At 47.2% G+C, this 121,896-nt stretch overlaps 4 protein-coding genes across 7 annotated transcripts; 3 read left to right on the top strand and 1 right to left on the bottom strand.

Annotated features, from left to right (window-relative positions):
* The first annotated feature begins 2,980 nt into the window (after positions 1–2,980).
* Positions 2,981–6,196, top strand: LOC144946274 (neuropeptides B/W receptor type 1-like). Its single transcript, XM_078875168.1, has 3 exons — positions 2,981–3,438; positions 4,469–4,526; positions 5,139–6,196. The coding sequence occupies exons 1-3, from the start codon at positions 3,333–3,335 to the stop codon at positions 6,157–6,159; spliced, it is 1,185 nt and encodes a 394-aa protein (XP_078731294.1). The 5' UTR covers positions 2,981–3,332; the 3' UTR covers positions 6,160–6,196.
* Positions 6,197–56,362: 50,166 nt separating this feature from the next.
* On the bottom strand, positions 56,363–70,270 carry LOC144946285 (regulator of chromosome condensation-like). 4 transcript variants are annotated; one of them, XM_078875182.1, is made up of 11 exons: positions 69,858–70,270; positions 68,805–68,906; positions 68,113–68,214; positions 66,740–66,927; positions 66,011–66,190; positions 64,493–64,589; positions 63,463–63,585; positions 62,658–62,813; positions 62,198–62,308; positions 61,440–61,592; positions 56,363–60,568 (listed from the first exon to the last, which is right to left on the bottom strand). In XM_078875182.1, exons 2-11 carry the CDS (start codon positions 68,893–68,895, stop codon positions 60,402–60,404), a joined length of 1,368 nt encoding a protein of 455 aa, XP_078731308.1. In that variant the 5' UTR covers positions 68,896–68,906; positions 69,858–70,270; the 3' UTR covers positions 56,363–60,401. The 4 variants fall into 4 exon arrangements, with proteins under 4 accessions (XP_078731308.1, XP_078731311.1, XP_078731312.1 ...); XM_078875175.1 differs by having other exon boundaries at positions 56,364–60,568; positions 62,198–62,314; XM_078875185.1 differs by lacking the exon at positions 68,113–68,214 and having other exon boundaries at positions 62,198–62,314.
* A 184-nt stretch (positions 70,271–70,454) lies between these two features.
* On the top strand, positions 70,455–72,518 carry SF3B5 (splicing factor 3b subunit 5). Its single transcript, XM_078875191.1, has one exon. The coding sequence runs from the start codon at positions 70,507–70,509 to the stop codon at positions 70,768–70,770; it is 264 nt and encodes an 87-aa protein (XP_078731317.1). The 5' UTR covers positions 70,455–70,506; the 3' UTR covers positions 70,771–72,518.
* Positions 72,519–75,917: 3,399 nt separating this feature from the next.
* Positions 75,918–118,241, top strand: LOC144938549 (zinc finger protein PLAG1-like). The gene is made up of 6 exons (XM_078866476.1): positions 75,918–76,011; positions 99,506–99,548; positions 109,847–109,996; positions 111,702–112,247; positions 112,786–113,087; positions 114,525–118,241. The coding sequence occupies exons 3-6, from the start codon at positions 109,907–109,909 to the stop codon at positions 115,972–115,974; spliced, it is 2,388 nt and encodes a 795-aa protein (XP_078722602.1). The 5' UTR covers positions 75,918–76,011; positions 99,506–99,548; positions 109,847–109,906; the 3' UTR covers positions 115,975–118,241.
* The last annotated feature ends 3,655 nt before the right edge of the window (positions 118,242–121,896 follow it).

Genomic DNA, 121,896 nt, shown 5'->3' on the forward strand with positions numbered 1-121,896 from the left:
GTGATACGGTTTTAAGTCAAACTCCTACCCATATCGAACAAACAGGGTCCACGCCTATGGACATCGCGCAGTTCACGAAATCTGCTGATGCGACGTTCAATATCGAAGCCAGTGGAGAGTTCGCTTGCATTTGCCGTTGACAAAATGTACTCCCAGAATGCTGTGCAGCCGATGGGATGTGGGGACAAAAATAATATTTTATCATATGAAATTACAAACACGGCAATGAGGCGTTACGTCTGCCTATTTATTTTGTCGCATTAATTAGCTTAATACACTATCAACAAGCTTGCTTTTTTGTAAAAGTGTATGGATTAATTTGTTTTATTACCAAGGTTCCCGTCACATTTATTGCAAGCGTCAGGCGCCCTGAGCGCGCATATCTCTCCTTTTTCGCCACAAACTTTATGGGAGACCCATTAGTTGCCTCAGGTGTCCTTAAAACGCCACTAAATAACCGCGGGTGCACAGCCACAGGGAATGGACACGTGCAATTAGGGCCTATGAAATCGGTAAATTTATTGTCAGAAGGCACTTTCTTGTTTCGACGTAAATCAAAGCTCATTGCTTAAGGGTGCAGTGATGGATCGGTATTGCACAAGAGAAGGGCTTTTAGCGTGGCATTTTGCTAATAATTATTCACATCGTACGCCGAGTGATGTGATGGCTCCAATCCTCAAGAAAATTGCGGGGTACTTTGTTGTTGCTGTTGTTGTTGTTGTTGCGGTGGCGTCACCGCAACGTCCACCCCCACCGTGTGCGCGATTACTGCCGGAGGGAAGAGCCGCGCGGCTGTGATGACGGCCACGTGTGGAGCTGGCCGATTGGCCCACACATTCACGTCGCTCGAGTCCTGGGCTCGAGAATCGCGGGCGGCCACCACGTGCGAGTCAACCAAGACTTCGCTGTGTACGTGCGCATGTGCGTGTGTATGTGTGTCGAACTTCTTTCGCACCGTACTTGTCACAAATGAACCGCAGTACCTTGCTGTTCTCGTCAAAGAGCAACAATCATCATCAAGCAGACTCCGCAGCCAACCGCGCGGGTCGGAGGTCTGGGGGGAAGGACATTAAACGAACACACAAAAAGCAGTTTTAAAGGAATGAGTTTGTCAATGTAGATGATTTAAAGGTGTATGGCTCCAGTGGCTTCCTAATATCGGAAAGGAAGAGCGTTCCAGACGGCCGCAAAACCGCATCTGAAAGCGTCGCGCGATGCGGTGGTCGTCTTTGTCATGAGTTGGTGGCCTCAGCTCGGTTTCCAATGACTGCACAAACAATAAAAAACATGAGCACACACTTCGTTTAAATTCTAGCTCTGTGAGAATAAAAATATATCAGTTTCACTAGCATGTGTCAAGCTTCACTCGCATATGCAGAATGAGTGGGGAAACAACGGGTGGAATCTAAACAGGTCCAGGGTTTCCCCACAATAAACACTCTGATGGAAAACTCTGTTCCAAAAATCCTATGGATCGAACCCAGAACGCCTGGATCGCAAGTCTGATGTGCTAACCATGACCGTACACCACTTGGGCATCAATAAGTCTGGGGGGGGGGGGAATGAATGCGGTGAAAGATGTAAGAACACAGTTTCTACAAATGATCGGTCATAGTCGTGCTGATATTTAGATCAAAGAAGTGCCGGGCTCGGTGTGAAGCTGAAATAATTTGACTCGTAAATGCCACAGTTCGTCGCCGCGCACAGACGAGACTCGTTCACGGAGGGGGCATCATGTTGCAGCGACGTTGGCGGCATAAATTGGGTGATGCGTTAAGGGCCCAGCTGGGAACAAAACACCCCTTTGAAAAGCTGAGAAGTTTCTCTTGAGCTCCACCGAATTCGAGTCTTGTGTCGTCTATCATTCCACTGCTGGATGAATCCCCCACTCGCAAGCTCTCCAGATGCAACAAGCCGTCGAGCTCCGTGCGCACGAGCTGATATAAACTACACTCACGAAACAATAACATGGTTTTATTAAATTTTACCAGGCAAGGCCCACTGAGCTATATATGACTCTTTTTTCAGAAGTGACTTGGCCACAAATGATAGCTCAACGAAGTGGCTTACCACGGTGAAAATGTAAAGCATCAGCCAAAAACTTTAAACGCATGTTTACACATGTGGAGGCAAAAAAACCGAAGGAATCAGAGAAAAATTCACGCGGCCACGGGGAGAGAGAGACACGTACACTCCAAATATACACCACGCGTCAGGGTCGGAACCGAACCCACAACCTCCTGTATACCAGGCGAGGTAGTTAACATCTCCTAGCCACCGCGGCAATTCCATCACTCCATCTCCGCGTAGGCTACCCCCGCCCCCCTCTCCCACGCTGGGCTCTGTGGCTTCACGAGTTGGAGGTGGGGGGGGAGATGAGAAAATTGTGGGACCTGACGTCTTCCGTGTGAACAGAGCAGAGCTCCTTATCGACACGCCTGTAACCAGGAGGGGGACAAGACGTGAGATAGAAACCCTCAAATTAGAACAGAAGTGGACGCACTATGATGCATTTACTCAACACAGCCTGCACGGGGCCAAATCATCACCGACCTTCCGAGCCGGTGATTTCCCTTTGTGTTGTGATTATGTAAACCGTCCTAATTATGTAAACCGTCCTAATGATGTATTCCGTCCTCTGCATAAACCAATACGGCGTGGGGGGGGAGGCTTCATCCAGCAGTGGATTGACAGCGGGCTGTGAGTAATTCTCGTGCACGACCGGGTATCGTAGCCGAGATCGTGTCGCACAACAAAGACAAAGATCCCCCGTGGAAGCCTCAACAGACTGTAGGGGCAAGTGCTGTTAGCGAGTAGCACCTAGCAAGACCGGCACTGCACACGAGGGGGTGGGTGGCCAGCACCACGCCCGGCCGCCTTTGTCTCCCGAGTGACGACGTTGACTACACACCGCTACACCAGGTACCCCCCCTCCCCTACACGGTGGAATTGCGGGGGCGGGGAGCTCCGCATTGAGGACTCCAACTCGGAAGAGGCGCGCTCAGAGCTGCGACTCCGCCTCTGCAGTCTCCCTCTCTCTCCTCCGTCTCTCTCCTCTCGTTCCAGCCTCCGTCTCTCTCCTCTCGCTCCAGCCTGCCTCTCTCTCTCTCTGCAGCCCCTCTCTCTCCTCTCTTTTTTACGATCAGTGGAAACAAGAAGATGCTCGATGTAGTCGGCACTTTGCTTCGTTCATCATTTCGTAATTTTTTTTACTTTGCTTTATGTAAACCCCCACCTCTTGCTCACTCTCTCGCTCACTCTCTCGCTCTCTCTCGTTCTGCACGCAGCCCTTCTCGCAGTCCGACGGCCTCCGACGGGTAGCTCATAGCTGCATGCAGAGCTCCCCGTCATCTGTCCTCTCTCTCTCCAGCCTCTCTCTCGATCCTCTCGCTCCAGCCTGGCCCCTTCGCATCATCCCGCTGCTAAGTCCACACCTCGGTAAGGATTCACACTCGAGTTCAATAACCCCTGTCTCAGTGTTGTTTTGTGATTGGTTGTATTTGTTTACGCTGGGTAAGAAACATTCAGTCCCAAGCTCGTTTACAACAATGACCCGCGGAGCACCATCCTTTATTTGCTTTGCTGTTTGCGTTGTCGCTTTCTATGTCGTTTGCTTAGTGCAACAATAATTAGCTTAATAAAAAAAACATCGACTCGTGTGTTCGGGTCGTGCCGCGTGCTTTGCTCGGTCTTGATGTCCCACGTTTCGCTCCACGTGCCGGTGAGCATTCCCGTCAGCGAAACGTCGGACATCGTGCCGGAGCAACGCGCGGTGGGAACCCGGCAATTCATCGCAGAGCTTTGCACAGCGCGGCGGATGGGTTCTTTCAAGAACGATGTTTACGCATTTTGGAACATTTGACGCGCGCGCAACAGTTTCGCGTTTGAAAAACAAAGTTCGGAGGAGTTGCCGATTTTGTCCGCAAAATTATCCACGATGTAGGCGCATACTTCACTTGCGGTTCATACATTTTTGGCCAAAGGGACGTGTAGTTATTTACTCATTTTCGCGTCTCCGTTGTCGCATCCGTTGTAATGCAACGCTGCGTGAGGGCGCGCGCGCGTGCGTGACTGGGGAGCGGTGGCGCAGTGATTAGCGCACTGCGCTACGAATCCAGCCATCAGAGTTCGATTTCACGCTCGCGACGAATGAACCGGTCCTGAGTCTCCCCTAGGCCGACTCAGCCTCAAATGAGTATCTGGTGCGGTGTGTAATTATCAGCATTGGGGAAACAAAGACGGCCGGGGCGTGGTGTTGGCCACCCACCCCCACGTGTGCCGTGCCAGGCTTCATAGGTGCTCGCTAACAGCACTTGCGCAACAGTCCGTTACAGGAAATGCACAAGATTCATCGCACCGATACGCAGGCCCCGCGTGACTGACACCTGGTTAATTTGTGACGAATCGCGCATCGCCCGGCGTCATTAACCGCTCGCTATTTGCAATTAACGCCCCTTTGTCTCCTTAGGCCACTCATCAGGGATACGACCAAGGAGTCTCTTCACGATCCGCTGCTCGTTATTAAGGTGGAGCACTCGGCCCAGTGACGCGGCGATAAACCACGATGCCTCGCTGGTCTCGTCAAGGAGCGTAGACCATCAACCACGCCAACTCCGGTGGTCGTCCTCGTAGCAGCAGCAGTAGCAGCAGCGGCAGCAGCAGTAGCAGCAGCGGCGGCTTTTGGCTCGCTGTCGAATGAAGACGACGGTCACCGCGTGATCATCGCGCGCTTTCAGATGCGCTTCTGCGGACGTCTGGAACGCTCTTTCCTTCCGATATTAGGAAGCCACTGGAGCTACGCACTTTCACATCGTCCAGATTGACTAACTCATTTCGTTAGCACTGCTCCGTGTGTTTAGTTTGTTGTCCTTACACCCCCGCACCTCCGATTAGCGCGGTTGGGCTACGTACGGTGCGAAAGAAGCTCAACTTACGTCGGTCAACCAATGCACGCACGATCCATCTCGACCCCAAGACGTTTCCCGGCGCGCGCTTAATGGTCACCCTCGTAATTGACAGAACTTGCATTGGATTTTGGCGAGAAAACTCGTTGTTGGTGGAGGAGGGGGGAGGAGGCGGTAGCGTGTTCGGGGGTGGGGCGTGTGGGGGATGCGGATAAACTAACAACGTCTCTGCAGAATGGGGACCGAGATGCAAGGACCAGCGGCCCTCGACTGCGTCCCCACGAACGGGAGCAACTGCAGCTCGGACGACTACGCCGACGCGGGCAATTCCACCTTCTTCGGCTGCGCGACGCCGCCTTACTGCTCCGACTTCTACATCACCATGCCCATCATCTACTCCATCATCTGCGCCATCGGGCTCACGGGCAACAGCGCCGTCATCTACGTGGTGCTCAAGGGCCCCAAGATGAAGACGGTGACCAACGTGTTCATCCTCAACCTGGCAATCGCCGACGAGCTCTTCACGCTGGTGCTGCCCATCAACATCGCGAACCACCTGCTCCTCAACTGGCCCTTCGGCGAGGTCATGTGCAAGCTCATCATCGCCATCGACCAGTTCAACATGTTCACGAGCATCTTCTTCCTCACCGTCATGAGCATCGACCGCTACCTGGTGGTGGTGGCCACGGTCAAGTCTCAGAAGCTGCCTCGGCGAACCTACCGCGCCGCCAAGATCGTGTCCTTATGCGTGTGGATGCTCGTCACGCTCATCGTGCTGCCCTTCGCCGTCTTCGCCACCACCTACACGGACGAGCTGCACAGGACGAGCTGCTGGCTCGACTTCCCCGATCCGGAGAAGTTCTGGCACAAGGCGAGCCGCCTCTACGCCCTCCTCCTCGGCTTCGTCATCCCGGTGTCTACCATCTGCGTCCTCTACAGCGCCATGCTCTACCGTCTGCGCAGCATGCGCCTCAACTCGCACGCGCAGGCGCTGGACAAGGCGAAGAAGCGCGTCACGGTCATGGTGTTCGTGGTCATCACCGTGTGCCTCTTCTGCTGGACGCCCTACCACCTGGCGATCATTGTGGCCTTCACCACCGACGTGCAGCAGACGCCGTTCATCGTCGGCCTCTCCTACTTCATTACGAGCCTCAGCTACGCCAACAGCTGCCTCAACCCTTTCCTCTACGCCTTCCTCGACGACAGCTTCCGCAAGAGCTTCAAGAAGATTTCCGAGTGCAAGGAGGCGTCGTGAGAGAGACGGAGGAGCCGGGGGGTGGGGGGGTGATCGAGGGGGGGGGAGGGGTTGGCGTGGTGATCGAGAGACGGAGCCCACGCTGGTCCAACGCCGCCCTCGGCCGGATCCAGAAGAAAGCGAAAGTCTCGCAGGTGTCCGTGGCAGGAGGCGCTGATTTGGCAGTCCCCTCGTCTCGTGCGCACGACGCGACAACCTTGGCGACAAACACCAAGAGGCCAACGGGCAATCATTGCAGTGCGCACCTTTTCGGCAATCCAACCCGTGGCGTCCTCTGTATTCCCCGGGTCGTCATTGCCTTGGCGTAGGGTGGTGCACTGTTCGCTTTGCGAGAGGTCGTAAATCGTTGAGCTGTCTCCGTCTCGTGACGCGATTGACGCCAAGAGCACAGCTGTAATGCGACTGTGACGAAAAGAAAGTTAAACGCGTAATGTACGGCTTCAAGCTCACGCCGCTGTTATAATAATAGTGATGATGATGATAATGATGACTCCCAGTCCGTTGTCAATCCACTTAGGGATGAAGGCCTCCCTTCCCCCACTTCGCATCGGCCGTGGCTGTTGGTAGGCCATACTTCACCGGGCTGGTCAGTGCGGCTACAGGTTCGTCGTGAATGGGGTGGGTTGGAGGAGGCGCGGTGTGGGAGCCGGCACTTTGCCATGTCCAGATATCGACTCGCCGCAAGAACGCCGACTACTGCTTCCACCGCTCAAGCGCCTACCAACCCCCCCCCCCCCCACAACATGGCATTGTGAGCAACGCGTAATTGGCGGCAGACACCTTTGATGGTGCGATCAGCAAGGGTCGATGCCGACAACAACCCCCCCCCTGCTCCCCGTCCGTGTGATGTTGACAACGCTGCGCTTGATGGGCAGTCAGTCGCCACGAGCGTTTCCCCGCGCTCGGTCACGTGTGCTGGCGGCCACGTGGAGGGCCGTCAACATCGATTCACTCTCGACGAGCGTCCCAATTAGGGGTCGCGCGCGACGATCGTGAGGATGTTGAGATGTATTGATCGATGGTTGATCTAAAGCTGGGTGTGCGTCACAGCCCCCTTCCCGCGTGGTAAGAATAATTGTTTTGTTGTTGATAGAGTTTATATATGAAGTAGTTACGTGCATAAGTTAGGTAAAATAAATCAGTTCATGATCCTTTTTATTAACATAAAATGTAAGTATATTTTAGTCTATTGGCCGATTGGCCTTCCAGGAATGTCCGCATGCTTACGGATTATAAGACTCGCTTTTTCCTGGTGCAGTATTCTAAAGCGAAAGTTAGGGCGTGCGTCTTATAATCCGGTGTGTGCGTGCATGTGTGCGTGTGTGTGCGTGTGTTAGAGTAGAGCTGTATAAACTGTATTGGTACCGAGCGTAAGTTGTGGGTGAGTCTTACTTTCCGCAACGTCTAAATCTCCGCAACGTCTTAATCTTACAATAATAATCATCGGGACAATCCTGCCCATTTCCGCCAGCAGCCACTTGTGTAAACACGCAAAAACTCTGCCCCAAGATTCGATCTCCCTGTGACTCATCAGCAGTGTCGGGCGCCCATTCATCAAATAGTGCTCGTCTAGGCGACGTCATTGGTAAGCGGCACTCCCATCTCGACAATGTCAACTCAAGATGATGTGATACAGAATCTCATATCGCTCGAGAGGGGAGCGTTTATGGTTATGTAGGTGATAAGTCACCTCCCCTTCAGCATCTCCATATAACAAGTATATATATAGCATACCGTATTCTCCAGACGCTCCGGAAAGTAAGACGGACGTGTTGCCGTGTGTCAGTAATGGGATACAAACGTGTGCGGTGCAATGTCGAACTGCTTGCGCATCGTACATAGCCAACAGTGCCAATCGGAGGATCGGGATCTGGTCACACACACACACATCGGATTTTAAGACGCACGCACAACGTGTACGTTCAAAACATGAAGGGAGTGCGTCTTATAACCAGAATACGGTACAGTGTATATATATACTTCATGTAAACATCGTGTTCTGCTCGTGTGGTTGGACCCGCTCACTCACCAACTCGATAGGGACTTCAAAGATTCACTTTTTGGGAAGCCTCCCCCTCTTCATCCCCCTCTTCCTCCCTCCCTCCCTCACTTCTCCCTCCCTCACTCCTCCTTCCTCCCTCTTGCTACTCCCTCCTCCTCCTCTTCCTCCACCTCCTCTTCCTCCTCCTCCTCTTCCTCCCTCCCTCCCTCCTCCTCCTCCCTCCCTCCTTCTCCCTCCCTCATCCCTCCCTCCTTCTCCCTCCTTCCTCCCTCTTTCCTCCTCCCTCCCTCCTCCTCCCTCCTCCTTCTTCCTCCTCCCTCCTCCCCTGCCACCACTTCGCGGCAACCGTTCTTGCTCTGACACTCAACCAAGGGAAAGGCGCAGCCCTGCAACTGTTTCGCTCACGCCACTGCTTGCAGACGGGCCACATCCCGATCAGACGGATATAACCAGGCCTACATCTCTCACGGGATCATTTAATCGTTCCCCCTGTCGTACGTCGATACAATTACACTTGGATTGCGTGGTGCAGTAACACCCCGATTTTAGTCTCCCCGCTTTGTCGTCGTTTCGCAAACACGTCGTCACTCTATCATTCACACCGCCGTTACCCGATTCGCGTCGCCTCGACCCCCACACTTACATCGCTGACTTAAGCATCGTCCGTCTGTTCCCGTTATCCATCGTCTCTCATCCATTGCCTCTACCCACAGCCCTTTACATCGCTTTCGTTGACGCCGTTTCGATATTCGCCGTCGCGCCCTTCCGGAACGCATCCCCGACGTAAACCGGGTGTTACTGCACTTGACAATTTAACACAGTGGCAGGGTTATACTCGATGTGGTGTTTTCCGGGTGCGAGAATATTTTGTTCCGGCTCGCCGACAAACCCCGGTTGAAAATGAATCTCCGGTTATCGTAACGGTTTTTTTTGTTTTACGCCGCACCTGGATATTAGACACGTGGGTATGTGATGACTTCGAAAGCGCTGGTAATGTGTCAGCCTCAATCAGCCCTACACGGGAAAAGAGATCTTTTAATCAAAATATTTCAACAAGATAATCCCTCGAGATGGAACATCTGGTCTCCGACTGTGTCTCAAGTGACGCATGCGTAGCAATCAAGCGATGGCCACCCACACACGCATAAAAAAAACAATCTACATCGTATAGAGTGCGCGTTTATACCTCGCCAGATGCGACGAGAACACGGGGAGAGACAGCCAAGGCAGCGCGCAAGAACGTCACACCGCCGTTACACGCACACACACACGTGCGACACATCACCGATTCATGTGAAATTAATGCCAGCTGTGATATTGATTCAAGATGATTCAGGACGATCTTATATATATATACACATGAGATGTTTTTTTGCTCAATTCCATTGTATGTGTGTGTATGTGCGTGTGGTTGAACTTCTTTCGCACCGTACGTAGCCAACCGTGCTAATCGGAGGTGCGCGTGACGCTCGCAAAAGTTGTGCGCGTGACTTTGAGGTCGAGATGAGGGGGACGGAGCCTCCATCGTCAAAGCCCCCACCGCCACGCGACCGGAGCGAGCTCGACACGCTCTCGACAACAAAGGCTGACTTGGAAAAAAAAGGGAACAAGTAGATAAAAAGGGCGACGTTTCGGGCTCACGGCCTTCTTCACAATCCGGAGAATGAATGGGCGTGTTGAGCGCCAAAAGAATAAGATGTCACCACTACGCTTTATACCGCCAGAGGTCAAATCGGAGTCGCGTCAGTGGGTTGTTGGCCAGGGAATATTTCACGGACGCGTCTCTTCCCAATGGAATCGCCGTCACGACGCTGCATGTACGTCGAGCAAGACTGGGCAACTAACGTGACATTTAATCATCAAAACTAAATATTTAAATGTCATTCATTGTGTTGCTTGCGCAAGCCTACTGCATTAATCTGCGAAAGCTTAAAAGCGTTGCGGTGTGTGTGTGTGTTTATTTATTTACCGTGCATGTGTATGTGTGTGTCACACGCGGACGGCGCATTAGTCAGTCATCTCAGGTAGTCAACAGATGGCACCTGGGTCTGTCCCGTGATCTCCTGCTAGCAGCGAACGTTCCACACTTCACGTAACCTCAAGGCGCACCTAGCCTGGCACAATCGCCGTGGTTGATATCACCGTCGCTCCGTGTCAAATGGTGGCTGTTGCTTATGTTGTTGTGAGTCAAAGTGCAAATCAAATACTACTCGGGTGTGTGCGGAGCGGTGCGTAAGCATCGCTATTGGGGAGACAAAGGCGGTCGGGCGTGGTGTCGGTCAAGCAGCCTCTCGTGTATAGTTCTGGCCTTCATAGGTGCTCGCTAACAGCTCTTGCCCCAACAGTGTGTTAAGGGTACACAGGGTATCTGTGTCTTTGTGAACGGTACTCCGGTGCATTCTGGGATGCTCGAGACGCAAGAAGTGACCACGTGGAGCAAAAGGAACTCACTGCTGGGTATGGGGGAGCACCGGCGATGAGCACGGTTTGCTACGTACGGTGCGAAAGAAGTTCAACATAACATACATACATACATACCCCACTTCACCGTACTGCCGCAATTCATGTTGCCAACCTCGTCACCCCCAGTGCTACCCACCAGCACGGGGCGATCACGGTTGGCATGGCAATCGCGAAAGACGAAAATCGGAAGCGTGCAGAGGTGCGTGCCTGCAATCACGCCGAGATGCAGGAGGAGAGGGCGCGTGGTGTAGCGTGCCGCATGGACCATGAAATCAGAATCTTTTTCTCGACTCGAGAAGCAATCCGATTAGCTATTAAGCTCATTTTTTTTGCACATGTCCAGTATGGACGGGTCAATCATCGCTTCCCTTGGCAACCCCGGCGCATGGACTGCTTTGGTGCAATTGCACAGCCTGTGCACTCGATGGCTACGCTCGTGCCCCGGTGCTCCCCCGATGTCGCTCTCTCGCTCTGTGCCCCTAGCCGTGGCTTTTTTTTGTGTCTCTCGTTTTCGGTGTCGTTGCTGAATTCGTTTCGCGCTCGTAAAAAATAAATATTTACTGAACACAGAAGAGATTACGAGAGGTGTCGTTGTCGTCGTTGTTGTTGTTGTTGTTGGGCGCCACGGTGGCTATGAGATGTTAACTACCTCGCCTGGTATACAGGAGGCGGTGGGTTCGATCCCGACCCTGACGTCTGCTGCTGTATATTTGGAGTGTGCTTGTCTCTCTCTCTCCCTGTGGTCGCGTCGATTTTTCTCCGAATCCTGCGGGTTTTTTTCCCTCCACATTTAGAATCGACATCACGCGTTTCGAGTATTTAGCTGCTGCAGAATTCCACGTGATAAGCCACTTTTTTGACCTATTATTTGTGTCCAGGTCGCTTCTAAAAAAGGCTATACAGCTCAGTGGGCCTTACCTAGCAAAATAAAAACAAGTTTAAAGATAGATAGTTGAGTTATTATCGTTACTGCTGTCGTCATTGAGGACATCTCATTAAATGCCCCCCATCACCGTTGGAGCTTGTAAGCTAAGCAGGCTGGATCCTGTCCAGACAGCGCTGCTTTGGCTTCGCACCCACCAGCGCTTGCCAGGTGTTGGAGGCGTGGTGCACAGAGGGCTGTGAGCTACCGGAAGATCGCACAAGCGCATTGGGTGCGGTCCTCAGAGGTTTGATCCGCTCACTGAATTGAGCCTGTGGATTCAATCTATCTGCGCGAAGCATCGAGCGTTAACCCCCTTGTATTTACGATGGGGTTTCTCAACTTTCCTCCCACGTGAAGTTCAACACCCACCAACGCTACTGGCCAAATTTTCAAAATGCTAACAATGATTCTCGAGAATGGTTGAGGCTCTCCTGGATATAGATAGGCAGTAGCTATATCTGTCAGGGATGCCGAGAGGCAATCCCCGATTAATAAATGAATACATGGATATACACTCGCCGAGTCTAACGGCTCCCTGTGAGATCGAATTACGCGCTCGACTCTCGTTGTCGAGGGGCTATCATAGGGGGAGCTGACACTGGGGGGCACCCAATCTACGGCGAAGATGGAGAGCCCCTTCACATCGGATTGGTGGTCAGGGCAGACGAAATAAAAGCGAGGAGTCGGTTGGGAGACCGTTGATTGGGCGAAATGAATGGGATTGGTGGAGAGTCGTGGAAAGTTCGGGAAAGGATGGGGCAGAGGGTAACAGGAGGGATGGAGAGGGGGTTCGGGTTCGTGCCTGAACGGAACGATTCCCTGGTGGGTGACGCGCTGTGCGGAAGACAGAATACAGATCAAGTTCAAGACTCACACGGGCTGGAACTCCTTCACACATCTATACACATATTGCTTCATTGTATAATCTGTATAAAGATACGTAACAAAGTATAATTTACATAAAGCTACGTTTAAAAACACAGTATGCGTGAGCTTAAACAATGTTTGGTGGCTAGAAGTGAAAACTAACGTCACTTTACACGAGTAAGATGACGTATGAATGGATAAGCATTTATTTCATTGCCAAGATTCGCGAAAATATATCTAATTTTAGCAGTCCATCGACCAATGAGCATTGAGAGGCAATGTTTGCTATTAGGATGTTATTCAACAGGGACAGCCCTGAACCGGCTTCAATCTCTCTGTGCTAGGTTGAAAACTTATTTCTTTAAAACCGATTTTTGTGTTTAATTTGATGTTCTCCCCCCCCCCCCCCGCACCTCCGATGAGCACGGCTGGCTACCTACGGTGCAAAAGAAGTTCAGCATAATCACGGTACACACACACGTGCCTCGTCAGCATTGTTTAGCCCGTGAAAACAAATGCCGTTGGATTGTTTTTTTGTTGCGTAAGATGTACAAGGCAAAGCGCGACTGTGTGATGGGAGTAACGTGAAGGTTACTATCACCATTTCCAAGATGTTTGGTCAGAATGAAAGAGGAGGCCGATGTTGATGACGATGCCACAATCGAGAGGGACTTGTCGATGATCGTGGCATCTTCGACAGGGGCCTCTTGAGAGCTTCCGCCAGTGGGCGCACTTCCTGCAGCAGTGGCGTGAACAAGCAATTGCAGGGCTGCCCCTTTACCTTCTCCACCGTTAGCTCGATCCCGGAGGTCGGCAACCTGAATCTGTCCGGAGTCGTATGTGCATCTGCACGGACTGCTTTGTGACGGAGTGCGCGTGTTGTGTTCATGCGCGCGCATCGCGGCTCTTCGAATGTTGAGTTTCGTACCGAATTCTAAGGAACACAAATTGCTCCTCTTGTTATGTGGGTTGCCAACCCCTGAGCTAGATGCAGACCACGCTGGTGGATCAGCTTCGAGCAGCAACATAGAAAGACCCAACGCAGAAGAACCCCTGAGGTTTGATCTTCACGAAGCTCACGGTCCACCCTAGACCGCACCCCCTGCACAAACCGTGGCTGTCGATGCGGGTACCTGAGGCGCAAAATGGAAAATTAAAACAATCTCCAGCACTGTGCGACTGTGGTCATCCAGAGCAGGGACCGTGCAACTGATATAATGAGGCAATGCCCCGATCCACAAATACGGAGACATCGCAGCGATACACTCCGCCACTGCTCCTGACGCGAGTATCTGGGCTTGATCACCCGCATGTGATATTGTAAGTCGTTTACTCTGCATCCACATCAGACGTGCGAAAGAATAAAGAAGCAAAATGGTACTTCTATTCTCGTCGTGCTCATGGCAATGTGTCAGGAGCTACATGCCAACGTGGAGAGAGTTTCGGCAGAGGGTTGGTGTCATTTTGCTTTTCTTCTTTATGAAGGAGCGCAGGCTGCAGTGGATGACGATATGGTCCACAGTTTGGGTTGCATGGCTGAGAGCCGCCTTCTGGCTTGCCTTGCATTTCCCATTGATGAAGTAGATGTTCTTCTGAAGAGTCGGGACGTGACTGATGTTCCATTTAAGATAAGGGGCGTTTGCTTTAAAAATGATTACAAACCCTGAGGCTGCTTAATGTGATAACAGCTGTGGTGTAAATCTTTTTAAATGATGTACCAGGAGAGAGAAAGAAAAATCAATCCAAGAAGCACAAATTTGATTGTCAAAGTGCACTGTGTAACAGCAGATGGCTGATACACCAATCTCGGCATTTCTCTCTCTATATATGCATGGCATTTCTGCATTGTTCACGCATCACGCAGGTCTCCCTCTGTGTTTTTATTAAACTGCAGTTATTAAATATTTACATGTGAATCATATTGAGTTTTTTTTTGTTTTTATTGGGGGGAACGTCTCGTGCTTATTTTTATTTTCGAACACGACACACGCACGATACAAACGCGAGCCCTCCTCGGCTGCGCGGAGCAGGGTAATTAAACATTGAAAACGCACAAACGCGACGTGGAAAATCATTATTGGCCTCAAACTCCAGGCTGACATTTCCACTGACAAGGGCACGGGGCACGCGACACGGGCACCGACGTTCGCAGAGACAGCGAAACGGTTCATAGCCAAGGGTGGTGGGAGAGGGGGGAGGGGGGAGGGGGGAGGGGGAGAGGGGGAGGGGGGGAGTGGGAGAGGGGGGAGTGGGAGAGGGGGGTGGGAAAGGGGGGAGTGTGAGAGGTGGGAGAGGGGGGAGTGGGAGAGGTGGGGGGGGGGGGGTGCCCATTCCAATGTATTTTTAGTTTGCGGTGTCGGCACGCTGCCGCTGTGGGGTGATGATGAGCGCAACTGAAACTCGACCATTTCACGAGGTCGCGGGTCTTGATTGGATTCCTTCCGTGGCCGTGGCGGCAGCCGAGACTCCGCGAGGGGACATTTCGTCCGCAGCGCGTGGGAAAGTCGATCGTCAGGTCACGCGGGTGGTGGTGGTGGGGTCAAAGTGACGGCAACATTAAAAGCATCTGCGCTTTGTTTGCAACAACAGCAACATTAACAAAACAGCAACAACAACAATATAGTAGTAGGTTTATACCCTTTCAACTGGTACCAGTTGAAAGGGTAAAAACATACTACTATATTTTGCCACTGGTGAACAACAATATAGGTAGATTAGCACAATGAAGTGGTCTCGATGTCCGGTGGGCGAGGTGACAGCCACAGGAGGGAAAGGCGCTGAGTGGAGGGCGTCCATCGCGGAGAGGGACGTGGCCCCGACACCGTCTCGTGTCCGGCTCGCCGGGCGATCTGTCGCATCGTGAAAAACCGTGAAGCATTGCGGCCACGTGGACGGTGAGTATCCGTCCAGCGGAGGATTGAGCGCAACCGATGATGGCAATGATGATGGCGATGAGTTAGAAACCACGACCGAGCGAATCAAGATGCCCACGTGTAGCGTTGAACAGACCGTCGGAGGAATTTGCTGTCAATGAGCAGCGACGAAGGCAGGCGCGGCACGCGAGGCAGTGGACAGCGCCGTGCTGATGTTGACGCACCGCACCGCACCGGGTTCTCATTCGACGTCTCGGAGACCCGGGGACGATTCTGACGTTCGTCGCCGATGTTGGCCCGCGAGTGGGAAGTGAACTCGCGTGAACCGCCCCGCCGCTGCTAACCCCCGAGCACAAACAAACACGACCATGACCCCCACTCCCCCCCCCCCCCCGCTTGCTTTCATTAATTCACCTTTAGGCTCAAGACCATCAAGAATAACAATTTCTCCAAAGTGCCCTCGTTACATTTCACATCGCTCACGCCGGCGACAATCACCACGCACGCCGCGCCTCCCCCCACCCCCTCCCCAGGGGGGTGGGGGGGGTCTCGTGCAGTGACGCGGTGAGGCCACCACCCTCCCCGCGCTCCCCCAGAGAGGCCGGCGGCGAGGCGGTTCGAATCCAGCGGCCACCCCGGTTATTATTATTGTTGTTGTTATGATGCCTTTTGAATATTTGGCTGCTGTAAATTTCCACGTGATAAGCCACTTCGTCGGGCTATCGTTCGTGGTCATGTCGCTTCTGAGAACAGAGCTATACAGCTCAGTGGGCTTTACCTGGTTAAATAAAAACTATATTTTAGTGCTACATGTGCGATAACCGCAACAAGGCGACACACTGTCTGCTTCACAGTGCACGTTAAAGACCCCCTGACGTCATTCGAAACGAGTAGGCCATCGTGCGTCCAAATTTTGCAACATGCGAAATCTACACCGCAAGTTACCCAATTTGGACTTTGCCCGCATAGCAATCATTGCCCCTACTGGCGCACGAATGCCCCATGTCACTCTCGCAAAGAGGGACTATCCTGGTTGAACAAAGTGAACTTGCAACTTGAACCAAAGCATGGGCGAGACGCCGAGCACACGGTTCGTGCCACTGCTGCACATTGAAAGATGTCGTCATCGGCATCGGCGGCATTCACGACGCCTTTGCGACAAGGGATAGAAACAAACGACAATTCCCCCACCGTGAATTTCGTCCAAAATGTTGCGAGTTTCTCTTAGCCATCCCTGAACAATTGGGGGAGGGGGGTGGTGGTTGTGGGTGGGGGGGCGGTGTCTGGACACCCAGAGCTGCCGCCGTGTCGTTGGGCAGAACGCGAGGGAAGCCGACCCGCCGAACGCCACAACAGACTCCCACCAGCAGCCTGCTGCAGGCTGACGCCTCGGGGGCAATGTGTCAAGAGCTGCCCATGCGCACACACCCAGTGATGTTAATCGCATTGATGCAACGAGACATTCCCCCCTTGCCACGTGTACGTGCGTATGAATGTTGAACTTGTTTCGCACCGTACGTAGCCAACCGTGCTAATCTGAGCTGCGGGGGAGGGACAACGAACTAGCAGTTCTCAAGAAGTGAGTTTTCAATCTCGATGATTTAAAAGTGCATTAGCTCCCAAGTGTATTCCTAATATCGGAAGGGAAGAGCGTTCCAGACGGCCGCCGAAGTGCATCTGAACGTGCGCGATGCGGTGACAGTCTTTGTTCGATGGCCAGCAGCCAGAAGCGTCCCTCGCAATTTGCTCCACTCTGGAGTTTCCTCCTCCCATCGTTGGCCCTTCCCCCGGACTTCTCGTAACGAGCTCGATCAATTCACGAAACGCGTCGACCCTCACACCTCAAAGAGTCTTTGGTGGCCGCTCGGCGCTTTGGGCCTGTGTCCAATCGTGGCATTTCAAAGCCAGCCACACGTGCCATTGTTGTGCCAGTAAACATGGAGCTGTAGGGCCAACTTCTTCTTAGGTTTTTTCGGTAAAGTCACGTAGGTAAAACATCAAAATGAATGAAAATAAAATAAAATAAAATAAAAAATAAAAAATCACGTCGTTTCGGAGGCAACACAAGTCTCCGTCATCAGGTGGGACTTGTGTTGCCTCCGAAACGTCGTGATTTTTTATTTTATTTTATTTTATTTTCATTCATTTTGATGTTTTACCTACGTGACTTTACCGAAAAAACCTAAGAAGATGATTCCTTGCAGTCACGAAAGCTTCAAATCTAGAACTGTAGGGCCAACTTTGGGTCGGGCGTTGATCAAACGTTTCCAACCACGCGAGCGACGTTCACCAAACGTTGAAATGTTTCCTGATTTTTTTTCGTGTTTATTATTTCCGCAATGGCAGGCAGCTTCCAAACCTCGTGGAGCGGACGCGGTGATTCATCTACAGGCAGTTGCTGCCCTTGGGAATTGCGCCGCACGGGTGAAACGTCAACACAAAGTCAAGCGATGATACTTTTTATTTTATTTCATTCAATATAATAAAGCGCCCAACGTTTATTCTCCAGGGCACATCTCGATGATCGTTCACTGCGCCGAGCAACCATCGAGCAGGGCATTAGCTTCGCGTGGACACGGGGACCCGATTCACATCCATAATGGACTTTTGACATTTTGTCAGATGCAATTTTTTTTGTACGTTAATATATCAATATTTTCAACGACATCTTCATCGTCAACGAAAGGAGAAAATTGGGCAATCTGGCAAATGACTGGGGAAAAAAACGTAGTTAAATGTTTGTTATACACTTGTGTGTGTTTTTGTTGTTGATATCAGACTGTAAGCTGCCCCTGATGGGCAGAGCCCCCCCCCCCAACACTGCTTTGGAGGTCACGTGTCGACTACACGGCGGCTGTGGGATTTGGGGGCATGGTGGCATGATGACATCTTAACCTTGAGATGTGTTTTTCTTCCGTTTCTTCCTTTCCTGAGTTATCCCCGTGCAGCCGCGAGTGTTTGTGTCCACCCAGGGAGATGGAGCGGTTAAATTGGCTGGTGTGCAGGCGCTGCGATTATAATCCACGCAGCTCGACCAGCTTTGTTGTTGTTTGTTTTACAATAAGCGCAGCGTGAATAATGAGCACGTGCACGTTGAACGGATTCAACATTTCAGCACGTCGCGAAACCGACCGTCATATATCCGCCCTGACCAATTACCCACGCACACTCAGCACGCGTGTCTGATGGTATTGCCACTGTTGTTTTTCATATCGACGTTCGCATATCCGACCTTCTCACTTATCCGCTCACGCCGCGGTACCCAGTGAGTGCGATTCAGTTTAATCCCGATTAAAAATGGTGCCACTGTATTTTGGGGCTTATAATATGCTGCCTGTTAAATTGCATGCGGTTTTCATTTTGTTAGTTGGTAAAAGATTATAAAAATGAAATGTTTACTTGCTGCATTCACGGGTCGACACATCTCTCGTGAATGCCAGAACTTACCATTGAATGCTTGCCAATTAAACTGCTCAGTGCATTTCAGTCACACGGAGCCTCTCTGGCAATGACATATATATTTTTAACATTACATTTCATTGTAGCAAAATGAAAAAAACACCAGACCTCGATGACGCACGTGATAAAAAAAAATGAATGCTTCACAGAAAATAAAACATTTGCCATTAACGTGGTCTTCCATTTCTCACGACAAAGCTCACTCAAATTTGCTATATTCAGCGACGAAATTCTTACGTGTAGCATTCAATGTGTGTGACACGTGATAAGCCACTTCGTTGAGCTATCATTTGTGGCCAGGTCGCTCCCGACAAAGGAAGCTAATAGCTCAGTGGGCATTATCTGGTAAAATAAAAACAAATGTTTATGATAAATTAGCACCAACTTTTGTGTGGAAGTCAACAGCGGTCGTCTTATGGGTAGACTTGCCTCTGCCATAGCAATGTGGAATTCCCACTCTTGGCTCACAGCTGTAAACGGGAGAGGGGCACACCCTGATTGCTCATTTGTGCACGAAATCACTTCAGATGCTTTTAAAAAATATATATTTGGTGTCCACCGGTCTCAAAAAAAATGTCAAGACGTTGTAGTGTCAGGCTATTCAACTTTATTCCTCTGGTTTACGGTATTCTCTGGACAAAACGACGTACTTTTCCCCCTGTTCTTTAAAGCGAACGTTGATGGGCGCGTCTTATAATCTGGTAATTGTGAGTGTGTGCAAGAGAGAGATACCATAATTGTATCACTTTATTGACACCGGGCATAAGCTTGGGCTGCTTATTACATTGCAGATTGTCTATATAATTCGGAGAATGCGGTATAATTATTTTTAAAGCAAGGAGTCCCAACTGGTCATATTTTTCCAATCCAGTTTTATATTTCATTTCTCAAGGTGTCACAGTTTCCATTGAAAATGGAGAGAGAGGCGTGGGTGTGTGTGCCCTTGTGTGTGGGTGTAAGAATTGAGAGCAACCATAATTTTCTAAATTATTAGCAGTAGCATCAACACATCTGTAGTGATACACTCAGAGACACTCGGAGTAGGAGGCACTCTATGTATTACTGCCTTCACAGGGTACAATGGGTAACTACACTTCAGTCAGGACAGCTAACAGACTGCCTGACTGAAAACGCCGAGAATGTGAAGACGTTGACGAAGACTCCAGCAGCACGGCGGGATTCCACTCCAAACAACAACAGCCTTCGCTCGGGGTCCCCTTTTATCCTCCAGGCGTGGCCTCGCTCCGTCCCCGGCCACGCCCCCCTTCTAGAACCTACACGCGGGTTCCCGGGCTTACCTCACGTGCTTATCACGTGACCTGCTGACAGACAGGGCTGCTGCAGCCGCAGATCCCCTTCTCTGCCAGCAACCAGCGCTATGCTCCATAGTGACCCATTCCATGTCACTACACTTCCTTACAAATCACAGCAATCGGCATCTGATACCAGACGCCGGTGTCAGCAGGTTCGGTACAAAATATATTGGGATCTTTACAACGGAGACGTGAACAAAAATACTAGCTGTGAAGTAAAAACTAACAATCAATAGGCCACCTTTTGTGCAAAAAATGTCCAGCCTGACGAAAGAGAATGGCCGAAGTATCTATTGCAAAATGAAAGTTGTCAAAAAAAGTGCCCAAGCAGCAAAAATATATTTTTTTGTTGAGAATGTCATCTCGGACAACATTTAATGAGAAGGGATGCTGCCATAACGGAGTCGACCAACAGATCTCGTGTGGTGGGGTAAAGTCTGGGTACTCCTACCGCTTCAAAAGACGTCTTGGCCAGCATGTAAGGAAGAGCAGGCGAATAGAGACAGCCCTTCGAGAGGGTACACGTGACACACAGTCATAGTTTCGCAGGTTTGCACGCGGTATACGACATTTCAGGGCCACGTCTTTACCTTTGCTATGAGCATCCTTAAGAACTCCGGTAGCGACTGCCATGGATATCCATTAAACATAGCCTCGCTGCCGAGATCCGACAAGATCTGCACATTCAGGATGACCTGGTGCCGCTCAACGCAAACAACAAACATTCACCATCGGCACCAGGCATGCTCAGTCAGCCATCGTTATCGCTATTAACTTTTTTTTTTTAACCAGGTAAGGCCCACAGAGCTATATAGCTCTTTTTCAGACACGGCCTGGGCACAAATGACAGCTTAACGAAGTGGCTTATCGTGTGGAAATGTACAGCAGCCAAATCATCTATAGCAGCCGAATAATCATCATTAGGCATGCAGCCAAATAACCATCATTATGCATGCTCAATCCACTTCTGCATGAAAGCCTCCAAACTCCATCACCAACTCTCTGTCGTGGCTCTGCAATGTCTCAATCCTCCTCGAGCTGAATTCGTGGATCCATCTCCGTGGTGGACGCCCTCTGAGTACCCTGCAAATATCCGCGGTGCATTATTCATATTCTTAGGTTTTTTCGGTAAAGTCACGTAGGTAAAACATCAAAATTAATGAAAATAAAATAAAACAAAAATCACGACGTTTCGGAGGCAACACAAGTCTCCGTCATCAGACTTGTGTTGCCTCCGAAACGTCGTGATTTTTGTTTTATTTTATTTTCATTAATTTTGATGTTTTACCTACGTGACTTTACCGAAAAAACCTAAGAATATGATTCCTTGCAGTCACGAAAGCTTCAAATCTAGAATCCGCGGTGCATTCCCCACGTCGGCCGAGATTGTTCACCCAACCCGCCCTGACCGGCGCGGCAAAGACACAGACGCGTACATTTCCCCCCAAATGGCACTGGACATTTTAACATCGTTATCTCCAGGCAAACGTTAAGGCCACACTCTCCCCTCTCGCGATGATTCGAGGATAAGGGAGGTGCGCAGGGCGGCTCGTCGGGTAAAGTCCCCCGCGGTCAACCGTGGTGGAGGTGCCACGCTCGCTTAGCAGAGCAGACGGCACTGAGCCGCTATCGAGAATGACGCGGCCAATGCACCGAGGCGCAGGAGAAGCCGCGATCAGCGAGACCCCCACACCGCGCACACACCACGCACTCACCAGCCCCGCGGCATCGAGGGGGGTAGGGGGGTTGGAGAAGGCTGAGCCCCCCCCCCTCTCCCACCCTGCTGAAGGCTCAAGACCCCTCTTCCCCTGCACCTCCCACCCCTCGCTAAATCCTTGTGGCCAAGAGAAAACATGTTGGTGAGTCAACAACATCATCATCATCACGATGCATGGGCAGATAGCCCCGTAGGTGTCCACTGCACATTTCGTAACTCGTTTACACTTTCCTCTGCCTTGTGTAAATTGTGCTGAAGTCGGTGAATGAATGAGTACAATTAAGCGATTGGTGTCACAGCCTTCCCTCGTTCATTCATTCGCACAGATGATTTGGTGACAATGCGTTATAGCCGTGGTGCAAGAGGCACAAAGCCCTCTACCTCTTCGGCCACGACGAAGCTCCGATGCCAAGAAACGTCGTCTCCCATACACTCTGTCTTTCTATGGCCACCGTTATTGCCGAATGTTTATTTAACGTTTGTTTAAGATTGACTTGTGTCGTGCCGCCTTCTCGCGCTGAGTTTTTACTCTGTTCCCCCCCCCCACCGCCCTAATTTAAACCAGGTCACGCTACGGGGTTGGCACGCGCACACACACACGCGCCCCTGGGGTCTCGAAATGGAAATTGAGCGGTCGAGCAAAAACGTCACAACCGCCCGCTGCGAGAGCCAGATGGATGGACACGAGCATCGCGTGCATCCAAGGGCTTCAATCGTCACTCGATGTTTCCCAGCTCGCCCGTCTAATCTTCCAATTGGGCGGCACGCGCCTCGTAGCCACACACCAGAGCGTCTTTGTTCGCATGAGATCGCGCTCATTGCACGCAAAGTTGCGTGCCACAAATGAGCAACAGCACCTTGCTGTTCTCGTCGAGGAGCACAAACCATCACGCGCACTCCGTAGCCAACCGCGCTGATCGGAGGCGCGGGGGAAGGACAACCAAACGAAACACAAAAATGCAGTTCTATAGAAATGAGTTTTCAATCTAGACGGTGATTTTAAAGTGCACAGCTCCGGTGGCTTGCTAATATCGGAAGGAAAGAACGTTCCAGACGGCCGCCGAAGCGCATCTGGAAGCGCGCGATGCGGTGACGAGCCAAGAGCCGCCGCCGCTGCTGCTACACGTGGTCTGCACCACGCCCTGTATTTCATTAGTAAAGGTGAAACCATTGACTAATGTCCATTCTTAAACTGATAGTAGAATAACATGCACCGCTTTTCACGGGTCGACGATCGATGCGTGTTCACTGGCACCGTTCATAATTACAACACGAACGCTCCTCCGCTAATCTATGTCCAGCGCCTCGAGCTGTGGTCGCGTGCAGATGCTCTGTGTACATCCACGCGGCGTCGTGGGAGAAACTGGGGAAGGGGGAGAGGGGAATGCTTGTTCACCTGCGTTCCCCTCGCTTCAATCGGACGGCCAGTCAGGCATCGGGCCGCGTGAGCGCATCTCGACGCCATGAAAATGGAACAAAATTTTGCGAAACGCGGAGACTCACTTGTGACGGACAAACCGCCGGATTTGGATGGACGGCAGTGAACGTGGTTTGATTGATCAACGTGCTGATGACTTTCGCGTGCGAACAGACGAAGCGCCGCCATTCATAATGCAATTGGCCAAAGGTCCCAATGCAAAACGCTCCCGACAAGGGGGCCTATGGGACGCGGCGCGTCCTCTCCCACGGCGCCGTTATCAGTGACCGTCCCTCCTCGCTCGCAGCTTTATATCAGCGCACGCAATCAGCTCCCAGATAAATCAATTCTCACTCCACTGCGCTTTCGGCTTCGCGGCCCATTCCGTGCGTCGTTCCGCACGAAGTCTGACGTTTCGCTCCGCGTGCTGGGATCTATCTCGGGGCTTAAAGCGGTCGCCTGGAAGCCTCTGCATTAGGGCGATTCCATCAGAGGAGCTTCTCGCCCTCGCGGTGGATCAGCCTCCAGGCTGTCGTTGCCCTGCGGCGAGAACAGCGAGACCCCGGCTATCGACGGCGGCACTCCGGGCAGCCGAGCCGCGTGCTCCACACTGCGCCCTTGCACCACCCGAATTGTAATTGGACACGTGGCTGGCAAATCCAGAGGTCGCCGGTTTGATGTCACCCGCAACCTCTGTCGACTCAGCAGCATGGATGGGTATGCTGCAGTCGTGGTGGGGTAAGGTGTGGGTACTCCTACCACTTATAAGACAGAAGAGTAAGCCAATATACCCTCTCTTGAGCTTCCTTCAAGTTGATGCCCTTCCACCAGCAGTGGCAGCAGCGAGACATTTCAGGGTCGTAACTGCACCGCTTTTACAAAAGCGACCCAGTAAAATGTCAAACACAATTACGGCGTCACGGAAAAAAAAACTCCTACCCCGATAGTGATCGTGGCGTGAAAATTAAGATTCTATCGCGAGAAATGTGATCGCGGAAACCCTCGTGGGCACAACGGAAAGGCCAGCGGTGGTCCATGCGACGAAAGTGTTCTCGTGGTCGTGGTTGCACAGCAGCGGTTTAAGGACACCTCGTGGAAGACCCAACGCAGAAGATCCCCCGGGGTTTGAACTTCCACGAAGCTCACGGTCCACCCGCATGCACTGCACAAACCGCGACAAATGCGGATACCCGATGCACCAATGAAAAGTAAATTAATGAACTCCAGTAGTGTTCTAGTTTGGGTCATCCAGAACAGACCGTACGACGTGTAAGGACGTAATGCCCCGATCCATGCACACGAAAGAGACATCACAGCGATGCACTCCGCTCCTCCTTACGCAGTCATCTGGATGAATCCACCTGGATGTGAAATTGTGGTTGCTGCTCTGCATCTACATCAGCAACCACACGACAGGAGAACAAGACGAAGGAAGGGGTTTAAGGGAATTAGTGGAGAGGACTCGTTGCTGCCACTGCTGCTGTAAACCAAACTGGTCACCCACCCACGCACCATCACGAGACTCATTCAGCGAACAGCAAATGGATTTTCATACATTAATTGGCTTACTTGCGGACACTGGCAAAGTCTAACTGTGCCCTGGGTCAGAGTGCCACTAAAAAGAACAGATGGCTCATTGTGGCATCATCAGAGACAGAAATATAATAGATTTTTGTTTAATTCATGCATTTATTTATTTTTAAAAATGGTTATTTACATTTAACAAATTTAATCCCGATTGTACTGTCGGCGTCGTGGTCACGAGTCGAAGTATCCATTCACATTAGGGCTGTGCGACTATTTATGGTTTGAGAGAATGTGACCGTGGAAGCGGATTTCACAGAGCAACCTCTTGAGATCGGGTCAAGTGACCTCTGGTGCACGCAGAAGAGGGCAGCACTTTCCCCACCCGCTCTGAATATGAGAGTGATTTTGATTTAAAGCTTTCGTGAATGCAGGGATTCATATTCTTGGTTCTTTCGGTAAAGTCACGTAGAAGGGAAACAATAAAATAATAAAAATATAAAACAATAACATTCGCACGACGTTTCGATTGCAACACAAGCAATCATCATCAGATGTGAAAACCACAGCAAGAAAATTTGAAGCAAATTTCTTGCTGTGGGTTTCACACCTGATGAAGAAAATTTGAAGCAAATTTCTTGCTGTGGGTTTCACACCTGATGAAGAAAATTTGAAGCAAATTTCTTGCTGTGGGTTTCACACCTGATGATGAAAATTTGAAGCAAATTTCTTGCTGTGGGTTTCACACCTGATGATGAAAATTTGAAGCAAATTTCTTGCTGTGGTTTTCACACCTGATGAAGAAAATTTGAAGCAAATTTCTTGCTGTGGTTTTCACACCTGATGATGAAAATTTGAAGCAAATTTCTTGCTGTGCTTTTCACACCTGATGATGAAAATTTGAAGCAAATTTCTTCCTGTGGTTTTCACACCTGATGAAGAAAATTTGAAGCAAATTTCTTGCTGTGGTTTTCACACCTGATGATGAAAATGTGAAGCAAATTTCTTGCTGTGGTTTTCACACCTGATGATGAAAATTTGAAGCAAATTTCTTCCTGTGGTTTTCACACCTGATGAAGAAAATTTGAAGCAAATTTCTTGCTGTGGTTTTCACACCTGATGATGAAAATTTGAAGCAAATTTCTTCCTGTGGTTTTCACACCTGATGATGAAAATTTGAAGCAAATTTCTTGTTGTGGTTTTCACACCTGATGATGAAAATTTGAAGCAAATTTCTTGCTGTGGTTTTCACACCTGATGATGAAAATTTGAAGCAAACTTCTTGCTGTGGTTTTCACACCTGATGATGAAAATTTGAAGCAAATTTCTTGCTGTGGTTTTCACACCTGATGATGAAAATTTGAAGCAAATTTCTTGCTGTGGTTTTCACACCTGATGATGAAAATTTGAAGCAAATTTCTTGCTGTGGTTTTCACACCTGATGATGAAAATTTGAAGCAAATTTCTTGCTGTGGTTTTCACACCTGATGATGAAAATTTGAAGCAAATTTCTTGCTGTGGTTTTCACACCTGATGATGAAAATTTGAAGCAAATTTCTTGCTGTGGTTTTCACACCTGATGATGAAAATTTGAAGCAAATTTCTTGCTGTGGTTTTCACACCTGATGAAGAAAATTTGAAGCAAATTTCTTGCTGTGGTTTTCACACCTGATGATGAAAATTCGAAGCAAACTTCTTGCTGTGGTTTTCACACCTGATGATGAAAATGTGAAGCAAATTTCTTGCTGTGCTTTTCACACCTGATGATGAAAATTTGAAGCAAATTTCTTGCTGTGGTTTTCACACCTGATGATGAAAATTTGAAGCAAACTTCTTGCTGTGGTTTTCACACCTGATGATGAAAATTTGAAGCAAATTTCTTGCTGTGGTTTTCGCACCTGATGATGAAAATTTGAAGCAAACTTCTTGCTGTGGTTTTCACACCTGATGATGAAAATTTGAAGCAAATTTCTTGCTGTGGTTTTCACACCTGATGAAGAAAATTTGAAGCAAACTTCTTGCTGTGGTTTTCACACCTGATGATGAAAATTTGAAGCAAATTTCTTGCTGTGGTTTTCACACCTGATGATGAAAATTTGAAGCAAATTTCTTGCTGTGGTTTTCACACTTGATGACGATTACTTGTGTTGCAATCGAAACGTCGTGAGTATTGTAATGTTTACTATTTTTATTATTTTATTGTTTCCCTTCTAATTGACTTTACCGAAAGAACCAAGAATATGAGAGTGATGTTTGTCGCACGATGGTGAAACTGATCTATTCTCAGAGCTGTCATTTAGCCACATTTTGTGCAGTCATCGGTGACCGGCCTGAGAGTCATCAACTCACTCCACTTGATAAACCTTATTGAGTCGCAGACACTTTCTGGCATGTGCCTGGATCCCAACTCGGGTTCTCACAGGCGCCAGCTCAGCATCTCTTGCCTGTGAGCCACTGGGCCATCTCCACTCGAGAGGTTTTTTCTCTCGTCGTTACATTCAATTAATAATTGGAATATGCAGAACATCAAGAAATAGTATCTCACGACTTTATGCAAATTCAACATTTCCCATTTGGAACAAAGCCACATCAAAGATAAAGTGGCTGTCAAGATATATGTGTGTGTGTGAACATGTTGATATTAAAGGCCTCAAAGTTTGCTGTTCTGTACTATGAATGTTGAACTTATTTCGCACCATACATAGCTAACCGTTCTAATCGGAGTTCAGCGGTTAGGAAGACAGATGATTTGAGGTTGAGAGATTGTGATGAGGAGGTCATGCCCTTTTTCTCCAAACCCAAGTTCCTATGAAGCTGCACCTGTGCCGTTATGAATAATGTAGTGCAGACATGGCATCCTAATCAGGTTTCCTTAATATGCTAATCTCCGACAGGAGTCTAAAGGACGAACAGAGTAGGGCGCACCACGAACGAAATTGCTGTTCCGATTAAAAATAATAATTTCCAAAAATAATCTCGCACGAAAATAAAACGAGGCACAATTAAATAAATATTAGTTTTCATTGTCCAAATGCCACACGGGCACGAGGCATTGAAGAGAAGGTCAAAGGCACTGGGCAGGGATGAATGTTACATACCCTTTTATCTTCCACAATAAACCCAAATGCCTCCTAGATTCCTGTGGCGATACAGACCTCCCTCTCTCTCTACACACAAGCTCTCATGTGCAGCTGTCCATGGTGTTACATCCCAACGTACACAAGTAGAGCCGGGTCTATCCGACCCCTCATCATGCAAGGAGTTGTGATTAGTGCTGGGAAGGGATGTTTATAACACACATACGTATTGGGCAATTCATAAATCGATGCCTTATCGACGGCAAGGGATTCCGTCGTGGTGTCACGGTGAACACACTGGACTTGCAACCCAGAGGTTTCCGGTAAGATTCTATCTCCTGGCGCGGCAGTTGAAAGGATGGGGCAGGGTTCTTAACCCCCCCCCCCCGCCAACGCTGTCCACGCAGCACTATACATGGGTTCGTCACAGTCAGTAGGTCGGCAGATCGCGTGTGGTGGGGTGAAATGCGGGTACTCGCCCCTCGTCCAAGATGTTTCGCCAGCGTGGAAGAGTAGGCCAAAGAACCCCCGTGGGGGGGGTGGCTCTATAGAGCTTCCTCTAGCGCAAGACCCTTCATGCGGCAGTGTGAATAGCAACAAATTGCTGGACTTCACCTTTACATGAACTTTTTGGTACAAGTTGGTTTACGAAAATATAAGGCAATACAGGACTGCACCGTGGTGATATTTGGCGAAGAACAATTAATAGTGCTACGCACCACAGCAAAGGCATACGAACAAAGGCTTCTTCTCTTCCATTGAGTTGTCCCCTTGAGCACTCAGCCCCACGCATCAAACCAAGAGAAGCCACCGAGATCTCGGGAGCAAACGTCAGCACCTCTACACACTAAAAAGGCGGCTTCTTTTTCTAAATGAACAAATAAAATGGCAACTGAACTTTTCCAGCAAAAGGATTTCACCCTCCGCTAATGGCGCTAGCATTTGAAAATAAGTTTTAATAAGCCCATTGAAATACATCAACTGTGTTTATAAAGTCGTAGTGGTTTCCTGCTCAAATGAGCATTGAGGCGTTGTATGTGTGGTGAACTTCTCTCGCACCGTACGTAGCCAACCGTGCTAATTGGAGGTGTGGGGAAAAGACAACAAACTAAACACAAAAAGCAGTTTTTTAAGAAATTAATCTTCAATCTAAAATTAGCTTTCAATCTAGTGCTCATATGGCTTTTTTACAAACCTGAGTCAGTGGTAGAAATTCCACATTTTTTTGGTGGGAGTGAGTCTCTCCGTAGGTCAACCTCGGTTGACTTCCCCACAAAGTGGTATTCGTTTAATCAAGCGCGGCTTCATGATGGACGGAGTCAACTCCCAACCGGGATTTGCAACTTTCAAATTGTTCGATTCCCGCTCAGGGTCAACACCAGTTACTGTTATCTGAACCGGTCTTGGACCTCCCCTAGGTCATCTCAGCCTCAAACGAATACCTGGTGCGGTGTGTAAACATCGCCACTGGGTAGAGAAAGGTGCTGGCCATCCACCATCCACATGTGACGTGCCTGGTTTCAAAGGTGCTCGCATACAAAACTTGCCCCAACGGTCTGGTAAAGCTACAGGGGGATCTTTGTGTTTGTATACCGAGTGGATACCGAGAGAAAGCAAAGAACAGAGTCGAGAGGGGACGACTGGGCAAGGAAAGGAAGCAATGGAAGACACAATTAGGGAGACCTTCTGCCCAGCTGGAGCAAGTTTAAGGCTGACAACAATAATCACAGCAACAACATGTATTGTAAGCAAACACAGAGTGGAATACAAATTCGTCGTTTTTGTCTGACCCTGACTGTCACTCAAAAAAGTTTGAGGCCGGAATGCAAATTGGCAAATGAGTTTATTTTTTTTTGCGGAGAATTCACGAACGAACGGAGACGCTCAACGGCGCGTGGTGACAGAGACTGCTCCATCGCAGTTGCGGGGTACCGCGAGGCTCCTTGGAAGTCGCTCATTGAAAGTCGCCGCGGCGCTCACTCGAACGAGACATGAAAGCGCACAGAGACGGCACCACCAAGTCAGCAAGGGCGATGTCTACGCATCGCACCAGGTACTCATTTGAGGCTGAGCCGACCTAGGGGAGGCCCAGGACCGATTCAGATAATCGTCACTGGGTGTTGGCCGTGAGCGGGACTCGAACCCGGGTCGCTAAGTACGTAGCGCAGCGCAGCGCTAACCACTACACCACGGCTCCCCATAAGACACAAAAAAACAAGGATCCCCCGTATAGCCTTTAACAGGACCGTTGGGGCAAGTGCTGTTGGCGAGCACCTTTGAAGGCCAGCACGGCACACGAGGGGGTAGGTGACCAACACAACGCCCGGCCGCCTTTGTCTCCCTAGTGGCGATGTGTAAGCACCGCACCAGGTACTCGTTTGAGGCTGAGTCGACCTAGAGGATGCCCAAGACCGGTTCAGATAATCGTCACCGGTGTTGGCCGTGAGCGGGAATCGAACTCGGAACGCCGGGTTCGCAGCGCGATAACCGCTACCCCACCGCTCCCCATAAGACACCCACACACACCGACACACTCACATACACACCCCGACACACACTCACATACACTCACACACTTGGCACGCGCGCACTCCGTGGCGAGCGCGGGGAAAAGTGTCCGGAGCGGCCCACGCACCGCAACTGCCCGCACAGGGAGCGCACGAAAGCGGAGCATAACATATGAGAAGAAAATACCAAACGGTGGCAGTGTCAGGAAGCCCGGTGCACAAAAGGTTGTGAGGAGAGGGGTCGGCTCTCCCCTCCACGAGCCTTTCATGTCGTTTGAAGGCTGCGGACTGCCTCTGCTGCCTGACGGCGGCGCGAGATCTGAGGTGCGCCACCAAACCCTCTTACGGGAAGCGCGCGGAGCGGGGCGGGGGCGGTTGCGGTTCTCCCTTTAATATTCCACTTTGTATTTTTTTGTTACTTCTTTTTTTGTTACTTATTTTTTTGTTACTTATTTTTTTGTTACTTATTTCCCTCGGCAAAACGCAGGCTGGACATGATGATTATTTAACCATTTTTTTTTATCCCAAAATGCCAAACTATTGCAGGAACAAGGAATGCAATTGAAGGCACAGGGCGAGGTTTGCCATGTTGCCCATCCACCCTTGCCTCGGTTGGGCCGCTGCCAACATTACCGATCAGCGAGCACCGCCACGGGGCGCGCCTTTGTAGGAAACCGCCACCACCATCACCACCACCATCACCACCACCATCACCACCACCGTCACCACCACCATCACCACCACCACCATCACCACCACCGTCGTCATCATCACCACCACCACCACCACCACCGTCACCACCACCATCACCATCACCACCGTCACCACCACCATCACCACCACCACCGCCGCCACCGTCACCACCACCACCATTACCACCGTCACTACCACCACCACCACCGCCGTCATCATCGTCGGTGTCATTGCCAGCCACGGTCAGGCCACTGCTGCACGAAGCAGTACCCAAGCCGTCCCCATCTTTGCACTCTTTGTTGTTGTAACCGTCCTTCCCGCCCCGACTGGACACACGTGTGAAAAATTAGCTTCATAGCTCATCGGATTCCTCCAGTATAAATCAACATTCTGATTCTGATCTTTCACGATTCTGCCTTGCACCTGCTCGCGGGCCGATTTCATTGCTCCAAACTCTTTGGTGGACGGACGGTCCTGTCAAATGCGTTCCATTCCTTGACTACCACTCTCCTGCATCGTTCTCGACCTTCTGCCATCATTCCTCTCGGCCACAGGTCCTGCGCTAGCCCACTTACGTTTTTCAACTGTTGGCATTATGGCGTTCACCGGCACGTGATCTCCAAACCACGTGGTCTCTAAACCACGTGTTCCTCTGTCTGTCTCTCATTGTAATTCCAAGCGTCCATATCACCAGACTTTTCTGCACACTTTTTAGTTGTTGTTTCGTTTTTGTTACTATTGACAACAGCATTTCTGAACCATACTTCATAGCAGCAAGTACACGCTGAATAACGATGATGGCACATCGGTTTGGTGCGTTTCAATATTACGTTCATTTATCCAAAAGTGCTCCCAATCTGCTCTTGACCTGTTCATTTAATCACATTGAGCTTGGTCAGCCTTCAATAACCGTCCCAGGTAACATGTATCCCATTGTGTTTTCCAGTTGCGTCTATCCAACATCAGACCTTTACTATACTTGTTTTGCAAACCTCTATCGCGGCCGCGATTTTTGTTTTGCTCATTCATCTTGAGCCCATCTTTGCAGGAGAGATGAAATCAGCTCGTGGGCAGGGAGACGGACGGACTATCGCATCGGGAGGTGACGGCGGAAGGTTTTGTCCAGCGGTGGATAGACCCAGTGCCGGATTAAGCTAGTGCGGGGCCTGTAGCATATTTTATAAAGTGGTCCTAAATAAAAAATAAATAACACATAAATATTAAAACACACATTTTTAACTTGCATAGTAAAGTAACTGTATTTTTTTAACTTGCTATACAGCGAGATAATACGCCAAATCGATAACCTTAAACACCCAGTCGTTCATAAAAGTTGAAGGCAGTCTAGTACTATAGTAATAGAGCAAGTGCAGAATCACTGAAACGGAATTGATCACTTGAAAGCATTTAGCGCGGGGCCCTTGAAAGTGCGGGGCCCGTAGCATATGTAGCTACTTTTGCTCCTGGGATAATCCGGCACTGGATAGACCATGGCCAACGAGGACGATTGTGGCCATGCAACTTTTCGCGTTGGTTGACATCGACCGGCGCTGTCGCTTCGTCGTGCTCTGACTCTCAGCCCATCCACATTAACCTCTTCATCTTTTTGGATTCAAGTGCAGCGCAGTTGAGAGCCAAGCGAGTTGATGCTCAACACTGATTATAAATAATGAAGTTAAAAAACACGGCTACCAAACAAACCGACATTACGTTGGTCAAAATTAATGGAATTGTGCACGTGGGAAATGGATTTTTATATTAACCAAAATTTTTTTTCGCGATTCGTCTGTTGAAAGCAATAGCGTTTTTATCCGCATTAAAATTGTATTTTTAATCTTTCCTTTTAATTCACGCTGTCAGGCTTGAGCGAGACTAATTCATATTCGCATATAGATGTCGGTTGCTCCGCTAATAGGCTGCGGTCAATGCAAGACCTTGCCTGTGCCCCCTATCATAAGTCTAAGCACCTCCAGAGGAGCCCACTTCAACCCAGGCGATATACCACCACCGCATTAACTCGGACCCGTTATTATGCATCACAAAGATCTCTTCTTCTTCTTTTTGCCATTACAGGTGATACAAAGCAACGTTAATAAAATAAAATAAATCACCCGAAAATTAATTCAACCTTTTATCACCATTAACTCAAGCTGCTTTCGGCTAATTGACTCGCCGCTGGATGAGCCAAGCCACGTGCGTTCTGCTTTCACTTCCCGCACGCCGTGGGGCACAGCGACCCACCCACCGTGCACTCAAAGCCACGCTCCTCCTGTCTGCTGCAGAGTGAAACTTGCCACCACTAAATCCTCTCCCCCCCGACCCCTGTTTTTTTTTCTCCCATGGCCGCATTATTGTCTGTTTGATATAGCTTATCTTTATTTAAATTATGCAGAGCTGGGGTATCTGATTATGTAAGTTCTTTACCGAGCATTGAAGCAAGCGCTCATCTCGCGTCCACGGCCCTGTGTAGCCACGGGCACAAAGACCACATTCATGCGATGTGCGCAAGTCTACGCATCGGACAACCACTGTTGGGATTCCCCACAAAATGGTACTTTGTTTTATCAACCCCGGTAGAATGATGGGCAGAGTCAATTGCTAACCAGGATTTGTTCAACTCGCGACCTTCTGAACGCGAGCCGCCTCGCTCTTACCGCTGAACAACTCGACTATGAAAATAAACGCCTCATTCAGGTTCCCGAATTGTGTAGCTGGACGGGAGGTGGCGTGGGTGGAGCTTGGTGACGTCATCTCCATAAAAGAAAGATTTTAAAAAACAGGATTGACGCTGCAAAAAAAGCCACAAGTCGATTCTGTAATGCGCAATCCAATGCTAATCACAATCACAATCTTTATTTAGACTGGAGGGTCAGCCAGTTTTAACAACAACAACAGCAACAATAGACAAACAAGGTAAGTAAGTTATAAAATATAATAAGTCACGTAGTTCGATCGCAACACAAGCGGTGATGACGACCGCTTGTGTTGCGATCGAAACGCGTGATTTGTTTAATTTTATTTCTACCTACGTGACTTTACCGAAAGAACCAAAGAGTATGGATTCCTGCAGTCACGAAAGCTTGAAATCAAGATTAAATTAAATCAATAAAAGTACATTAGATATATAAGTTCGAATCATCAAGCTTGGGGGCAAAGACAACAAACCCCACAACGACAATAACAACGACAATAGTCCCGGACCACGCCCAGGTGAGACGCAGTCTCTCGTGACACCGACAGAAACAACCTGGTGGTAGATCGCCGATGGCAGGAATACCCACAGGGGGGGGGGAGGGGTAATGCATGCATCGATATTCAATAAGTTATCCGTGAAATACAGAACGAGTTCATGTTCTTTGTTTCACTGTGAGACGCGTTAGACGCGCAATGCAAAAGTGTTCTATAAAGCTTACAAAGCATAAACACAGCTCCTTCTTGATCGCCTTTGTGCTCTAAGAATGACGCAATACCGAATGCACTTAATATTAGCTCAGCGGTAGAGCGGAGTGGCTCACAGTCGGGAGTTCACATCCTGCTTGGGGATTGACTCGGCACATCATCCCAGCTGGCATCAATAAAATAAGTACCACTTTATCAGGAACACCAACGGTGGCTGCCCTATGGGTGGACTTGCCATCTCAACGCCGTCTGTACACCCCTCGCCCAGGGCTGTCGTCAGATGAGCACCACCTCAATGCTCACTTGTCCAGGATATTTACTTTGACTTACAACAATTGGTACCATTACTTTACGTTTTAACATATAGCTTAAAGAACAAAAGCAGGTTAACGCCATCGTCTACGGCGCAGTGGCCAAGGAACGCAACGCGTCTGAGATGGGCCTTCTTGGAGGAGACGGAGCGATGAAATCTGCGCATGTGCCGATGCTCGATGGATCGTTGCACCGCTCATGAGAGGCGGCGGTTTGAGGAGGCCTTCGTCCAGCCGTGGATTCACAGTGGCCGATGACGATATTTATTTCCGATCGATACCTGCCTCGAGGTTTCTCTAAGCGTTTGTCTCACCGAGCGCGCAATTCAGCAGACGAATAATGGCTCACAGCTCCCCCCCCACGCCTCCCCCTCCGGCTGATCCGAGATTCAGATCAAGGGCTCAGCTGCCGGTTCTTCTTTCAGAATGGACCGTTACAAAGCTCCCACCGCTGCTCTCATCCTCCCACAATCAACAAAGCAGAGCTTCGAGTGGATGTGGAAGTGGCCCCCACCCCACCACCCCCATCCAAATTTTGTTTCACTCGAGTTGATCGCGGACAGGTGCGTGTGAAACAAAACACTCGGACGTGAACACGCGCCGCCTAATAATAGGGCTGGTGAGAATGGCGTGTCTCGTAAGCAGAGCGTGGTGTGGATTTTTGTTCGGTGCAGTGCGGTGTCAATCGTCTTCGTGCCGCTGTGAATGCGGTTGAATCGCATTGCGTTTGTGAAATTAAAATCCGCTCGGGAGCTGCGCTCGTGCAAAGTCAATGCGGTTTCGTAATGAGGGCAAATGTGATTACCTATACAGTACAGTACTTACCCTCTGACATGGACGGGATATTTCTTAAACGGAGCAGGTCAAGGCTATTTAACAATTAATAATTTGAACATCACTTCATAATGGACGTGTATTTAATATGCAGTTATAACAGTGTGATTAGAGAAAATGTGCGCATTTCATGCGCTTTAGAATTATAAAATTCTCATCAAGTTTAAAATGTTAATGATTGTTTAATTATCATCATCATCATCAGCCATGGTAAGGCCACCGCAGATAAATGCCTCCCCAACCCGTCACCACATCTTCACGATTCGCTATTGAAACAATCCACCGATCCCACGGGGGGTCGGCAACCACGATAACAAGAAGAGCCACATGTTGTTGTTTTTTCGAAATTCGCTAAAAGAAAAACTCAATATTTCAAGAGCCGCAATGCGATGTGAATACGAGACGGCGGCGGGGTCCTTCATAAGTAACGGTCGCGAAGCAGCGGTCCTTAAAAGAGTCGAACGCGACTCCGCAGAGACACATTGCCGATCCCTTTGACCCTAGCACGTGGAGACCAACTGAATGAATCGCTCCATCTCCTGAGCGGACGGTGCCCTCTCTCCGACGCCGCTCCCGCCCCACCGTTGTTCTTCACCATCATCCCCGCAAGCCATGACCACACCAAGTTTTCTTAACACTGTTGAGTAATTGCGCCACGGTGGCTCTGAGATGTTAACCGCCTCGCCTGCTCGTGGGTTCGATCCCGACCCTGACGCCTGCTGCTGTATATTTGGAAATGTATCTCTCCACGTGGTCGCGTGCATTTTAATCCGTGGCCTAGTGGCTTTTCTCTCCACATTTAGAAGCATGCGTATCGAATATTTAGCTGCTATCAATGTCCACATGATAAGCCACTTCGTTGAACTATCACTCGTCACCAGGTCGCTTCTGAAATCAGAGTTACGTAGCTCAGCGGCCCTTAGCTGGTGAAATAAATAGTTTCGTTATAAATAGTTTTTAGTCATTTGTTTATTACATTTGGATTAAATGCCATTGTTATGATACGCCCAAAATGTTAACTACTGCAGTTGTCCGTTTTTCGTTCGAACCGCGTTGTTTGAACGCAAACCGAAGGGTAATTGTCCCTGAGATGACTACGTGTCACTGCGGATCGGGAAGACAACAGCGATGTACACTCGACGTCAATTTCCTGCGGGGTTTCTCCATTCGCTGGGCCGTGTTATTGGCTGACGATAGAAACGCAACGTCTGCGTTGCCTTCTTCCTCCGTCCACGTGGAACAACCCCTGGTGACCCGCGAGCCGCACCACGGCGCTAAGGCACGCATCGAGGTGTCGGCGAGAAGGGCGCGCTGATGAGGGTGCGCGACTTACGAGGAACGTCAATCCCGTCACCTCCCTCGCTCCTGAACCTCGCCTCCGATCTCGCGAGGCGGCGACAATTTGACCTCCTTCGTCTGATTCTAGATTTGAAGTTTGAAGTTTATTTTTTTTTGCCCACTACAGTAATTTCGTTTTTTGCTGTGGTTGTCCCACCTGATGACGGAAGCTTGTGATGCTTCCGAAACGTCATGATTTAATTTAGTTATTTCTATTTTATTCTTTATTTTCATTATTTTTTTATTCTTTATTTTTCGCCTACGTGAGTTTACCGAAAGAACCAAAGAGTATGGCTCCTTCGTCTGACTTGGAACGGACCCGTTTCCCACTCAACTTACCCGAATACCATTCGTGGAACACAATGGTGCATGGTGTTATCCCCCGGATTATCTTGCATTTAACATGTTCCAACCTTTGGCCGGTTGTATAAAAACAAACACCCTGAAATTATTGTTTGTTTCTCCATAGATACAAGTTAAAGGCGCAGCCCTGCAATGGCGTTCATTCAGCCACCGCCGACGAAAGCGTCTCGACAAGGAGGAACTCTAGAAAGACCCTCGCGATGGGGAGTTTGACCAACTCTTTCCACGCACTGGTTAGACGCGCTGGGAGAGGTGAGAGCAACCGCACTTGGTGTGCCCAGTTTTACTGCTGGGTGGACAGAGGGCGGGCGATTTGAGAAACTCAACATGGTCATTGAAATTTTTATTATTTATTTTTCAAAAAAAAAATTCATTCAGGTGTTGGTTTGTGAGAGCTTGTCAATGACGGCATAAATTTCCACCGAGTCAAAAGCCTTTTCATAATCTACAAAGGCTGGATATAATGGTATTTGATACACATTCATTATTATTCATTATTCATAACTGCATATTACCTGCTATGAACATATGCATTAGAAACAAGCCCATTGACAACGCAAATAGAAAGAGCATGCACGCATGCAATCACACTGAGAATCAGAGAGAGGAATACGTTAATTGGAGAAAATGAAAATGGTGAAAATGTAATTTTAACTGTCATTTTTTTTTTTTAAACGGACTTGGGAAAGACGCGAACCCATGAGGGCGTATGAGCTATTGTCGACACAAATGACAAAGCGGTAGCCAAAGGGAGAGAAACAAACCACACACACACACACCTGAGGGGACATCCGTCAGAGATGGGTCGATGAGATCGTGCGAGGTGGCCTGTGGGCAACGACGGCAAACTTGGAAAGGCCTTCATGCCAAACAGTGGATGGATCACGGCAAATGATGAAAAGCAATAAGGAGCTACTGGACATGAGAAACTACTGGACATCTGTGATGAAGAGCTGCGTAGCTCATGAAATTTCTCCAGTAAAAAAAATATATTTTGATTCTGATTCTATTTCTGCAAGCTAATGTGAAGCCGGTGATCTGAGCGCAATTGCCAGCCATGGCTAACATCGGTGACACGAGGAATCTGAACGTGTTCTACCATTTCCCACATTTCACGAACACACAGTGACCAAAACGGTGAAGTATGGTCAAACAACCCCCAATGGCGGACGTGGTATGGGGACTTTTAAGGTCGTAAGTAAACAAAAAATATATCTAAACAAATAAAATATCGAAATCAATATATATGTAAATGAAGACTGATTTATTAAAATGACCTCACCTCCATCTAGCACAGTTGGCTACGTACGGTGCGAATGATGTTCAACCATACGTACATGCTTCATGTTATGAAATAATAAGCAAAGATGTTAATTTTATGTCGTGTATCTGTAAATGAAAGCCTGGCTGATAGTCAAGAGTCTTTATTCATGACGAGTCTGCACTGTAATTGTTTGCCCAATTCCACTTGAGTGTTTTTCTCTACGTGGGAGGAGAACGGGACACCTGGAAAAACAATAGAATTTCTCGCCTGTTAAAATTACATTTCACTTTAACGCCAGATTGTTTGTTCTTCTGAAATGAACACTATAATGTGATGTAATTGTGTGCCTTGTTCACAATACACATCTATCGTCGTGTGATTCGCCACAAATGTTTCTGAGCTGGCACTCCGTACTTGGTACCACGGTTTCCCTTCATCGAGAAACAGGCATCTAATTTAGGCCAACCTTCCCACAAATCACGTTACCTGCGCGACCACTTACACTCTGAATCCCTTCCCTTTCATCAATATATTTCCACCTCTCTAAATCAACTGAAGCATCCCACAAATTACGTTACCTATGCGGCCACCCACAATCTGAATTCCTCCACTCTCTCCCCAGCTCCCCGTGAAGACAGACGCATGCTCCGTGCATCTCACTTCTGCTTCTACTCCTTCTCTTCCGACCACTCTCATCATCATCATCACCTTTCTCATCCCTGACATCTTGGCCTGGTCATTCTATCTCCCTCTCCCCTTCCCTCCCAATGCTTCTTCATTTGTCCTGCTGCTCATCCTGAGTCGTGCCATTCTATGTCCGTGTTGGGGGACTTCCTTTCCTTTCCATTCCCCCCCCCCAAAAAAAACATTATTATCCTTGACTCTAGCCACTGGTATAAAATAAGAAAAAAATCCTCCCCAAACGCCCACTTATATTTTCATCGCGCGGCATTGTTGATTCATCACATCTCATGATGAGCTGCAACCTCGGCTCGCTATGAAAAGTCGAACCCTATCGTGCTGCAGGTGCAATCTCCCCCGGGGGATCGGAGCGCGATGAGGGCACACAGAGAGCCCGTCTCAACGTCTTCACGGGGTCACTCGACGAACCTGAAGTGAGCGTCGCGGGACAATTGGCGACAACTCATCTCTTTTCAGGATGCAAACATTATCGTGCACCATATGCCTGTGTTTCAGATGATATGCATTCATCATATATATATAACCCGTACATTTGATGGAGTCACCAGCAAGAGAGGGCATTGCGGCTTTTACAATTTGTGATCTCTGACCCCCCTCAACACACCCCGTGTGATCACTCCAAGTGATCGGCTTGGCGGACACCGCTGCTGCCGAACTGCAGCAGCGCTGTGGCCACATGCTCGCCACAGGAGCCCCCCCGGATGAGGCGACACGAGTCGAGGGGCGGCTCGCGCCTACGGCCTGGAAGAGCCCTCAACCCCGCACTCAAGTTCATGTATTAGGTATAGCCCTGTGAGCCATTCAGCTCTTGAATCGGGTGCAACCGCAACAAAAAAAAACATGAACAAAAAACATCTTAAAGTGAATATGTGACTAAGTGCAAACAGAAAATCCAAGAAAAGGCAGCAAAATATTTCAGAAAAAAATCACCGTACACCAACGCTGTGTGCAAAAATCCCAGTGGGATGCAAGTCAAACAACAACAACAACCACAAGACAACTTAGATTAAGGCCATCAGTCTAACTCTGTACTACAACAAACAAACATGGCTAAACCAATACACTTTTTGAAATCACCAAAATAAAGCCATGAAAGCAATGAAACAGTGATCATAGGAACTGTCACGGAATTTTCACAATAAACGGCATAAACAACATGTGACCCCCCACTCCACACGCTCCACGCACATCACGGCCCACACTAAGTCGCATCCACTGCGGACGCCCGATGCACAAACCGTCACAGTAGATGCCGACGCCCGATGTACAAACCGTCACAGTAGATGCCGACGCCCGATGTACAAACCGTCACAGTAGATGCGGACGCCCGATGCACAAACCGTCACAGTAGATGCCGACGCCCGATGTACAAACCGTCACAGTAGATGCGGACGCCCGATGCACAAACCGTCACAGTAGATGCGGACGCCCGATGCACAAACCGTCACAGTAGATGCGGACGCCCGATGCACAAACCGTCACAGTAGATGCGGACGCCCGATGCACAAACCGTCACAGTAGATGCGGACGCCCGATGCACAAACCGTACAATAAAAAAAAAACTCCCCACTCGTGATGCGACTGGGGGCCATCCAGAACAGAGTCCGCGCAACTTATATAGAGACGCAATACCCAGATCCACGAACACGATGGAGACATCGCATCGATGCACTGCGCTCCCTCCTGGTGCGCGTGTCTGGGCTTGACGACCACCTGAACGTGACTTTGTAGTTGTTGTTCTGCATCTACAGCAGTCGTACGGCAAGAAGAAGACGAAGGCAGATTCCATCCTCATGCGCAATGGGCAAAACCTGCATTTTGTTTCAGATTAGCTTTATTTAAACATTGCCTTTACAGCAGTCTATTAAAATTAACACCTACGGGACTGTCTGCCCATGGCTCAAATCACGTAAGATTGTTGGGTTAGATGTAAAAAAACTACTTTATTATGAGAACTATCGCTATCGCATAAAGCGAAGGAAGCCTGTGCAATGTATCCGCTCCACAGTACGAGTCGTTTAATACCGTGACCTCGACATCTGTGAAACCATTCTTATCGAGGCGTCCTGCCGTGCGCTATCTTTCTAACTCGGCAACCTCGGATCGATTCTCCGCCACTGCCAACATCGGTGGTAAAAGTCTCTGCACCGGTCCAGTGGGGCCACTATCGCCAACATGTACTGATGAGCGTGGTGAAGTATGGTCAATCAACTCTCACGTGACCGGCGAGGAAAGGGGGGGGGGCATCATCCACCAGTGGACTGACAAGAGCAGTAAATTATTCTCATCATTATCGATTCTAGAGGGGCTCTCTAGGGGTCGCTCTAGCGGAGGCCCTTCTGCCAGTCGTGGCATATGCAGGCCATTTCAGAACTGCGCCTTAACCTTCTGTCATTTTCTTTGAATGATGAAACCCGAGAGAATTTAAACATGTAAAAAGGGGTTAACTCATTTCCATGTGCGTAAAGTCTGGCTCAATTGGAGATCTCCAAGGCGAGCGTATTCCTCTAATGATGTTCACAGCTCACAAAGCCAAAGATTAGCCTTCAAGCACGACCTCCTTCAGCACATCAGCGGTACGGAGAGATTGCTTAGCGTGCATTGCACATTGAAAACGAAAGCAAATCAAGGCAAATTAAAAGCAAGATAAGATATGTATGCATCGTAAAAATACTGAAATTTGAGAATTATGACCCAACCAGCTGTGCGTTGCTCAACATCGTCCCATGTAATCTGATCATTTAAGCAGTCGTTTTTCAGGATACAGTACTTTAAACATCATCAGCCATGATTAATCCACTGCTGGATAAGGGCTGACGCTTTCTCTCGTGGCGTTTAAATGCACACACATTTTTTTCAACACAATACAATATTGGATATTATTTCTGCCTTTGTCTTAATTAAACATTTCATTCACAACAAATTATAAATAATTAAAAATTTTCCCACTCATATTTGTCAAACATAAACATACATATTCTTGGTTCTTTCGGTAAAGTCACGTAGAAGGGAAACAATAAAATAATAAAAATATAAAACAATAAAATTCTCACGACGTTTCGACTGCCACACAAGCAATCATCATCAGCTTTAAATTAAAAATATATAAACATACGTCGCATACCTGAGTCGATGGCGACTAACGGATATGCAGTGATGAGAAGTGGCCTTATGTGAGCATCTATAGACAATGACAGCTCCACCAGCATGAGGGGCAAACTCCTTCAAACCGACGATGTCTGCCCAGTGCTTGCCGAGCTGCATTGGCTTCCAGTTGCACACATTATTGAGTCGCACTCAATACACGCAAAGTACTCGCCACAAATGAACCCCAATACCTTGCCGATCTCGCCAAGGAGCATACACCATCATCACCTGAACTCCGGTCATCCTCGCAGTAGCAGCAGCTCTTGGCTCGCCATCGAACAAAGACGGCCACCGCATCGCCGCGCTTTCAGATGCGCTTCTGCGGCCGTCTGGAACGCTCTTCCTTCCGATATTAGGGAGGCATTGGAGCTACGCACTTTTAAATCATCATCTAGATTTAAAACTCATTTTTTTAGAACTGCTGTTTGTGTTCAGTGTGTGGTCCTTCCCCTGATTATCCGATTCGCATGGTTGGCTACGTACGGTGCGAAAGAAGTTCAACATACATGCACCAGAGAAAAATCCGATTCTGTACTTTAGAATGACTTGAATGCACACACCATTAAGAATGCCAGCATCATCAGCCATGGTCAATCCACTGCTGGACGAAGGCATTTCCAAGGTGCCACCACCTCTCATGATCCTGCGGTGCAATAATCCACACAGCACCTTCACACGAACTGATGTCATCGCTCCATCTCTCCGGCAGATGTACAGAATACGTAGAACGCGCGTGAAAAGGTCTGATTTGTGAAACATCCACAGAAATGACAGTTACACGACTGCACACACACACACCGCACTGGGTGTGTGTGTGTGTGTGTTACACGACTACACACACACACACCGCACTGGGTGTGTGTGTGTGTGTGTTACACGACTACACACACACACACCGCACTGGGTGTGTGTGTGTGTGTGTTACACGACTACACATACACACACCGCACTGGGTGTGTGTGTGTGTGTGTTACACGACTACACACACACACACCGCACTGGGTGTGTGTGTGTGTGTTACACGACTACACATACACACACCCCACACTGGGTGTGGGAAAGTGAATTGGCCGGTGACGGATATGCGACGGTCGGATGTGCGACGATGTTCCGCCGTATTGCCATTTCATGCGAATCAAACGCGTGGCAAATAAAAAAAAAAACATCGACGTTCCGTGCCACGTGCTCGCATGGAGCTTCGCGCCGCGGCGGAGTTCTCTGTCGTGTCCCCGACGGTAGAGGAGTCGCGTCATTGTGTCCGGCGCCGTGATCATCGCTTCGTATTCCAAACTCCACTCCATTCCAGCTTTCAATTTGCAACTAATGCTCTTTCATCCAGGGCTGAAGAGGTTTAAAAAAAAATCTGCCTCGATCTCTCTGGGTTGGTTTTTTTGTCGCTCCGCAGCTGTGACAGTGAGATCAGCAAATGGCAGTGACATCAATGCCTGTAAATGCAGGAGTGGCAGGAACAACCCCGCTTCGGTCTGAGCAATAACCTTGCGTGGCTGGCTCGCTCTCTCTCTCTCTCTCATCACGTTCGTACATCAACACGAACAGTTGTTTTTGCGTGTGATTTTAGTTGTTTTATTGCTGCGCTTTCTTTTAAATAATTTTCATGACCCGGGTCAACTCTTGCACACGATACGTCATCCCTCGTCTCTTGAGTTCTCATCCCGGTTGAACAAAATCTCTCCATGGGATCCTCGTTGACGTTGCCTCCGAGGCATTCAGATGCATGGAGGCACCGCGAGTCAGGCTCTCACCCAGCAGTGGTCGACAAAGGACGCATATGAAGCAACGAATCCAACTTCATAAAAACTCTGCTCCAAATATACAATGTGGGGTGACGTTTTCTTATTCTTGGTACAAGGTGGTAGTGCTCGTAGGAGTGGTGGGGGTGGTGTTGGTAGGCACAGTGGCCTTGCATGCCCAAGCAGCTTCTGTTTAGCCGGATAGAGAGGGCTAAACGTGCACGACACGGGGCTGGAGAAGAGATGGAGTGATGCGGTACGGGAGGATGTGGAGCTGAGTGGACTTGCCAAAAACCGGTACCAGCTGTGTCAAGATCGGCCTCTGAAGAGGAGGCTCGTGAAGGACGCTACTGGGCAGTTGGAGGCAGTCGCCCTCCAACAACAACGGAGAGGGTAGGAACGACGCTCACAACAACGAGCGGAGCGCCGGGCGACTTAAACACAGCAAGTTGGCACAGTAGGGGGCACAGCTGGTGCATCTCAGTGGGTCAACCTATGGCACCTGAGTCTGTCCCGTGACCTCCTGCCAGCAGCGAGCCGTCAACATTCCCGTGGCCTCAAGACCTTCGTCCATTAGCGGATTGCGTAGGGGCCGTCAATCCAGCGGTGCATTGACAGCCCAACGTCAATCCAGCCGTGGAGGAACGGGAGAAGATCATCGCAAAGGCTTGAGAGGACACGGAAGGATTTGAACTCGAAAGGCGGCGAGCACCTTGACGCGGGGCCAGGTGTAACGCCTCGTATCCGACCGTCGGCTGTCCGCCCAGTGCAGCATTTGTGCGCAGCGGTGTCACTGCGACTCAGCTGTTGACGCTCTGAAATCCGACCTCGTCGCCTGCAGTCGCGTAGCCAACCGTGCTAGTCGGAGGTACGCAAGGTGCGGAATTGGATGTACGTACGGTGTGAAAGAAGTTCAGCATAGGTACAGACAACCTCGCGTACATTTGCTCGCCTCGAAAGAACCACAGTGGGCACTATTTTGTCGTCCAGTAACTTACTTTGTGGACGGCGTGTCTAATAGTTTCGAGAGATTTTCGCATATCTGACCTTATCGCATAGTCGACCTGTGCCAGCTAGCTGGATGTGTCAAACTGCACAATGTGTTGTTTCGTTGACAATTATTTTCTCATTCAAAGTTAAAGCAGCGCTATTTCCCCTTGACCGGTTTCCATGCATTTTAAATGTTGTTTTCCCATTTCCCTCCCAGCTCTGTGCAATATAAATAGCTAACAACATTTCGAAGCGGACATTCATTATGCAAATATGTACACATTCCCTGTTGCTAATTTATGGAATCGGTCACAAAGCGGAAAAAAAGTTTCACCCAATTGAATGAGAATATTCGTCCGTTTCCACCGACAATGCATTTGCCTTTGTCATCGAAAGCATCCTGAAACTCCAATCGTCAGTTCAATTTCACGGTGACATAAATTACACCTGTGACCCGCTCACACCCAGGTCGGTGCCAAGCAGCATTTAATTCTTCGTAAGTTTGCATCTCTCTCCATCTCTCCATTTCCCGGCAGCCGTGGATCATGGTGGATCTGTGCTCTGACATTGGCGGTCCCGGGGATAGATTGACCGTACTTCCCCATGATGGTAGAGTGGAAGATGGCAACAGCCTTCAACGCGGCCCACTCTGCTAAGTGAGACATCACGACGAACGGCAATATATATAGTACCAGGTAAGGCCAACTGGGCTTCATAGCTTTCTTCAGAAGCGACCTGACTATCACAAGTCATGACAACTCAACAAAGTGGCTTATCGTGGAAATGCGTAGCAGCAGCCAAATACACCAAACGCACGTTTCTAAATGTGGAGGGGAAAATCGCAGGAAAAATCCACGCGACCACGGGCAGAGCATGCAAACTCCAAATTTACAGCAGGCGTCAGGGTCGGGATCGAACCCACGACCTCCTGCATACCAGGTGAGATAGTTAACATCTCGCCACCGTGACGCGGCGACCAAACATCGAACATCGATCTCGCGGTCTCCAGAGCAGCAACGCCAAACGATAACACGCCAGTTGGGCCCTGGGGACAAGGATCCTCCAACTGGACATTGAGGGAGTCTCCCGGGCGAAGTGCAAGCGCCTCGCGAATATCACGAGCACCCACGTGACACTGATACCCTGGCGCTCCGAGAAACCCACGTCCCGGATGCCCTACATGGCAATCGCTACCAAATTCATGGATACATCCTCATGAAGGAGACATCAGAGCGATACAACTCGCTACTCCTGACGCGGTTATCTGGCTTCACCACCTGAACGTGTGAGATTGCAAGTCGTCGCACGGAGTAAGAATAGACACCCATGAGTCCAAAACCTGCGGCCGTAGAGCGGACGGGTGGAGCAACGAAAGACCATCAAAACGAGCGGCACCCAAATCACCCCATCAATTGAATGCCTAAAAGAACCCAGACCATCGGCACGTGTGAGATAGCGAGCACTCTTGTTGCTGTTTCAAGTTGCTTATCCCTGCAACACCCCCTAAGAGTAGATGGTCTCGGCACTGTGAGATTGTTAGTAATTATAAAAATTTAAATGTACAAAAAATGTTGATGCAGAATTGTTCTTTCGTGTTGAGAATCGGTGCCAGGATGTAAGTTGAGGCAACAGCAGGAGGCACTCAGGGGATGGTTCGGTGCTGTGATGGTGCGGGTGGGCAGATGGGATGGAGGGAGCAGAGAGGGAGAGGGACAGCGACACAATCAAGCGACATTATTGAGCAAAGACCCTCTCCTGGGGATCTTATTAAACAACCCGCACCGGCTGATGACAGATTTCACCTACGCAGTTGTTTCATGTTTAATATATACACATTAATATATATATGAACCCCTGCGATCCCTCTCGCTCATGGTCACCTTCAAAATCACCTGGGCTGGGCTGGGCTGGGCTCCGGGAGAAATCCCACACGTGGAAGGACGCAAAGGAGGCACATTCAGTCGGGGGCGGAATTTGTCGTGGGATTTGTATTCATTTATTTTCTAGAACCGTAGTCTCTCAAAAACAATGTGCGCAGCCGTGCTCATTATTACATTTCTTGCCGTAGCAGCAGCACCCGCACCTCTCCCCTGCCCCCCAGGATGGGTCTCATTGAGAATGCGGTCCACGTCGAAACATCGAGGCGCGCAGAAAACAAACATTTATTTTACAGCCCATCCATCGCTGTGCACAATTTTACTTTATGCCGATATAGCACCATTACGCACCCCCCTTTACAAACAGTTGTTGAGATGGAGTTCTCTGGTGGGGGGAAAAAAACATTCAGTTGTCTTGGAATTTGAAAAAAACTCACGCTTGAAAGGGCACCTATTATACGGTCGTTGTACGCCTCTTCGTATTGTTCAGTGAATTTGCACGAACATTTCGGTTAACTACATTTGTGTGAATGTTAACGTCACCCATTCACAAAAGTATGGACTTTCCGCAATGCTGTCATCATGATCAGCTGTGGATGAAAGCCCCTTCGAGCCATCACCAGCAAACACAATCCAGTGATGTAGTAATCCACATAGTGCCCGCAAGTGAGCTGGTTTCATCGCTCCATCTCCTCTGATATGTCTTTAATTGCCTTGCCTGCACCTCTACGATTTTTATTGAAAGACCGTCTGCGAAATGGGAACATTTTATATTCTTTCCGCCGCACCTTTAAAAACCATGCGTAATGAATGTTGGAATGTCTGATAGATCAATTCATGGTCCACATTCTCATCTTGTGCTCTCAAATCAAGTCAAGTGTGTGTGTGTGTGTCTGGTGTATTCAGGGTAAACCCCAGAGGTGGAACCACAGACGCCCCTGGTGATTAAGTCAATTGTCTGAATTCAGGGTCAAGGTTAAATTCATGAATATATATGACTTGCCTTTTGCCCGTCCAAGGACGGGTGTATTGCAGTAAATCTGAAACTTGCAAACGAAAAGCAGATCGCGACGTGATATTCATGTTTAGTGACGTCATCCACTCATGATTATTAATGAGGGGTGGTGGGGTGTCCATTTGGAGGACGCTACCTGCTCAGGAATATTAATGAGAGGGGCTGGTCGATGTGGAGTGACGTCACGAGCGTTAAGGACATTCCTGGGTGATTATAGTAGGCATATTTGTTCAAATTGTGGTGAATCTAGCAGCCAATAATAACATCAAGGGTCACATAAACCCATGATGCATCATCATCAGCCATCAGCTATCCGCTGCTGGATGAAGGCCTCCCCATGACATTGCCATCCCTTACGGCTCTGCGGTGCGATCATCCATCTCGCTCCCAGGCCTGTGACGATCTCATCGCTCCATTTCTGTAGTGGTTGTCTCCTCGGGCATGTTACCTCCTTTGGCTGCCATTTGCTCGCCAGTCTTACCCATCAGCCAACACCCCTTCCGACAACGTGCCCTGTCCAAGCCCATTTACGTTCCATCACAATGTATCGTCTCTGAGTTGTGCTGCTCCCTGATTCCGTGTTTTCCTCAGTCTCTTTCTGTCACGCGAAACTCATACCATCAACAACCAGGAGCAATCCACTGCTGGATGAAAGTTTCCCTTAGCCGTCCTCATCCTTCACACAGCACCTGCACGAGCTGAGTTAATTGTCCCATAGCGGACATTACCGCTGGCGAATTCGTTCCCTTGGCTTGCTACTCCGTCGTTTGTCTCGACCACCGGCATCATTGTCGTGTCGCGTCACACGGCGGCCTGCCCAAACCCACGCGACTTTTCTCTGACAGTTCGGATAATGCCAATGACTTGCATTGGTTCGCTAATCCACGTTGTCCACCTTCCTGTCTCTCAGTGTAATACCAAGACGCGTTTCGCCTCCTCTCCAACCCATTGCCTCGCCTTGAGAATCCAAGCATTGGTATGTTGTTGATATTCAATGGACACAGCGCCCGATATAAAAACCTTGATATTTGGGGACTGAAATTCTCTGGGTCTTTCGGTAAAGTCACGTAGATAGGTTCAAAGAAAATAAAAAAAACTACGACGTTTCGAGCGCAATACAAGCGGCCGTCATCAGGAAAAGGGGGCTAGCGTCGAAAAGCAAACTGTTTATAAAGGTTTGAAATGGGCTTAGCCCAAGTGTCAGCAGCACGGGCAGGGCAGCTGATGTGATGCTCAACCACGGCGCTGGTGGTGGGTTTCCACCAATTAAAGGGCTGCCAGGTCTAAAATGGAAACATTACAGCCAGTTATGACTTGAACTGGTTAATAACGTCCTTCCAGTGATTGTTGTGCTTGTACCCATCTTCTTGGTTGAAATTGTGCCTATGTCTGTATATATGGATGGCTTCATGAACGAATCTTAGTTGATAGCCAGTGGGTTTGCAAAGTACCTTCGTCTTAGAGAAATCAATTTCGTGTGAGCCCACCGCATTAAAACAATGATCAGCCACGGCCGAGGTATTGGTCCTACCGTGTTTCAGATCTGCCTTATGTTCACGAACACGGTCCGAGACATGTCGCTTAGTTTCCCCAATGTAACTACTGCCGCAGACACAGCTCCGTTTGTAGACGCCGGGGTATTGCATGTCAGGGATCACATCCTTCACAGATGGGATCAGATTACGAATTTTACATACTGTGTTAAATCGAACCTGGATTTTGGAACAGCCCGCATCTAAAAAAAACACACAAACCCGAGTTGCACCTCTGTTTATTGGCACACCTTCATTTCCGCCAGTCTTCCATTTCCTTCGCCGATGTCCACGTGCTTGAGCAACACGTCAGAGGTCACCTGCACTAGTTTAAAGAAACTCTCCTCTTTGGGCACTATTCATTACTTGTGTTGACGAGTTCCCACGGACGCACTCGGAGACGGAGGTAAGTTATGGGCTTCGCCAAGGGTTTATTAAAGACTTCACAAATACACACAAGGGTACACAACTCCCAGGGGCTATGGGTCCGACACTGATCCCTGCCCGGCTAGCTCCGGTCTCTCTCTCTCGGAGAGAGAGCACCTCTATCGGCTACCACCGGCTTCTCCCCAGACTCACTACTCGATCCCTCTCTACCCTTGGCTCCCTCTTCACCCTTCGTACTCTACCCGTTCACACAGTGACCCCGCTTTCGTCACGGGATCTCCCTTAAGTACTCCACGAGACCTGACGTCATCGAGCCGCCCAGCGTGCATGACGTCACGTTCCGTGGCGTCATCGCACTGGACGGCACACATGACGTCACGTCCCCATTTTACTCCTCTACACTTGTAAAAATAAAAAAAATAACGCGATACACAATTTATGCATTTCTTTGAAATGACATCGGTGACTTGGGAAGCTAAGTGCTTCTGATATAACGCCGTGTAAAATTACAACCCTCCACTCCCACACGCACGCAACTGCCCCGACTCCTAAAGGCACCTGTCATGAACACCCTTCTTTCTCCACTCATAATGTCAATGAACTCTTCTTTTTCTTCTTTTAATCAATTACCACGCGTGTGTACGTGTGAATGTTTGTGTGTGTGTGTAAACTCTCATTCCGTGCAAGGAACCGCAGAGAAGATCGCTTACATTTGACAATGCATAGAAAATAATTGCCAACGCGCCCCGTACAATTGTTGGAACAGTCGTGTGAACACGCTGGGGCATCAATTAAGGTTTTGTTTTTTACAAAAAAAAAAACTCCAAGGACTAAAAATCGACGCCGTTAACTTTTTTTTGTTCACGTCTTACGGCGACGCTCGTTATTATCGGGGTGAACGAACGCGTGGGCGTTCTTAAGACTCGCGGACACGTGGGTGAATTGAAGATATTTCAATGCAGCGGCGCGCATCGCTGCCAGAGTGGCAGTGCGAGGCCGGGCCCCACGGTAATTGACTGGGCGGGCGAGGAAGAGCTGAGACAGGCAGTAATTGGCCAGGTTCACCGTAGGTGAGTTGTCTGGAAAAGCCTCGCGCTTTTGTGATTGCCGGTCTGCACGGGCACCAGGGATATTGCTACGCATTTGCACAAAATTGTCCACTCTCTGTGGCAGCCTCGCATTTGAGCAAGGGGAGAAGTGAAAAAAAGATCGAGAATTCATATCTGGTCTGGTGACCACATTAAACTAAACAGCAACAAAAATGTCCCAGGTAAGGCCCATTGAGCTATGTAGTTCTGTTTTCAGAAGCGACCTGGCCACAAATGATAGCCCAACGAAGTGGCTTATCATCACGTGGAAATGTATAGGAGCCAAATACTCTAAACGCGTGATTTTGATTCTAAATGTGGAGGGGAAAACCGGAGGACTCGGAGATAAAGCCACGCGACCACGGGGAGAACATGCAAACTCCAACTATACAGCAGGCGTCAGGGTCGGGATCGAACCCAATGACCTTCTGCATACCAGGCGAGGGAGATAACATCTCGCCACCGCGGCGCCCTTTGTGACATATTTGGCCAAAATATAAATTGTCCGGCCCTGCAATCGGTTGTTCGCACGCGGCCAGTGAGGAAGGGCATCCACTAGAGATGAGCTTCAGAGAGACTTCTCTTCCACGACAGCCAGACGTCTGCTAAGAGATGGGAGTACCCCCACTTTACTCCACCCCACATAACCTGCCGATCAACCTTAACCGTGGCATGCTCATTGCTGTACTGCTGAGCGGACAGACGCATGGGGGAGGGGTTAAAAACAACTGCCACCATTGTTTCAACTGCTGCACCCGGCGACCTGCAAATCGCGAGTCCAACGTTCTAGACATTGCACCACGGCGGCAGTTGCAGGGCTGCACCTTTACCTGATTGTAATCGAAACATTGCATGAGACGTCTCCTGGAAGTCAGTGGCCGCTGAATCAAGATGCGCTTCCACTGCGGTCTCGGAACGGGACCGTAAATCTTACTCCATTCAGGGAGTAAGATTTACGGCTGAAAAACTGCGAATTCCCAATGGTTGATGGATTCAGAAGAGCGATTGGTGCCTGCGGCAGAGTAAACGACGGGTGACAACATTCGCGCACAAAAGATATTCCGGAGCAAAGATAAAGGCTCAGCACACTCGTGAACAATACTTGCCTTCAAGAAAATACCAACAATCGGTGACATTTCGGGGCCAGCGATCCTTCTTCAAAGCACATGAAACGGAGAGGCCAGAGAGGGTTGGAGACTGCACCTAACAACATGGCGCCTGATGATGAGACTCATACTGTCCTACATTCGAACGAAGTTTTAACTTGCTGGATTCGTGCCTGCCTGGCTTGCAGGCGGGCCAGTGTGCTGAGCCTGGTTTGTGTGTCGGGATGACGTCACGCCTCCCCCTACCCAGCCTTCACCTCGGCTGTGTACAATTCCGAAAATGCGCAGGAACGCTGCCATACTATATTAGAACAAAGTTTTGCTCGCTGGCTGGCTGGCGGGAGGCAGGGACGGACGGTCACCTCCAAAGGATCTACTTTAAATGGGGATTTGAATTGTAACTGTTGAGTACCAGACACACCCTTTCAATCTTCTAAACGTATTCCAAAATAAACGTATTCATCTAAAAATTAAAATTGTTAAATGTTACCAGGGCAGAGAGGTCATTCTGAAATTAGTGATGCCTCTATTTGCAGATATTTAAATCACAACGTACTAATGATGGTCGACAGTCGTAATTAAAATGTGATCTTTTGTGGGGCTGAAAATACAATGGGAATGGTTTTCTTAAGTCTAAGGTTATTACTGTACATGTCTGGGGGAAAACGGGACCAGGGATTTATAACAATGCCCATTCAAAGAACATCTGCTGTTTCTGCCCCATTAGTGGCGTGGAAATACAGAGACGATTGTTGCTCAAGGGAGCGAGACGTTAAAAGGCATCTCACAGTGACACTCGCCACTTTATCATAAACCCTCGCAAATAGCGGCAGTGCGACGGCTTAAAATTACATTTTCCCTCGTAACGAGCAAATTTGTTCGGCACAAATTAAGACTTTGCGCAAATTTGCGTGAGCCCGCTCAGGCTCCTGATGGCTGGCCCGAGTGTTCTTTTGAATAACGCGTGGATCAACACGCGTCCGTGAAGTGTCTTCGCATTTCAATAAACAATGGGTGAGCCCACGGGCCTCGTGGGTGTTTCAGACCCACATTATTATTCGTATAGAGCGGCATTTGTTTCAGCAAGCAAATCCTGGGACCGGTTTCCACCCTTCGGGCTCTCATCGGTCTAAGTCGGGCACGTTCGAAAACTCAAGGCTTACATTCAAGAAAGTCCGGTTAAAAAACACTACAGACGTCATTTATACCGTCGTAACTTAAAAAATAAAACAAAAACACTGCGAATGTTTACCCTAAGAAAATATAGAACTAGAGAGCGGAACCTAAGCGTGCGCGCTCTGCACACCCTTAATCAATCAACTGCTGGATGAAAAGTCTGTATGCGATTTAAAGCTTTCGTGACTGCAGGGATTCATCTTCTTAGTTTTTTCGGTAAAGTCACGTAGAAGGGAAGTAATAAAATAATAAAAATAAAACATGCGTTGCTTGCGTTGTGGCCGAAACGTCGTGAGAATTATTTTGTTTTATTTTTATTATTTTATTATTTCCCTTCTACGTGACTTTACCGAAAGAACCACGAATAAGTCTCTATCAGAGGTGTGGACTCGAGTCATGTGACTTGGACTCGAGTCAGACTCGAGTCATGAATTTGATGACTTGCGACTCGACTTGGACTTGCATAACAATGACTTTGTCCCACCTATGAGATGTGGACTCGAGTCATGTGACTTGGACTCGAGTCAGACTCGAGTCATGAATTTGATGACTTGCGACTCGACTTGGACTTGCATAACAATGACTTTGTCCCACCTATGAGATGTGGACTCGAGTCATGTGACTTGGACTCGAGTCAGACTCGAGTCATGAATTTGATGACTTGCGACTCGACTTGGACTTGCATAACAATGACTTTGTCCCACCTATGAGATGTGGACTCGAGTCATGTGACTTGGACTCGAGTCAGACTCGAGTCATGCATTTGATGACTTGCGACTCGACTTGGACTTGCATAACAATGACTTTGTCCCACCTATGAGATGTGGACTCGAGTCATGTGACTTGGACTCGAGTCATGAATTTGATGACTTGCGACTCGACTTGGACTTGCATAACAATGACTTTGTCCCACCTATGAGATGTGGACTCGAGTCATGTGACTTGGACTCGAGTCAGACTCGAGTCATGAATTTGATGACTTGCGACTCGACTTGGACTTGCATAACAATGACTTTGTCCCACCTATGAGATGTGGACTCGAGTCATGTGACTTGGACTCGAGTCAGACTCGAGTCATGAATTTGATGACTTGCGACTCGACTTGGACTTGCATAACAATGACTTTGTCCCACCTATGAGATGTGGACTCGAGTCATGTGACTTGGACTCGAGTCAGACTCGAGTCATGAATTTGATGACTTGCGACTCGACTTGGACTTGCATAACAATGACTTTGTCCCACCTATGAGATGTGGACTCGAGTCATGTGACTTGGACTCGAGTCAGACTCGAGTCATGAATTTGATGACTTGCGACTCGACTTGGACTTGCATAACAATGACTTTGTCCCACCTCTGGTCTCTATGCCATGTCACTCATGGGGGCCGTTTCGACATACTTCACCTACGCTGGCTATGAAGCTGACCGTCGTGGAAGAGTAGGCCAAAATTCCCTCTGGAGCTCCCTCTCGTGGATGTCCTTTCCCCACTGGCCGTGGTACGATAGTCCGATTGCGGTCCTGCCTGGAATCGGCGATTTCCGTTTCAGAAACTAAACCAATTACACAGCCTTCGCTCGAATAACTCAACACCAAACATGCCACAGCGCACGTCGCTGGAGTGGAAGACGGCAGCTAGCAGCAGCAGCCTTGACGCGGCCCACTCTTAACGTGACAAATTACGACTCGTGCCATCGTCACCACCATCATCATCATCGCCAACACGGAGAGCGAACATCGATCGACGGTCTCGCGGTCTCGAGAGGCGCGCCACTCGAGCGCACGTCACGAAGCCGATGAGCACGCGGTACCACGCGGGTGCCGCGCGGTGCCAGCAGCATTGCATCGCTCAACCTTGAACCCCCGGGCGGCCACAGAGATACAAGGCTACTATGAGAACAGAAGTTCCCGTTCGCGGCAGTACTCATTTCGTGCAGACTCCCAACTATCTTACTTGAAACAGCAATCGTGCTGTGACGGTTCCCACCTGAAGACGGAAGCTTGTGTTGCCTGCGAAACGTCGTGATTTTTTATTTTACTTTTATTAAGTTTTTTTACCTACGCGACTTTACCGGAAAAAAACCTAAGAATATGATTCCCAACTATCGCTTGCGTTCAACTCGTGCGCACGAGTGTCGCGATCTCGGGGCCGCCGAAGCGGGCGGATTTTCCTTTGAGCCGAGGGATCTGTTGGTGACTCGAGAGAGGGTGACGGCACCAGATGGTCCCGGCGTGTTGCCTGTCTGCGCGAGTCAAGGCGAGCGTGGAGAAGAATCCATCCCCACCGCCGCCCCCACCGCTGCCGCAAGCTGCAGCCACGCAGAGCCGTCTCGTGGCGCTGTCTCGCTCCTCTGCCGCTCATTGAACAGCAATCATCTCGCAAGTTTCTGCAGTAATCCTTAAACGTGCAGCCCTGCAATCACTTGCTCGTGCTGCTGTCGGCGGAAGGTCCTCATCGAGATGCCATGACTTCATGACCGACAAGGCGTGGGGAGGCCTTCATGCAACAGTGGATCGATAGAGAGCTGTACATCATTATTCCGATGATTAAAAGTGCAGCTCTGCTGCAGCTGCCACACTATACTCTTCCCACGTATCTCAATTCTGCCAAATCTCATAACTCCATCTTCACATCTCCCGTATCCCCCAGTTCCGATACACAGTTACCTTCATCTAATCCCAACGCCATTGCTGATATCTCAAATCCAACATTTCAATGCTCAATTCCCTCCACTGGCTTCCATACAATCCAATGATCAATTTCAAGGTCTCACTCACGGTCTTCAAGATCCGCATGGACTCACCCCTGCTACCTCTCCCCTCTCATCTCACTCTACCTGCTCCTGCCATGGACTCTCCTACCTCTCTCATCTCACTCTACGCTCCTCCCCACGCTCTCTGCTCCAGCAACCAAGGCTTTCAATTCAGGCCTCTAGCAACCTCAACACACAAGTCAGCCGGAGATCACTCATTCTCCTCTGCTGCTCCCCTCTTCCTCTCTATAAACTAAATGTGCCAACGCTTATGTACAGCGTCTTGAGATGTGGTTACATTCAGACACGAAATGCATTCAAATTGTATGACCAATTATTTATTTAAATATATATAAACTGAAGCTAAACATTATACACAAAAATAACATTTACATGCGAGCACAACTTGTTAATTACGAACTGTTTTTTATTCACATCAAAATTATCGAGACGAATAAACACGAAATACAAGCATATTGCACATGCGTTTTACATTACCAAAAAAACATCCAAGTATTATCCATTCATTAAAAATGGTTCTCAAAGCAATGGTCTAACAGCTCCTGACATCAACATTTAACAGAATGGAAACACGCGCATTCATAAATAATATGTACCGAACTGTAAATAATACTTTAGGGTACCTCGTTAACAATACTAAACCGTAGACACGTTTCAAACAAATGTCACTGTGTGCAGTGCAGCCTTAACTTAACACAACGCATATCACAAAGTCACATTATCAAACAGTGCATCGTCCTCGCAGTCCAACTTGAAAGTTACCAAAATACAATTCGTACGTGCTACTGCATAAATATAGCTGTAAATGTATCAAAATATCTCGTATCATCTTATAAATAAATCCCTGAATCTGCGTAATCTACAGTGACTTAAGCGTACAACAAGAAAAACAAAAACTACAAATCCCAGTTTTACTTGGGTTTATATTGAGCCTCCTCTGTATAAATCCATTAATAGATAAAACCTGGATTCGTCCTTGAACCATAGGCCCATAAATTGCCTGTAGGTACCAGCCAGGGTGGCAAATTCTAACAATAATTTTCTTCAAGCATTTTATCTCCAGATCACAGCTATGTACGATAGCAAGGTGCCCATAGTAGCCTCTGATGAGAAAAGAAATGTAAAGAACATGGCCATTACATGATTGACATAGAATGATATTTTGTAGGGAGGGGGGGGATAACATATTACACATTTACAGAATAAGAAAAACAGAAAATAGGTCTCTAAACAGTACACACACTAAGATGGTGGGCATTTCTTCTGGTGGGTACTGGTCGAATTTGCCACTCCAAATGGTACTCCGAAAAAGCCTTTGGGCTCACTGGGCTACATGGGCACTGAGCGTGGCTGCACAATGCACATTCAGCAACAACCAACTTTCGCACGATTTCACCGTTCCCAAAAAAGTGCAAATGTAGTTACATATCAGGTAATGGCTCGTAACGGTAAAACCTGCAAGCATTCGACAGATTGCATGCAAAATACTTACGGCACAGGCACAGAAACACTGCATATATATAACCACACAGCAGGGACCAAGAAAATATTTGTAACATTGTTCAAACTTGGCATTTTTCAAAGTGGTGGGATTAAAACCTGAGTTGCAAAACTTCCGTGGCAACATCGCATTCCCATTTTGGAACGTCTGTGATGTCTTTCGTAAAATATGCATGATTACCTGACGACTACAGACTCAATCTGCTGCAAAAAGCTGCCTTTTTCAAAAGATTGTCAGTGTAAGGTTATTTTTTTCCATTGCTAAATACATATATGAATACTCTTCATTTTAAAAGCATACAGTCAAATTTGTTGTTATTTATTGCAAGAAATGCAGCAGAAACCTCGACAATTGATGAATATTAAGTCTAAAATGCGACAAACATATATCTTTACATCTCAACTCAAAAATTGTAACCACCAAACAATGCCTATGCCATCCATAAAGATTTGACAATTTAGATTAAAATTAAAAACATTTATCGCCCAAAATACGTACGTTGAATTGTGCACGAGAATTTTTGATCCATCCATGTTCACATTTCTCTACCACTACAGATTCACACCACGATGGATTACACATGCACCGCAATGGAAATACGCATTGATTGTAAATTGAATCATGACACTCAAATAACAACAGAGTTCTCAAGGGGCAGACTGTTTATATCTCTTTTACGGCCGTTTGCCAATCAACATCTGGGGATAGTGAAGTGGGGGTCAAGGGTCGGATCGAATATTGCAAACCCCTGATGTTAGCTGTGGTCAGGAATCCAACTCAGGACGCCGGGTTCACAGGGCAGTAAACTAACCGCTATGCCAACGCTCCACCCACACATCCTTAAGACGACATATTTTACAGGGGGGCAGCATTACGAATTACTTGTCAAGAGTGTAGCGATGCTCTAAATTTGAATTAACCGTTGTGAGCCGTGAACACTGCCAATCAAGCCCCAGGGCAAGTGTTGGCATTTGCAACAACAACAAAACACAGTGTGGCATGGATTACTCCTGGAGCTATGGCGCTTCTGATTTAAGGGCTGTGCTTGATCAACATCATTTAGTGCATGTTCACATATGTCCAAAGCAGTTGCTGAAGCAAGAACAAATAATCTGTTATTCAAGGCGAATAGGCATCCCTTATTAAAGGTTGCCACTTGTGACACCTGTTCCATGTGTACGAATTTTTTTCCTCCTTTATGGTCATCATGGAGTGCAAAATTATCACGAGATTTAAAAAAGTAAATGCTATAAAGCACCGCTCATTACCATGTCTGTAAGCATTTTACCAGACTGACATGTAATACAACATCATTTTGTAAATGGTCCTGCATAAAACACTGCAATTACCACCATTTTCCATTAGATTCTACAACACACTCCTCGCAGCTTGCCTGTAACATTTCGAAAAAATGGGTTCAGTGACACCGCATTACCATGCAATGACAAACGCGTCCAATTTAAAATGGAACATGACAGATCCGAGAGTAGCTCAGAGAACAAACTTGATTCCTGATGCAGGAGCCCATCACTCCCACACGTAATTAATTTCATGTCCATACAGAAGGGCCACGTGTGCGCTCCAATGCGATTGCCCAAAGTGGCGATTAAGAAAAAAAACATTGCTCACTTGGCACTCAAAACCACCCCAACTATGTCCAATTAAAATGACGCATTAACATATTGTACTGTTCAAGCCCTACTTAAAGCGATAATTTAATGCTTATCGAGGATAAGTGTCAAAACCATCACTTTGCTCAAACTTTACCCGACCCATTGTTTTTCAGGGAGATTATAAGTCGGTTTAAGTTTTGCCTCCCATTTTTTTCACTCCTTGGAATAAAAAAAAAGGGAGAAACATTATCCTTTCACTGTAAAATATTCACAGCGATCCGACACACACCGTCGTCACATACGATCGGTCACCGTGCACTCGGAAAGGCGGCTTGCGGTGAATATCTCTCACTTGGAGGACTGCTATGAAATCTTTGACGGTGCAGATTATTTGACAGACAAGAATCCTGCAGTCACCACGTAAATCAATTGTGCCAGTCTCTTTCAATTTCGCATTTATGCACCGATAACCGTGGGTTTTTTTTTCTTCTCATGCTGTGCTCCGCAGACACACGCTGATGATGCAAGGCCATGCTCGCACATCGGCACACAACGAAGACCACCTCTTGGTCCATTACGATCAAGTTTGTGCGTAAATATGCCCACTGGATAATTTTTCAGATGGGACAACATACGTAAGATTATTCTAAATTGCATCAAATTATTACATAGGTTGCCACTAGATATTGCATATAATTTATAGGTTACAGTTTTCTCTGCTCGTGGAAACAGCACCAACGATTGAAACAATGTTCTTCTTGCAAATCACAGAGGAAACGACGGCATATAGCAATTACCCATCGTTTTCAAACATTGGTAAAGATATAGACCTGTCCGTACAGCCAAATACACTGTTGGCATAAGTGCTGTTAGTGAACAGAGGCCGGCAGGGCGCACAATGGCTTGGTGGGGCTAGCAACGACGCCCGGCCGCCTGTCTCCCGCATTGCTGATGTTCACACACCGCAGGAGGTATTCACTTATGGCCAAGTCGACCTTGGGGAGGTGCAGGAGGTTTCAGATATCCTTAAGTTATGTTAGACATCAGAAGCGAATTGAACTCGGGTTGTCAGGTGAGTAGTGCAGCGTGCTAAAACACTACGCCGCTGCTCCCTGCAACACACATACAACACACACACACGCAACTTCTATGGGGAAATTACCACCCCCAGCCAATAACCTTCGAGCAGACTTGCACAGCGAGACCGTCTCAAAAGGGAGGCGCAAGCGCCGATCGGCATCACTTGTCGGTGACGAGCAGCAGGGTGTGCTGCCCCCCGCTGGAGGCGGCCAGCACGTGCCGGCTCTCCAGCTGCTTGCCGGTGACCTGCACGGGGCTCCACTCGTCCTCGTCCTCGCCCGTGCCCAGCTGGCAGTTCGTGCCCATGCCCCAGGAAAAGGCACGTCCTGGAAAGCGTCGTTCGTGCCACCGTTAGGTCTGGTGTAACGCGTTTTGTTTTCTATGCAGGTGTGAGCTTCTTCTTTGCTACGGTCAGGATGTTGTTACTGTCAAAACAAAGTTACATGCGACTGAACGTGTCGTCGTCGTCGTCATCATCATCATCATAAGCCATCATCAATCCACTGCTGGATAAAGTCCTCCCCACTAAGCCACCGCCACCGCCATCTCAAGTTTCTGCGATGTAACAATCCACCTTGCACCTAAACACGAGCTGATCTCATCGCTTCATCTCCTCGGCGGATATCGCATGAGACGCATTCCATTCCTTGCTGGCCACTGCCATTATTCTCGACAATCATCCATCATCTTTGATAACAATAACATGTTCTGCCCAAGCCCACTGATTTTTCTTAAAGAGTTTTAATGATGTAATTTATTCGTGTAAGTCCTATAATCAATGTTCCTCTTTCTCTCTCAGTGTAATTCCAAGTATGAATGTATCCACGCTTCTTTGTGCACATTTCCATTTGATATTCCATTTTTATTTGTTAATAAGCGTGTTTCTGAACCACGTCACAGCAGACTGTGCACACCGATTAAAACTGATCTTTTCAAGACACATCGCTACGTTAATGTTCATTATCAAGTTCCGCTTTCCAAGAAACCTCCACGCTGTTATATTTGCCCTAAATTGTCCTGCATTGCCATGCGCATATTACAACATTAACGCATACAATTTGAAGTAATTTGTGGTGTAAATCCAACAACAACAATTCCCGACACCTGTAACTTAAGGCTCATCTTCACGTACACAACACGGAGACCACCTCTGCAACAACGACTGGGTGGCACACGCGGAGAATGCTGTGTCATTACCGTCTTTGGTGACGGCGTAACTGACGCTGGCGCCACAAGCTATGGAGTTGATGTGCGAGGGAGTGGGCACCAGCGTGGGCAGCGCCATGTCGCGTGCCCCCTTGCCCAGTCCCAGGCGCCCGTAGTCGGCACGGCCCAGGCTGTACACCTTGCCTGAGAGCACGGCGAGAGACGGGAGGCTTCACCACACCCGGCGTTTGGTCTAACGCTGCCGTGGTGTAACAATTAACCGCACACTTGACTTGCAATCCAGAGATCGCCGGTTCAATTCCATCTCACAACGCAGCAGTTGAAACAATGATGGCAATGTTTCTTTGAACGGGTTCACTGCGGGTCGCTGATCGGCCGTGCCTAGCAAGTGTGAAAGAGTAGGCCAAATACTCTCTATAGGGACCCTCTAGAGCCATCTGGAAGAGACCCTTCCATATTTTTGTCATTTTATTATCTTGTCCCACAATTTTTATCTTACTCGTGCTATCAGCATTGTGTCATGGGATTAATTCTACAGCGCAATCTTTTGTGTTAGAAATTAAATACTTGATCATTACTAAATGTCGTTTTGAGAATTGTTCTTCAACTTTACCAGTGGGCTGACACGATAATAATTATCGGAGCGTTAAACACTTATACACGTGACATTTGTATTTGTTTGGCTGTGTATGTTTTACAATTAAAAAAGTGGCCAGATCCTAACTTGGCCTGCCCCAAAACAAAATGATGCGTGGCTAAACTTTGCACGGCCATGTGAGCAGGCTTACCTCCAGAGTCGAGGCACAGAGAATGGTGCTGGCCGCCACAAAGCTCCAACCACGTCTTGGAGTTCTCAAAGGAAGTGAGGAGGTTAGGCACAAATGCAGAGTCTGGCTTGGCTGTTCCTAGAAAGCAAATGCAATTTAATGACGCAAGCGTGGTGCGGCAGGACACGTTGCTGGAAGGGATGGCCGGGGTTCGAGACGATCGACGGAGTGGCAGCCAAGAAGATAGGATGCCCTTAAGAAGAGCCATTGGCTGAAACATCTCTTATAATCTTGTTTTTCTTCTATGGCAGCGTTATTTACACGTGTTGAGTTTTTAATTTATCCACTCAGTTGCACAGGTAGATATAACAAAAATTTACAGTATGCAGATATTGGAAGTACAGTATATTTTAAGGCATTTCCAACAGGGGCGGGCGGGGGCACGCGAGTGTTTGTTCTCCCTCGTCCGTTTGCGACTCACCCAGCTGGTGGTAGTTTGAGAGGCCGAAGCCATAGAGGCTGCCATCTGTGCTGAGCGCGAAGGTGAAGTATGAGCCACAAAACACGTCCAGGAACTCAACGTGGCTGTGCCCCCTCCTGGCTTTGACGCGCACCTGCTGTGGCACCAGCAGACGCACTGCACGCGTGACATAGCGGTGTTGATTTTGTGAGGTAGAAGGTAGTGATGAAAATATTCATCAATGAGGCGTTTCTATTTTATTTGAGTCAACGACGACTGTTGAGTTCGACGAATCATCAAGCGTGACGATGACAATGCCGATCCACCAAAAACCAAGGTGTGACTATTTCGAGATTAATTTAACGAGTCTGAATAAAGATGTGGGCTAAGATAGGTTGGTAATGTTAATAGAGACCGCAGTAGTAGAGGCAGACCAAACATTTTAATTGGTCACACACAGTGTGCATATAAAAATATTCATTCAGTCACCAATTGTCTGACCTGATAACATTGGGATGGGTGAAAAATTCCATGCCCCTCACACCAGCATGTAATAACTAAGCGCTCTGCTAACGTTGACTGCTTTCGTCGACTCAGAGAATGACTACTTGAAAATCCACAGACTAAGACTTTAACTAAAATTGACTATGACTAAAGTAAAACGTTTGGACTAAAGTGACACTGACCATAAGAAGAGCAATCAGAGCAGATGCGGCCAGACCATCAACTAAAGGACGGCTTATCACGAATCTTGGGTTTGTATACGCTTCGATGCCTAAAATGTTCAACGTATTATCGCACGGGTGAACTTTAGCTGGTGGCTTACGGAGTCCTCTCCTGCCACCACGGTTGGCGAACATTTCCGCGACTCTTCCCAGCTGGCCTTGCTCCCCGCAGCCCAGGGTGTAAACCTGTCTGCTCTCGCTCAGCAGCACTAGGTGATCGTTCCCTGCACAAACAACACCACGATAATACAATTACCAATGGACGATGTGCCATTATCAAGGAACTATGTTCGTACACATTGCGAGCTACAAATGAATATATTGTACATTTCACGTAGGCTTTCGCGAACAATATCATCCATAGGTTTTCTTGGGTTAGATCGCGTAAATATATAAATGTGTCATTAAAACCCGCCACCACTCGACACAGCCAACTAGTAAGGGTTGTCACGTAAACAGAACATGCCAATTCGTCACTAGTACAGCACACCGGTGTCAGAGAGCCAAGCCACAACATTTACAACAGGCAGATTTATGTCCATCGCCTGATGAAGCTAGTTGTAATTACTGGCGAAACGTCGTACTCAGATTGTAAATGTTGTGGCTTGGCTCTCCAACACACCGGTGTGCTGTACTAGTGACGAATTGGCACGTTGTTTACGTGACAACACTTACTAGTTCGCTGTGTTGGGTGGTTGCAGGTTTTAATGACACATTTATATATTTACGCGATCTAACCCATAAAACCTCTATTATGGATTTCATAAACTGTGCTCCTCATTATCATATCGGGGGATGTCCTGTAAAAATGTGATAACCAATAAAAGTTTAATGTCTGGTAAAAAGGGTTATTACCATAAGTGGTTGGATAATGTTTATAAAGTGAAGTTCATTGTACAGCTGTCTGTGATGCAATGAAACAGTCAGAAGTTGATGTGAGCAGTTTCAATCAAGTCAGGATTAAATGTATTGGGAAAATGTACGTGATTACGTTTTCCCAGGAAACCCCAAGTATGTGAGGCCGTAACAGAGTTCAGTGATGCAGCAAGATTATCATACACCCAAAAAGCCACTTAAGTTTCGATGAGCCCATGCAAATAACGATGACCGATACGAGTACATTGCACGAACCAGAGGCCACCTTCACTATGCGGGTGTCAAGGGTGAGCTTGGTGGGCAGGGGACATTTCATCATGGGCTCCAGCAGTCCAATACTGCCGTTGTTGTCCTGCAACACAACAATATATACTTATGCTTCTTTTGTATGGCGTTTGAAACATTACAAAAGGTTACGATTGTGTCTTTAATTTTGTAAAGCCATTCCACAGCATCCGGGGTGGCTGAGTGGAGGCCACTTGTACAACCAGAAAAGGTGTATTGTTTTTGGGGCAGTCATCAGTGAGATGCCTGATGGTTTGAAACTGACCGCATTCGCAATTTGGCGAGTCCTGCATTTAAATACATTTCTGTCGTTTACATTGTCGATTGACATAAAATACAAAAATAACCAATGTGGTTTTTTTCCCTGTCAAAAGCAGAATTTGGGGAAGCTCTGGGCCTCAAGGCCATATCCACCCAACAGTGAGTGATATATGAAACAGGAGTGCGTCTCCTATCACCCTCCCACTTCAACAACTTGCACTGACCAGGATGGTGAAGTATGGTCAAACAACCTCCATGACTGACATGGTAATTGAGAGATCTTCAACTGTCAGCAAATTGACGAAAAAGCTGTAGTTCTAAAATAATTGAGGTAAAATCTTGCAAAACACATGGAATTATGTAACAGTTTCATACTAATTTTTACTCATAACGTGCTGGCACGGAATGCGCTCGCTCTCAAAGAGAGAGGGAACGACTTAGAGGCACGAGGAACCACAGGCCAGCAGGAAAGGCAGACATGTGGTGAGCTGGCGCCAAATTCCAACCCGAGCTCTGTGGTCCTCTATATATGAAGGTGTTTTCGGATGACCAAATTACCCTAAGAAAAGTCACATGTGTAAGAGTGCAACACTCTATACCATACAGATTGAACAGGTGGAGTCCACATTTGCTGTACTGCCTTTTCCTGTTAAGTCAGGGTAAGGCACCTCGATGCTGACGGAATGGGCGTTTTCGCAGCATTTGTGATCCACAAAACCTCACCTGCACAGTGCTGGATTGCAGGTGTGCACCACCACTACCCCCACTAGTATTGAATGACCAGTCTGAAAACCGACAGCTAGCTGTCTTGACAAAATTTGTTTGCATAAAGTATTTGCAAATTATTTTGCAATAGTTTGTGTCACCCAAGTTTCTGGCAACAATTTTATCAATTTGATCAGTTTTCATGAGAGTAATGCCATACTAACAACATCTTACACTATGGTCCCAATCTTAGTTGATAATTTTTGCCAGTCATTGTGCCACAATGTTACGGACCGATGAACAGACGGCCAGTGCTGATGTGTAAATGCTTTCACAGCAAGGCGGCGGTTTTGTTTTGGCGAGCACGTGAACCTTTTGTTGTGAATTCGCTTTACTAACCTGCCCGAAAGGGACTTAAGTTGGAGTAATGTTTGCAGCAACCCCGTTTGTATATTTGGATCGTAGTTGAAAGCGTTACGTTTTTAAGTGAGCAAAATGACATTGGAACAATTTCTATCTCACTCGGAAGGTCCCCCACAAGTAGACGGATCCAAACTCGGTGAGGACGGCCGTGTGGCTATCCCCAGCCGACACCTGCACCGCGAGCTCCGGCAGCGTCACTGTGCCAGGCATGGCCTCTTCTACATCCTCCACCGTATTTCGGCCCAGCGCTCCTTCGTCATTGCAGCCAAACGTGTACACCTGGCAAGGGAACGCGGGGGGGGGGGGTGATCGGTGGCAAAAACGTTGGAGAAAAAGTGACGGCGAGGACGTTTTTGTTCAAATGCTTTGATGCTTTAGAGCTGGACTACCCAGCTATTTGGTGATGTGGTGTAAGTTCAAGTTTGGCACACCTGTGTAGAATATCAGTTGTTGAAGTTGTGGTGACTGCGACTAGCGCTATGTATTATCCAATTATCTAAGTAGTTTAGCTTGCAGCACCGGCCTACAAGTGGGCAACTGTCTGCCAACAGCAGGGCAATGCTGTGATTGGTTTTCCAAATTAAGTAATTCTCAAGTAATAATTCAAATTTGGCGAATTTGGACTGAGACGCCAGCCTAGTATTTTTTTAATTAACGTCACAGGTTCTGCGACATCCACTGCGAAGCATGCGGCGCATAATTATGGTTAATAATACACCAGCATTACCAACCAGGGCGGCCACAGGGCTTATAATGCAAATCTCTGTCACAATCGCGCTAGCGCTGGGCCATGTCACCGATCCCAGCGGAGGCCAAGTGGCTGCTTACCTTACCGCTCTTGCCCAGGCACACGGAATGCATACCCCCGGCCACGGCCTGCAGCACAGGCTCGGGCATGTGTACCAGGGCTGGTCTCTTGCGCTCCATGACCTTCGGGCCTAATCCCAGCTGACCCACGTCGCCCTGTCCAATTGCCAGCACTGCGCCGGGTTTACCCCGGTGTGACGGGTGAGTGACTACAGAGGGGCACAGACAGAAGCAATGTAAGGAAAAAGCAGTTGAGTGTTGCGTGCGTTGTGTGCAAATGCTATGCTGTGTATTGTCAATCACACTCGTCGCAGCCATCATCAGCCACTGTGTATCCGTTGCTGCATGAAATGATCATCATTTAATATTCATACCACTCCTCTCTTGCAGTAAAGTGTCTCACACATGCAAATTTACTCATGTTATCGCTCCATTTCTGTGGTGGTTGTCTTTTCAAGTGCCTTTGACTATTTTACTGTCAATAGTCTCATACATTGTCCTGCCCAAAGCTCACAAACTATTCTATAAAGTCAGTATATTTCTCAGGTGTATCGGTTCGCCAATGTATAGAACTTATTTTGCACCGTACGTGGCCAACTGTGCTAATCGGAGGTGTGGGGGAAGAACTAAACACAAAAAGCACATGCCCTTCTTACCATCTCTCAATATCATTATGAGCATGTACATTAGGGCTGAACGATTTGGGGAAAATATCTAATTGCGATTTTTCTGACAGATATTGCGATTTGATTTGCGATTACATTTTTTTAAGTTAAGCTTCAGTTCAATATTCACTGTGTAATAGATTTAAAACATGTGATGGAGCATTACCACATGATACCATCAAAATATGAACTGCTCTTTATATTCTAATGCAAGGATGAGAACTTAAAAAATATGAATTACTTCCGTGTATTTATTCAAATGTTTTAATTGAAATAGAACAATCAAACATAGAACAATTGTCAAGTTAAATAAATAAAGCTATGATAATAAAAAGAATAAAACAATTTCCATAAAGTAATAGGACTTTTCAAATCGCAAAAAATCACAGCCTTTGCGATTTGCTAATCGCATTGTTTCAAATTGCGATTTATATTTGAAATCGATTAATCGTCCAGCCCTAATGTACATCTCTATAACCAGAACACCAGGAGAAAACCAGAAGTCAACACTCTGCAATCGACTACAATGGCGAGTGAGCAGTCTAAATGCTGTAAACTACCACATCTGGAAAACAACACAAATCACATCTGCCTACCTGCCATATCCATCGTTTGATACGTCAATTGTAAAATTAAGTAGGTTCATAGGCATTGTAGTCCGTGAACCTACTTCAGAACAAGAAATAATTTTGACAGCTCGCTGCTACGTGAAACAATCGAGGACATCACCTTTCGCCTGCGTGGTCATTGAAGACGACTCATTGCCGTTGTTCACTGACACAGCAGAATGCTTCGGGGGCCTCCCTCGCTTGCCCGGCATCGTCGGCTCTTCTGCAGGTGTGAGAGGGCAGGTTGAGGAGAGATACTGACCCAGGTGAGGAGGGAAGAACCAGGTGATGACGGGGCACTGACTCTCTAATCGACTACAATGGCAACACAAGCAGTCAAAAATGCAAACATTTGAGTTGTACGCCTTTTGGCGTCATCTGGTCCAACACCAGTGGAGACTAGGCTCTAAGAAAAGCCGTCTCGGGTGTGGACCAATCAATTTCAAGGACACTGCATATCATTATCAGAGTTGTCTCTTTTTGTTTGCATTTTTGACTGCTTGTGTTGTGGTTATTGCAAACATGATCCCTTGTATACAGGTGTCAGTTTTGGTGCCAGCTAAAAGGGTAAAAACCTATTACTATATCTTGCTACTGAATAAAAGGTCTCATAACGTAAATACAATGGCAAGTTAGCAGTCTAAATGCTGTAAACTACCGCATCTGGAAAACTACACAAATCACATCTGCCTACCTGCCATAGCCATCGTTTGATACGTCAATTCATAGGCATTTTAGTGCGTGAACCTACTTTAGAATAACAATAAATCATTTTGACAGCTCGCTGCTACGTGAAACAGTCGAGAACATCACCTTTCACCTTCATGGTCACTGAAGACGACTCCTTGCCGTTGTTCACGGACACAGCAGAACGCTTCGGGGGCCTCCCTCGCTTGCCCGGCATCTTCGTCTCTCCTGCAGGTGTGAGAGGGCGGGTTGAGCAGAGATACTGACTTAGGGAGGAGGGGGGTGGGACCCAGGTGAGGGGGGGGGGGACCCAGGTGAGGATGGGGGGGGCCCAGGTGAGGGGGGGGGACCCAGGTGAGGGGGGGGGCCAAGGTGAGGGGGGGGGGCCCAGGTGAGGGGGGGAAGCCCAGGTGAGGGGGGGGGGCCAGGTGAGGGGGGGGGCCAGGTGAGGGGGGGGGGGCCCAGGTGAGGGGGGGGGACCCAGGTGAGGGGGGGGGGACCCAGGTGAGGGGGGGGCCCAGGTGAGGGGGGGGGGGAGACCCAGGTGTGGGGGGGCCCAGGTGAGGGAGGGGGGCCCAGGTGAGGGGGGGGACCCAGGTGAGGGGGGGGACCCAGGTGAGGGGGGGGGACCCAGGTGAGGGGGGGGCCCAGGTGAGGGAGGGGGGCCCAGGTGAGGGGGGGGACCCAGGTGAGGGGGGGGCCAAGGTGAGGGGGGGGGCCCATGTGAGGGGGGGGGGAGACCCAGGTGAGGGGGGGACCAGGTGAGGGGGGGGGCCCATGTGAGGGGGGGGGCCCAGGTGAGGGGGGGGGAGACCCAGGTGAGGGGGGGGGGGTCCAGGTGAGGGGCCCAGGTGAGAAGGGGGGAGACCCAGGTGAGGGGGGGGTGACCCAGGTGAGGGGGGGGGGGGCCCAGGTGAGGGGGGACCCAGGTGAGGGGGGGGGCACCCAGGTGAGGGGGGGACCCAGGTGAGGGGGGGACCCAGGTGAGGATGGGGGGGGGACCCAGGTGAGAGGGGGACCCAGGTGAGGGGGGGGGACCCAGGTGAGGATGGGGGGGACCCAGGTGAGGGGGGGACCCAGGTGAGGGGGGAGGGAGACCCAGGTGAGGGGGGGGGGTACCCAGGTGAGGATGGGGGAGACCCAGGTGAGGAGGGGGGGCCCAGGTGAGGAAGTTGAGACCTTGGGTGCAGGTGATGAGTTTTTTTCTCCCGTCGCGATATTTGCAACAAACGATGGCCGCCTCACACACTCATACAGCAGCGATACCGATTAAAACTTTTATTGTAAAAAACCATAAATAACATAAAATTTGGGTTAACAAATCTCCAACATCGACAGCTTCCGAGTCGCGGGAAAATAAAAAAAAGTCGAGAGAGTCCCTCAAAGTGGCAACTTTAAAAACCGTTAAGTCTCGTCCGCCAAAGCGCGGCAATACCGACAACGCTATTAAGAGTAACAATAACACTGCACTTAATTAAAATTAAAAACATAAACTCAGCAGAAGTAAAGGATCGTCGGTGGCTATTGCCGAAGCGACGTCTCTTGTACAGTGCGGCCGCGACCTCTCGCCCCGCGACCCGGACGTGAGAGAGGCGGCCATGGTGGTGACGACGACCACAAATATCATCATCATCATCAAACACCGCATTTCCTCATAAAACAATTAACAATCAAACACAAAGTCACATTCACGTGTGTTTTTTTGTTCATACGTTTAAAATTAATTATTATTAAAAAATAAATGGTGCCAATGTAAAGTGCGTCACTTCCGGCGGAAGAGGCGCGGCCTCCTTCCTTCTCTTCCATTGTCGTCAATCCCTGGGCCACGATGTCGGACCGCTACAACATCCACAGCCAACTCGAGCATCTGCAGTCCAAGTACATCGGCACGGGCCACGCCGACACGACGCGCTACGAGTGGCTGGTCAACCAGCACCGCGACAGCTACTCGTCCTACATGGGCCACTTCGACCTGCTCAACTACTTCGCCATCGCCGAGAACGAGAGCAAGGCCCGCGTCCGCTTCAACCTCATGGAGAAGATGTTGCAGCCATGCGGCCCGCCGCCCTACAAGCCCGAGGACGCGCTCTGAGAGAGCCCCGCACCCCCACCACCCATCGCCGCCTCGTTCGCTCACCACCCCGGCGGCCACCGACCCCCAACCGGACGTCAACCGAACACCGAACTGGACACCGACCCCCAGCCGGACACCGACCCCCAACCGGACACCAACCGGCCACCGACCCCAACAGGACACCAACCGGACACCGACCGAACTGAGGGCGCCACAATGCACGTGTTCGCTACGATGCCGCGCCTCTCGTGTTGGATGGGAATTGGTGATGATGGGTCCCGGAGGATGGCAAGAATTTGGGGTGGATGAAGATGATGGGGCGGCGAAGGTTTGGGTGGAAGATGGGCTGGCTGTGACCGGGTGTGGCGAATGGAGACACGGTTACGGATGGACTGGCTGCTGCTGCTGGATAGAAAACATCGAGTGGATGAGGGAAGGATTGGGTGGGGACTGGAGACATCGGGTGGGGTGGAAGAGTTGTTGTGGAGTGGGTAGATCTGACTGGGCCGGGGGTGGTGATATTGGCCATGTGGGTGAGTTGACCGGCTGGATGGAGGAGGGATTGGCTGGGACCCCCAGGATGCATTGGCTGAATGGATCGAGGGCAGTTGGATGGGTGCACCTGGTGGAGACGATGTCGTGTCCTCTTGATGATATAGAATTGCTAGCTCGGATGATGTTTTTACCCGTGGACTGTTGCAAAATCACCTAAAGTTATTTGTTTCGCTTGTACTATTTGCAACCACCAACTAAGGGATTCTACTTAAATTTTTTTGCAACCGTCCACTGGTTGTTGGTGTGATGCCGAGTTGGGATGTTGGAACGGGACGATGTTAGAGCTCTTGAGCTTGCTTAGTCCCGGGCTGTGCTGCGGTGTTGCTATCTCCCATGTTTTCCCGACCATCACCCCACTTCCCCTTTTACATCGGTGTCAATTGTAAAGGGGTCGTGATATGCCACTGCATTTAGACGCTATTGACATCCAAATTGTTGAGATGGATGCCCATGGCCTGGTGTACCAGCTCATGGAGATGAGGTCCAGTCTGGAAAGTTTGATCCCTGAGCCACCATCGACCTGGTGAAATGCTGCCGAGTCCATATCTTCCCTCCACACCCGCCTGCTGCCACGAGAAGATCACCTTCGCTCCTGGAGGTTGGAGTTGACGGGGATCAACAACCGTGGCCTGCTCACAGACCCTGCCGACAAACCGGGACACTCTTTTTTCCAATGAGCTACCAAGTCGTGTGCTAGACCAGCGCCGCGGAGAGCCAGGTTTTTCCACTGCAGAAGATAAGCTCTGCGGCTCGCGTCAATGATAAGAGTCGCACGTCGTGTGCATGATGAAAATTATCAACTCTGTGCTTGTGTGGCCTCGACCCAGATGTCTTCTGAGGTCAGCGTATCAGGGGTATGTCCTGGCAAATATCCAGTGGAAAACCAGCATCCTGTGCGGGTCCTGTGCCGGGTATGGCTTTTACCCAAGGTGGATAAACATGAATGGGAATTATTTTGTGTGGCCATTCGATTTAAATTGTGTGTGAACTATTTGACCATATCAATAAATCGGTACCACTAAAATATCTGGTTTGGGGCCATGGGTGAATAACAGTACAAGGCAGTGGGAGACTTTTTTGGAGTACATTGGGGAATTTTGTGTTGGCTTTGGAATTTACTGTTTTATGTTGATGCATTAGGGTTTGCTTGAGATTGTGAAAACCTTTTTGTAAGTTGCTAAGTATAAATAAAAAGCTATTTCGTAATTGGATATATTTTGTCTTGTGGCTGTGTTGTGTACAGTACAGAGGTTGCACAAACACCTTGTGCATTTAGTACCTTGGCATTTAAGTAACGTTTCGATGTGTATGTAATCCATGTCGGGTTTGTCGCTCATCTGTGTTGTGATGACGCAGAAGTTGGTAACCTATGAACCCAGCAACCCTAGATCAGTTCGCAGTCACGGCTAATGTCAGTGGCGAATGATCTCTGACCTGGGTCGTCTGGGTCTTCCCCCACCCCCTTCTGCAGCAACCCACACGGCTGTAAAATAGATATAGTGCAGCCTACTCCCCTTTCCATTATTGTCCTTCCCCCGCACCTCTGATTAGCACAGTTGGCTACGTACGGTGCGAAAGAAGTTCATTTCAGTAGCCGTAATTTATGGGTCATGATTCATGGATCAATTATTTTATTTCCACTGAATGGCTAATCCATGAATTCAAACCTGCTTAAATTTGGATAAGGGAAAATACGAGATAAAAGTTGGTAATTCTGCAAACTTTATTTAGCATGAGGGTTGTCTCAGCCATAATTTATAACTGATACCTTGCCTGCCATGCAGTAACGTCGAGACGCCAGGACAAAGGGGCCTTTGAGTTAATTAGGAAGAAAATTATTGCAGACATACAACATTCAAAAATAATATGGCATGGCCCATATACACTGAAGAATAAACTAAATCGAACAGCTAAGTGCACTAGAGAGTAGTGTTTTTTTACCTGCTTCATTTAAGTTATACACCATCTTAGACTGTATTTTATTTCGCTTTAAATTCATGAAATTTTGTATGTATATGTTTGGGTAAGGTGTTCCATACCTTTGGTGCTATTGAAAACATCTTTCCAGGTCATTTAAATTACTGTAATTTGTTTTATACTGTACTACATACCACCACTCGACCCTATATGAACTCACTGGGGGTAACATCCCTACTTGTTAACACCCCAGTTGGATTCCGGTTACAGAGGATGGTTCACTTGTATAAGGGGAAAAGCAGCGCGTGGCTTGTAATATGAGTGTAAAATCAACCAATATATCACATTATTCATCACGACAAGCTTAGGCAATGTGCCACGTCTACAAAGTTCAAGTCGCAAATGTTTTAGTTTACCCAGAATATGTAGCTATGAATCAATGTTATCAGCACCTCTCTAATCAACCACCATGATGACATTTACATCATGAGAGTCACTAGAGAACAACCTATCACAAAGGTGACATTGCAGGCAAAAAAACTCCACATTCGTCAATGACACTGCTCTTACAGTTGGCGATTTGGGCAAATTGCTCTTCTCTGCTGAATGGAAACTGCCTGAATCGTCACATTATATAATCGTTCCTCTAGGGCAGTGCTATTCAGTGTATTGAGTTTTTGTTATTTATGTTTGTGCACCACGACTGCCAACGGAGCACCACATATTTGGTGCATAACAAAAATACGGCAATTACATTACTGTATGTACTTCAGTGTAGAAAAAGTGAATACAGTATAACCTTAAAACTGTTTGCACAAATTGGAAGAGTCCAGTTTTCGCGTCTCCCAAAGCTTCAAATTTTAAAGGTTTTTACCACACTGCCCCGATGCTGCTGACCCATTAGCGGCCTATAACACTTGATATGCATTGTGGTTGCCCATCCAAGCTCAAACCTGCTTAGCTTCCGATATTTTTAAGACATCGGGAACATCACGGATGGTTTGGTCAACAAGGCAATGATGGAGTACAGTATATATGTACTCTTTATATGAGCTTTATAGCTCATCGGATTCCTCCAGTACAAATATTCTTATTCTGTTTATCATTCGTTTAAGCGGATGGTGTCTTGTGGAGGGGGTCTCAGTGGAGGGCGATCAGGAGACAGGAGCGAGTGGTAAGTTGTATTACTATTTGGTGTCCGCAAGGAGTGACTTGCTGACAGTCACATGCGCTCATTCAACATGCAAACCCAGAGAATTCAAGACTTTTAACAGACTTGGGGCAGCACCTGAGATGCTCGCCAACGAAGGCTAGCGCCTATGAAGGTCCTCGCTAACACGAGAAGGTGGGTGACCAGCACCACGCCCGACCGCCTTTGTCTCCCCAGTGGCGATGTTTACACACCGCACCAAGTACTGATTTGAGGCTGAGTCGACCTAGGGGGAAGGCCGGTGTTGGCCGTGAGCAGGAATCGAACTCGGGTCGCTGAGTTCGTAGCGCAGCGCGCTAACCGCTACACTACCGCTCCCAGATAATCCACACATACTACACACGTACTACACACATACTACACACACTACACACACAATCATCACACACATCATCCCCATCACAGCCACCGCACACACCCCATCAACAGTGAACAACGAACCCCAACTACCAGTGAAGAAGGCACACCCTGACAGAATACACCACTACCACAGTCGTACCGGCAACACGATCGTCACACCACTATCACGAGCAGCCGCACAAACAGAACACTCATATCTCTGCACACCACATTACACATCGCCATATAATACCACCACAATCATTACAACACAATGATCACACCACCGTAACCGCATCAGCAGAACCACGATCACTATACACCATCAACTACAATGATCACTCCACCGTAACTACAATCATCACATCAACACCATCACAATCACCACCACCACGATCATCGCTAGACACCACCACCACAATTATCACTCCACCGTAACTGAAATCATCACGTCACCAACACAATCATCATTACACCACCACAATGATCACACCACCACAATGATCACACCACCACAATGATAACACAACCACATCACCACCACAACCACATCACCACCACCGCAACCGCATCACCACCACCAGGAGTATCGCTGTACACAATCACCACAATGATCACGCCACCGTAACTACAATCATCACATCACCACCACCACAAACATAATTACACTACCACAATGATCACAACCGCATTTCCACCACAACCACATCCCCACCACCACCACTTCACCACAACCGCACCACAACCACATCACCACCACCACCACCACATCACCACCACCGCATCACCTCCACCGCATCACCTCCACCGCATCACAACCGCACCACCACATCACCACCACCACAACCGCATCCCCACCACCGCATCCCCACCACCACATCACCACAACCGCACCACCACCACATCACCACAACCACCACAACCAGATCACCACAACCACCACAACCAGATCACCACAACCACATCACCACAACCGCACCACCACCACCACGAGCAGCAGCATGAGCATCGCGCCACGCGCCGCTGCTGCTGCCGTGGCCGCAGCAGCAGCAGCGGCGGCGGCGGCGCGCTGTGTACAGGTGACGTCACTCCCAGCAGTCCCCGCCACAATGGCGCTCCGAGCGGCCGCGGAGAGATGCAGGAGGCGGCGGTGAAAATTTGAAATAAATTTTGCAAAAATCGGGCGCGCGTCGCAGCGCGTCGCGGACGCCGGCGGGCGGCATGCGGGCGCCCCGAGGGTAAGTTAGCGCGCACACGGGCCGCCGAGTCGTGACGTAAACCGGTTTAAAATCCCGCCGAAAAAGTGCGCTTGTGTGTAGTGTGAGAGAGCGAGAGTGTGAGAGAGAGAGGGGGGGGGGAGAGGGGAGGGAGAGAGCTGAGCGCACAAAGTTTCTTTACTCCTCCTCTCGCTGCTGCTGCTGCTCCCCGGGTGAGGGGAGGGGGAGGCGCGCGCGCGCGCCTCCCCCTCCCCTCACCAGCCCCTCCCCTTAACTCTTCCCATCACTTTTGCTTATCGCCCGTCAACTTTCTCAGCTCGTCACCCCCCCCTCATCTCCTCAGCCCCTCTCCCCCAATCAGCCCCCCTCCTCAGCCCCTCCCCTCACTTTTCACTCTCCCCCCCTCCGCTCCTCTTTCCTCAGCCATCCCCTCACTCCCCCCGCCCTCCTTCCCCTCTATCTCAAAGTCACCCCTCCCCTCAGCTCATCTCGAGCCCCCCGCACACAACTCTCGCACTCCCCCCCCCCCCCCCATAACTCTCGCGCCCCCCACAACTCTCGCCCCCCCCCCACCCCACACACAACTCTCCCGCCCCCCCCCCCACAACTCTCGCGCCCCCCCCCCACAACTCTCGCGCGCTCCCCCCCCTTCAACTGTTACGCTCCCACTGTCGCTTCTGCTCTCACTGACGCGCGCGCGCGCTCTCTCCCATCGCCTCCACGCTCCACGATCTCTCCTCTCTCTCCCCACTCTCCTCCCTCCACTCTCTCTCCTCTCGTCGGGAACTCTCCCCGCGCGCTCTCCCCGCGCGTGCGTGGTCGATGGCGAGAGCGAGGAGGAGGAGGAGGGGGGCAGCGAGGAGGAGCAACAGCAGCAGCGCTCGCTCCGTCGCTCTCGCTGGCAGTCTGTTATGTATTTCGTTATTTGTTTTTAAGTTGTTTTTTTCACTCGGACTTTTAAAGTTTCGCGTGATTTTTTTTGTTACGCGTGTGCACGTTTTTGTTGCGTTGTTTTTTGCTTCGGAGAGAGAGAAAAACACCAAAATGACTTTTTTTTATTTTGAAGCAAAAAATAAAATTTTAAACAAAAAATATTTTTTTAAAATTGAGCGTCGCCGAGAGCGCAGTTGTGAGCAACTTTAGTTGATTGCGATCCTTCGTTAGTGCGCTTGCGTCTCTCGATTGGTTGATTATCAGTCGCTTAATTGGTTTTTTTATTGGTTAATTGGTTGGTCGGCGCGTGATGGCGGAGCCGAGAGTCGTCAGTTTCCCCGAAGTCCGTGCCTAGTGACGGCGACTCGAGGTTTGTGTTCATGGTGCTGTGTTCATGCGAGATAATGTGATCTGTAATTCATGTGTCGCGTGATTTATGTTCACGTAATGATAGTTGCGTAATGTGTATTTCTTAAATTGTTCACGTGAAGGCACGTGTTTGATGGTTGTTCACGTGAAGGTAGGCGTGTGATGGTTCTTCACGTGAAGGTGGTACGTGTGTGATGGTTGTTCACGTGTGTGATGGTTGTTCACGTGAAGGTGGTAAGTGTGATGGTTGTTCACGTGTGTGATGGTTGTTCACGTGAAGGTGGTACGCGTGTGATGGTTGTTCACGTGAAGGTACGCGTGTGATGGTTCTTCACGTGAAGGTGGTACGTGTGTGATGGTTGTTCACGTGAAGGTGGTACGTGTGTGATGGTTGTTCACGTGAAGGTGGTACGTGTGCGATGGTTGTTCACGTGAAGGTGGTACGTGTGTGATGGTTGTTCACGTGTGTGATGGTTGTTCACGTGAAGGTGGTACGCGTGTGATGGTTGTTCACGTGAAGGTGGTACGTGTGTGATGGTTGTTCACGTGTGTGATGGTTGTTCACGTGAAGGTGGTACGTGTGTGATGTTTGTTCACGTGAAGGTGGTACGTGTGCGATGGTTGTTCACGTGAAGGTACGTGTGTGATGGTTATTCACGTGAAGGTTTGTGTGTGTGATGTTTGTTTCACGTGAAGGTACGTGTGTGATGGTTGTTTCACGTGAAGGTACGCGTGTGATTGTTGTTCACGTGAAGGTACGCGTGTGATGGTTGTTCACGCGTGCGATGGTTGTTCACGTGAAGGTACGTGTGTGATGGTTGTTCACGTGAAGGTATGTGTGTGTGATGTTTGTTCACGTGTGTGATGGTTGTTCACGTGAAGGTACGCGTGTGATGGTTGTTCACGTGAAGGTGGTACGTGTGTGATGGTTGTTCACGTGTGTGATGGTTGTTCACGTGAAGGTGGTACGTGTGTGATGGTTGTTCACGTGAAGGTACGCGTGTGATGGTTGTTCACGTGAAGGTACGTGTGTGTGTGGTCAGGGGGAAAGATATGTGTGTGTGTAATGTGTGTTCATTTGGTGATATGGTTGTTCACGTTAAGGCACGTGTTGTTTATGATGGATGATTTAAGTAATGCGTCGTGTACGTTTAATGTGACGTGTTCATGTGAGGAAGTGGTATGTGTGTTCACGTGATGGCGACGCGTATGTTTGTAAAGGCATGTGTTCACGCGAAGGTATGCGTGTGTGTGATTATTCGGGTGAAGTAACGTGTGTGTGTGTGTGAGAAAGATGATGTGTCACTGATGTGTGATATATATTTAAGAAATGAAAGTGGTCATGTAAAGGTGTCTTTTTGATGAATGCTCACGTGAAGATGCGTGTAATGTGTGTGCACGTGGAAGGCATGCGAGTGAGTGTGTGTTTTGTTGACGTGGAGATGTCATGTTTGTGGCCTTTGATCCAGAGTTCAGCGATGTGCGATCGTGACGGGTTTAGATTACCCGTGGTCACGCTGAAATCGTATTTATTCCATTCTTTTATCTATATTTTTTATACATCCACATACTCATCAGCTGATTGCATTTTCGTGATCAGACAGTTATTGTAATATAATGCACTCCATTTGTATGTAAGTTGTAGTGGCAATTACTTTGAGACATTTCACATGTGGTGGATATAGTGGGCCACAATTTTCTATCTTTTAACTATGGTAAATTATGCAAAAGTCACTGAAAACAGATTCACAGTATTGAGTTGCGCTTGCAAAGTGTGCTCAAGTTTGTTATTTTCGTTTAAAAAGTACACAATATTTAAAATTCGTTTTATTTGTATTAAATCCTTGTTATCTAACACCTACGAGTTACTCCGAAAACTGCACTTATAACAAATAGAATAAAACATTCAATTAAAATTTATTTAAATATTAAAGTATAATTTTTTTACCAGGATTTGCCAAACTTTTTTTCAATAATAAAATATTCCAGCAAAGATGTGTATGTAGCAGCTTTTTTGTCAAACATTGTCATGTATACACAACACAATGGATTTAAATTCATAGGAAGCTATACCACCAAGCACTAGTATTTGTCTCAGAATAACTGTGGGCTGATCACTGCAAGGTAAGGCTCAATTTAAGTTTACAGCATAAAAGGGGAAAAGCAGAGTTTTTTACTGAAAAAAATTGCTGAAATTTAATATTTTATTCAGCTACTGTATTGTATGTAAATTATGATGCCTTTAAATATAACATTTAGTATATAATATAGTTTTACTCATTGTGATATTTACCATTTGTTAATTTCATTTAAAATGTTTTGTTTAAGTTAGAAGTGTTTTGCTCATTTTTTTCTTATTTTTTAAAATCCATTATTACCAAAGTCTGTTTTGAAATACTATAGTATGGTAATATGTTTAAAGTGTAATATATTTTAGATAATATTGAGACCCTCTTTAAATGTTACAGCAATGTTATTTAGCTCTCATGCACACATTTCTTGTAACAAGAGATTATCAGTGAATTCATAACTTACATTAATTTGTTTTCGTCGAGTTGTGTATGTATCCGGATGCATCTGCATATCATTTCACTTGGCAGTAGCACTAGTTCCGCAAATCAAAAATGAAAATAAAACAAATATTCTGAACACTCACACCATCAGAGAATTGAAATAGTTTATATAATAAGCACCAACCAATCACATCCAGAAATGTTATGAAATAGCTTATGATCACTAAGTTACAATTGGAGCTTGTAAAGTTTTCACCTATTGGTCTGGATTGAGCAATCAGTTCAGGCCAAAATGATTTCCCAATGTTCAAATGAATTTCGAGAATTTTTCTGACTTACCATAATAAAATATATATTTTAGCACCTATCAAGTCCATGAAATAGGTAATCGATCACTCCCTTGCCCTTGGACCACTTAAGAGTTACCCACTGATCTGAATTGAGGAGTAAGGTACATCATGTGTGGCGGTGATGGTGGGTAGCATTTGTCCTGGTGTGTACAACATTTATTTATGGGGTCAGCTGTGCTATTCAACATTTATCATTGTGATCAAAAGTTCGGCACTTAAGTTATTCCAAAGACAAAATACTGTAAGGGGAATACTAAAACGGCAAAATGTGTATTATATTACTGATTGCAACAATACAATTGATATATAAAGACGAAGAACGTTTAAATGCATTGATTGCACACCTGTTATATAACCACATAATGCCTCTGTAAAATATATTTAACTATACAGCAAATTAAATTATTAACCGATTGAAGCAATACAACAATCAAAATAGTGCAGACCAGAACCAACAACTTTCACTGCTGAGCACATCTTAACTTGCGCATTGCCTTTGAATTCGATTTGTTTTACATAACCAAGGAATCATTGCTGCTGCTATCCTTGTGTTTGGCCGTGTTTGAATAGCAAACATTGTACGTCTAAAATCGTGGTTATTTATCCACGAGATAGCTGGCAGTTACTTCATCATTTAAAATAAGGGGTCATACAAATGTACCTCTTACTGGTTTGTTGGCCACTGCACGCTCAGTCAGATTATATACAATGCTGTTTGTATCATAACATGACGCCAGACCCTACTGCTTCCAGCTGTCCTCTTGTGTGCCGAGAAATAATAATGTACAGTTATTTGTAAAGCGCCTTTCACTAATGTCTCTTAAGATTGGCCACTATTTGTTAGGCGTTGTAAATGTTCTGTAAAATCTGAACTCCTACCATAGAAACTTCTAATAACGATGCAAAATAAAGCAGGAACACCTCGGTGAGTCTCAGTATGATTTTTACAGGTGGTTCCAGGATTGGAATATGTCTGATTTCATTCGTGAGTGTTTTTGTACGTAGCAGTAAATACTGAAGTATCCAGAGAAAACAGCATGCAAAACATTGCACAGATATACTCATCCATTTGCTGTACTGCCATCAGTAATAGCTTGTGTGTGTGTGCTAAAGGAATGCATAGTGTAGAGTCACTGCAACAAAGCAAACCATGAATGTAAAAATTTGGGAACAAAGCAGCTTTATAGTGGAGGCTTGTGGAAAGAACACAATATTCATTTGACCTTCATCTCAGTTCATTTCAAAGAACTTCACAAAGAAAAATATGTTTGCTAAATTAAAGAATTTCTGATACCAGCAGCAATATTAAATAGCCACAGCCTTTAGCCCCAAAGTAATCGGTCGGACCAATCAGGGCACAGGGAAAAAGGGAACTTTACGGAAACGGGAGCCAAAATTCTGACTGGGAAATGTGCCAAGCTTTCACGTGCTGCAATGTTTACCACGAACTACAGTAAAAAAAAATCCATCAGCATCCGAAACACTGCGACGTGGGGAATACGAGTGTGTGCGTTCTGCACAGGCATGGCGAGGAGTAGTGGAGTGGTTAAGTACATTGCGCTACGAACGCTCTGACCCCCCTCGTTTGATTCCCACTTATGGCAGGAATCAATGACAAATATCTGAACAGGCAGTCCTGGGCCTCACTAGATCGATGGCTCACCCTTAAAGATTACTTGGTGCAGTGTTTAAACATCAGCATTGGAGAGGCACAGGTGGCTGGGCCTAGTGCTGGCCACCACCTCCTTATGTGCCAGCCTGACCTTAATAGGTACTTGCTAACAGCACCTGCCCCAACGTAGATATCGTCCTCATTGAAAAGTACAAATCCAAAACAATCAGATCACAAATATTGCCTTTGACTAAATAACCCAGAACTTCGATTTCTAAGTTTTGTTGCCGTTCGAAAAACTAGTAGCTTATCTCCGCAATATTTTAGCGACTTTTTTAAAAGTTCCGTGAATTTTTTGTAAATTTGAAAATTGTTGTTGATCGTGACAGACGTTGTTGAGTAGTGGTGTTCAGGAATTATTATTGTTCAGAATTTGAAAAAGAAAAACTTGTGTTGTCCCTGTTGGACGGCACGATGAACACAGTCTATGATACATGTGGCTCGCAGGTGACCTGCATGAGAAGCTAAATCGTGGGCCATTAAAGCTACACTTGGACACTTTAAAACGTAACTGTGATCCCTTCCTTCCCTATATTTATAGGACGTATATATTTTAAATTGCAGTGGTGAGCAGCACTAAAAAACAAGTTGCACGTTGGCTTTGGCGACAAATGCGACGCGATCAACCGCACTGCTGCCTGCAGTGTGCCTTGGCGAATCCCAAACGTCGGCGGGAAGTTGAATGTTGCCCTGTGACTTATGACCTGGAAGAGGTCATGGCAGGGAAGTGTGCTGTGCTCTGGGGGTCACGCGTTTGACCCCGCTAGCCTGGCTTGTAATCGCTGCCAGTGAGCGGGGTGAGTAAAAAGCATTCGCGGCACAGCTGAGCAGGAAACTCTCCCGCATACCTGCCACACTGCTGCTGCTGCGTGTGTGTGTGTGCTCGTTTACTTTCAGGCATACTCCCCCCCACCCACCTACCCCTCGCCTTGTAACAAGAAGAATAAGGGAAATAAAGGGTTTAGCGTCGTATTTAACGAGATGGAGCATGCTTATCAAAATATAATCTCATTCAATTGTTATGAAAACCATGTCGTGATACTGCCCCTCCGCCCCCCCCCCAATATTACTGACGTACTTTACTTTTTCCTTATTTATATACCCTATTCCCTATATCCATCTTTCCTTTCTCTCACTTACAATATAGTTTCCTAAATCTTCGCCCCGTACTGCGAAAAAATAGTCGTGAGAATCTGTATGTATGTGTGTATGTTGAACTTATTTCACGCCGTACGTAGCCAAACGTGCTAATCGGAGGTGCGGGGGAAGGACAACAAACTCAACAAAAAGCAGTTCTCTGTGAGGCGTTCTTGCGTCAACAAGCCTAGCAATAATAATAATAACAACATTACTTTGGACATTTATAATCTGGCCGCTGCATACCCTCATTCTTTGCTTTTCTCTAATTCTTATTGAAAATATAAATACAATTAAAATATTCCTAACATCTGATCAACTATAAATTATCCAGATTATTGACTGGAAGAATCAATGCAAAATAGGCTCTACAATGTATGTATCCCACCCGCTTAGAATGGGCGGTGAAGGAGTCCATGAGTACAGACGACACATTTGGGTTGTCAGTCACATTTTAAGTAGCGAACCATTCGCGTGTTTTCAGAGGTGACCTGGCCAAACATGATTGCTCATCGAGGAAGGCTTATATCATCACACATGTGGGGGAATTTATAGGAGCAGCCAAATAATCTAAATGCATGTTTCTAAATGTGGAGCGTAAAACGGGAGGCCCCGTTGAAAAATCCGTGCGGCCACCCCGCGGAGAGAACTTGTGAACTCCAAATATACAGGGCGTCAAGGGTTGGGATGGAAACCCACGACGAAACGACGGAGATAACATTTCGCTACCCACGGTGGTTCACTTTCGCGGTTATTATTTATTTACGTGGTCATTAACAGGAAGTTATGTAACAACCATTTGAAATTACTGGTGGATAGTAAAGAATTCACTTTTATTGGCCATATAATCTAACCGGTACGACTAAAGTTTTGCTACCTTAGCTGGTACCAATTTCTTCTTTGGCCCCATGGACTAAAGAAATAGAAAGCGTTGTTCGTTTTGTCGATTATTAAAGCAATTTTCACTGTGTCTTGGGTGACGAGCAGCTCATAATACATGCAAAATGAGCCGAATACCAACATTTTTTTTTGCAAGCTTGATTTGTATGTGACCCGGGTAAATCCGTAACAAATAATAAAGAGTTAGTTGCACTGTAACATAGCTGTGTTTGGCAAAACACGTGATTTGTAATAAATTGTCGCATACTATGATCCACGTAGTGTGTTCGAGAGAGTGGCAGTACTTGACTGCTAATGCGCATTTCCTGAGGGAGGATGTAAATAGTGGGCCCTGCTTTTTTGGAGGCCCTGTGTGCATTTTGAGAGGCACTTGCGTGTGGTTTTCATTTTAAACTATTTTGATGTCAGATGTCGTGGCAGCCCTGCAATACCTTGCTCTTGCCACTGCTGACGGAAGAGTTTCCACGGGAAGGAGCTCTCAAAAGCCCCTGCACAGCGTAATTTTCCTGCTCTTCCACGTTGGCTGGTCAATCTGGAGCATAACCCTGTGTAGAAAAACGGGATTTGGAATCATTTTAGCAACAAAATAACAACAGACAACATACAAATCTGGGATACTATTGTCTTGCCTGCTGGTTATTTATTGAAATAAAATATAGTATTAAATAGTTTAAAGTTAATTTGTAAGTAAGAAATGTAATACACCAGGTTCCCCCCTTAAACTTGGACCAACAGGTTGCTTATATAATTGTGTTGTACACTGTGGTGAACAGTTATGTAATGCTCCATTGCTTTTCCTCTTACAATCACAATAATTTGTCCTTCACTGCATTTTAACTTTGATATTCCCAGTGTGCTGTCACTGGAAGGGAGCATCAGTGTAATGCTAAATTAATCTTAACACAATATACAAGGCGTTTCACAGCATTATTCTTATGTCACTTATTTTCTTCCATTTATCTTCTCAAATTTCATATCCATCGACTTGATAATGCATAAACCATAACACATGCTTTGTACTGTATAATACACGTGTTCACATCCGTTACATTCTATCTGTAGATGTACTGCTCCGCATCGTACATTGTGGGCTGCTGTTTCACTATCTACATTCCAGAAATCTTGTGCGCAAGTATAATACAACGTCGCTTATCCGACCCATCACCCACAAGGTGCCAGTATTTGTGCACAATGGTGGAACTATCATTTTCCATAGATGTTCACAAATCTCTCCTTTTCACACACGTACCTATACAATCTTTAGATTTAAAGCTTTCGTGACTGCAGGGATTCATCTTCTTGGTTCTTTCGGTAAAGTCACGTAGAAGGGAAATAATAAAATAATACAAATAAAACAGAATAAAATACAATTCTCACGACGTTTCGGCCACAACGAAAGCAGCTGTCCTCAGGTGAAGAACAGGTCAGACGCTGTCTTTCCGACAGACCTGTTCTTCACCTGAGGACGGCTGCTTGCATTGTGGCCGAAACGTCATGAGAATTGTATTTTATTATGTTATATTTTTACTATTTTATTATTTCCCTTCTACGTGACTTTACCGAAAGAACCAAGAAGACCTATACAATCGTCAACAAAACTGCCTTTAAAGGAAAACAATATAGACAATCGGCACACGTGCTATGACGAAGGGTTATTGCCCGAAACGTCGCAGATTTGTTTTCGATTTTAAAGCAGTGTTGATTGATGACAAGTGTGTTCGTTTTTTTTGCCGATTGTTCATGTGCACTGCTGTCAACGCAGCAGCAGCAGCAGCATCACCAAATAAATAATGAGCGCCCTCCTATACAGGTACCGAAGTGCCCAGCGAGTCAGATAAGCGACGTTTGTACTGTACCGCTAACTTTAGTTGGGTAATGGTTCACACAAAAAATATTTTCGAGCTCCCGCAACCCTAAACTTGGCAGAATAATTTACAACACAGATGCCCAGTCAGAGTTTAAACGTAAGACAGGGAACACAAAGAGGCTGTGTATAAATACACATCAGTGAACGGCAGGCCAATTTAAATGCCGCTTTCAAGGAAAAGTTTTTTTTTATTGCCTCTCTAAACAACGCGGTATTACAGATGTCGCTGTGAAAACGTGCATGGAAAAATTGACAGCTTTTTTTTTTGCAAACGCTTTTATTGAATTTGGAGCTGTAAGTGCTGTTTGGCTCAAGACCAGCAATAGGACCACCTATAGAGTTTGGGGATACGGCAGATTCTGCGGGGTCCCCCCCCCCCCCTTTTCCCAGGACCCACGAACTGCCAAAAAATTTAAGTTCTCTGCATGAATTGTGGATCTTCCTACGTTAGAAGGAGATCTACAGTACAGCGTTACAACAATGCTCTTTATGTTTAACGTATCGGTGTGTAAACAGAAAAAAATACAGTGCTGCAAAATTCAACCACAATTTTAATTAATTTCACTTCGGCTATGAATAAACACTGTTGATTAAACGTAAAAGTTTCACCTGTAAGTCTCCCCGAAAGTTAATTGATTATATATAAGCTATTGTTTGTGCCTATGTTTTTTGTACACTGTTTTGTGTTGTTTACTAACATCCTCCTCGATGAATAACATACATTTTCGATTCGTATTTTTAAAATGTATCTTCAGCATTGAAAGATGCCTACATATTAATACAGCATGTGTTTTTTCACAAACATCTAATGCGGGCACTGTATTAACTTTCGTTTTCGAGGTACGGTGTACATGTTTGTAATGCAATAAAATTAAATATGTTTGTACATTGCATGTATAATAAGTACCACTTCGTGGGGAAGTCCACAGTTCTGTTTGACAGACCTACCCTTGCCATTGGAATGTGGAATTTCCATCACTGGCTCTTGTTTGTAAACAAGAGATGAACACCACCCTCAATGTTCAATTGAGCAGGGAAATCATTGACTTTTTAATGCAAATTGCACACATTTTTGTTAAATATGCCATGTTTTCTACGAGCCCAGAAGAACACTCGATGGCGCTAACGCCTTGTGGATTTTAGAAGTTGGACATTACACGTTGAAAAAGGCCAAGCAAAAAGTGTCATAATCATCATGATCAAGATATATTTGGACAAAGAAATACATTTCCGTAACTATCCTATAATTTCTATATGCCGTCAGAAAGTGTAAAATACTGTCACACGTTCCCTGAATACTGCACAAATCATTATTATACAATAGTCACGAACTAACCATTGGTGTGTAAAAGCTATACTGTGCTAGATTAAAAGGTTGAGAGTTAAAATCTTTGTTCGGGGTTAACTCAGCCCATCACCAATTCAGGAGCGAGTACCACTTTTAGTCCATGGGACTAGGCCAACATTTATGTCACGTGTTGGTCTCATGATTTGACTTTCCCCAGGCCATAGGAATGTGGAATTCCCACCACTGACTCAGGGCTGTAAACAGAAGAAAGCTTTGTCACGTGAACAAAACGTGCCAATGTGTTACTACTCCAGGACACTGACGCATTAGCAAACCCACATGAGACATCTCCTTTACCAGTGGCAAAATATAGTAATAGGTTTTTACCCTTTCAACTGGTACAAAAACTGATACCTTTATACAAGGAATCATGTTTGCAATAACCACAACACAAGCAGTCAAAATTCTAACAAAAATAAACAACTCTGATAATGATATGCACTGTCCTTGAAGTTGATTGGTCCACACCCGAGACAGCTTTTCTTAGAGCCTAGTCTCCATTGGTGTTGGACCAGATGACGCCAAAAGGCGTCAACTTCAAGGACAGTGCATATCATTATCAGAGTTGTTTCTTTTTGTTAGCATTTTGACTGCTTGTGTTGTGGTTATTGCAAACATGATTCCTTGTATAAAGGTATCAGTTTTTGTACCAGTTGAAAGGGTAAAAACCTATTACTAAACCCACATTTTTTGCACTTCTGAATACGACATTTTGCTGGTGACTGCAACCAGCATCATCAGGCAATTGTCAGAATTCTGGCAATCGTTTGATGTGGGTTTTCTGTCTAACACACCGGTGTGCTGAAAATTAGTAACAAATGTACACATTTTGTTCACGTGACAACCCTTACTAATTCGCTGTGTTGGGTGGAGGTGATTTTACAGTGTGACACATTTACGTGTTCTAATGTTACTGTAGAGTTCAGTACAAAGCTGGGGTTGCTTGTCCCGTGACGTTTCTGATCTGTTGTGGAGATGCAGATACAGTTTTTGAGCTTCGGGGAATGCGGTTTTCAGTTTTTCCCAAATCGTATAAATGTAAGTAAGGGTTCTTAAAAAAAAACCTATGATATGCGGGATGCGGCATATCCACTCACCTTATTGAGGATGCACTTTACGCTTGACCTCAACAAACCGCTTGCAGGCATTATCACGCCAGTGCAACATCTATTCTAGTTATTGTTCCAGTTCTAGTTATCATAGTCACACCTACCTGCTGTTGTATGTGTTGGTTATCAAAATTTGTTATGTTGTATGCGTGCGTGGGTGAAATTATTATGTTGTATATGTGGGTTGTGAATATTCAGTGAAAATAATAATAATCAAATGAAATTTGGCCAAATGTGTAATTATCCGGAAATATGTTAATTTATGTAATTATGCACATTTAATTATGCCAATTCGAGAGGTAATCGTAGTAATTATGCGAGTGGGTGTAATTATGATAATGCAGGTCGTTATGATAACCAGACCCCGCCTCGGTGACGAGGGTGGGTTATCGATCGGAATAAGGCAATTAATCGTATGCAGTTATGCAGGTGTGGTGTAAGTATGCAAGATTAACTTAGATTAACTCGGCATCGTTGTCTAGGTTCGTCTCATTCTCGCTTTAACATTCCCAGAGTGAGTATTCGTGGTTATATTTTAGGTCCCCGGTTCACCCCGTTATCGCTTTAACATTTACTGAGTATGTATTAGTGTGTTTATTAAGGTCACCAAGTTCAGATCTCAACGCAGAAGCAGATCTTATGCATAGATTTCAGGAAAGAATCACACAACCACTTCTGTATTAATCAATTTATTACTAATTCAACCTCAACTATGATATAGTATGCAAACTCTCAATCCCGGAACGTCAACACGGCATCAATACAGTATCATCAACGATTGTCTGATTTCACTTTGACAACGGCACATGGATCCCGCATAACGCGATGGTTGTTAGTGAGAGAGAGAGTCGTTAAAATATGCAAATACTATGCTAAGAAAAACCTTAACGTTAATGAATGATTATACTCAATATTGTTCACGCAGTACCGCACTCCTTATTGATCATATGCAACCCTTATCACGTTGTTAGCACCTTGGGTCACGGGACAGTTGAATATTCTGTAGAGGATGCGAGTACGTGCGGCGATTATGACTGAAAGATACTTGAAAGATTATACGGCGATAAAAAAAACAATCAAAAACAGTTATTATTCTTAAAGGCACCAATCTCAACAGATACATCGGCAGGTTATCTGACAACAGAATGGCTCGGAGTAAGGGCCTGCGACGGTGCTCCTTTTCCGAAGATCGTTATCTTATACCAAGTTTACTAATTGGGGACCAGATCACCTGATAAGGATCTGGTGGGCCACCACTCCCCACGTGAGCGTGGCTCGGCGGAAGGAGGTGCCAAGAATCAATTCGTATTGATGGATCTGTTGGGAATTTATGCGATTAAGAGTACAGCCCACTAAATATTAAAGATAAAAATTACGAATACACTTATAAACGACGGATGGCCATCACTCGGTCTCGTTGTGATGCCTTCACAGCCACGGATGGCTTATGGGTTCGAGTGTGTTTGAGTGGTAAGAGTTGTCTTGAATAGTCAGTGTTCGGAGTCGGTTCTTTATGTCAAACAGACGCCTGGTGGTCGTGTGGTGAGGGGGCGGTGCGCGTCATACGTATCAGTCGCTCCCCTGTCACTGTGGTGAACTGGTTCGGATGCCCGTTGATACGCTGTCGCAGTTCGGAACCCGGTCGGTAGGTGGCGCCCACAGCTCGCTCGCAGCGTGCAGTGTTGGGTCGTCGACCAGGGTGAGCACGGAGCCTCGTCGCCAAACCGCGACCCTCACCACTCCGGCGGCAGCAGAGACCTCCGACTCGGCAGAGGTTGACCCACGCAGGCCGAGTTGAGCTGTCAAGCGGGTCTTGCCCGCCTGCAGAGGAGATGGGGAGCCGCTTGAGTCGAGCCCCGAGAGCCGGCTCCGGTGAGCCGATCGAACTCGGCTGAGTCCCAGACGAGCTGAAGATGAGTCGAGCCGACCCGCTGGTCGCAGCTCGCTCCTGAGTCGACCCTCCCGGTCGAGCTGGTTTCCAATGCTCAGGGTCCTCTCTTTTATGCCGAAAAATCCCTTTGGATCCTGCCCACAAGGCGGGGTTTCTTTCGATTTTTGCTGTGTCAGGATCTGTCCGTAGGTAGGTGTGTCCATGTGTGTGTCCGTACGTCCGTATGTCCTTGTGTGCATCACCCACGGTATATTCCGTTGTCATACTCCCTCCATAAAATCCACGAGCAAACAATCAGATGTTACAAATTGCCTCGAAGTCGTCTCTCTGTCTGGGTGCGATATTATCTCTTGTCTGGCCTTCTTCATGAACCAAAACACAGACGTTACAAATCGTCTCATAGGCGTCTTTGTCCATGTTGCACGACCTGGAGGGAGGGGCAACACTCCCTCCGACCCTCACCGACGCACAAAGAAATGGTTAAAAAGTTTTAAGTTAACATTTGTCCCTTACCATTTCACAGTTATGATTCTGTATGTAACCTAAGGTCTGTCGTTTCCCATCGTGGTGCTTGACTCAAGTGGAGGTGTTTCCCCGAGCGTATACACACTCCTATCCCGCGCTGCGGGGATACAAAGACGGCCGGGATCTCCCTTTCTCTCCGACCCTGGGTTTAACATCGCTCTTTTATTATGTATTTTATATTCGACCTGGTGGTGATTCATCCCGTTATCCTGGCTTTTCCATAAGTTTTACTTTTGTCTTTTCATGCATATGCTTATTATTATTAATTTATTTCCGATATCTTAGGTTAAGGGGTAAGTTTCTTGATCCTAGGAATTCGTATTCCTTGGTGTCTGCATGGTTATATAAGCGGAATATAGTTTACGGTGAATAGCGTTAACATTGATGTTATGTACGATATTATGTATTGTGATGTCTTTAACTTAACTTGTTTGTCAGGGCTTTACTGACATGAAGTTGCATTCCATAGCCCCGCAGTCTTTGCCCCACCCTATCTCTGCTCGCCGTTGTTGTTGCTGTCCAGCTGACGCCGTTAACTCAAGGCCTCATTAATTTCCGTCACTCCTTGTAGGTGAGGGCGGTTGAACCTTGGAGTCAGTTCTGGTTTTTGTCTGCCTGCTTCTTCTTGTGTCCCCTGACCCCGGGAGTTATTATTCCTACTTTTATGGCCTGTCGAAGCCCGACTCGCTGTTGCTGGGCTGGTGGGTCGCTGGGTTGGTGTCGTTCCCGGCTTTTTGCTTACGTTTGCAGTTCGCCGTGCTCTTAATTTCCTTCCCTCTTCAACCTTATATCGACTATTCGCTCCTGTCTGGGTGCGATTCAATTTTGACTTAGGAAGGTTCTGATTGTCATATGCTTCGGGTCGAGTTGTATAGAAAGTATTAAAGTATGGAAATAACATTTCATATTGACTTAATGATGGTGATGGTTCAGTAGGCGTAACTTGTGGCCTGGTTTAATTGGAGTGGGTGTGAATATCAATAACTTTAGCCTACCCTGTTGTTAAATTCCGACTTTAACGTTACTTTAATAGCAATACAGAATAATTGAGCTTTTTGTCTTAACTAGGCGAACGCGAACTTCTGGTGACCCCCGCAGCCTTGTTGTTCAGCTGAGTCTGCATCCTTGAGAGATATACAACACTCTTATTCTCGTCTCACTGTGGCCATCCAACCTTCTGCTCTGGGAGTGTTATTCTTAATTTCAGGTCAAAGGCCCCCTCACGTTCAGACGTGCAGGGTTGTTTAAATCAGCTCCCTCCCCTGTGCACACAGCCTTGAGCTGACCCACTTCCTTGGCCTTTTTGGGTTTATCTTTGCTCCCTCAGCTGCAGGAGGACAAGGCGTATTTCTACCTCCTCCCTGTGTGCACGTGTTCCAACTAGCTCGGAATCCCTAAACACACAATCAGTGATGATTCCTGGCTTTCTGTGGTTGTGATTTAGACAAAGGCGCCTCTGCTTCCTTCCATTGCCTTTGAGTTGACACTGCCCTATTATTCGCCCATGTGCTGAGGTCATAGAATTCGTTTTGACTTCAGTAATATTAACATTCAGTATTGGATTAGCAAATGGGCAATGGTTCATTGATGTAGCTCGCAGCCTGGTCTCCAATTTGAGCGAGCGCGAGGATCGATAATTTAGCCTACTCTGTTGTTGAATTTCGAATTTTGACGTTACTTTAAAACCATGCAGGATGGTTGGGCTTTTTGCCTTAACTATGTGTGGCTGACTCTCCCACTGTCTCTGCCGCCTGCACGGGTGACATGTGCCCGTTCATCAGGCCTTATCTTTCCTTGAAGCAAGGTTGCAAATTCTGCCATCCTAGCCCTCCTCCAGTTCATTACTTAACAACCCCTGGTGTTTTGCAGTTTGCTGCGCTTTGGTGTGTTTTCATTCATTATAAAAAAAACAAGTAAAAAGATAATATATAAAAATATCATCAAATATTATTAATATCAATTTTGGAAGAAGGGGTTAGTATACAACACTGTGTTTGTCACCAGAGACGAGCAGATGGATGAATTTGACACCAGATTTGAGTGTGAATTTTGATGTTGGTTTCTACTGTTACAAAGGTTATTGCGATGAACGTTCCAACGTGTTTTTGGGTTGTACTGAGTGTTCTTTGGCACGATGTCCAACGTTTCACTCCAGGGAGCTGGGACCTTCAATATTCGTTTCAGTTTTCCATGATGCCCGACGTTTCGCTCCGAGAGCCTCTGGCGATTCAGTTCCATCGATTCAGTTGCTGAAGAAGTTGCCAGCGGATCGTCAGGAGCTTGTGCTGAACAACACGCGGCACAACCAGAAAACACATCCAAGAACCGTGTGTAGCAGCGCTGGTTTTCCCCGATTCGGGAGCGCCGAGTCTCTGATCATGCCACGCAAAGCTGCCAAAGTGTGTGTGTGTTTTAGGCGCAGCAAGAAAACTCCCTATTTGGTTTTCCTACGTGAATTGTAATGCCAGTTTGGCACGCAGTGGATTGTCTCAGGCTCCGAAACTAGACGTGTTATAGAGCCCTGTGGCGTTGTGCACAGCTGAGAGGAGCCGATTTTTTTTCTCTCCCGTTTTCGTTTGCTCGCAGCAGCAGATATCATTTCCTGGAGTGCTTGTAATGTTTTGTTATGGTCGCGCTTGAACAAATGGACACAATCGGATATATATAGCCGTACATTATTCCATAATAAAGTCGTACATTTAATGCTGCATAGCATTAAATGCACGGTTGTGCTGCTGTGTTTGTGGCCTCTGACTTGTTTTGGGCTTGTACTGAACTGCGTGTTGTCCGGCACGATGTCTTGACGTTTCCCTCTACGTACTGGGAGCTTCTCTCATTCAACACGCGGTACAATCCCAAAACACATCCTAGAAAATACAGAGCAGGGCTACAAAGCCGTGCATTTTAAAAAATATTTACAGAATGCAGATGCAATACACTTTTTTTGTGTGAAACGGCATCATCAGCTCATAACACTGACGCATAACTTGCAAAGTTGCCACGAACTAATGTCAGGTATTCCAGTTTTTTTACGCCTAATTTGGGAGGAAGAGTTTGATGGATTTTCTCTTTGAAATATTGGTGGATTTGTGAGGCCTTCATCCAGCAGTGGATTGACCATGGCTGATGATAGTGATGAAGCTCTATGTGCGTTTTTGTTGAATTTACAAATACTCCTATACAAAATACACCACTTTTAAATATAAATCATATTCCAATTTATTTATTTTTGTTCTAAATTAGAACATAAAAGTTAAAATGCAAAGCACTATACTCACGTCATATCACATCAAAATCAGAAATTACATTTTATGCAAAGACAAATTCTATATTCAGACTTTGCAGCAGCATCCTGAATTAACTGCGGCACACCCAGTGCAGGAGATATGGCCATGGGCAAACTCATTTTCTATAGGCGTTAACAAATCCAACCTTTTCACACTCAGTATTGCATTCCTCATCTCAAATACATTCGCTTTATTTTGAGCTACAGTGAGGCATTTGTCAATATTTAAAGCGATTTACGTGCAGATTTTTTTTTTTACCCGTACCGAATACATGTCCACTCATGATGTAACTCATTTCCCACAGATGTTCATATATCTTGACCCTCTCACATTGCCCACCCACACAGCACCTCGGCACCCAGCGAGTTGGAATATGCGACGTACAGTATTATCCTTACAGTGTTGCCTTGAAGTGCTTTAGCTCCACTCGTAAGAATGCTCTTTCGCGTTCTCCCTGTGTCCGCGTTGGAAGCCAAATGTTCTGGGAAACCGATCCACATAAACAGAACATTTTCGGACTGTATGCCAACCCGAACGTGCCAAGCTAAAATTAGAAGTTGAGTCAACATATTTTTGAGTTTGCTTATCATTGCTACATTTATGAGCAGCCAATTCAGCGAATTTTTTTCCTCTCTGCGGAGTAAAAGTTTTTTTTTAATGCAGATAAATTTCAGTCGAGAGCATTTATTGTTGACGTCAACTTAGAATTGCGTTAAATTGAAACGCCATTCAAATCTTGAAAGGAAATTTAGCCCGGGGCGTGCTACAAAATAAATTTAAAAAACATCGTATTTGACACATTATTTGTTTATTTGGGGTTAGGTCATTGTGTAGATGCTGTATAATGTGAGATAAAGCTATGCAGCTTCCAGCCCCGGACAAAAAGCCAACCATATCAACACGTCACGTGCCGCAAATGTGACAATTGATTTTGTTTTTCCAATTATGAATCATAATATTGGTCGTGAAAGCCTACGTATGGAGTTTATTTGACAGTTGTTTGCGTTTGGTTTTAGTTTAAAGATACGACCACATGAGTGCCAATAAAACATCCAGTGGAGGTATGTTTTCTCTCTCAAGAGACGCTGAATGCTACATAATCGAGTCTTGTTGCTTGACCTGTTACCGTATATACTCTATGTTATGACATGGATATTATTTTAGATTGACAGCAAAAAACTATATCGGGATTTTTGTTTCTTGTTTTCACCTGCGGTTAAAACGTTGTATGCAGCAGTAATGTATATTTTGTAGATACAGTATATCTGATTCTATAAGTCATCGATTATGCCATAACACAATCATTGGTGGGGGGGGGGACAGTCTCACCTCTGTTCCCATGTGTGCCACTGGACGGGAGGTGCTGGGCTGTGCTTGGTGACATCATTGATATCATCAACCGTGTCACTCTGGCCGTGGCTCGTGGCGGGTGTTTCCCGCCTTCAGGAGAAAAGTTGTAGGGGATGGCCGCTATTTTTAAAGTTTCCCGAGTAATCCACGAAAAAGAATAGTCATTTATTTTTATAATTGTTATTTGATTAATTAATCTCGACTAATTGTCAGAGCTATAACTTTTTGCACCTTTGCTGGATGAGTAGAGTTGAAATCATGCTCTCATGGCTGCATGTGTGTGGGTGGACATCACAATTAAGCGTTTCGTTGTCAGATGGGTTGGGTTTTGGGGAGGGGGGGGGCACGTGAGTGCTTGCGGTCACGAACTTCCAAGAGCCGTAAAACCACAACGAGTGAGAAGGTTTGTTTTTTTGTGACACGTGGAGTAAGTGGTACAGGGCAGCCCTCCGGGCCAGGAAATTTTCGGAGACTGTAATCATTTGATATAGTTCTTGAAGGGCCGGAATGGGGATGACGAGACTGGCTGCTCTCCAAACCAACACTGGCTATAATCAGTTACATCGAGGTCATTGGAATCTGGAGTTTCGGCAATGCTCAGCTCTTCCGGTCATGAAGTAACAATTAAAGGTACGGCCCTGGCAATTTCCTGCTCATGGCATTGCTTGCAGAAGTGTCTCAACGAAAGGTAGCTTTCGGGTGCCCTTCTAAGAGGGTAATTTTACCCGACGCTACTAGGTTTGGCCAGACGTTTAGTAAAGGTGAGAGTACTCAGACTTTATCCCACAATGTAAAACCTGCTGAGCAAATAACTGAGGTTTACCCATTTATACATCTGGGTCGACAGAGGCAGCTGAGTTTAAGAAACGTTCCCCCATTGTTTTAACCATTTACTACTATAATGAGCCAAGAATGTTTGTGTGTCCCGTGCGTGACGTCACTCCGCGTCGACCAGCCCCCCTCATTAATAATCATGAAGAGGTGACGTCCTCCACGTGGACGACCCCTCCCTATTAATAATAATTAGCGGGTGACGTCACTCCCCATGGGGGGGGGGGCGAGGCGCCTCCCCCCCCTCCTCAGCGTCAACTTATAACCCTCACTACAAAGGCAGAACCCTCACGTCACGTGATCTCCATAGCGCTATTGAAACAAATAAAAATGACGTCATGATGAACAAGGCATTATAACCTTTAAATGAAATAAGTCTGTGTCATCGTGGCCTTACAAATTACGCACGAATGGATGCAATTAATATCACGTCGCGGTCTGCTTTTCGCTTGCAAGTTTCAGATTTACTGCAATACACCCGTCCTTGGATGGGCAAGAGGCAAGTTGTAAAGTAATTGTCAAATGACATAATCACTCTTTCCACGACCCTTCGCTTAAGTCTTTAAAACGAATTTGAGTTTCAACAGCGTCCAGGTACAACACAGAAAAGGCATCCCCACGTGGTTTTGGTTGTTATCACGTCTTACGTGCAGTGGGCAGCAGAGGGCAGTGCATACAAATGTGTTGTACTGCACTTCTATGATATCGCGACCATACCATCTGCCACCTTCAACACTGCACTGATCAGCTTGGTGAAGTATGGCCAAAATAACCCACACGATCCACATGGCATTGAGAGGTCCTCATCCAGTAGTGACATGACAGAAGTGGTGTGTGAAAGAGGTTTGAGCTATCCCATAAATTGTCAGGATTTTTGGATCGAATGTTCTTGTATAATCGCGGCGAACTAGGATCATCAAGCGTGGCGTTAGCAGGATGTCTTTAGCTATGCCGGCACTCTCTGATGTTCTATAGCTCTCTAACATGCTGTCGGGTTGTTACCGCACGCCGTTCGATCTGATGTCCAACGTTCACTGCAGGACTTTCTTTGGGACCCTTTTCTTCCTCAGGAACCATTCCTGATGAGCTGCCAGTACATGGAGTGAAGCGTCGGACTTCGTGCCAAACAAATCTCGAAAATCGCATCGGAAAGCTGTACAGCACAACTGTGGAAATGTTTTATGTTTTGAAATACCGATGTATGGTATAGTGCAAAAACAAGTACGTTTCTTTTGGAATTGATTCTCGCTAGGGTGCCACTCAAAATTCAAGTTTGTTGTTTTCAAGGCCACAGTTGCTGGCTTTATTCAGTTTTCTTTTTAACCTTAAGCACTACAATTTTAAAGACAATCCCTCAACGTTTACCAGTTGCTCAACGGAGTTTAATAATGCATTACAATGAATGCATAGAGTCGTAGTATAGAGGCATATACGCGGAGAAGAAAAAAAAAGGGATTCTGAGCAACGTGTAATTATTAACACATCAGTGACATTTTCAGCAATTGACTTTTACACAAAGAGCAATACGGGTGCTGCGGTGGCAAGATGTTAACTCCCTCGCCTGGTATGCAGGAGGTAATGGGCTCGATCCCGACCCTAACGCTTGTGTATTTGGAGTTTGCGTGTCTTTCTCTCTCTCTGCCTCTGCTCGCTTGGATTTTTCTACAGATCCTCCGGTTTTTCCGTCCACATTTAGAATCAACACGCGTTGGGAGTATGCGGCTGCGACACATTTCCACACGATAAGCCACTTTGTTGAGTTATCATTTGTGGCCATGTCGCTTCTGTAAAAGAGCTCCATAGCTCAGTGGGCCTTACCTGGTAAAATAAAAAATAGCAATAGTTGTAAATAGTTTTAACACACTCAGAGGATGTGAGCAAAGAATACTGAAACTTCACATTCCCATATGCTTATTGAGTGGCACCCGAATTCTTGCGTTCCGTATACAGTACCTACAACACCACTACTATTCAGTGGCTGATTACAAAGTAAACAGATGCAGCTCAAAAACTAAATTAAAAGTAGTTCGTACGAATGTCCATGAGGACAATTGCGCGCCGCTTAGCTTGAATATTTCTGCTTCAGTGGTATTCCAAAATTTCTTGGCATTTCCTTTGCCACTCAGGTTATTCACTTGTTTTGCTGCCGGTGACAGTGTGAGTACAGTGCAACGTCTCATATCCGACCGTCACATTTCCGCCCTGAGCAGTACACAGTGTAACAGTCGTTTGTGATAGACGTTCACAAATCAGACCTTTTCACATGCAGTCTTGTAATTCTTAATCTTGCATACATTCGCTTCTAAAGCACAGCAAAACGTTTCCCACATTTAAAGCAGTTTGCGCTTCAACTTTGTCCAGTATCTGACTTGGGCGTGGATGTAACGGTCATATTTTCTAAAGATGTTCACTTGTTCAACCGTATCACATATCCACCTATAACAGTACCTCAGTCTCCAGGGAGTTGTAGTCGCATATCCACCAGCGGGTGACTCATACGCAACACGACATTAGTGCCGTGCAGGTACACTGCTACAATGATTCCGGCTCAAGCCCTACATGTGGGATTGTGAGTTGTGTTCAGCTACAGTGATTTGTCAAGCACATTGCTTCCTTGTGTCAGCGTTTGAATGCTGCTGCGTTCTCTTTTTGTTTCATGTTGCAATCTCGGATTGCACTCCCGGATTGTGTTTTTAGACGTTTGTTTTCTGGTTGTGCCCCATGTTTGAATGGTACGATCTGCAACCTTTCGCTAGCCGTGCGCCGAGAGCTTTCGGTTTCTGAAGAAGACGAACAACACGCAGCATTAAAAACCCTAAAACACATCGGAGAGTTCTGTGGCACGACCGCAAAAACTCACGCAGTAGCAACCACACATTTAGTCCGTGGATCTGAGCAGAATTCAGTACTACAAGCGGTAGCAAATATTTAGCAATTCCAGTTTGTGCATATGGCTATTACAGTGTATTGTGTAATAGCATGCTTATTAAATAAGGTTATTGTACACTTCACTTTCTGGGAAATTTTAATATGTTGGTATAAGTTACGTGGTGCCAACAATTAAAATATTTGGTGTTGGCCCATATACTAATTGGTTTACACGTAAGCTTGGAAATGGCTTTGCTACTTGTGATTTAGCACAATATTGCCGCACTGATGAGATCAGGCTGATTCTAGGTGATTTGGTCAAGGTTAGGTTCATAGCTCCCCGAGATTTCTCCTCCAGCACTGTATTTGGCAGCAGCAGTTTACGTAACAATCTAGAATGCGTGCGCATTATTTCGATGTGTTTTTTTGGTGGTTAATTGAGTCTTTCATTGACTTCGTGGGACTTCGTCGCGGTTAAACATTTCTGAAATAAATAAACGGGGGAATGTTTGCGTGCGAACGGAGAGGTCGCGCCATGGCACTGACCTTGCCCCTTGTTTTTCAGGGCTCGTGTGGGCGGGTGCTGAAGATGTCCTCGGACCTGCTATGTGAGTAGCTTGCTGACCAGTCCAGGCTCTCTTGCTTCACACGTGAGTGGAGGATGCATGCGGATGAAACCGCCTGGTTGCATCTCAGTTGTTTTACACCTGCCGGTGAAATGTAGCGCTTGCCACGGCGCTCGTCCAGTCGAGACACGGGTCTCGTGCAAGTACGTACAGCAAAGACGGGACGAGCCATCTCGTGCTCGTGCGACCTGTAAACCTGCGCTGCCTCTCTCGAGTTCTTTGAGAGGGAGGCCGTGTTCTAAATATCCGGTCCAAAGGATTTCACACAACTGCTTGAATTGCCGGACCTGCATTTGCCAAAGGGTAGCATGTGTAAGCGTTTAAACCTGAGTCGCTGAAAAGTTTTAAACGTTTTGACAGTAAAAATGGCCACGGGTGTAAAAGGGGTCAGCCAGGCTCACAGTGGCGTTAGTGTCGGCAGGGAGAGAACCCCTGGGTTTGACGAGTCCCCCTCGCTCTGCCGTGACGGGCCGATTGGCGAGACGCGTTACGAGCGCGGGTCCCCTCGTCACATCATTCGGCCTCGCCGCTCTCTTTTGCTTTGCTCTCGGGGACGCCCCTTGCCTCTGGGGAGCGTGCCCACTCCGGGGCGGGGCGTGCGCACGCTCCGGCGCAATAGGCAACTGCCCCGCGCCTGGCTTGGGAAGCTGCGAGACCGCACGCGCGTGCGCGCACACGCAGAGACGCTCTCGGTCTTTATCACCAAAGGCTTCGCGTCGGCATCCGCTTCGCACCAACGCAAACTCGCGCACGATTGATTCCGAAGTTGAGGAACAGCTTAGTCGGACTTAATTGATGCATGTAGTCACAATCGATGAGTTTAGCATATGCATAACTGAATGAAGTGAATAAAAAGGACAAAAGACTTGAGCACAGTTGGGCTGTTCGATTTAGTTTAGTCTCCATCTTTGGGTAGACTGCTTATACCATATTTTTGAACATAGTATTTGTTCTGAAATCACTTCCTTACCGAGTCATCATTTCAAATACCAATTTGTTCTCGTGCCTCGAGATGTACTGCATGGTAGATGTGGTATAAATAATCATTGACAATGCTGATAAATTCTGACCACGGGGACATACGTAAGGGTAAGGCCTGTTTTTGGGCATCCGACATGTTGTTGACTGGCCCTTTGCTGCGCATGTTTATAAATAGGTGACGACAAAAGTGCTATTAATAGAGTGTTTTTGTGACAGCCATGATTCCTGCCTTGGCAAGAGTTCAAGTGACCCACAGTTCCTCGACAGCAACTAAACCCATCTACGTGTCATTACCCAAGAATGCGAGTTGTACCCAGTACAAAAGGAGTCCAAACGGCGGGCATTATCTCATGCCAGCGCGCTGTTTATTGTGAGAGGCTGGGCTGACTGCTTTCGGAAGTGGTAATTGCGCCCAGCGGTGGAGGTCTGGAGGAGATGAGGCATTTCCTGGGCCTATTCCTGCTCGCAGAATGCGATTCGTGATTACGCATCGTTTGGCAATAATGCGAGAGGTTGGGAATTTGGAAGGTGGTGACGGTGACCCTGAATTGCGTTTCCTGTGCTCATAACGTGATTCATATTTAAGAAAAGATTTGTTGGACGCCTTAAATTACATTTTGTAATCGAACATGTGTATGCTATTTTAGAGATGGGTTTCTTTTTTTTTACTTAACAAAGTTTTAAAATATTGAAGGTGTGGCAACTTTTATTTTTATCTAAAGCAAGTTTTTCTCAAGTATTAATTTATAAATTAGTCATACTTGTCATCATACTGAAGTCTCACATGTTCAGGTGGAATGCCTGACTGCACACACACCTATATTTGGTGGTGCAAAACAGAGTGGTCATGAGTTGAACACTCGCGCCGCATGTGTGTGTGCTTGCGCAAGCGCACACGAAGGGCCGCATTTCTGCTGGGTATGTTTGGGTCCTTGACCTCTGACATATTTCTGCACCTGACACTCCACTTACAGTATACCTATTCCCATGGATGCGGCACATAGTCACATGCCACCTACTCCAGTCTACCAGCGAAACCGGAAAATATTCAGTGAGAAATGAATCCCTGCAGAGGAGACATGTTTGTGTCTTGTGTGTCCACCCTCAACGTGTGGCGTACGTGGACAAGGAACGTGCGGTGTTGTGTGAGAACGAGACACCTATTTGTGGGGAGTGCGGGGCTGGATAGCCTGCCGTGGAGTGCAGGACAGAGGAGAGCGAAGCCATGCCCCTTAGCACGAGAGCTGGAGCTGAGAACCAGAATCCCATCTGGTTAGACCGCTGCACGCTCATGACGTTGGCCGCGGGTTCAAGCGGGATTTCGCGCTCGACGTTAAACTCAAATTGAGATGGAATATTCGTCGAAGATGGACCTCACTTGAGCATCGTTCGAATGTTTCTATGTTCGACTGTTTCTATGTCAAAGTTCGTGATGTAGAATTTTAATCAGCTGACTAATAGTTGTAGCCTTTGGCCTTTTACATTTTTCACTTGCAGCTATATTCAGATTATTGTACCATGCCATCTTTCTGTGCCCCAGTGATAACCTCACAACGCGGTGGCCAGATATTAACGCACTTACTTGGTATCCAGGAGGTCGTGGGTTCGATCCGGACACTTACGCCTGTATATTTGGAGTTTGCATGTCTCTCTCCCCGTGGTCGCGTGGATTTTTCCCCGGGTCCTCTGGTTTTTCCCTCCACATTTAGAATCAACGTGCGTTGAGAGTATTTGGCTGCGATACATTCCCACATGATAAGCCACTTCGTTGAGCTGTCATTTGTGATAGCCAAGTCGCTTATGTGGGCCTTACCTGCTAAAAAAAAATAGTTTCAAATATAAGGAGTCGTGTTGTGGCTCCAAAGCAGTGAATAGTTCATCAGTTCAAACCTCCTCCTCCTTCTGTGCCCCTATTGTGCGACAGGGGTCATGGTATCACAAAGCGTGCGTTCCTTCACATGACTGCCCACATTGCACGGGGGAGTTAAAGGTCTCATTGCAACCTTCACATTGATAGGCGGCTGTGGGCCTTTTTCAATTGCAGGTTAACCACATGGAATAATTGAAAAACCACAAAAGGCCTCTTGTTTAATGCACAAGTTTGCATTTATACGGAAATAACCTTCGTAATAGATATGTAATTAGATTAAAACAAGTTGTCGCAGGCACCTATTAAGAGCTATTCGCTATAAAATAGATTTTTTTTTTTTTAAACATTGTTGCATAAACGAACAACTGTTTATGTTTGGCCTAACACATTTGGTGTTGTGGCTGGCAAGTGCTTGTGGGTTGTTAGTCGCAGTGTTGTGCGTCTCTGTCAAGGCTGAGTTACTTTGTGTTGCTCTGCATCCCTCCGAGTGTTTTCCAAGAAATGTATCCAAAAGTGTGCACAGTTTGGGCGGTTTGATGGTCGCGCCTGTTGTTGTATGTGTTGGTTATCAAAATTTGTTATGTTGTATGCGTGCGTGGGTGAAATTATTATGTTGTATATGTGGGTTATGAATATTCAGTGAAAATAATAATAATCAAATGAAATTTGGCCAAATGTGTAATTATCCGGAAATATGTTAATTTATGTAATTATGCACATTTAATTATGCCAATTCGAGAGGTAATCGTAGTAATTATGCGAGTGGGTGTAATTATGATAATGCAAGTCGTTATGATAACCAGACCCCGCCTCGGTGACGAGGGTGGGTTATCGATCGGAATAAGGCAATTAATCGTATGCAGTTATGCAGGTGTGGTGTAAGTATGCAAGATTAACTTAGATTAACTCGGCATCGTTGTCTAGGTTCGTCTCATTCTCGCTTTAACATTCCCAGAGTGGGTATTCGTGGTTATATTTTAGGTCCCCGGTTCACCCCGTTATCGCTTTAACATTTACTGAGTATGTATTAGTGTGTTTATTAAGGTCACCAAGTTCAGATCTCAACGCAGAAGCAGATCTTATGCATAGATTTCAGGAAAGAATCACACAACCACTTCTGTATTAATCAATTTATTACTAATTCAACCTCAACTATGATATAGTATGCGAACTCTCAATCCCGGAACGTCAACACGGCATCAATACAGTATCATCAACGATTGTCTGATTTCACTTTGACAACGGCACATGGATCCCGCATAACGCGATGGTTGTTAGTGAGAGAGAGAGTCGTTAAAATATGCAAATACTATGCTAAGAAAAACCTTAACGTTAATGAATGATTATACTCAATATTGTTCACGCAGTACCGCACTCCTTATTGATCATACGCAACCCTTATCACGTTGTTAGCACCTTGGGTCATAGGACAGTTGAATATTCTGTAGAGGATGCGAGTACGTGCGGCGATTATGACTGAAAGATACTTGAAAGATTATACGGCGATAAAAAAACACAATCAAAAACAGTTATTATTCTTAAAGGCACCAATCTCAACAGATACATCGGCAGGTTATCTGACAACAGAATGGCTCGGAGTAAGGGCCTGCGACGGTGCTCCTTTTCCGAAGATCGTTATCTTATACCAAGTTTACTAATTGGGGACCAGATCACCTGATAAGGATCTGGTGGGCCACCACTCCCCACGTGAGCGTGGCTCGGCGGAAGGAGGTGCCAAGAATCAATTCGTATTGATGGATCTGTTGGGAATTTATGCGATTAAGAGTACAGCCCACTAAATATTAAAGATAAAAATTACGAATACACTTATAAACGACGGATGGCCATCACTCGGTCTCGTTGTGATGCCTTCACAGCCACGGATGGCTTATGGGTTCGAGTGTGTTTGAGTGGTAAGAGTTGTCTTGAATAGTCAGTGTTCGGAGTCGGTTCTTTACGTCAAACAGACGCCTGGTGGTCGTGTGGTGAGGGGGCGGTGCGCGTCATACGTATCAGTCGCTCCCCTGTCACCGTGGTGAACTGGTTCGGATGCCCGTTGATACGCTGTCGCAGTTCGGAACCCGGTCGGTAGGTGGCGCCCACAGCTCGCTCGCAGCGTGCAGTGTTGGGTCGTCGACCAGGGTGAGCACGGAGCCTCGTCGCCAAACCGCGATCCTCACCACTCCGGCGGCAGCAGAGACCTCCGACTCGGCAGAGGTTGACCCACGCAGGCCGAGTTGAGCTGTCAAGCGGGTCTTGCCCGCCTGCAGAGGAGATGGGGAGCTGCTTGAGTCGAGCCCCGAGAGCCGGCTCCGGTGAGCCGATCGAACTCGGCTGAGTCCCAGACGAGCTGAAGAGTCGAGCCGACCCGCTGGTCGCAGCTCGCTCCTGAGTCGACCCTCCCGGTCGAGCTGGTTTCCAATGCTCAGGGTCCTTTCTTTTATGCCGAAAAACCCCTTTGGATCCTGCCCACAAGGCGGGGTTTCTTTCGATTTTTGCTGTGTCAGGATCTGTCCGTAGGTAGGTGTGTTCATGTGTGTGTCCGTACGTCCGTATGTCCTTGTGTGCATCACCCACGGTATATTCCGTTGTCATACTCCCTCCATAAAATCCACGAGCAAACAATCAGGTGTTACAAATTGCCTCGAGGTCGTCTCTCTGTCTGGGTGCGATATTATCTCTTGTCTGGCCTTCTTCATGAACCAAAACACAGACGTTTACAAATCGTCTCATAGGCGTCTTTGTCCGTGTTGCACCACCTGGAGGGAGGGCAACACTCCCTCCGACCCTCACCGACGCACAAAGAAATGGTTAAAAAGTTTTAACATTTGTCCCTTACCATTTCACAGTTATGATTCTGTATGTAACCTAAGGTCTGTCGTTTCCCATCGTGGTGCTTGACTCAAGTGGAGGTGTTTCCCCGAGCGTATACACACTCCTATCCCGCTCTGCGGGGATACAAAGACGGCCGGGATCTCCCTTTCTCTCCGACCCTGGGTTTAACATCGCTCTTTTATTATGTATTTTATATTCGACCTGGTGGTGATTCATCCCGCATATGCTTCGGGTCGAGTTGTATAAAGTATTAAAGTATGGAAATAACATTTCATATCAATAACTTTAGCCTACCCTGTTGTTAAATTCCGACTTTAACGTTACTTTAATAGCAATACAGAATAATTGAGCTTTTTGTCTTAACTAGGCGAACGCGAACTTCTGGTGACCCCCGCAGCCTTGTTGTTCAGCTGAGTCTGCATCCTTGAGAGATACACAATACTCTAATTCTCGTCTCACTGTGGCCATCCAACCTTCTGCTCTGGGAGTGTTATTCTTAATCAGCTCCCTCCCCTGTGCACACAGCCTTGAGCTGACCCACTTGCCTTTTTGGGTTTATCTTTGCTCCCTCAGCTGCAGGAGGACAAGGCGTATTTCTACCTCCTCCCTGTGTGCACGTGTTCCAATTAGCTCGGAATCCCTAAACACACAATCAGTGATGATTCCTGGCTTTCTGTGGTTGTGATTTAGACAAAGGCGCCTCTGCTTCCTTCCATTGCCTTTGAGTTGACACTGCCCTATTATTCGCCCATGTGCTGAGGTCATAGAATTCGTTTTGACTTCAGTAATATTAACATTCAGTATTGGATTAGCAAATGGGCAATGGTTCATTGATGTAGCTCGCAGCCTGGTCTCCAATTTGAGCGAGCGCGAGGATCGATAATTTAGCCTACCCTGTTGTTGAATTTCGAATTTTGACGTTACTTTAAAACCATGCAGGATGGTTGGGCTTTTTGCCTTAACTATGTCTGGCTGACTCTCCCACTGTCTCTGCCGCCTGCACGGGTGACATGTGCCCGTTTATCAGGCCTTATCTTTCCTTGAAGCAAGGTTGCAAATTCTGCCATCCTAGCCCTCCTCCAGTTCATTACTTAACAACACCTGGTGTTTTGCAGTTTGCTGCGCTTTGGTGTGTTTTCATTCATTATAAAAAAAACAAGTAAAAAGATAATATCAATTTTGGAAGAAGAGGTTAGTATACAACACTGTCCTCCACCCTAACTAACTGAGACAAAAAAAAGTTATATTTAAAAAAACTTTTTAAAAAACACGCTTTAATGAAATGTACCATACTAGTAATGGAAGAACTCCACGACTCCAGGAAGTTGCCCCTAAGCTTGCCACCACGTAAGGGGCCGTGACCCGTTACAGCCAAAGTGAGTTGAGCGTGGACAATTGGACCCAAGGCGAAACATAACATATATATTTATATTTTTTTAATGATAGAATATAGTATTGTCATCAGTATGACATAGGTATACCAAGTTTGCAGTCGATACCACATTGGGAAGTGGGTTTAAAATTGAGTTATAAGATTTGAGGATACAACAACAGACAGAGTGAGTTAATACTGGTAGGAACCTCCTGGTTACACCAGCCCACAGGGGATTATTGTGTCCGTCCGTCGTGCATCCAAAAATGGGAGGGGTGGGGCTGGGTGGAGAGGGGAGGGTGGGGAGGGGCTGGGTGGGGAGGGTGGGGAGGGGCTGGGAGGGGAGGGTGGGGAGAGGCTAGGTGGGGAGGGTGGGGCTGGTTGGGGGGTGGGAGGGGTGGGGCTGGGTGGGGAGGGGCTGGTCACCCCGTGGTGCCCTTATAAAACTCAACGTTTAACCTACTCACGCCGGCTTGTGCCTGCCCTCACAGTCGGGCATATTTGCGGAATACACCACGCCGCCGTTGACCCTGGCCATTGACCGAGCAACCCAACGTTCCTACCAGCTCCTTCCGCAGGAATGTGTTAAAAAGCGTGTAATAATAAGCTTGTGCTCCAGGTGAGGTTGGCAATTTACATTTTGTTTTACAATACTATATACATACTAGTTCATAAAGCCTGACTATGCCAGGCAATTGTTTTAAAAAAATATAATTAACCTATGATTTAAAAAAAAATTTTTTTATCTACGATCAGACACTAACAACTACTCCAAAACTTAGTATTTTTCTGCAAAAAATGTTGACGATTTGATTCAACTTCTTATATTTAGAGACGTAACCATCGGAAACCGTTCTTTTTTATTGGAAAGAACACACATGTATTAACTTAATACTCTATGAGGGGAAGCTCCTTTCTTTTACCATTTTCGAATTATTCAGATTTGAATATCATAAAATGCGTATTTCTTCGTTCAAAATATCTCGGGTTCACTTTAATTGTATTTGCTGTTTAACACTCTATCAAACAAACACACCCGCAAAATTATATTTTGAACAGTTTCTGAATGACATGCACAAACATATTATTGGTATTTCGGTAAAGTATTTCCCTTCTACGTGACTTTACCACAAGATCCAAGAATATGAATCCCTGTAGTCACGAAAGCTTTAAATCAAAATGCACAAACATGTTTATGGGGCACTTAAAATCGATATTTGGGGGCCTTAATAAGAAAAATATCGGTTTTTCGATTGTTCCTGTTGTTTGTGTCCCAAAAGCTACCTATGTACAAAATTTCAGCTTTCTACCTTGCCGAGAAGTACCCTAGAGCTTTTGAGACATGTACAGATTAAGGTAATTATTTACATAGATATGTATTCACGTACCGCATCGGCAGTTGTATGTGATTGCACCGCGGCGTCGAACGCCATTGAATCAGAATCTTTATTTATCCTGGAGAAATCCGATGATCTGTGGAGCTCTGTTTCACAGATGTTCAGTGTTTGAGTGATTGGATAAGATATAATAAGTGTCAGGATCGATGTTTCGGTTTACACTACAGTACGGATCGGTGGCATACCACGACCTTCATGATACAGGACAACGTCGTGAATGAATGTTGGTTGAACTTATTTCGTACCGTACGTAGCCAACCGTGCTAATCGGAGGCGTGGGGGAAGGACAACAAACTAAACACAACAAAAAGCAGTTTTGAAGAAACAAGTCAAAGAATTAAAGTGAGAAATGAATAGAAGTGTCACATATCCACCTTGATCAATTAACCGTCCACACCCAGTGCAATCGTTGTGCATGGTGTAATTGTCCTGCTGTGTGTACCTTGTACTGCACAGGGATGCCTTTCCATCAGGGGGTCCCCTAGGCTCAAACTATCGGTAGTAATTGGAATGCTTGAAATGAGATTTAAGGCATACCAGGTACTAACCACTTTGCCACTACTCCCCACAAAGGCTCGCTGGCACGTGATCATAGAAAAACAAAAATAACTTCCGTTTGCCACCAAGTGGCGGTTGTGTCACCACGACGCTTGTGCCAGGCTAGGTGCACTTTGAGTCCACTTGCAGTGTCGAAGGCTCGCTCGCAGGAGGTCTCGGGATAAACCCTGGTGTTATGGGTTGATGAACTGAGATGTCTTGTGTCTAGATACACCACCTGTGTGCCAACTTGCTGCATTCTAGCCACCCAGCACTCTGCTCATTGTTGTGAGCATCGCCCCTCTGCCCTTTGTTGTTTTTGGAGGGTGACTGCCTCTAACTGCCCAGTAGTGTCCTTCACGAGCCTCCTCCACTGAGGCCGATCATGACACTGCTGGTACCAGTCATCGGCAAGTCCAATTAGCTCCGCATACTTCTATATCACATCAGTCCATCTTCTCTCAAACTTTTTGTTCGTGACTTGAGTTTTTTCTCATATTCATCTTGAGCCCAAGATTGCAGCCTTTAAGCTGTTTAATCGGAAATCGTTGTGTAGCTCATGCCTCTTATGGGAGTGCTTAATTTTAGCGAGGACAGTCCAGCACGCTGTACATTCCGGGAATAATTGTTGTGTACCACATTCAACCTATCAATAGGTTTATATAGACCTGCTTATACGGTTATAGGAATATAGAGTATAATCATATCTGATTAGTATGTATAGGCGTACGTTTTACTGTAGTTGGAATGCTTTTTGTCAATAATCTCTACTCTAAGCCAACCGATTAGCACGGTTTGCTACGCACGGTGCGAAAGAAGTTAAACATACATACATATAACCTAGCAGGATTCAGGAAAACATCGAGTAAGGAAATAAGCCGTGGCTATGGTGTAGGTGACACGGCCTGGCGGTAGCTCGTTCGCCGCTTGTTGCAGAGGTTCCCGGTTTTATCCCCGCGCTGGTTATCACTGCGGCGTGTAGTCACCAAAACTACACGCCGTCTTCTTCACAATGGACATTAAAGATCCTGTGATGTCATCGCAAGAGTATGCCATTGTGAGCTGGTGTCACTTGTAAATTTGCCGAATTTAAACTCGCCCTCAACTTTCCCAATTGGAATTATACATCACAGTCATTGTCCCCTGCTCCTGAAAACGGGTTGCGAGACAGGTTTTACTGCGTGAACATGCGGAATAATAATTACGATAGGTGTATTATGAAAGGACAAGGATTTTTGTTTTTTGAAGGCTGTACTCATCATAAAGGTAATGTTTGCGTGACGCTCAGGTGCCCGTGGAGAGAGGTTTGCTCTTCCTGGACGCTCCGGACGAAGACTCGAGCAACTGGATGATGTTTGTGCGTCCGACCAAAACGCAGGAGGAACAGAACCTGGTGGCCTACCAGCACCAAGGCCCGGTGTACATCACCAACACCAAGGTGGGCGCTGCCAGGCCGTGCGTTTGCAGCTGCCTCTTGAACGACAGCGCATGCCAGCACCAGTCACAGCGCAGCGAAAAACGCAACGGCGTTGGCACCATACGTGGACGCGGTTGTAAATCCCTCTTGCTCACGGGTACCTGTTCACTTGCTGCCCGTTTGTCAATCCGCTGCTGGATGAGGGCCCCCCCCCCCCCCCCACACAGTGTGGTTCGTGGGGGTTGTTTGACCATCCTTCACCACGCTGGTCAGCGTTGGGTTTGTGAAGGCGGTGAACGTAGATGTGGGAGTATATAAATAAATGTATAATAATACAAACTCTTAACTGCACTCCCATCTAAGGCTAACTTTTGACCACGTAATATACGTATTTCACTGTTACTCTATCTGGGTAAGGTAAATGTAGATGAGCAGTCTTCCAACCTTGCTCATGCCACTGGTAGCGGAAGAGCCTCTGCTAGAGGGAGCCCTAAAGAGCTCCTCTAGAGCAGTGGTTCTCAATCGGGGATGAAATTACATCATATATCGGAGTCATTGGTGAATAATCACGTATGAATCTGCCAATATAAAATAACTACTATAAAATGTAAATCCGTATGGTAACCTAGAACGATAAAAAAGGACCTTTCTAAACTCATTGATCGTAAACAATGTGGTAACTTTAAGAGTAACCCGCTAGCGCCAACAAATGGCATCATGCATTCAGAGCGTCTGTCGATTTTTTTTTTTTAATTGCAAATCCTATCGAGTTAAGATAACTCACAAAATGGACAATTGGTTAAAATATTGATGTTCATTATTCATACATTTATTTCTCAGAGTCAAGGGGTACAGTAGCCAAAAAATGTTGAGAACCACTGCTGTAGAGTCAGTTTAACACGTAGGCTTTCGCGACCAATATCCATAAGAGGTTTTGGGTTAGATCGCGTAACTATATAAATGTGTCGTTAAACCCGCCACCACCCGACACAGCCAACTAGTAAGGGTTGTCATGTTAACAGAACAATGTATTGTAAATGTTGTGGCTTGGCTCTCCAACACACCGGTGTACTGTACTAGTGACGAATTGGCCACGTTCTGTTTACGTGACAAACCTTACTAGTTGGCTGTGTTGGGTGGTGGCGGGTTTAACGACACATTTATATATTTACGCGATCTAACCCACAACCTCTATGATGGACTGCTGTAAAGTGTATTTTTGCGGTCTTCCGCTGGCCCAGATGTCTTGGAAGAGTTGGGAGTATACCCGCGCTCGACCCCACTCCATGTGACCTGTCAAACGAGCACCTGTGGTGCACCCAGTTCTACTGCTGGGTGGATAGAAGCAGGGAGGTGTTATTTCAACTGCCATGCCAGGAGAGTGAATTAACAACTTCTGGATTGTGAATATTATTTAGAGGAGTATGTATACAAGGCGTGTTTAGCCATGATGAGGACAAGCTGATGAACATAGATCAATACAAAACACCAATAGATTACGTAACATAATAACAGTGCTAAGGAAGACCAGGTAACCTACACTGATTTTGCAGACTTGGCACTGCTATATGTCTAGGGCAGTAGTTCCCAACCTTTGGAGGTTGGAGAATTTCAGAAACGAGCCCATGAAAGCTATTACCCTGAATTGACGTGATTTAGGTTTTCTCAACGCCGTGCAAACGGGCCGTGCGTGCGCGAACGTGACGCTTGCGTCGTTCCTTTGCAGCCAGAAACCCCTGACCCCTGGAAGTGTTCCAACTGCAGCAACGTGTTCAGCACTTTCTCCCTGCTGGAGTCGCACCACTGCAGCAGCCACGATGACTCCGATCTGGATCCCGCGCGAGTGCTGGATCTGGATGAAGGCAAGCAAGCACTCGTTTCAGGCCACCAGACTCAACCGGAGCTGGAGGCGCAACTGACTTTGGCTCGGAGGAAAACTCCTAGCGGCGGCAAAGGTCGCGGACGGCAAAAGGGCAAGCAGAGGGCGGCGGTGGGTCGTCGGGCGGAGGGGCACCTCGCCAACGAAGAGCCGAAGGGCAACTGCGGCCCTGCCGGGTTAACGCTACCACCGAATCAGATGGTGCACCCCCCGGGGGCGGACAGGCAAGGGCCGGGCCAGCTGGGCGACGTGGGGCAGATTGAAGTCGGCGGCCCAGGCCCAACCTCTGGCGGACAGCAGGCGCTGCTTTGCTCGCTGCTCGAGCAGCAGGCCCTGCTGATCCACCAGCCACCTGCGGCGGCGGCGGAGGAGCTAAGCACTTTTGGACTAAAGGTTGGGCCGCTCCCATGCACGTTCATATATTGCCAATATACACACCTCAATCACTCAAAGTTCAACAGACAGCCCGGGGGTCTCGGTAATGTGTCGTATACGTGGTATTCGGTAAAATTTATTTTTATGATCGTTTGATCGTCCTCCTTGCATAGCCGTGGTGTCAGAATTTTTTGTTTTTTAAAAACTTCCACATTGAAAAAATTGCTGCCCTCTACCATGTGGAGCAGAGGTCACTTGAAGAGATCTCAGATGTAAAGCTCTGAGATCTACTTCCATGGGCCGTCCCCGATCGCACCAGCGATGCACTGCTCTGCGAGACTTCCGAATGGATTGTTCGTCTCATTGCATGACGTTGATAAACAAACAAACCACCACCCTCCCCTTCTCCCACCGCACACATTTTCCGTCAAATATTGCAACGCTCGTGCATTTGCGTAACCCGCGAAACGTTTTAACTTTGAAGGCAGCCGGACGAGCGAAGGGCATTGACCGCCTTTGCTGTGCGTGGGTGGTGGGGGGGTGGTGCTGTGCGCAGGCGGAGCGCGTGCGCGCGCCAGGCAGTGGACCCCCGTGCGGCGACGCCGCCGCCGCCGACGTGGGCAGCCCGCCCCGACTGCGCGCCGTCAAGCGGGAGGGCTCGGGCCCTCTCCTGTCGTCGCGCCGGCGGGGCCGGGAGGGCCGGCCGCGGCGAGCCTTCCCGTGTAGCGCGTGTGGCAAGGTGTTCATCAGCGTGGAGAAGCTCAAGGTGCACTCGTACTCGCACACGGGCGAGCGGCCCTACAAGTGCTCCATCGAGGGCTGCTCCAAAGCCTTCGTCTCCAAGTACAAGCTGCTCAGGTGCTCCGATGCTTTTTTGCTCATGTTTTCTCTTTTCCTTGCGTAACAAACCCGCACCTCCGATTATTTCTTTAGAACTGATTTTTTTTAGTTTGTCCTTCCCCCGCACCTCCGATTAGCACGGTTGGCTACTTGTGGTGCGAAAGAAGTTCAGCATACATACGTACGTACTCTCTATGTATTCAACGACAACAAATATTTGAAAGCACAGAACCAGGGTTCATGGCATCCAGGTAACTGGCATGACCAAATGTGACAATAGGCGCTCTTCATCATGATCTAGGAAACAATAAACTGAAAAACTAAACTATTTTTTATTTTACCAGGTAAGGCCCACTGAGCTATTTAGCTCTTTCAGACGCAACCTGGCTACAAATAATAGCTCAATGAAGTGTCTTATGTGGAAATTTAAAGCAAGCAAATACTCTAACTACATGATTCTAAATATAGAGGGAAAAACTGGAGAACCCGGAGAAAAATGAACACGACTACGGGGAGAATATACGAACTCCAAATATACAGCAGCAGGCGTCAGGGTCGGGATCGAACCCAAGACCTCCTGCATATCAGGCGAGGGAGTTCACATCTCGCCACAGCATCACCAATATGAGAACGATAGAAAGGAATGGGAAATGGAGAGTGGTGCTCCCATAATTAGACTGACCGTTCTTTGCCGCAAGCTCCCGATTTTTTGCATTTACCGCAGTTTGTGTCATGCGTTGTTTTTTTACTAAAATAGGAAAGGTAAAATGTGCAATCTCAGGTGAAATTTACAGTTGTTGAATGATTGAGTGTGCTGAATAATGTAGAAGAAATGTAAAATGAGGAAGTAAATAAATTAGGAATATTGAAGCCAACTTATGGCCCCTCACACGCCTAGCGGCGTGTGAGGGGCCATGATAACGTTCGTACGAGATGACCTAATATAAAATTAAATGACAGTTTCAAGTTGTGTTACTTTTAGGGTTTACGCTGGAGAAAATCGACCAAATTATTTGAAACGTTAGCAACATTTGGCGATTGAAAAAGCTAACACTGAGTAAAAAGTTTTTTCTGCCAAGGTGATGACTTCACACGCCATGTGATGACATCATTGAGTGTGGCGTTATCTGGTTGTGCAGCTCTGAAGGTAACGTCATTACAACTTGATATTTAAGGGCACAAACGCATTGTGTTGGAAAGTATGTGCAAGATTTTTTGTTTAATGCAATCATTTGTTAGTTGTTGTCTTCATATGTGGGTTGCTAGCCAAATGTAATAAGCATGCATACATTAATTTTTACTTATTATTATATAAGCTTTTATATTTCACTTTTGCAGTCAATATTGGGATTCATAATTTACTTTTTGGTTGTATGTGGCGAAATGTAAAAATATATATTATTAGTGAACCTTTTACGTACTTACATTTTGCACTTCTCTGCTCCCCACCCCAAGGCACGTGGCCACCCACTCCCCGCAGAAGACCCACAAGTGCCCGCACTGCGAGAAGATGTTCCACCGCAAAGACCACCTCAAAAACCACCTGCAGACGCACAACCCCAACAAGCTGGCCTACAAGTGCGAGGAGTGCGGCAAGAAGTACAACACCAAGCTGGGCTTCAGGCGGCACGTGGCTCTGCACGCGGCCGCCAGCGGCGACCTCACGTGCCGCGTGTGTTCGGCGCAGCTGGAGAGCACGCCGGCGCTCCTGGAGCACCTCAAGACGCACGCCAGCAAGCCGTCGGCGGGCCTCAAGGAGAAGCGGCACACGTGCGAGCAATGCGAGCGGCGCTTCTACACGCGCAAGGACGTGCGCCGCCACATGGTGGTCCACACGGGGCGCAAGGACTTTGTCTGCCAGTTCTGCTCCCAGCGCTTCGGGCGCAAGGACCACCTGACGAGGCACGCCAAGAAGAGCCACGGGCAGGAGGTGCTCAAAGGCCGGATGGAAACGCACCAGGAAATATTGGGCATGCTGGGCGTGGGATCGCTGCAGCAACAGCAGCAGCAGCAGCAGCCGCACCACCACCATCATCACCATCACCAGCACGTGCGGGAAGACTACGGGGGCATGCTGGCGCAGTCCACCCAAGCCTTTTTGCAGGCCATGCCGGTTATGAATGTGTATTCGCAAGTAGGGGCGTCGTTGCCGCCTCTCTCCCCCCACCACCACCACCATCACCACCACCAGCAGCAGCATCAACACCAGCACCAGCAGCACCACAATCCGCTAAGCTTGCCTTTGGGCTGCATGGAACCCGTTTCGTCGCCCATCCATTCCTCGACGCCGCAGCACGTGCACGGATTGCCGTTGACATTGCCCCACGAGTTGCCGACGCAGAAGTATCAGCTGGGATCTACCTCATTTTGCAGTGACGAGGCCAAGCGCCTCTCACAGCAGCACCAGCACCAGCAACAGCACCAGCAACAGCACCAGCAACAGCACCAGCAGCACCAGCAGCAGCACCACCAGCAGCAGCAGCACCAGCAGCAGCACCAGCAGCAGCAGCAATCACCGTCGGCCCACAACACAGGTGGCGCGATGGATGACGGCTCGTCTGACCCGCTGCTGCAGAAGGAGAGTGCCGCCATGGCCGAGACGCTTAGCGCCGCCGGCGTAGACCTCTCGCAGTTGCTCAGCTTCCTGCCGCTGAGCCTCCCGGGGCCCGCCCAGCCGGCCGGCGATGACATGGGTGAGACCGCCGGCGACGGCGGAGGGGGCTACCTGGCTGCAGAGGACCAAGGCGGCCACATGGGTGGCGCGCTGGAGCAAGCCTCGCTGGAGCCGAGCGAGCAGGGGGTCGGCGGTGGCTTGAACATGGGGCACATGCACCCCATGGTTCCTCCCTATACCTCAAGCGTCGGCACGCCGTCACTGCCACGCTTCCACCAGGCCTTCCAGTAGTAGTGCGAGCGGAGGGTCGTGCCGGAGCTATTGTCACTGCCCTGCTCTGCATGCTTGTTTTTCAGGGCCAATAGCAATCTGTGGAACCGCTAACTTGCTCTGACGGCATTTAACTCGCTCACGTTTTAAAATAATTCCATTTATATTTGAAGAAAGAGTGCCATTGCGTATTTCACTTAAGCATGTGTTGTTTTTGTCAGCTTAGTACCCGCAGTTATTCAAATTGTAAGCAAATGTACGTAAAGGGAAGTTGGTGGTCCCACTGACTTATATTACTCTGCCGATTTCACTATTTAAGTGCGTTTGATGGTGGCCTGGTTATTGAGGCACTTTAGTATGCACCTGTTGGGCGCCCTTTATTCTTGCCTTACTGTCGATGGGCATTTTATTAAGACACCTGTAATGTCACTTTACAGACAGTGTGATAAAGCATTTATTAAGTCTGTGCCTACCTAAGTTATTACAGACTTTGGAAATGTGGAAAGTATTAATTTAATCCTTAACTGATTCAGCATTAAAAAACTATAAATGCCAAATAACACTGGCCAGAATCATGTTCCCCCTATCTATCAAAGAGAGTGTTAAAGTTATCTTTTTTGCAAACTTAAATGACACAACTCGTGATTTTGGCTGGTTTTTTTTCGACTGCTTTAACAAGGGCACTTAAATCCACAATAATGTAAAATAACGATGCCTTCCCGAGCACCTTCGGGTTGTACCACATCCTGTCCGGCGTGATGTCTCAAAGTTCCTGACGAAGCTTCCAAACGTCCGAGATCGAGCCGAACAAACATGGGGTACAACCCTAACAACGCATGGGAGAGTGATGTCAGCACAACCGTGAAAACGTACGAAGTTGTAATTATAGTAATAATAAGTTATCAGTAAAGCATTAAAACGCTATATAGCAATTTGACAAATAGTGCATGATGCCAGGTTTTCCTTTCCAAAGTCTGTAAGGTATTTCTTATCTCCTGATGTCAAAGGGTGATGATGTCCAATGTGTGAATGTGAAGCACGTGGCATAACAAACGCCTTAAGGTTGGGACGTCTGTGGAAATAGTCCTGTTAGTGCCTTGACTATTCTTTTGTGTCGGTGGTGTGCTCTCGCGTGGCCTTCTGAAGCACACTTCATCTAACTGTCTGCTCAAGAGTTTAATCTCCATCCTGGCCTCATTGTGTTCTCTTGAAGCGGCATGTTGTTTACAGTGTTTGACTTTTGCTTTACCCAAAGCAAGGTCTTTGCTATGAAAGTCGTCACAACAGTTTTGAAAATGCCTTGGGGATGATTCGTAGGCATTGTGTGTGATCATGACTGACAATGCAACAGAGCAATCCATACAACGCCTTGTGGGGACTCAGCTGTTCTGATTCGGTAACATTTATTTTTTGTAGGTTTTTTTTGGGTTGTAAAAGTGAATTTGAAAGTGCATCCATTCATTGCTTGCTTGCTTCTCTACTGGCCAAAATGCCTCTAGAGGCTACACTAGATGGAGCTTTTGATATCCCCTTTAGAGGGTATTTGGTCTACTCTTCCTCACTGGCTAGGCGTTTTGGAAGTCGTGGGAGTACTGAAACTTCACCCGATCACACACGACCTGCTGGTTGACGAACTGTGATCTACTCATTTATAGTGCTGCACGAACGGAGGGTTAAGTTAAGAAACTCCCCCTATCGGTTCGTTCAACTGCCACGTTGGAAAATCTAATCAAGCCTTTGCCATCTGGGTTGCAATTCCAAATGTGCTAACCGTTACACTGCGGCAGCATCCTCAGATTTTGTTTTACCTTTGGTTAAATGCATGACATGCTTATGACATGACATGCTTATCCCCCAAATTAATACTTTCGACGATTACGCTCACTGGACATACTGTAGTGTATACCCATGACACACATTTTAAAATCCTGGACTACATATTAAGCCAAAGATATTTGATTCAAAACCCACAAAAATCGAAATGCCTCTGTCATTTCAGAATCTGAGTCGGCGCAGCGTGGCATGGATTGCTTGAAACTAGGCATTAATAAAAAAAAATACCTGAATAATGCGGGCACTTGACAAAATACCGTTAAGATCGGAGCAATTCATAGGGGGGGAAGCCCTGTAACTGTTACTTCGGGAATTATTGTACATTGCGAACTTTTAAAAGGTTTTTTTTTTATGTTTCATATTTGAAATGTATTGTTATTAACCATGTTTGCTGCTGCTTAGCCACCACCGTGGCTCAAAAGACTGTTAGAAAGACGCAGGAGTTGTGCCGGTAAGCGGAGAGAGGGGGGGCAGAGATGGAGGGTGGGGAGGGGGGTGGCACTGGGGGGGGGGCACTCTCCATCCTCTGCGCTGTGGATGGGTGTGCTACTCGCTGGGGGCCAAGGAGCGCTGTGCCAATTGTCAAAAACCTCCCCCAGCCCCCACGCTCCCTCTTGCGCTACCCGCACAAGAGTCGCACGGAGGGGCCGCCGCCACCGCGCCTCGCCAACATTTGCCAAGACATATTCTCCCTCGGATCTTATTCTCTTTTTTTTCTTATTCCGTGATGTAATTTTTGTTGTTGGGTTTTTACATCTTGTATGTGTTAAGCTGCCATGTGATCCAGGTACGTTTGATGCACTGCTTTTTCCAAGGAGAGTTTTATTGGCGTCAGGTTTTGGTCACAGCGGCAGTTAGGCGCCTGTGTTTTTCTGACGACGACGACGACGATGTTCCAGTCGAATAGCGTGGCGTCAATTGACACAGTGGGCTGGTTCAGGCAATGCGCACTTGCTTTATTACCGCAGTCTGGGATGCAGATGATCTAATAGTAAGCACTTAACTACATCTGTACATGTTTAACATTTTAATTGTATCTTTAAAATATTTAGTAAAAAACAATTTGGCACTTAGTTTGCATGCGAGGGGGATAACGGCGTATTGGTTAAACGTAACAACTTTTTCGAAATCCATCAAAAAGTGGCATTTTTACTTGTACACTTTCCTTAGAGGTAACTGATTTGCTGTTGACTGAGCATTAAGTGGATGGCGTCGAAGGAGTCCAGCTAGAATCGTGATCGACACGTTGATCAATAATCTGCCCTGAAGAGGGAAACTTTGTTTTCTAGTTGACGTTTTGGGTTCATGGCGTCTGCTGCTATGAAGAAGGGCCATTGCCCAAAACGTCGATTATTTAATTGAAAAAAAAAATCTGCTTTGGGCAGTGTTATTGACCGAATGTATCCAGTTTGTGTGCTTTGTGCACTCCTGCCAACGCAGCATCACAATGTTTTCGCGTGGTTTAAACGGATAGGTTTGCACACCAAATACGTTATGGAGACAATATTGCAGACGTCTGGAATCCCAACCCATCACACGCATGTTATTTACGTAAACTGGTGTTGCTCCAGCAGCAACGGAAAAGTGAACGTTGGTAAATTGTAGCAACCACGATGGCGTAACCAGATCCATGGCTGGGCATCGTCACTCGGGGAGCCGCGGTGTACCATGGTGGGGGGGGGGCACTTATCTAAACAGGTTGTGCCGATCGATCGACGACGATTCCTGGGTGCGATGAAATCACAAATGTTTCAAGTCAGAATTGATACCTTGTAGGAGAAAAACAACAACAACCGCTCTCATCCATAGCAGCAACGAGGAGGATGTGAGAGAGAGAGAGAAAAAAAACACATTTCACTGCCGTTTACACTAACGAGTTGAGAGAGTTGGCATTAAAACATCAGATTTATTACTTTTACAAAAAAAAGTCTATATTCATCATAGCCATTAAAATGAAGGAAATAAGCCTTAAGTATTTATGCATAGAGGTATTCTATAACGTTTGCATATTTTCTCGATTTTATTTTTGAAGATATGCCCATTTTAACTGTGATGGCCTCATTCAAAAATAGACACTGTGTAGTCCGTTTTATTTGTTTATACTACAGCAGATTTCTATAGCTATGTACAGTTTATTAGTTGCAGTATATAACACGAGCGTAGCCAGGACCTGTAGAATCGGCATGCAGAGGTGAGGTTAGGCAGCCCGTACCCGGATTGCAGCGTGCCTCTCTGCGCGTGCAACTTTGCCATCAAAGTCCACGATCCATGAGCGCGAAAGAGCTTTGCACAAATCTGCTTTTGGGCACACTTACGTCGATATATACGCTCTGTCCGGTCATCTCTCTGCGTACAAGTGTGCTGCTGGTTGCATCCTATAGCTCCAGGTCGCAGCCATATCATCACCCAAGTTGGTATATCCGTGTGTTTTTTTAAACGCGTCCGTAAAACGACGGACTCTCGCAACATTGCCTCGAGTCTTCAAAAAAGAAAGCCGATTCATATGTCATTGGCATGCTTTACAGAACACAGAGCAGACAGACACTCTAGACATCCCAGGAGTCACGTTGGTATGGCATTAATTTGGAAATTGCGGAAGTTTGTTGATGTTACTAATACGGACGTGAATGTCTTGCATTATTACCTGTTTGTAACTGAAGATACGTTATGAGCCTGATACGGCTGATATATTCAACGCATTAGCCCGTGGTTTAAGAAAAACACATTGTGGGCATGAATCGCCACATATTAGGAACAAGTGCCTTTTTTGGTTTGTTCAAAGAATATTTATTATTTTGTCTTTTTTTTGTGTACAGGCACTTAAAAGCAAAACAATAATAATGTTTTACTTATCCCCCCCCCCTCAACTGCACATATCTGTGCAAAGGGTAAAGTTGAGATGGTACTGGTGAATTAATTACCCTGCCTCACTGAAATTCGAGAGTAAGTGTGAAACATTCACATCTTGTCGAACGTGTCTTACCTCATCTTCGTCATCACACACACACACGACAGGCTGGCCTGGCACGAATGGGTCACATGCGCGTGCGTCAATGATGCACGCGCATCAATTGATCCTGATGGCGGTACCCCGGGGTAACAAATCATACAAAATAGCCGAGGCAATTAAATATTTTATTTCTGGGACACTATTTTTTCTTGGGGTGTTACTTAACTCCGCGAGTGGGGTACCAATCAATCCGAAATCAGTGCTACTCCGCCATGTTGAAACGCCAAACAGCATAAAAAAATCCGTTGTCAAAAAATGCTACTTTGAATAGTTTGCATCGTGTACAGCTCGTCGAGATGAATCGATTGCCGCATCGCCGACCATCAGACTAAAAATGACTGCATCACGGAAATTATGCGAGGTACCGCCATAAGGTTCAATTGGCCAAATTTCAATGCCAGTAAACATGTACAAAGAGAAATTAGAGAGAGAGAGAAAGTGAGATAAGAAAAAATATATCGAAACCCTGTTATTGATACGTGCAGTAGCGTATATGCAAAAGCATAGAGTAATTGTTTTGTAAGTTTTATTGCAGCCAGCTGCCCTCAAGAGCACTTGTTTTTTGTGATTTTTGGCAACTCCTCACATTGGGTTCAGCACTTACCAAATAAAAGCAAAATACAGTGCCTCAGCCTAGCTGAATTGAATTGTATTCAGTAATGGGCACGCGTGTCTTTTGTTCGTCAACAAAACCCACGTGGCAATAAAAAAAAACATATTTAGTTTTAGTGATTACAAATGTAAGTAACGTGAAAAGAAAAATCACTATCTACCCCCTTTCAAAGTACAGTTGCGTATATGCATAGTGTCTTTCCACAGCACTGATTGCAGTTCCGCTCAATGAGGTACTTTCGATGTGGCTTGTTGTGTAGCCTGGTCGCAAGAGCTGGGCTGCAGGACACTGCTTGTTTATTATTTTGTTCCGGGTTGTTGTTTTTGAATATTGGAAATATTTCTCATTCAAACACCTACTGGCGAACGGTGCACGACCCCTGGGTTCAACAGCCTCGATCACGACACTCGCCACAAATACAATATCCCAACGGAGTTCTTCTGTAAAGGCAACACTCGTGTGTCTCCCTCCCCCCTCTCCTCATATC

Source organism: Lampetra fluviatilis, chromosome 2 (genome assembly GCF_964198595.1).
Source record: "Lampetra fluviatilis chromosome 2, kcLamFluv1.1, whole genome shotgun sequence".
Classification (NCBI taxonomy): Eukaryota; Metazoa; Chordata; class Hyperoartia; order Petromyzontiformes; family Petromyzontidae; genus Lampetra; species Lampetra fluviatilis.

Coding starts and splice junctions, on each gene's coding strand:
- SF3B5 (XM_078875191.1), top strand. CDS start 70,507: ATGTCGGACCGCTACAACATCCACAGCCAACTCGAGCATCTGCAGTCC.
- LOC144946285 (XM_078875175.1), bottom strand. CDS start 68,895: ATGCCGGGCAAGCGAGGGAGGCCCCCGAAGCGTTCTGCTGTGTCCGTG. Junction 66,191..66,739: donor GCCTGGGCAAGAGCGGTAAG/GTAAGCAGCCAC, acceptor TTCCCTTGCCAG/GTGTACACGTTTGGCTGCAA. Junction 62,814..63,462: donor TGGTGGCAGGAGAGGACTCC/GTAAGCCACCAG, acceptor TCACGCGTGCAG/TGCGTCTGCTGGTGCCACAG.
- LOC144946274 (XM_078875168.1), top strand. CDS start 3,333: ATGCAGAGCTCCCCGTCATCTGTCCTCTCTCTCTCCAGCCTCTCTCTC. Junction 3,439..4,468: donor GCTGCTAAGTCCACACCTCG/GTAAGGATTCAC, acceptor TTGTCTCCTTAG/GCCACTCATCAGGGATACGA. Junction 4,527..5,138: donor ATCCGCTGCTCGTTATTAAG/GTGGAGCACTCG, acceptor ACGTCTCTGCAG/AATGGGGACCGAGATGCAAG.
- LOC144938549 (XM_078866476.1), top strand. CDS start 109,907: ATGATGTTTGTGCGTCCGACCAAAACGCAGGAGGAACAGAACCTGGTG. Junction 112,248..112,785: donor TAAGCACTTTTGGACTAAAG/GTTGGGCCGCTC, acceptor TGCTGTGCGCAG/GCGGAGCGCGTGCGCGCGCC. Junction 113,088..114,524: donor TCCAAGTACAAGCTGCTCAG/GTGCTCCGATGC, acceptor CCCCACCCCAAG/GCACGTGGCCACCCACTCCC.